The sequence below is a fragment of the Doryrhamphus excisus genome, chromosome 2 (assembly GCF_030265055.1).
Source record: "Doryrhamphus excisus isolate RoL2022-K1 chromosome 2, RoL_Dexc_1.0, whole genome shotgun sequence".
Lineage (NCBI taxonomy): Eukaryota > Metazoa > Chordata > Actinopteri > Syngnathiformes > Syngnathidae > Doryrhamphus > Doryrhamphus excisus.
Window position 1 is genome coordinate 14,334,422 of NC_080467.1, and position 107,833 is coordinate 14,442,254.

General features: G+C 40.4%; 1 protein-coding gene across 3 annotated transcripts; it reads left to right on the forward strand.

The window, feature by feature from the left end:
• The first annotated feature begins 17,796 nt into the window (after nucleotides 1–17,796).
• On the forward strand, nucleotides 17,797–103,790 carry rxraa (retinoid X receptor, alpha a). 3 transcript variants are annotated; one of them, XR_009120142.1, is made up of 12 exons: nucleotides 17,797–18,057; nucleotides 42,978–43,091; nucleotides 69,616–69,854; nucleotides 82,453–82,603; nucleotides 83,208–83,387; nucleotides 86,599–86,783; nucleotides 91,279–91,408; nucleotides 93,514–93,646; nucleotides 96,204–96,295; nucleotides 97,214–97,319; nucleotides 99,032–99,782; nucleotides 102,365–103,790. XR_009120142.1 is itself a non-coding variant. In XM_058056210.1 (11 exons), exons 1-11 carry the CDS (start codon nucleotides 18,030–18,032, stop codon nucleotides 99,177–99,179), a joined length of 1,506 nt encoding a protein of 501 aa, XP_057912193.1. In that variant the 5' UTR covers nucleotides 17,797–18,029; the 3' UTR covers nucleotides 99,180–103,790. The 3 variants fall into 3 exon arrangements, 2 of the variants coding, with proteins under 2 accessions (XP_057912193.1, XP_057912205.1); XM_058056210.1 differs by having other exon boundaries at nucleotides 99,032–103,790; XM_058056222.1 differs by having other exon boundaries at nucleotides 86,614–86,783; nucleotides 99,032–103,790.
• The last annotated feature ends 4,043 nt before the right edge of the window (nucleotides 103,791–107,833 follow it).

Here is a 107,833-nt window from a genome sequence, read left to right on the forward strand (position 1 = left end):
TATATACTATAAGGCTTGTATACGTGAACAATGAGCAGTCTCTATGCAACTGAAAATGTATAGGAATTTAAGTAGTGCAATCCCAAACGTCCATTCTCTTTTCGCCCGCACACTGAACCATAATATTTACAGAAACAAAAACGTAGGGGGGAAATATTTCACTTTCTGTCGTTCTGCTCTCTATTGAGGGTGGAAAACATGATTAGTTTTTGTCCAAAAGTCTCTCTGCATACCATATTATTGTTCCTCTGTATTGCAGCTAAGCTTCTTTTTTTTCTGTGTCCCACCGTTCTTCTAAGAAAAAAAAAGAACAAAGGCTGTGCATTGCAGTTGAGAAGTACATCGTAATGGAAGGACACACAAGGCTGTCAGTCATTTACAGAAAACAGAATAAATTGGAATTTTCATATGTTTTTAAATAATGGATGTGATAGAATTACAGTGCAGGGGGGCTGATTAACATTGAGTATGCAATACACCAAAAAGGGGATAAAATATGCAAAAAAATGCAGTCATCAGTACACTATTCCAGATTTTTTTTTATTTTTTATTTGTAACTATTTTTATTGTTTCCAAACAAATAATCTGTGTCCCACTGATGTACACACAGCAGGTGAGCTCAAGAGTAAAAGCAGCACGTTGGGGCCTTCCTGGATGCATACTCAATTCAAGGTCTGAGATTTTTTTTTTTTATCTTTCAGAATTAAATATTCTCTCTCATCCTTGGTGTTGAGCTATAAGCGCTTCAGGTTGGGAGGGGGAGGAATAAGAGAATAAGTGTGCTTTTTCTTTGCCTCTCTAGGAAACTAGATATATTTAGAAATATGCACGGTATAGGACAAAACCCCCAACACTAAAGGCATGGAGAGAATCACTAAAGACCGAATCCCATGACTGATAAATCACGTTATGGAGAAAAAAAACAACGAAGAGGGGGGCGACACAGGAAGGATAAACAGATGGAACGGTTTGTCCATAACTGTTGAAATATTTACACCAATGTGTGTGCAGATGGTTCAATTGTGACTTGTTTTCTGAGAGCTTGTGACAGATCATTTGTCATTTACTGTTCCCTGCTACAGAGTGGATGTGAATTTGTATGTGGTGAAAACATTTAAGGTCAGGAAGTAGTTGGAAGTCATTGACTTGATTTGTGTGGCTGCGCACAAGATTGCAATTAATGCAAAAAACTTGTTCTCATTGTGTTTTTTTAACACAATGCATAGAATTTTGCTCATGAATACACCTGATTGTTGGGTTGCAACTGTGATGTAAGTGGAGCTCTGGTTTAAGTTGGATCTTGTACTTAAATTGCAGTAAAATTAACTCATAAGTCACACACGCTGTACACAGAACACATACATACACAGGACATACGTACATTACAGTAATGCAAGAATTAAATGAAACATTAAAGTCTCTTTCTTCCTTTTCGCCTTTGTTCCAGGTTCTTTGGAATCTAATGTTATTGGAGAAGTGTTGAATAATAACAGCGATATATTCGTTTACAGCGCCGGAATCTATCATCAATGAGGACGTGCCCAGAATAAAAGTACACCTACATAGCACTTGCCACTCCTCTCGAGAAAGTGAAAGCTAAGTTTGTGTGTTAATTCTGTGTCTCCTGGTATTTTTCAATCAGTCCAATGTACTTGTTGCGCAACTTTGATTGTGCTATGTGAGTGTGTGTGTCCAGAGGTCCTTCTATGAGAAGCTATTAAACTGAATCTATAGGTGTAATAATAATATCTAACAGTAAAAAAGTAATAAAATACAGTCATTCCCCATCTATAAAGGTTAATTTGGTCCAGTTAATTGGTTAAGTTGCTTGATTTGTTATTGTTACTTTGATAGGAGCAGGAGTTCTGTTTTTGCATGACCACCTCCTCATCATTCCTAAAATAAAATATAAAATATCATCTTTATCCTTAATGACGGGACGCGACAGTCCAGTGTTGACTAGCTAAGTGCTTTTCTTGTTGTCGTTCTTTTAAGATGTGCATCGTAGAGAAGTACCACTCTATCTATCCCTGCAAGCTAAACATGAATAAATTCTATTTTTATTCGACCCAACCCTTTTCAAACGCCACATTTATGTTTTCCATAAAAATAATAACACATTTACATCTCTTGATTATTTAAATATTTTATTCCCTGTGAAGTCGTTGTTTCATCTACAAATCATAAGAATTGGATTTATCTTCCAAAAACTGTGTCATTTCATTTGTGCTGCTCCTCCCGTAGGACCAACTGTCCATGTTAATGTTTCATCTGGCTGTTTTGGCTCATTCATCTCCCTCCTTTGTGTGGGTGCCAATGAAGCATCAGGACATGGGAATTCAGTGTTTGCAGCTCCTTGCTGCCAGTGACTACATGGCCCTCAGCTTGATTAAAAAAAACAAAAAAAAACAAAGGCCGACGTGTTTAAGCCTAAGAACCCACATGTCATGATTCTCCACTTTGAAAACTTGCTGAGGCAGGAGTCGGAGAGTCAGAGCCACAGTTGTGTCATTAGCAGTGGGGCGATGCAACCCAAACCAGCCCGGGGCCGCTCATCTGTACTTGTCACCAAGCCGGCTTCATTAGTCACTGTCCAGATGACGGGGCCTCTCGTAAAGGATATCTCACCCCCTGTGGAGAGCCAAGTGTCTTCGTAAATAGGCTGCTGACCTCCAGAGCATCTCTGGTCTTGAGGGGAGGGCGGGGAGTGGTCAGAGATGAGGACAGACCGGGAGTGAGCGTGTGCAGACGGCGGGGCACAGCCAGGCCAGAGCCTTTTCTTTCTTAAGAACCCTGGGAGCTGACCTGCCCCTGACCCTATTTGTACAATAGCGTTAGCCGACTGGCGAATCCTGAACACTCTGTTAAAGTAGTCGATTCCTGAGAAGGAGGTGAGAGAAAGGAACAAGGGTGAAATCTGCAACCCTTCTCATGGCAAATGGCATACCCAGTACCAGCTTGGTTGTTGTTGTTTAGGAGTTGAGGGAATGAATAATTTGGAAAGGCAGACATGAAATGAGAGCGGAAAAAAATCCATCCATCCATTTTCTATGTCACTTGTCCTGAAAAAAAAAATCCTTGACAGCATTTTGATATGTCCTGCTTTTGATTGTGTCACAGTGCTGTGCTTAAATGACAGCAGCCCTGTCTGAGTGGAGGTAACTGTCCAACATGCGCATATGTGATGGGTGATTACACTTTGATGTTGACGTTCTGCCAGGATTGTCACAAACACAAGACTCGGGCACTTTTTGATGTTCATTTAAAGCGTATCTTCATAGGCACATCCGCTGACACTGAATTAGATACACTTTGATGATTAGACAGAATCAACAGCTTCATAATAAAAGTTGTAAAATATTAACCTGTAAATTAGACATTTTTAAATAGCATCACAGTCTTCTTAAACACACAATGTTTTTAATTGAAAGTTAAACACAATAGCAAGACCTGGCTTTTATTGACTGCTATGGAGAGATTTGCTGTCAAAATGTCCTTGAGCAAGGCACCAAACTCCCACGGGTTCAATTGACTTTGAGGGTGTACTTATACTGAGCCATTTGTACTGTGCCGGACTTGGGTGCAATTCCCACGTCCTGTCCTGGGCCCCCCTGGCCAGCACCCACACTGAGCATTTGTGCTTCAACCCGATTGCTTGATTATTTCCAGTCTTATTGGAGCCATTCTGATCATTTACATTGTGCAAGGTGGGTGTTGTCATTAATTACTTGCAAGAGGAGTGATCCCTTTAATTAAATGACACGTTATTATTGGTTTCTGGAAAGATGCTGGCTCATTTCCTGTGCAGTGCTTAGGTGTTCTTGAGCAATGTACTAAACCCTTGACTGTTTGCTCCTCTCTCACTTTACAATTGGTGGCTCTGTTTGTAAAGCACCTTTGTGCAAAGCACAAAAGCCAGGTTGAGTGGGATAACACCATTTGCCCTCTCACTCTGCCATCTCACTGGTACATGTCCATTTTGATTGAAAACATATGCTATTATATTTATAGCAATCCTATGTGATTATTGAAAAAAAGCATGCAATTTGCACTATTGTTAGTACCATTTCTGGTGACCAAATCCATGATAATGAAGGTGTTATATCTACTGCAAATATGCCACAGGCTCTCTAGATCCACTTTAAAGATTATAGCATGTCAACATTCTTTATTCTGCCCCTAAACGATAAAAAATAAATGGTTTGCATCTCAGCTACAGCTCAATAAAAGTATTTACTGCATGTGTTGTCAGCAGCTGCAAACAGAAGTAGAACAACTGTCTCCGCCAGCAAAGGCGGTGTTAGTTTATGCCACTAAGCTCTCCACCTACCTGACTCATACCTCCATTCAAATATGTCGTCTAATGAAGAGGTGTACTATTGCCATGTGTGGATGATTGCTCTTATTAGTAAACAATGATAGAGGTATTGGGTGATTAGTGTGATAGTCTGATGTTAGTTTGCTTGCGTGTCCTAAGTCAAGATTACTAATACATGAAATATATGAAATATATATATATATACGACCTGGCATTCATAACAGCATGAACATTTTGGTGATTCAACTGCTGTACTGCCTTCCCGTCCAAGGCCTGCAGAGGATCTGGATGATGCAACTTGATGTAGACCATGTCACTTGTACATGCTCCAAATTTGGGGTGCCCATTAGACCGATGGCGACGGTGGTTTGGGACACACACTCTTGATTTGTTGTTTCTCCTCCAAGGCAAAGTGGTGGACATCTCACATAGCGACAAAATATTAATAATACTAATCATGTGAAATATACATGTACAATGCACAGGATGTACTAAATACTCAATATATATATATCAATACTCAATATATACCAATATACAAACTATATATATTCTCTGTTTAGGTAGATCTTTGGGACTTCATGTATAACAGGACTGAGTTTTCAGTGTTTACTGTAGTTTAAATTCATCTTTTAAATTGTGTTTATTATATATGCAACCAGATCAATGTACAGGACATATTTTCACAATAAAATTTGCATTTAACAGTTAATTTTAATGTGCATTTATACATTCTATTTCCTGGGGAAGCAAATGACACAGATTCAGTGGAATGTCTCCAATACTACAGAATTACTTGGTAACTCTTTTACCAAAAAAGCTTCTTGGCTTGTATTGCATAGTCCAATGTAATAGAAAACTGAACACTGTGAGGACAAAATATTTAAACTACAGTATATACCATATGTGATATGTCTTCACAGCAAGACAGTAGTAAATTTACCCACTGTAATGCAATGCATTGACATTCTAAGACTAGATTTAGAGTGTGCCCCATCAGTAAAGACGCACATTATTTCCCATGTAATCCAAGGTAGAAGGGGACTGGCCGCGTAAGGCTCTCTGATTGTCTGCACTTTAACTCCAAACGCTCTCTTATTCATGTGCCCTTTTGTGCTGTGCACAAACTGTGCTCAATCGCATTATTATTACAGAGAAAATCGCTCATATTAAGCCTCTGCACTGTCATTTGCCCCGCAATTGGAGCTGTGGGCTGTCAAACAAGCGTGGCAGGACATAAGATGCATGTGAAATGAGATTTGCATAAAGAGTGTTGCTCTGTCATTTATTTATTTTCTTACTGCAGCTGAGAGGCATAAATAAAAGAAGCAGACTGCTTGCTGAATAGATCCCAGAGGCTACATCAAACAGGTGTAGCGAAAGGAGTTCACTCATGATATTACTGTATTAATAATGACCTCATCAAGATTTTTGACATAAGTGTGGGAAACAGGCAGCATGGAAGAGTGTGGTGGATTCTCTTCTCTGTAAATGATTATACTTAATGGGCTTATGACATCAGGGTTCTCAGGTGTTAAAGATGAAGGCAAGCACTGGAAGTCTAAACAGTATATTGTCATAACTCCGGGCTAAGAGAAGAACATTTCCTATTCCACTCACATTAAAAAGCAGACGTTTAAAATAGAAAACAGGACATCAGGAGAATCACATTGTAGGTTAAACAACAGCTTTTATAGCAATATAGATTTACTATCCATTGTAAAGTACACAAGATAATTGTGTCTGGCCAACAGTCAGGCATGCTGGTGGTAGTGTCTGGAGCTGCAGTTCATTCAGAGCATCATTCCCTTCCTTTGGAAACTGGGCCACATGGCAGTTTTCCAACATCATAACAATCTCAGTTAAGTGCATTGCTGAGGAAGCTGAAGGTGAAGGTGACGTAGTCAAGCATGTCTCCAGACAAGAATCAAATTGCACCTGTGGATGAGTGTGCCACGTCCACTAGCTTTGCAAGAGTTGTGGAAGATGAACTTGTGTAGCACTGGTGAATTTAAAGCAAAGTGAGATGGCAATGGTGTCCACACTTTGGCCAGAATTTGGACACGTCCACTGTGACATGTACTTGTATTGTTAGATACAGTTTCTAGACAGTAATGACTTAAATATGAGGGGGTTACTCACTTTTGTGAACACTTAAGAACCTCTTCCAAAGTTGATCAATCATTATTCTTATATATTTATACAGTGTGTGGGTCTAAGAATATTTGACTATTCAGCAATTCGATTCAAAGGAGACTGATTCGACTATCAATTTCACTGTTGAATCATATAGTACATGACAATGTGATGTGATGAAGATTGTACCATGGGGGGTGCCCACAGCTCCTGTTGGGCATATATGTTAACATTCATTCATTCATTCATTTTCTACCGCTTATCCACAAGAGGGTTGCGGGGGGTGCTGGAGCCTATCCCAGCTGTCTTTGGACGAGAGGCGGGGTACACCCTGGAGCCAATCACAGGGCACATATAGACAAACAACCATTCACACTCACATTCATACCTATGGACAATTTGGAGCCAATTAAGCATGTTTTTGGAATGTGGGAGGAAACCGGAGTACCCGGAGACGGGGAGAACATACAAACTCCACACAGAGATGGCCGAGGGTGGGATTGAACCCGGTGGGATTGATCTCCTAGCTGTGAGGTCTACGCACTAACCACTCGACCGCCATGCGCCATGCCACCTTGTGGCACAGCACAAGGTGGCACAGGGTAGCTCTAATTTTGTGGCACAGCCCAAGCAGTGGTAATTTGGTCCAGTGCATCACTGTGCGCACCAAATTTGGTAATTTGGTAGACCTGACTGTGCCGAGATGGGTGTGGCAGTGCTCCAGGAGAGGTGTCCACATTTTTTACAATTTCATGACAAAACAGCGCACAGAGAAAACTTGCCAGCTCCAAACCTGGTCTATTTGGGGCGCAGGCAAAGCGCAGCCTGCGTAATGGTAAATTGTCTGACAGGCGTACAGTGCAGACACGTCCCCAAAACCTCACAGGCAGATTGTTCAGAGTGTCTCGCACATTTCAGTGGAAAAAACTATGACAGCAACCACTATTTAATATAAGCGTTGAAACCAGAATGTACATTTTTGGATTAATTACCCCATCACATCTGAGACGTCACGCATAATGGGAACTCAACCTTACGGCAGCTGAAAGTACGATGCCAAGATTGGATAAGATTACATTCTGCTATATGTTAAACCCTCTTACCCTTCTCTCCTCCCTCTTTGCCACCTGCGCCGGTGGGAGTGATGGAGGCGTGGGTGTGCGCTGCTGCGCCAGACTGTGCTACTCACGAAATTTGCAAAGTGCGCTGGCCACACCCCGTTGGCATGTCGGTATGCCACGCCTGTGCCTGGTTTACAAAATTAGAGCCCAGAATGTTTATGTTGTCATTATAAATAGCCTATTTCAATATGAAATCAACCTCATTTGTGTGAATAAAAGTTATAAAGTGATGCAATTATTTAGCAGAGGACATATACTTACTCAAAATAGTGGCACATACACACAGCGATGCTCAGAGTCTCATTCAGATTTGCAGTTTTTTATCGCCGATCTTCAGCAATCCTACTACACGTGGGCGGCAGTGGCTCAGGAGGTAGAGCAGGTTGTCCAGAAATCAGAAAGTTGGCAGTTTGATCCTCGCTCCCTCCACCTAGTTGCTGTTGTTATGTCTCTGGCAAGAAACTTCACCCACCTTGCCACCCACACTGGTATATGAATGTTAATGAATGTTTGCTGGTGGTCGGAGAGGCCGTAGGCAGCCATGTTTCCATCAGTCTTCACCAGGGCAGCTGTGGATAGAGACGTTGTTTACCACCACCAGTGTGTGACTGAGGAGTGAATGATTAATGGGTTCACTTCACTGTGAAGCGCTTTGGGTACTATATAAAATCTAATCTATTATTATAGTTATTGTTGTTATAATTATTACACATCATTGACATCTCCAGGGCACTAGTGTCTACACACCACATAGTTGTGATTTTCACCAAAACTTGACGTTTGATGTTTCGTTAATTTTGGAGAAAATGTAACTCATTAAATTTGACTATAAATATCCTTCGGTGAATACATCCTCATTATATATACTGTGACTTATATCTAATAATAAATACTATATCTTGTAGGATTTTCAGCCATAAACCTGATCGCTCTCTCATCTGTCTTCACTCTGAGGTCGATGAGCTTCTATGAGAATTGCAAATATTTCCCATCTGCACCATCACTGGAAAAATAATGCATGGTTCCATATTGAACTCCTTAAAACCCTTTCCATTCAATCCTTTCTTTATACTCCCCTTCTGCCAATGACACTGTGGTGTACTGTATGTCTCACTCAATTATGCCGATCGGTGTCGCTTCAAGCCTCTGCTGAGCTGAATTGATGATGTAATATTCTGCTCAAAAGAAAGCTTTCTTCAGCAAAGCCACAGAAAAACCTGACTCTACACATTGGAGTCTAAACTTACTGAAAACGTATTAGTGGAACTCCATCCACTACCACCACCAGAAAATACCAGGAAAAGATAACAAAATACTTCATTATTAGAAAATGTGACTCAGCACAGTCAAATGTCAGCATTACAACTCCCTGCACCAACCATGCTGCAAAATGACATGCATAAACTCTCACTACTAACAGCATGGAGGTTTTTTTTCTTTGAAAACTTTTCTTACTTTCAATGTGTGCTGGAGAAGAACTTCTTATGAAAACTTTGGCTTTCATACATTTTCACTTCAGCTTGAAAAATGTTTTCCCAGGTTGGTTTCTTTCATCTTTTGTGAATCATTTATACATTTGTTTTCATTTTCCTTGATTTTACCAACTCAAAGTCAACAATTTATTTGGTTTTTTTTTAAATCTGTATTTAATATTTAAGGCTTGAGGCTTTCCCACAGGTTGCCTCTAAGTGAGACAGAAAGTGTTTTTACTTGGCTTGTTGTTGAGGGAAAGAGGATGGAGGTAGAAGGGTGTGTGCTGCGGGGTGCAGACAGAGAGGAAGAGGGTTAATCACATTTGCAACAGGACAGGCTTCCCCTTGAAGTAGGAGACAGAGGTAGGAAGCGTCCAGATTTATGATGCTTCGTAGTCGGCTATTGTAGCCGCCTTCACCATGGCAGTTGACCAGCAGACAGACAGAAGGGGACGGTGTGAGAACAGTTGTAAATCACAGTGAGAGTGTGGCTCAGACACACACAAACACAACCAGCCTTATGCTTGCAGTTCACAGGCAGATCATGTGTGAAGGAAGGGAGTTTCAACAGTAGTTTGGTGACAAGACAGAGCTGATCTGGTGGTGAAAAGTTTGGCACCATTTTGAATAATTCTCAATGCAAGTGAGCTAAGACAGTATGTATGATTTTATAAACAAACTAGACAAAAAAAAACACAAAGGTAATTAATTAAGACATTATATTGGGCAATCAGGTGTAAATGTAGAGAAAGCATAGAGGACTCAATACTGACAGTTTGGAGTTACTGCATAGTTTTCAGAAAAGAAGAAGTGATTCCATTGGCAATACACTTCTAGATTTATGTATTATTCATCCAATATAAAACACCACAGATCTCTTCATCGACTGGGCCCCAAATGCCCTGATATCTCTGCAGGCCTAAAACGTACTACAATGGAATAAAACCCATTGATCCCATGCCATTTTTTCCCCCACATATTATATTCATTAACTACTGTCTCATGTGTGCATGGCTGTCACTGCTAGTTTTAAAGTGAGTAAACCACTAAAGAGGTGTCATGTTGAAAATCACTTTCAAGCACAATTGGGTCCATTTCCTTCATAGGTAATCGGGGGAATGGTAAATGTGAAGCCTTCATGTGTGTGTATCTGTGTATGGAAGCATACATGAGAGTCAATTTAGCAACATCTTGGTTTTTGGCGTCTGGTGTATCATAGCTCATGTTTTCTGCAAATGGGGTGGTCCCCTGTCACTCTTGGACAGTTGTCCGGTTGGAGCATCTATCCTGGCTGTGGCTGTGAGGGCCCCCTTGCTAAATGAGTGCAGTGCCCTGTGTGTACACAAGATTTCTGGTCTCGGTGGGGAATGTTTACCCAGCTGAAGTCCAACAGAGTTGTGCTCTCTCTCTGCTGTACTGTACAGTATGTGACAGGAAAGGAAAGAACCCGAGGAACCTACGTATATGACATTTGAATCAGTATTAGGAGGTTTGCAGCTCTAATGAAAAGTTAGAAGCAGAGCTGCTAGATATTGGCTTTCTTTCTTATATAGATATACAAAAATTTATTTCCAATACCAATATATCACAAATAAACACTGTTTGTGCAAAATACAACAAATAGTGACCAAAACTTTACCAACATATAGATATACTAAAATTCATTTCCAATAACAACTAACCAATAATAACTAAAACACCACGTTTTACTATAATCAACATGTAAGACAGGTTGGTCTGATCATTTCACAAATAAGAATCCAATTAAATCCTGGCACAATTTAGAAAGCAGCACATTTTGATGTGGCACAAACATCCGTAAGCCAAAGGGCAAAGTAGAGTGCAAAGTATAAAACACGACCCGCTTTCATTGCAAACTGCACATTTCCAATCCAAAGGTGAAACTTCGAAGTAATTCTACATTGCAGACCTAGTGAGCTAACCAATGCTAATTTCTAATTTTTATACCTATAATCGGACAATAATATTGGGTGTTCTCAGTCAGAAGGAAAAAAACGACACAGCAGAGACTGAAAATATAGTATACGAAATTGTAATCATCTCTGTCAAGCAGAAAGTCATGATGGAACCATTTCCCAAGTCCTGAATCATTCTCCATCATCAGAAAGTGCTCCACGACTGGATTTCAATGCAAGTGTTTTTTTCTTTTTACTGACTGGCTCTGAGTAGAACCCTGCCTCAGGATCAAAATGGCTTGCTACCATATGGACAGGGAATCAAACGCATTGTTTTCTCACTGAATTGCATTGTTGTCAACATTGTGCTCTTCTGCAATCACACCAAAATGATGAGGACACATGAAGGTGACTGTATTTTTCTTTGATTTGTGTGTTGGATGGTAAAAGTCAGAACATTATTTCAATCCAAATGCACTAAAAGCATCTTTTCTTTAAAAAAAATGCATAAAGAATACCTTCCATCGCTCATTTTCATTTGTCACCAACCAAAAAAGAAAGGTTTGACTACACCTTCAACTCTTTCAACTCAAATAAATCACCATCCTCATCTACTGGCAGCAGCAGCTCTATCATGATGCAATAAGGCTGGACTCACTTTTAAGTAAAAAGATGCTCTGCAGGGACGGTGATTCTCCCCTGTTCTATGAAACCAGCTTCTGCCAAGTGCTGATCAGATTTATTGCTCTGTCTCTTTGAATGTAGCCAATTTCACTTTAATATGATATTAAAGAATGATGCATGCCTGTGCTTTTAGATGTTCCCATTGAGGGAGTCTCGCCTGGCTATGATGACACTCAAAAGCCAGCATGTACCCCTGATACCGCTGATGTAATGTTCAATATTGATAACGGCCCACAGCGAAATTGCCTCAGATCATTTAGGAAAACACTGTTCTTGAAAAAAAAAATCTGAAAAAGTGTCCCGTGCCTGATTCATGCAATTTGTCAGCTACATTTGACAGGGAGAGATCATGCAGAGCTCTTATCACAGACAATGAAATGAGCTCTGTGAGTGAAGACAGGCCTGAAATTGTTCTGGAGATCTGCCTATGGTATGGTAGATATGGATATAGAATATGCAGAACACATTAATTGCAGGACTCTCTACTATACAGTACTCCCTAAATCAAACAGGCTGATTATGAATGTTTTCTTGTTACCAATTGGCTGTTCGCTTCGGAAATATATTTTCAATTAAATAAACTTTATGTTGAATTAATTTAAATCACAATACATCAACACAGCTACTTCCTCCTGTGCTTTGCAAGACAGTGATATGACTATTAAAAAGTGCCTAAAATAATAACATCTTCGTTCCTATAGTGAAAGGTTAGTAATCCGTCACATACATACTGTTTCCAGTGAGCATGCTGCAAAATACCACTCAAGATAAGGGGAAAAATGTAAAATCTACTTAGGTTTCCGGATAACAGATATGTGTTTGGCCTGGCAGTGGTCCAATATGTAAATGAAAACCTTCTTTTTCCTTGGATCATGCCCCAAACCGCCCTAACCCTCCAAACCGTTTATGGAAATAATATGTGTATTTGTTGTCTTGTCAACATTTAGTGTTACTACACTCGGCAATGTGTACCAGTATTACACATGCTTCTGTTTGCACTGTGATGGTGCCTCATCCTGCTTCTGTGCATCTCCAGTGTCCAATGCGTCAGCTCTTGGTGATTTCCGCAAGGGAAGTCGCCTCAGTGTTATCCTCAGACAAAGCCCTGACCCAGGGGTTAAGGAATGTGAACCCGGCGTTGTGACGATCAAGACCTTCCCTCAGGGTGGACAATGCTGAACACCTCAGCAAACGCCCTGATGATGTTTCTCATTTGACACCTTTTTACATGCTTCACAGTCATACGCACATTTAAAAGGAATTGTAGAATTGAACAAACAACAATGATTTTTAAAATACAAGAATGAGGTGCATCAGTTTGATTTACCCTAATTCATACAGACTCAAATATATATGTACATATACCTAACGATTTTACCAAGTGCTGCTTCCAGGATGTCTTTTACCGTGAAAAGGACAAGCCCTATTAAAGTTCTCATGACTGACTGCAGCTGGCGGCATCAAAAGGATTTGTTTGACAGCACTCACTGGATCAACCAATACTCAGAACAATGGGGAAGTCCAAAGAACTCAGTGAAGATTGAAAGGGAATTGTTGAGTTACCCAAGTGGGGACATTCTTTTGGAGGCATTTCTAAACAAGATTATTGGGACTGTCAATGAATTAATCACGATTAATCAACATGTCTGAAATGTGCCAATTTCTACTGTATTTTATTGAAAGAAAAATAAATGACAGGGCAGGATTACATATGTATGTAAGTATTAATAATGTAGTAATACTGGTTTCTGCAGTAACAGAATATTTGAATATATTTATCTGTGTTTATTATGAGCAATGAGGAATTGTGTTCAAAGACATAATTTATGTTGAATTCACACATTTTGTGTGAATTTTCTGGGATTTCCGAGCATACTTAAATGCAGCAACATTAAGAGTTACAAAGTGAGTGATAAGAATATCCACGTATTGCAGTAATTGCATTTCTGTTTAATTACACCACACATACATAATGTGATGCATGATGTTTGAATGCGTCTTTTGCAATGACGGACTGACGAGAGACGTGTTTGTTTAGAGTTGGAGATGCATTGACTGTATGGTGTTGGAATCGCACTGCTGTTGATGTGTTCAGGTAAGGCTAAAGTTCTAAAAGAGCAGAGAGCTACACTGTGCCGCCGTCTGTCGTCATAACATATGAGCTTATCTTAACTGTGTTGCTGCCAGTGTTAGTGATGCACGGCACAAACTGGATGGAACCATGAATGAACTCTGCAAATTCACCTTGAATGAACAGCTGGATGGCTGAGAGGACAGGACAATAATTTTATGTAAAAACTACAGAACTACAGACCAAGTTTACGAGCCCATCAACTGATGTGGACTATAGTAGTTAAGTATAGTAGTATAGTAGTCGCAGGAAAAACACAGTGGTTCCAAAAGAGCTAAATTTTTATTATGTTAGAATCCATGGCGTGATGAGAAAAGTCCTTTTTTGAATGGACATAGTATGGAATAGTGCGATACCTACCATTTATGGATGTTCTTTGAAGGTTAATACGCCGTGGGTTTTGTTAGCCAAGATATGAGTTGCAGCCTTTTGAGTCTCGTCTATTTAGCCGTACATTCCTGTGGATTGGAAACCATTGTCATTGCCACCAAAAAAGCCATAATCACTTTTACGGATGAGCTTGTCATGAATGGTCAAAGTACAAAGGAGACCAAAAGGCCCTTGTCTCATTTATCACCCACTTTAAGAGAGGCAGAAAGAGGAGGAGGGGGCTGTCAAAGCAACCATAGCAGAGTTAACCGTAACAGTGGTGGTCTCTCATCCCCTGAGGCCCAAACCCATTGCTTAAAGTGGAGAAATAAGACAGCAAAGAAGAGAGGACAAGGGGAGAGCCGTGCAAAGAGAAAACGCAATAATAGTTAAATATAGACAGCAGGCCATCGTTAAAAGAGGTTATAAGTGTTGACGAGAGCCAAAACATCCTCTGGAGAATTTATGGCTGGAGGTGAAGGGTCAGAACACTATTAATCATGATCTAAGATGAGTATTAAATAGCTTGGACTAGCAGGCAGATGAGAGAACCTGGTCTAAGCAAGGTTTGAAAAAGATGTCTGCGTCTGTCTTCTATTACAGAGTGGAGGCCCGAGGCGACACAACCCCCTGAACCGAGGACTAATTCTGCTTTTGCCCCCTCCCTACCTTCCATCTCTAATGAGCATTTGTGTCACTTACCATCACACTGCAAACAGAACAGCACCTTTGCGATTATTAATTCTTAAGCTAAATGAAGGAAATGTTCACACAAAGGCTAGTGTGACATAATCCGTCTTCCAGGAGTCATATTAGCTCCATGCATAAACACACATTCTCCTTGAATAAATGTCAGGTTTAAATATCTCTTTTTTTATAACAACTTCCTTTGATCTTTGATGTGCCATGCAATGCATTAATTATGTATCATGCCTCAGTACAAACGTGGCGAACACCTTTCAGTGCTTAATATGAGCATGCTCATCACAGCGACCTGGAGGATGGCTGCAGGAGGCACATGTACGCCCTACATTGCTTCTGCATGCCCAGCATCTCGAGTTTTATCGTGGGGTGAATGCAGAGTTTACAACTTGTAATCCTCGGCTTCAATCTGGGCACAATAAAGGACATTTTCCCAGTCTGTGTCTGTGTGTGTGTGTGTGCACACGCCTGTGTTAAAATATGGGAGGTGCTCACAAGATGGATGGAATTCAGATGAGGCAGAAAAAGTGTCATGTTCTGAACATATACAGCAGCCAGAACGATGAAAGTGAGATGGCAAAGATTTAACAACAGAGATTTCACGCAAAGACATTTATGCAAACCCAAAATGCTGCCATTAGCTGGGGGTTTAGCTGAGGGGAGGGGGTTGTGTGCATCTACTGAAACTTTATGCATCTTGAATAAATTCATAGGTTTTTGTGCCATGTTAGCAGATCACTGAGTTAATGAAGCAAACATTAGTGAATGTAGAAAGTGGATTTCCTTGAGGGACTAAAAGGAAATATGAATAGCAGTGGAACCTAGAAATTTGAAAGCCTCTATAGTTGTACCATTTGGAAAATTGACCAAAAAATTCCATAAATTCCATATGTTTTCCACATTTCTGACCTATGAATGTAGTTAGAATGTTGTATTCTCGTGTTAAACGATGCCAAAGTTTCAGATAATGAGGGTTTGTGCATTTGGAAGTGAGCCCTGAAAGAGTATGGGAAAGTTCAAAATGCTCAGTTTCAGAGGGTGTGGTAAAATTGCCCCTTCGTGATGTCACAGAGGGGTGGCCCAGAGGCGGACCGGGGGTGGAATAAATTAAAACAGTTTTGGCAGGAAGCACAAATCAAAGGAAATTCCGATGGAATAGGTGCAAATTCTGGAAGATCTGTGTTCTGTTCTGTGCGGGTTATTGTGTGTAGCTGCTCTATAGGAGACTAAAACTCAATACAAAGCATCGAAAAATTAGCATAATAGGTCCCTACCCTATGTTGCAAGGGCCCTGTTCAACAAGAAGTACTGGAATTAGGAACCTATAGTACATCTACATTCAATGACATTCAATGGTATATATTTGTATGACAACAAACAACTGTTGCTTTTTACAAACAACTGCTTTTATTATATGAAATATAATAAAATGCATGTTGAACACAGAAAGTGAGAGTGAACAATGTACGAGCAATTGCAACAGAGAAGGGGGTAGGATTAAATAAGATCTGATTTTTTTCAGACATATATAATTATGTATTGCAACATTAAGTATTCCAATGTAACCTCTATGCATGTTATTAGTTTGAGAAAATGAAGGCTCAAATGCGATAAGCAGAAAACTCCAGGATATTGTTCCATCAAATCCTAATTCCTATGGTGTGTTTGTTTATATTTTAACACGCTTGTAGCTTCGACACAGAGATTGTCTAATTGCTTGCGTGTTCATGCGAGTTTAAACATCTAAACTTCGATGTAGTGAGCCCACAGCTTTAGCTCAACAGATGTGACCAGGTTAAAATAACAGTAGAATAGTAAGTAGCCACTGGCCTGCTGCAAGGGGATCCATGTTGTTTGGGAAACCTTTACTGCAAATGGGGGGGTGAGGGGTCCACTGAGGACCATATATAGAAAAATTGACTGATATGGGGGCACCATTTTCAAGGCACCAAAAGCGCTTGACATTGAAGTGAACCTATTATTCATTCACTCCTCAGTCACACACTGGTGTGGTGGTCATCAACATCTGTAATAACAGTTGCTTTGCAGTAGTCTGACGGATACGTCATATTCACATTCATATACCATTGTGGGCAGCACTGGAGGCAAGGTGGGTGAAATATCTTGCCCAGGGGCACAACGGCAATGACTGGATGGAGGGAGGAAAGATTAAACCACCAAACTTCCGATTTCTGGATGACCTGCTCTACCTCCTGAGTCACATTTAAAGCCATTAAACATGCTTATATTCATCCAATGTGGGCTTGAAACATATAAAATATTGCAAAAATGTTCATCATAACCGGTGAAGAGCATAAGCTGTGACATGCCGTTTTTGGAGATTTAACTTTGTGTTCGGGCATAATGGACAATATGTCTCTGGGGTTCCCAAACGTCCCATGATAAACTGACTATAGAAATGTATGAGTCCTTATGGTGTTCACAAGGAACATGAGATTGGTAAAATGTCAATGGAACTGATGAATTGAACTAGTTCGATTTCCGGCCAGGTTAACATTAGGGAACAAGGGAACTTTATTTTGCTTATATAAATATTTTTACTATGTACAAATTGTCCTTTACATAAATATAAATATAAAAAACTGTTTTACACAAAAATAAGAAGTGGCAAAATGTCACCATACAGGTAGGGTTGAAGGCAATGGGGTGCCCAGAAGGTGTCCCTTATTTATATTTTAGGGGTTTGGCATACTATGTCTCTCGGTCCAGCAAAAACAAACAAGCTGTGGACACAATACTGCTTTGGAATACGTTTAATGACAAGAGTGAAATGCATGTTTTCCCCCCTGTTCTGTATCTCACTGTGTTTTTTTTTTTAAAGAGTTCACGCAAAGGCTTCTATGCATCGCGTCGCTGCTGTGCCGTACGAGGGTGGGAGTACCCCCTGCGTGGGTCCCTTTGCAGTACAGCTCCAGCAGTAGTTGGACTTGTGCAGCGAGCACGCAAGGGAAAGGAGAGGAGTGCAGCAGCACAGCTAGAAACATTATCTTATGAGACTATTAAACATCGATCTGTCACTTTTAACCGCTCCAAAGGCTACCAGAAGAGGAGCACGGAGAGCAACAGCAACACTAAGCTGGTCCGGTGTCCTACAGCCGCCTGCGAAAAACTCCCAAACGTGCTCGTCTCAGCTGGCATGAGCTAACCTACACGTCCAATATGGAAACCAAACCATTCTTGTCATTGGGTGAGTTGAATTATTTCACATTATAGCTTTATTCCGCCATGCAGGTTTTAAAACCGGCGGGCGTGCTTGAAATTGTCCTTCCTCTGTTTTTGACAGTGAAGGCAGCGAGTTGTCACGCCAGTCTTAAACTAGAGCAAGGACATTGTCTCTTTCTTTTTTTTTTCTAAAATGTGTATTAATGTGGCTTAAAAATGGGGTAAAAATGCAATCACTCTAAAATGCTACTATCTTAGGTGATGACATTCCTCTTAGAGTGACATCTCGCTCCGGATGAGATGTGCGCGCTCCTGGTGTGCGCTACTTTGTTTGAAGTTTCAAGAATATGTCCATAATCTTCTTGTTGTCATATATTTGACAAAACCATATTCACATTGTACATGAAATACACTCCTGTTGTGAACATTAAAGTATAATCGGACTAACTTGACCTTAATGAAGACAGGATTTAATTAGTCCTGAGTTACGTAACCCTCTCTTTTTAAACGGGAAACTATATTTTGCCCTTCTTTCTTGACATCATTTCGTTTTAATAGTTTTCTGTACTTTTCCCCTGTTCTAAACTTTAAGGGGGGTGAGGGGGGTATAGCTGGTTCTGCAGGGGCAGCACAGCTTAAGATCAACTCGCCATCAAGCAGGCAACATAAGTAATCAACAATAACAAGAACCCTTGTTTTATAATGCAGATGTTGACAGGTATGCCTCAATTCCTGGATTAACGTCATAACATATCAACACATGAATTAATGAATTATCTGTACGTAGTAAACATGGAGAAATATGATCTGCTTCTTCCTGCTCTGTTTCGGACATGTTGAATGGTGTCAATGTATACTGTAGTCATGTGATGTTCAAGTAACTGTTAGAAACAAATAGAATTCCAACTTCTCTTTTCATAAAAAGTAGTGTTTTTGTCTGTTTTAACATGGAATAGTCATACTTTGTAAATCATCTGTAAATCATTACAGATGTTTGCTACTGTAAAGTTTGCAAAGTGACCCTTGTCCCCTTGTAGAGTTCATCCATCATAGGGCTGTAGTAGGACAACCCCATTATTGCAGGTGCGCTTTATTGTGTGTATTTTTCCTATGTGTATCTATCGTTTTACACTTGTTAGCATCTATAAGTATCTGAAAGCTGTGGTTGATGTATAGCTCGATACACGGTATAATTACTAAAGTGCGATGGAACACTTTTCCACAGGAGATGGATCTCATCTTCTCCCTCAAGCGGCAGCACATGCTGCATCAGCAGCTTCTTGGTTGCTTATAGTGCTAATCCGCTGCTCCTTAAATTGCCATTTCTATTTAAACTTGCTCCATTAAAGGTCCACTCAGTAGGTCTGATTGTTAATTGGCCACTTGAAGGACGCCGCTATCTTCTAAGTCCTTGTGCGTATTGATTAGCCGCTCATTCAGTCTGATTATCTGTCACACAGCATTAGGGATTCAAACACGCAACTGTTTGAAATGGCAGCCTTACAATTATAGATCAGTTGTTGGTGGTGTGATAGCGACACTCTCCCCAGAGCTATTTATGCGATGCGTTTGTATGCCGATTGTGTGCTTGATCCCGCCATCAACTCCTCCGTGCGCCACACTTATTTGACTTGAAGCTATAAAGCTGGAACGAATGACATTGATAGGAGAGTGTGTCCTTTTTCTGTGAGGGATGAAACATTTCATAGAAATTCAACAATGTGAGCAGTGATTAACGACCAAATTCGCCGTCTATTCAATTTTTTTTTCCACAAGAAAATTGCAACTAATCTTTACAGGAGAAAAGCCATATATTTTATTTTCAGAGAATTTGCACAATATATACTAAACAGAATATCTTCAATTAAATTGCTGAATTTAGGTCTGAAGTTGTCAAAATGAGAAACTTTACTAATAATGTATATTTCTTGTACACTTAATAGTACATGATTTTGCTATTGAATGTGTGCTTCCATTGTTTGAAGTGGACTATATGGCTTTGGTATGAGTTACGGCAACCGGAGTATTTAACATTGTTTGCCTAGTCAGTGCCCTGTATGGCTGACATTTAAAAGCAAATAACATGCAATGACAAATGTCAGGTGCATACACTGATACCTTGGTTAGCGTCATTAATCCATCCCAGAAGGTCAATAAATGAAATAAGGCAGAACAAATGAGTCTGTTCTAAATGCATATGACTGAAAAATTAATGTAAGGGTTAAATGAACATATTACATAATGGTTGACAAAGGTGGTTATAAGGGAGCGGGATCCACACACCACCTTTGCGTTTTGCAACAAGCAATTTATTGAATTCAATAGCCGCGGTCAAAAGAAAAGCAGAGTCCTGTGGTGTAACTGTGTTAGTTTGCAAAGACTACAGCATCAACCACCGATGATGTCATAGACAGTTCAGGTTTCCATATGTGTTTTTCATGATAATGTTCTTAATAATGAAAAGTGAGGTACCACTGTATGCTGATGATTGGCAGTCAGTCATGTCTTGGTCTGTCCCTACTTCTTCACCCCATAATCTTCTTTTACCACCTGTTAATGAGGACTCGAGCCCAAAAAATCAAATTTCCCACAATTAGTTGTGTGATTCCTTTTCATTTTGGGGAACACAGAGCACACACACACACACACACACATTGCCCCCTCCTCTCACAACCAATGAAGTTCATAGTCTTTGATGAGAAAGTGAGATTTGTGTGTGTGTGAGACAGAGGGCCACATTCCTTTTCTAGCTGTAACTCAGGAACAAAGGTAATACTGGGAGAGGGTGTCTGTCTACCAGGAGGGGTGTGTGTGTGTGTGTGTGTGTGTGGTGCTGGACAAGGGCCCATGGAATTACACCGCCAAAAGCATTTGGCCAAGTTTGTCTTTTATTGCCGTCCAGTTTTGTGTTCCTGATGTGATGCCTTCGCTCTCCTTTTGAGAGAACGGGGCTGCAGCTGTTCATTTTTATTGGGGGGGGGGGTATAGCGAGACTTAATGGCTTAAAGTGACAGCTCTCTCTCGACCCCCCCCCCCCCAACTAAATTTCACCCGTAAGAAGTTCAATTCCAAAGAAAATGGAGAATTTGCGAACCACTTTAAACTGCAGCTGAATAAAATGTATAAATGATGGTTTACAATTACAACAAATTACCACAAGTGTGTTTGGTTTGCTGTTGATAAGAGTGTGTGTTGACCAGTGCAAATATTCCTTGTTGCCCTGGGATTAAACAGTGTATACTTCAAGAAATCACTCATAAGCTTGTTAATTATTTGTGCAAGGAGCTTCTCTCTTCTCACAGGAGGTCTTTATTGATAACGACTGCACTGAACTCTGCACCTCAAACGTTGACCTTTGCTCCCCATCTGTTCTATCATTGCAAGAATTTTGCCTCTGGCGTTTGGCATGTTGTGTTTAAAGTGTTAAAAGACAGTATTGTATTGTATTTGAATTTTTACTTCTATTTATTTGTATTTTCCTCTGTTTTGCTATCATTTATCAGTATGGACATGATAAGCACTGCCGTTTCCAAACTTTAACTATGACCGTCTTGCTGCTGCTTTATTTAATTGTTTATTCATTGTACCAAACGGTGCTTGGCAGGTTTATTCAGAGTTTGGTGAAGCTTGTCTGTTAAATCTTACCATCAGCAGTCAACTGAGCACCATTAGTCCAAGGGTTTATTGCTGGTGCTCTAAAGTGTGTGAATGGCTGTTCCTTTCACTTCCAGTATTCAGGGTGCGTACAGCCACTCTTTTGAAGTGGAAGCGTACTTTCTGTGGGGATTTGGCCAAATCACACCCCTAATTCGCACTGAGAGGAAGGTCGGCTTGCCCTCCTCTTGAGCCAGTGCTCTACTCGGGACGTTGTTGAACACGCACCATCACTAAGAAAAAGACATCAACAATTTACAGTACTTGAGAAAGAATTGTAAATGTGAATGCAGAGCATGATATAGTTGTGTTGTGACATTCAGATGCTGCCAAGAAACAATAAAATCAGTAGCTGTCAGAGGCGGGACCTCCTCCTTTTACTCCTCCACATTCCTCATCTTGGCACATTTTCAATGATAAAAACAACTGTCTACTCTTCCTCTGAGATTACATTAGCACATGAAGATATTGATTGGCTCTGGGCTTTGTTGGGTTTTGGAATTAAGTTATGAATGCATGGACTTGGATGCCAAATCAAGCGAATCGCTACATTATGTTCATTTGAGTAGTTGTGTCTCCATTTATAGACATTTCCCAGCTGCCATTTGATGTTAAATTGGCATGATCTACAGTAGTTCATTGAATCTAGTCAGTTGCAATATATTCACAATATGAGAAAAAGCAATGGTGATCAAGTGGTGCATGTAACACAGAGGACTGTTGGTGGTGTGGAAAATTTGCTTTTTCCACCTTCCTGACTTATAAACGTCATTAGAATGTTGTATCATCGTGTGCCAAAGTTTCAGATAATGAGGTTTGTGCATTCCAAAGAAGTTTGGGGTGGCTCTGAATGTTCGAACACCAGCTTCACAGTATGCCTTGTGAGAAATCATTGACTCCATCCAGCCGGTGACTTCCTTAAATTGGTGTGCCCGGGTACAAGCTGAGAGGGACCAATGATAGCCCATTGGGTATGCCCGTAGGCGGGCCGTGTGTGGAATAAATTTAAACACACCGTTTTGGAAATCCAAGGAAATACAGCTGGTATATGTGCAGATTCTGGAATATCTTGAAAACTTTCTGTGTGGATTATCAAACCCTTAAGCAATTGTGCTGCAACAGATTGTCCCAAATTGTTACGTTTATAGCTAGCCGCTTACTCCATTGTTTACACTGGAGAAGCTGTTAGCTTTGAGCACCCCTTCATTACGCCGAGATCCCTGTAGAGATTCGGAGGAGGAGAAGCTGCATAGCGGGAGTGAACAGCGAAAAAGACAGTATAAATGTTGCGGTATAAAAACGGTATCAACCATGATTACAATTATGTGGTCATGGGGAACTTGAGATGGAAGTGCTAACCCAGCTGTTGAGAGACTACCGTGAATTCACTGAAGATTGAACATTATCATTGAACTTTTTCTATATTTAAAAAAATTTAATTATTAAAAAAAATTGTAAAAATTTTAGTGACTATTTTTGACACTTTCGGGTTTTGACAGTTTTTTAATTAAAACATTTTAGGCATATTTGGCTTTTACTTTTGTCTGAACTCATTTTGTGGGAAAAAAATTAGCACATATATCAAATACTATGTATATATCAATATTCAACCATATGAGTGTTGGTCCATATCGCCCAACCCTGGTAGCTGCTCTATAGGAGTCCACAAAGGGCCGTAAATGAGCATAATAGGCCCCCCTTTAAGAAGAGAAATGCTGCACAGCATCAGGAGGGATCCAGAGCATGCAATTTGTCTGTTGCTACTTCTCAGGTAATACCACAAACTCACTACACTCACCAGAACAGCATCCGGCCATACAGGGGAACATTCAGACTGCAACATCTACTTCAAGTTAAACACAGGACCGAATGAAGCCAAAGTAATTGTTGTCAAAGAACTGGATTCAATTCAGCTTATAGGTGAATTTCTGCAAAGTGGGATTCAATATGAATATATTGTGAACAAACCTGTTTGTGACCTTCATTAAAAAGTTTTTAACATTACTAAAGCCATGAAGACATTAAATAACATCCCCTTTGTACTCACATTATCTATTATAGTAGACACGCAGAATGTAATGCTGCCCAGCTATAGGACTGTACATTCCAGTACATCCCGACATGGAGTCGTCCGTCAGGATACCAAGGCAGGTACAGACATGACAGACAACATGGTTTTAATTATTATTATTGCAGGTCGTTTGCGCTGCACATTTCCAGCAATTAGAGCAACCCAACAGCTGAAAATGATCATATTGCAATGTATGCACTTGAGCGTACACCTGGGTTTTTGTTTCTTGTTCTGTACTCTGTTGTTTTCGGCAAAAAAGAGTTTCAAGCCTTCTCTCGTCACACAGATCGTCTTTCCACACGAGTGCCTTTTCTGTTGTTCAGACCACCAAGTATCTTATATCAGTGACATGCCTTTACTGTATGTACAGAATATGATCTGGTTTTCAATGGCATTGCCTGCTTTCATAGAATTCATGGTCATTAAATTTTGGAGGTTTTTTCCCAACCCCCCCCATTCTACCCTGTAGCAACCGATGATTCAGTAAGATCTGTGATGTAATTTTGCCAGATCGCGTTTGACTAAGATTTAAATGACTTTAGTCAATTAAAAACTTTTCTACGACTTCTACGAATACAACGATTGGACAATACCTATGTAACTGTTTGGGATTATAGTCTACGACTGCAATTATGATAAACCGCAGATCAATTAAAGAAGCTACTCAAATTAATGATTGATACCCAGGGACGTGGAATAGGATTGACATGCAGGTTATCGGAAAAAAATTGTGTTTCAAGAGTATGTGCCACAAATTACCAAGCGTGAGAGAGAAAAAAATATATTATGTGAGATAACAAGGTTCCTCTGTGGGCTGTTCCTAAGCCTAGAGTAGGGAAAGACTGATTAACTGTTTGTTGACGCCTGCAGGTCTGACATGTTCATACATCCGCCCGGAGTGTGGCCCCTTAACGCACACAAACACACACCTGTACATGCGCACTCACAGACACACAGTCTGGAGGATTTTGTCACCTATAGTTAGACACCTTGCCAAGGCCGTCTGGTTTTTGGAATGTTCTCAACGGCAGGAAGGTGCAAGGCTGTTAAGGCTGGGAGGGGAGGGGTAAGAAAAACATGAGGAGCATGGCAACTTGGTTTTGACAGATGATGAGAGTTGAAACCATTCATTCCACTTTGGAAAATCAACCATAGTGATGAACATTTATTTCATTTCATTTCATTTCATTTTTTTCAAGTTTAGACTTTCATGGCTGTGTAACATTAGTGAAAAAATGAACATATTTCTCGGGAGGTCAAAAACGGGTACACCACACCTCAAGCTTGTGGCCAAGAGGTACCGGTCCTGGCGAGAAGCACTAAGGACAGTTACATTGCCGACATAGACAGATGTGGCATCTCCGCTTACCAGGCAGCGAGAAGTGGGATGCAGTAGTTGCCCAAATCTCCACTTCCATGCCAAATGCCTCACCTTGTCTTATCCCTTTAGGCAGACAGTCCATCACTTAAAATGTGTACATTGCCAGAAAGGGGACATTACATTGTGACAAGTTTTTTTGGGGGCAAAATGAATTGCAAAACCGCAGTCGATAAAGTCAGACGGTTCCTTTCAGGTGCGACCGAACCAGTATTGTACTGCATACTGTTGCATACCTAGTATTTAGACCTTACTCATACTGTTCTTAATTCTGGATTAACTTATTCTGTATTGTTGATACAGATTCTGTATAGATGATACAATTTTGTGTCATGCAGGTAGTGCCGATGGACATTTGTCAAAACTCTGCAGTATAATGAATAAAGTAATTAACCTGTTTTTCATGAAATGTTTGTTTTGTGCCTTTAGAAAAACGTTGAGCAACCAGGTGTAATACACCAAGAGACAGGCCGGCGCCCAAATGCTGGCCGTTGTCTTTGTCATTGTGATCAGCATACCAAAGTGTTGACTGTTGCCCGCAAAAACGGCTCAGACAAGTTCAAGTGTCACTTTTAGGCTTTTTCCTTTCTGTTTCTGTGCCGAAGTGGGAAACCCGATACGGTCAAGGATTAAATAGGAAAGATCACAGGCTTTGAATTTCTACAGGACTGGAGTGGCTGATCTGTTATTGTTAATGCAGTGCTGTAATTAATTCATTTGATTCATATAATGTACTTTTCTGCTCATGAATAATTTAGTCTATAAAATGTCACCAAATTAGCACACTTGCATATGTATAAGAATGTGTGTATGCCACCTGTGTGATTAGTCAGTTCTTGTAGTGACAGTGTGTTTGTGTATGTGGAGCAGCTGAGGAGCTCATGTGCTGTCTGGAAGAGGCAAGGTCAGGAGGTTGTGGCTGGGTCATGCTCTGTGGGAGAGGAGCAGCCTCTGCAGACATGACAGCATATGAAAAGAGTTGCGCAGGAAACAGCGACTACAAACGGAAGTCAGGAGCATGTTGTTTTTATTTAGCTCGCCTCAATATTTTGATATTTTTTTCATTGACTCACCACAGCTGTTTTTAGAGTACGGTTAATTGATTAATTGTTGAAGCAAAGAGCGATAAGCGAGAAATCTAATCTTTTGCTCTCTCAAACACACACACTTGTATGATGAAGCGATTGAGTGTAGATGTTTATTGCAGGATGCTTGTGCAAAGGCGCTCTGAGGGCTGTTAAATTCTTCACTTAAAACCAGGGAAGGCTGACATAAAGGAAGGAGGGGTGATTGTGTTGTTTGAAAGAAAAGATCTAGAAGAAGCAGGAGGAGGGAATAAATGGGGTAAGCACATCTGGATTGCCTCAGCAGAATATTTGTGCAACATCTGGAAGAATTCCCTGGAATGTTAAGGGTCCCCACCTTTCATTTTAGTTATGTTTTCTCCTTCTTTTCAATCTTTTCCCCCCCTTCTGTATTTTTTTTCATCTTCAAAGTCTCTTACCTTGGTGCAGCAGGCACGTAAATACTCACATAGTAATGCATGTTGAACCAATGCAGGCTTTATAGTTGTCCAAATTGGACCCATGTGACCAACTCGTCTTGGTGCATGGCCCAGCTAATTAAGTGGCACCCGCCTGTGGATTTAGACCTTTTCCAGACCTGAGCCAAACACAAACCCTCATAAAAATGGAAGAGGGCGGAAGCCGCAGAATACTCCACCTTCCACAGATAATAAAATGTTACCCTTAATATGAGAAAAGACCTCTTTGTGTGGCTATTTCATTTACTCACATACGTAATTAAATTGAATTTTATTAGGATTTAGTGGACAATGACACAACAGTGACCCTTTTACAGTCCCCTTTTACATATTCTAAAGGTTTCACACCAAGAAAACAAAACAAAACAAAATGACCAGGAGCACTTTTATACTGCAGAGTTATCACCACTGCAGAAGTTATATCTAAAACCTTTAGAATGTTTAATATGTAAAGCATGTTCTGCACATGGTTTTAAGAAGCAAAGGTGGTCTACCATTGTTGTTTTGGTTAAACTTATGCATACTTGCGCTTGTCTTGACAGGACAGTTAACGCGCTTGAACATGTCCTCAAGGAATTGCAGTTTTCTGTGTTTTCACAAAAATAACAATGAAGTTGTTTTCAACACACACAAGTGTTACATTTATGTAATTTGTGTTGAACCGGTCAATATCTTGACATTTCATTAAACAAAGTAAATGTTATTTGAGGTGGTACGTTAAGCCATATTCCTGGTGTACTCCCGACATAATTTCTTGAGGAACACGGTCAAACGCCTCCTTGACAAAAGTCGACAAAACACAAAAACATTGCATCGTTTGATATACATGCTGTGATCATGCGTGAAACTGCATCATAATCTTTTTGTGCCTCTCATGCAAAAAATCGTAAAAGATGTATAGATACATCTTTCCATCAATCTCTTGACAGCACTAGTTGTTATATATAGTAACTAGCAATGAGCTATCACATTGCCATCATTCTGTCTGCGTGTGCACATATGTGCAAAATCCACAATCCCCAAAACTGTAAACCTTGTGGGAACACTGCAAATATTCCTTCTGACTCAAACACTTTTGTCATGTGAAGGCAAAACATCATACGTGACTTAGTTTAATTTTTTTTTCACTTCAGGAGGGACTAACATTGTCTGTGGACTACATCAGTACTTTATCTGAGAGCGACATACCAACAGTATGAGACACAAGGCAAGGAGTTCGCCCATGCTGAGTAATGAGATCACAAACGTATTTCTCATTCCTCTCTTGAGCGTATCAGTCAGCTCGTGCTCATTAGCAAAGATGATTTAGATGAGCTCTGATCACCGCCCGTCTTACCTGGGTGAGGCCCCTTGTGAGTGCTTTGTGTGCTGATGGGCAGGTAGCTTACTGAGAGTGAGCTAGAGAGCAGGAGAGTGCTGAGGTACATGCTAATGTTGCAAGTGCACCGATCAAAAGAGGTGTCTCACAGTCCACTAAACCTGAGTGAAACTTGGCGAGTCCCCTTGAAAGAGACCGTGCCCACTAGTAGGAAGAGGGCGGCGATGAGACATCGAAAGATGGAAGAGGGTTGTTAGATTTTAAGTTGAAAAAATGGCCTCTTACTAGCCCGGGATAGCCATAGCCTCTGAAATGCACACCAGACCACGCGCTTCAAGTTTATTTTAGTTTATTTTTAGACAGTCCAATAGCATTTCCCCCAGCACACACAACAGGCCTCCTCACCAACAATTCACCCAGCCCCTTTTACCCGTGAAGGGCCAACCAAAATTCCCCAATGAGAGGGTGAGGCAATTTGTCTAAAAGGTACCATATTTACATTTACAACACCCTTCTTTTATGTTACAAAAGCCTTTCAATAGTACCACACTTAAGCTTCACTTTCTGTATACATTTTAAGCACTTGATTACACATAACTACATTTACCCAACAACTACACAGTTAACCCCCTCCTCCAGGTGACACTTGGGCTCGCCTCACATGGGCGCGCCTCCATGCTTGTGCCCCGACCAATCACCTCAAAGAAAGGAGAAACTGATGGGAAATTAGGAACAAAACCAATGACTTCTAAATGAAAAACTAACTAACTAAAGTGGCAATTAAACAACTTAAATGGCAAACAAATATAAGTACTAACCAGAATATATGTGTAAATAACAAAAGCCAGCTATGTACACAAATAGAAACATGACAGTGTGTAGGTGGGGCATACACCTGATCAGTGAGGGAGGATTGGCAGCTCCCTCACAAGGGTATTTTGAATTTTCACTTTTGTGTTTTGCATTGTTTCGATATTGAAAAAAATATTGAAATACAAATTATATGTCCTATTTTGGTCACTTGAGTACACAAAACATTGATGAGACATGACATTACATTATATTATCTTAACACTGCATGAAATCAGCCATGACATAGCCGTCATGATAGAGTCAAAACAGTACTCCTCCCATTCTGTAAAGTGATAATGTTTTGGCTTCTCACTAGCTTGTTAGCTCGCTAGTGTCTCTGCAGCATAACAACGTAAACGATGAATAATGAAAGTGGAAAAGTGCCAATCGACATTTTATTTCATGTCTACAGGGCTTGAATGATTTATAAACCATATTTAGAAAGTCAAACAGGTTTTTACGCTCAATGAAAATGTTCAATTTATTAACATTGAGTCCTATATCCTATATCACTCATTTACCACAGACAGGTCTGGAGCCAATCAACTGTTGTAAACAACTGTATTGACCTTCTCTAAACTTGTGTTGTGAGTTTTGCAAAAAAAAGTTGGAAGTTGTGCAAAAAGTATACGGAGAGATTGAACACCTGGACATGTGCAAATAACGAGAAGGTCAAATAAAATTCACTGTAACGGTTATACAGCATTTTAAGTTCAGGAATATTGTTATTGTCTGAGAGCTGATTCAATTGTTTATTGAGTTTACAAAAAAAATCTATGCTGTTTGCTGTGAATATTATGAAATATTAAATATTTACCCAAAAACACTCCCTTCCAGACTATGTACTACTGTGCCTTTGGGTTATTGTTTGTGTATCTCTGAAGAAAAGTGACCTCAGTCTTGTTCATTCACTTGACTAGCCGTGTATGTATGTCTATGATCCAAATTAAGTTTGTTGTTTCTGACCTAACTCTTTGAGCAGTGCATCATTGCCGAGCACTAAGCCGATGTGACAGTTTGCATTTCTTGGTCGGTAATTGTTATTTGAGTTAAGAGTTTTTCGCCCTCAAGGCAGATTTAATATTTTTAGAGTTGCCCTATGCTCACATGGTTGAATGAATCTTGCATCCTTTTCAGGTAAGATGCACAGTGACGTCATCTGTGACATTTCAATAGCAGAAGTGTATCCCATCTGACCTCAAAAAGGGACTAACCTCTTGACTTGAACGCCACGGAAATGGGAAGTGGTTGCACAGAGCTTGAATTTGATGGCTGTGTGTGCGTTTTTTGTCTCCTACTGTGCGAGTCGATACTCTTGCTTTATAGTATAAATATATCAAGTTTTATGGACTGATTAATTTTGGAAGATCTGTGCTTTTTAGGCAAATCCAGCCTGGCCTTTCTAATCTTGCTCATGGGTGGTTTGCATATTTTGGTGTAGCCATTGTACTTTGGTTTATGGCATCTTCTGTGGCCAGTAGATAGTGCTACCACACAAATAATTGTTTATTTATATAATAATTATAGTCATAATAATTTAGTTTAATTTAGTCAGCTTTCTGGTTTTTGTTGTTTTCACCTCTAAGTGCAGCATACACAGGTAAAAAATGGGTGGTTCAAACGAAATGTGCTGTCTTATAAGTTGTATATGTGGTCCAGATCTAAATACGTTGAAATAAATCTCATACTTCTGTCAAAAGAAAATGTTTCTGGTGGGCACTGTAGATATCGTACTGCTTATATGAATTAACTTGTGATAAAATAATTTTCCTGCTACCTAGTGTGTATGATTTTAAAATCCACAGTGATGCGGTAGGATCAGAGAGAAGAGCTTTGCCTTTGCAAGGGATACTCAGTGGCATTACATCATATCGATCTGATGCAGAATCTCCACCTGGGATTCACTTACTGAGGATTAGGGAGTGAAAGATTTATGTGCAGTGCTCAGCTCTCTGTGTAACTCACTGACACTCACACAAACATGCATTATACTGTGTACAGTAGTGGTGTTTATCTTTCTGCAAGGATCTTACACTTGAATAGGACTTCCAGAACTGAAAACAGCTTTGTAGCCTGTAGTGATTGAAAAGAAAGTTTATGGGAGACACATACAACAAGTGTTCAGCAAAGTTGTGATATATTGTCATATATTATTTTAATTCAGCATTTTTGGTGTATAGTTAATATTATTATAAAATGTATTCATGCAAATAAGCACTCCACAACAGTATATTGTGTTTTTATTGGGGATTTCTATTCTGGATTAGTTCAAGTGTAACTTTCATGTTGACGCATGTTGCTTTTGTGACAGCTCAAATACCAGCTACACCACAACAGAACGGTACTGATATTGGCCGACACTTGCTTTACAACGGTGATCCCCTCTGCTGATCAGCTCTTCCCCCACTGCAGCAACCAGAACAACCATGTCATGTGTGGGACTTCCTGCCTTTGTGAGAGTGACATAAGGTTTGCACCCTGCAAATCATGCCACAAAAAATGTCTCACAGCGGTGGTGCTTTAAAAAGCTTTAGGTCGGTATGTCATATGCGGAGCGAGCACTTGGCAGTGTGTGGTTTAGTTTTTCGAGGCTCCTGATGTGATCATCCGTCGGGCCTGGTCCCAACCCGCTGTACTTGCAACTGTGGGTAAAATTTGTGGATGAGTACCACCTCAGTCCGGATTAGTGAAGTAGGAATATTTGCCGACATTTAGTCTCCTCTCCGGGATGCCAAGGGCACAAAAGAGGGGGTAGCGGATGCAGCAGGAGGGGCCCAGCAGAGGTGGACAACCCTGCTTTTTATTCAGGTTTTCAGTTAATAAGACAGAAGACTAGTGAAATACTAGTGAAACACGAATTATGGATGTCGACATTTTGTTAATGTTCTGGTATTGTTCTGGTTCTGCATATTGGTAAAAAACTTGGTGACCCCTAATATAGCCAGTAGTACATTTAAATATTTACATCCCTACTTTAAACTGATCTAACAGTGACCCCTTATAGCGTGCAATTGCGTCATTACTGCTTTTTGCCACTCACATTAAAAAGCCGAAAGCATACAATCATCTTTAATATTTAATGAGTTAATAAATATATATTTTTTTAAAATGTACTCCAAGGCCATGTCCACAAGAACATAGATATTTTCAAAAGGCATATTTTTCTCAGCATTTTGGCCTTTCTTTCACACAAAAAAAATAATTGTAAAAAAAATCTGGGTTCAGTGTTTGTATATGGACAGTTTTTATTTATTTAAACCTCATTTAACAACAGAACAGAAGTAATTAAGTTATTCTATGAGTGATAATTTCATTTTGTTCAGCGGTATAATGCTTTATCATGTGCCTGGGCGATTTGTGTACATGGTATATTAGCAAACAGAGGCCAAAATACGCTTGACAGCCAGTGAATTGTGTTTTAATGTGTGTTTAAACTCCCTCTGTTAAAAAAAACAATGACACCGTTTATATCTTTTTCACTGTCCCTTGCGTTCACACAGATAATGGACAGTGTAAGTTACAGCTATTGTAGCCGGTCATTATAAGGTTGTCTCACACTGGAACTGTGCTCACTCTTGTTATGATCATTCTCATGCCATCCAAGCTTTTGCTTTGTTTCCAGTCTCTGAGGGAATGGCTCACTTAGTCTTGAATACTTTGTGTTTCTGCTCGCTGAAAAAGCCATGCTTCCCACCAGAATACAGTGTAGCATCTCACTCGTTACGCTGAGCCTCATTCCCCATAGAAAAGAAATAATTTATACAATGAAATCTACATTTGTTGTGTAAATGACCACATGCTGTAGGATATTTAATCCTGCCTGCAGTCGATCCCAGTCATGTGACTTGACCTAGTTTTGACTACCTCCCTCTGCCTGTCTCTCTTCTTTTTCTCTATCACTCTCTTCCTGGCTCTTTCACTTTCTCACACTGTCTCCGCGAGTTGTTTCGCTCCGATGTTTTTCTCCACTCTCTGTCTGCCTCTCTGTTGGCTACTGTTGCATGTACTTGACTGATTCAAAAATGTGTGAAATGTGTCTCTTCCTGAGGTGTAGCCTGTGTGTGAATCTGTCCTTGCATGCCAGCTTCCAAAAGCTTATAAATGTTTCATATGCAGGAAGTGACTCTCAAAAACCGATTGCCATGTGACAGTGGAGAGTGAATATTACTGACATCAGCAGCCATACTCACTTTTTCTTTAACTTGGAGAATTGTGATGCAGAATTGTTGCTTGATGTTGATCGGATAGAATGTTGCAACTTTGTTTTTTTTTTAATGAAGCAGCACTGATATCCCAGTATAAAGGCAATATAGTGTGCATCTTGTCATTTTTATATAATATACCACAGTTTTTATCCACAACTGTTTAAGCATGGGAACCGGACGTCATTGTCGCCCATCATCAGCGATTGACTGTGTAGTTCCATCAGTAGTCCCTGCTTTTCTTATTGCTCACAGCTGTCAAATAGCCCGTACTGAAGCCTAAAGAAGTTGAGAAATAACTCATAGCAAAACTGTAAGATGGTATCCGTTTGGATCTGACTGCCTCATCGCATTTTGTCAAGGATCAAGTCTTAAGTCAATTTTAAAGTAACGTTAAATGTTCATTTATCATTCAGGGATTATGCATCGGTGAGAGTAAGTTTTGGTTTGAGTCAGACCTTCTGGAACTGATTAATGACACCAACCAAGGTTCCATTGTACTTATTTTCATTTTTTACGTGTCCTTTCCCTTACCTTATCCTGTGAGCTTGTACATCATTCAACCTAACAGAAAAAACTATGTAGTACATTTCCCTCCCTATAAGCACTAACATACTGTACATTGACATAAGCTACATTCCTGGCTAGATATTGCTACAAGAACAGCTGCAACCTCTTTGGCAAAGTCTTCGGTTAGATGATGTGCTCGTGCTGACCTCTTGGAATGTGTGGCATGTGTTCATTCTTGAAGAGCACAACTTTGGAGTCAAACTGTGACCCAAAGCAAACCTCAACTGTCTCACTTGTGAGGAGAAAACAGTACACGGCACATGCCAGCATTGTAGGACAGTTTATAGCTGTATTGTTCTTTGGGGCAAAACAATTTGATTTTAGGCTGTTGTAGATCATTGTCTTTCTGTGCACAGAAACTGAGTGGCCAAGGCCCGAGGGTAGATGCTTTATATTTATTTTACTGGGACACTGAAATAGAAAACGTTGATTTGTTGTGTGAACATGACAAATACGTTTGTGTCAAAAGTGTCATTTGTCCTAATGTTGTGTGACCATATCTTGATTATGCACCACAACAAGCTTATATTATTTATTTCACCACAGGCACAATAATAAAATAATAGTCATCATCATAATAATTACACAACTGAATGCCCGATGTCACTTCATGTTCACACATTGGGAAGACAGATTTGCTATATTAGGTAATATGAGCGTAAGGGTGACTATGGGGTGTTATTTGAAGAATATTTAGTTCATTAATAATGAGTCACTTGTAGTGGTCAGAGGATGGAACTGGAGCCAATTATCTGTGATAAATAAGGCATCACTCAATTTTTTATGAACTTTACTGTGAATATCTCATTGGGAGTGACCAGGATGGATAGGATCAGGAAAGAGTACATCAGAGGGACATTACATGTTAGAGGCCTTGGAGATACAGTCAGAGAGGCCAGACTGAGATGGTTCGGACATGTCCAGAGGAGAGACTGGTTCTGACAGCCATGAATCCACACCATTTCATCATATTGATCACGCACTCTCCTTGTATGATATACTTGTGTGCTGCAAATGGTGCACTGAGCCAAATGGTCCTGTGGCTTCTTCTTTGTTGATGTTCCGTAGCTGTTTCTTCTTTTTGATTGACTGGTGATCTAGTGATCAAAATTAAAAATTTAACAACAATGCTAGTCCCTAATGTTAGTCAATGCTTGAGACTTGATGTCCAACCGTATTTATGAGACTTCAACTCGGCAAGTGTCAAACTCTCAGTGCATATGTTTTCCTGTTTCTATGGCTTTTTGCAGCTTTTTTGCAAAACAAGTCCACCAGTAAGATTTGACATCCTTGATAAGATTATTACGATAGTTGTCCTCCAGTGGAGTCAATTCCGTAAAGGAGCTTTACACACTGGAATCCACTAGACATGTTTTAATCCCCTCATTCATAGTTAATGGGTCCATTTTAACGGTTGTTGTAGCCATAGAGCGCATTTATCTGCTCTGTCTAATCTAGGCTGTAATTTCACTTCGACTCGATTTTTGTTTTCCATTGTCTTTGGGTTTCAGTGCATGTCCATGCAAAACAGCTGCAGCTCCAGATGTTTTTGTTTCATGTTTTGAATTATGCAGCATTTCTGTCACAACATTCTGCTTTCTGTGATGTGTGTATAGATTGTGTAAACATGTTTCTCCTGCAGATGTGACAATGCTTATTCTTTATTTAAAAAAATAGATGTTTTCCTCAAAAGTCAAATCATGTGGAGTGGATGCCTCGGCTTGAAACTCCACGAGTAAGCAGAGTAAGTATTGGTCAGGAAGGGCATCCGGAATATAAAGTGCTCAATCCAAAAATCAGTATGCGGATCAAAAAGATCTGCTGTGGCGACTCCGTAATCAGGAAAAAGCCGAAATAAACAAACAAAACCCTAGTCACGATAAGCTGCATGGAAAATGGATGGATGGATAGATATAAGTAAAATGTCAGTATTCCTGCTTCAAGTGGAACGTATTTTTATTTCACCACTCCGATGACGTGAGATTGGCAGGTTGAGTAAACAATAGAGCAAGTCTTGAATTAGACATACATCGACCTTGATTGATAAATCTGGGTCAGTTATAGAACACGGTGTCTATGGAGGACGTCGATGGCAGAACAAGTTCTTCCCTGTGTTTGTCCTTGGGGGTTTGTAGGTGTTTATATCCGCGGTACCTTATTTTGAGATGTACTTGGCCAAAGCAGCAGGAGGGCGGTTAATAGGACAATCTGCTCTCCCGTGGAGATGCTAACGTGGGTGTGTGGAGCCAAATTAGTGGGCTAACAAGAAGCGTGCTTTTGGACCTTCTGGTAGGAGTGAGACAGATGAGTTGGGAACAGGTCATGAAGCGTTTTGCCTTGGAGCAGCTCTGCACCAAAGTGTTACATTTCACTCCACAAGTCCATCAATCTGTGAAATGTAGCTTTATTTTAACATGTAGCTTTTGCTGGAGGTAATTCCCTTTGATCACTTTATAACGTCAGCTGTGATCAAGGAAAATGAAGGCCAGGACTTGTGTCTAATTGCGGTGCTTATTTAAAGCAAAAATAGGACTTTGGATGCAGGATTGAAGTGACTGAGTACAGGTAAAGTCTGAAAAAACACAAGACAAATATCTATTGGCTATCCGTTACAAGAAGCCTGTATGACATGGTTTCATCACTGCTTCTCTTGTGGAGGAGAGGAACTGTCTGTTCCCAGGTCAAAGCAGGCTCTTTGTACCATTGCAGCTTTTTTGGAATCCAATCATACAAATTTGATTAGGGTCGTTTGCCCACATTCGCAGTGAGGTCCTTGTTCACGTATTTGCCCCGAAGAAAGGATTTGACGTGCACAAGCAGACTTTGAACCAATCCCTTTGTCTCTGTTTCTTCCCCTGTAACCTCATTTGCCACACTCTTTTAGTTGCTCTTCCTCCTTTTGCAACCCTGCCCCCTCCCCAGCCTGCCATTGTTGCATCTGCTGTTACCTTTATAATGTCACAGCAAATTAAATAATCAGGGTCTCCTACTTTCATGTCCAGTATAGGCTGGCTCGACACTGCAAGTCTAATTGCCGATGCACACACACCCACAATGCATTTTATAAATACATGTGTTTCCATATCAGCCAAGGAAGACACGGCAGTAAACAATAATAAATAAACCATATGTTAGATAACATTTAGTTGGCCTGGGCTGACTCTTTCCCCAGATTTTACAGATTTTCTTGACAGTACTCCACTGGCTGCCCCCAGCAATCATTATCGTCCTTGTTTCCTCATTTTCCTCCACATAATAATTCAACTGATTGGGGGATGTGGGTGTCTTGTTTGGGTACAAACTTCAGTGTATACATCTACATACTATGTCATTCATGTTGTTTTTTTTTTTTAATCCGCATTTGGAAGAGGCCTGATTCCATGTGTTTTTTTTTTCTCTCTCATGTCGCTGTGACCCAAATCTGAATTGTACTACTTGGGAACACTTGAATCATGTCGTTTAAATCCAGTCTAAGCCAAAACTGAACTTTATTACGTTTTAAACAATGCGTTCATTTATACATTATGCTTTTTCCACTTTGCTGACCTACAAATGTAGTCAGAATGTTGTATTGTGGTGCTAAACGATGCCAAATATTAGATAATGAGTCTTTGCATTTGGAAGTGAGCCCAGAAAGAAGTTTGGGAGGGCTTTGAACGCTCGGTTTCAGTGGGCGTTCTAACACTGGCGGTTTGTGATGTTACACAGTGCCGGGCTTCCTTATATGGGCATGCGTTGTAGGCCAGATACACTCTCTGCCCTCCCCTGAGCTCTGCTTCTCTGTCTCCCAGTAAGTGCTTTTTTTAAGGCAAAGCTACATTTGTTTACAATTCCTAACGAGTAAAACATCAGTCAAACAAGTGGTTGGATTTGCTGATTCCCTTCCAGCAAAAGAAAAATATTTTCATCACCGGCATTTCACATTATACTGTTTTGTGAACATTGGCCAGTATGTAGCTGGACTAGCCGTGAAACGTGTAATTACTATTACAAACGCTAAAATGCTAAAGCAAATCATTGAGAGACATCTTGAAGTAATCTTTTTTCTTGAGAAACCTTGGACAGTCCAATCTTTACTTCTGGAGCCTACGAATATGCTGTGTACTAAAAGCAGACATTTAAAAAAGATAAATCGTCATTTTTTATCAACTTCTATACTGTTTATCAACTCCTATAAAGTTGGGTTTGGCAGCTATCGGCAAAACGGCAGAAGTCTTCCTGAACAGAGTGTGACCAACTACAGCAGAGTGGGTGTGCCTGGAGGCGGGCCTTGAGTGGAATATATTAAACCAGATTATTTTCAGTGGAAGCATAAAATCCAAAGAAATACAGCTTGAATAGGTGCAGATTTTGGAAGATCTAGACTGCTTTCTGTGCTGGTTATCATGTGTAGCGGCTCTGTAGCAGTTCACAACTCAACACAAAGGGCTGAAAAATGGAAAGTTATGGCTCTGGATTAGTCAGCGTACTGCATAGTAATACCACTCCTCAAGCTGCGGTTTGATAGGTGATCTTTGACAGTTATAACTTTTTTTCACAGATGGCTTGCTGCTCCAAATGCCACAACAGGGCAACTGCCACTTTCATTACCCTCTGTCGCTGAAACGACACCCCTAGTATTGTATTTTCCTTTTTCCTCCAGGAGTTGTTACTGAAAGGTGCCCCTGTTCATTTCAAAAGTGCCCCATTTTAGCTCTCACAAAACGCAGTCGCTTAATAAGTCATTCAATAAATCTGTCCAATTAAGCTTTTATTGCCCGGGCCAGAACACAACACAGATTTTGTTACTCTAGGAACAAAATGTTATTCACAAAAGAATTGTTATTCACAAAAATGTTTGGATTAGTGATAAATTAACCAACTACATCAGATTCCACTGTTTGATTTTTTTGCAGGGGAGGTTGTTTTGATGTTTTCTTTTCACTCAGTTTGTTGTGTCTAAATTGGACAATTATGTCTTCAAACCAAGGTTTTCTTGATTATGTCTGACTTTCTGTCTTGTACTGAAAAAGGCCTCAGGTAATAACGTTATACCAATCAACCAATGTGGACTAGTTTACTACTAAAAAGTTCATTTATTCAGACTTTTTATCCACAATTATAGAATATTGTTGGTAACCTATATGATGGTTACTTTGCTGTTTGTGTTATTTTGCGGTCAGCTGCTGCAATATATACATATATAAGTGCTCAGAGGCTTGTTATCTATTTATTATTTTATAGCCTGGGAAGACCAATTGCTGATGGAGCAATTGTGTTTCTGAGACAGGTAAAATTCTAGCCATACAGATTACAGAGGGAATCAGAGAAGGATTAACTCAAGTAGTGTTACAATAGGAGCAAATTGGCATGTACTTTTTGAGTTCATTAGGAGGTTGCCAATTCTAAAAAGGGGACAGTTTTATAAAGTTACCACTTACTGAAGTGAGGATTTTCATTTAAGAAAATGGCTTGAAACTACCACAAAAGTGAGTTTTCTACAGTCATCTCTAGCTGCAAACGATGTCTCAAGGTACAGGGATTGACATCTGGTTGGAGGGGTCTTGCTCCCCTCGTAAAGAGTGGCATTTCTCCTATTTGGCTGGATGTTTTGATGCTCAAGAACAAACTTAGCAAACTTTGTTCCACATCCTTTGCTGCAAACCCAAACCGGTCGCATACCACTGACGATACTGTTCTTGTGAACAAACATCTCGCTTTTGTTCGTGGTAGCCATGTTATTGATGTCTTTTGTACATCTCTGTTAAGGAAACGTGATGGACGGTGGGAGAGGGAAAAATACGATAAAGAAACCATGCAATAAACAAGTACAATAAATATGAATCACTTGGTCAACGTGTACTATATGTAGCTGTATGTATTGTATATAACCTCTGATTTGAATTATCCTGTTTTTGCACTTTATCTGCCCTTGTGTGCTATGTACTCCACTCTTGTGTGCTTTTGTACTTTGCTGCTGTAAACCTAAAATTTCCCCCCTTATGGGACTAATAAAGGCATATCTTATCTTATCTTATGAACAAAGTTGATAATTTTGCAGGCCTGGCTATATTGATATGAGAGAGTTCCCTTGTGCATCTGTCTCAACACATGGGTGCGTTGGTTCTATAGTGGAATGAACAGAGTGAGTGAGCCCTCTGTCAGTCATTCAGTCTCTTTGTTTCAGTTAGCAGTTGCAGGGCCGCTGGCAAGTGCACACACACACAAACACACTGGTGCAAGTGAGGAATAAACCGGCCTTTGCACTTGCATGCATTTTGCCTGCACATTGTCTCGCAATTTGCCATGATAATGCATGTCATTTATATATCAAAAGGGTGAAGACAGGTTTTTGCACTGTTTACGTTCTGTTCATGCATAAGTTATGCACTTGGTCCGCAATTTGTGCCAATTGGCATGAACTGACCACACTCCTGCATGACTTAGCCATCAGGACCGTTAACGTTACATGACAAATACTTTCATCCACCTTTCAATGTGCCATTTTTGGTGCTCTCACGCAGGATTTGGAAAAACTGAAAAGCTCAGAGAAAAATACCAGGGATGCCTTTTCAAAACATATTTTACACTCTTATAAAAGTCTACCATGGTTTTTCAAAAGGGAGTAATAAATTAAAACCAAAATATGAATAAATAAAGGCATGCTTTTTGTATTTAAAAGACCCTGCGCTCTGAACAAAGACGTGCTGAAACAGCGCTCAAATATTCTTTGAATAAATAATCCTTATCTCGTGTATCTCTTTCTCAATTTGACCTTGTCAGGATTATATAAAAAATAACATGTGCATATTGAGTACACGTGGGAGAACACTTGAGTCCCGTGGGCTGTTGTAGAGGAAAAACAAAAGGAAGGACAAACTTTTTCTTTCACAGGGTGTTTTGTCACGAAGCATCTTTCAGTCTTCCTATTGAAGTAGTGCCCATGCTGAATGACATTCATGTTGGAAACTGTGGCGATTGATGGCTCCTTTGCTGGCTTGTCCTTCTCTGCTCCACCCTGGAGTCCAATATGGGAAAGGCTTTTTTATTGCACCTGGGGGATGCATTAAGGGCACAGTGAACTTTGACCTTGGGCCTGATCACCTTGGCAACACAGGATAGGAACAACCATTAAGAGAGCTGTGCTGCAATTCCTTTAAATCTAATAAATGCCTCAATGTATTTCATTCAAAAGAAAAAGTTTGTAGGGTCTTGTAAAGTCTGGAAGCACTTTAATGGAAGTGTCTGAGATATGTGTGTGCTCATGTTTTCACGAGAATGTTGCCATTAATACTCTTGTTTTATATCAACAATGTTACTAATTTCATTTCATTTTATGAAAGAACAACTTTTGAAAATTGGAATGAAAATTAAGACACACTATCTATAATGAAAACGCTGACTCTGATTGGCTGTTTGCTGTACAGGGAGGTGGATGGGGGGTGCTTGTCCCCGGAAGACCGTATCGTGCAGTTTTTAAAGCCAACGGGATCTCCCCCCTTTAAAGTGAATCATTGAAAAAAGATCAAACATTTCTCTAATCAAGGTCCTGTTGCTATGGGCAAACATATATTGATGCACTGCGATAAAGTGGTTTTAATGAAAAGACACGTCTCAACCAAACCTCCGATGACAGCAATACGGCAGAGAAAATTTACTGACGTGACTTGTACCACCAGCAATACCACCGAAGAACGTGCTGCAACATCTCTACCAGCTACACTTTACTTGAAATCATTTATGACGACAACAGGAAATCTCAGTATTCTTTAAAACAGACAAACTGACATACACTCACATCTGCAAAACCTTCCAAACGCCAAGTATCAGTATCACAGAAGTGTCAGTATCTTGGGGAACTAATTCTCCCTTGCCTATTTTAAATGTCACAACGAGCTTAACTGGACTGAGGTGTTTTTCACAGTGGAAATAAACGGGCTTTATTGGTCTCAAACCAAAGTAAGTAAGGCTCTTCCACCTGTGGATTTTGATATTTGATGGAAATGTAAAGGTTTTTGTTAGGTCTGCATATAATTTGCAGAAACTGAATTTGGGAAGGCCACAGTAAGGTTGGGTAGCATTTACATGTTATCCCATATCGGTGCCTAATTAGTACTTTTAAAACTTAAACGGTGCAAAAACCAGTACTGAAAAGAAGGAAAACATGCAAATTTTGCAATTATCACGTGAAAACCAGCAGCTATATAAAACAAAAACAGCAATAGCAATCCATGGACATGCTCAGGACGAATGTGCAGGAATTAAAGCTGAGCTGTGTTCTCACTGCCAAACGTTGTAGCCATTGTTCAGGCTTTGGATGGTAAGCTGGATGACCTTCATGCCCATGTCATTTAGCAGCGGGATATCAGGAAATATGGTGTCCTTTGTTTTACTGGAACTTGGCTGATTTCAAGAGAACTGCATGGCACTGTCACACAAGACCTCACATACCGCCGGGGGGAATTGGCATCTGTTATTATCGCACCATTTGCATCCATAAACACAACCAGAATGGGACTCAAAAAGGCTCCTACCGAGAATTGGGTCCAAATTGTGCAATCCATCTGTCTCATTTCACTTGATATTAAAAACGTCTGTTTAAGATGGTGCCATTTCTTCATTTCAACATTAATGATCACCACATTGTAGATAGTAATTTGGCTTAAGGGTGGTGATGATGTTCATCTGCTGGAAGTTGTCATCCCATAGTCCGTATCATGTGGGTTGTCTGCGGGGAGATACTGGCGTGAATTAGTCTTGAAAAATTATAAATGAAGACTTTTTTTTACTGTTTTATATCTATTTTAGATTTTTCAATTAATGTTGTATCATAGGGGGTCCACTTCCTTCTCTTTTAAATGTGCAAAATATTTTCTGATACATCAATCAATGCACGGCTGTTAATTCTACCTCATATAATTACATCTGATAAAACAGACTTATTTATGTGTGTGTTGTCGTTGTAGGTACCTGCGACTCAATTTGGATAATGCATACACGTTTTAATGACAGAGACAGTCCTGCTCCTCAGCTTAATTTGACATTTTCCACAGAGCTATTAACTGTAGTCAATTTTTGTGGCTTTTTCCATGCTGTATGCCAATGATGTGAAGCATTGCAAAGACTCAAGAGCCCTTTCTTTGCTTACAGTGCCGGCTGTGAGGTTAGAAGCCACTTGGCCACAAAGCTGTAAATGTGAGGGGTTGATTGGGTCAAGCTGTGGTACGGTGCTGGCACTGTTATGATCCTCAAACAAAGGGCACAATAAGCATACTTTTCATGGGTCTTTTTTTTGTGGTTGTTGGTTTTTTGTTCTCTCAATTGTATTTGTATTTTATCTTGGAGTGACTTATTTTATCATGAATTGTGTCATTAAAGGGTTCCTGAAGCCCCAGTGCTCATTGGCTCCTCCAATGCAGCGAGGCCGATCAAGTGAGGCTTGTTCCTGTTTCAGTGGCATGTGTCCCCTCCATCAGCGTCGCCTATCCTCAGGTAATGTCTGCCTCATCAAACCTGTTCTACCGGTGTGCATGTTAGTTCTGTGAATAAAAGAGAGTAAATTGCACTTTGTGCACTACCAGGTAAGAAATATACATTTGCAACGTAATCCCAGTCAAACTATCAACACACTAAAGATATGATCTGGAGTAATAGCGTACAATTGCGACAATTGTATCAAGTCACAAAAGGATGTTTATACTGTCGTGGAAAAGTTTGGTATTTTTCAACGGCCCACATAATGCCTCGGGAACAAGGTGTGACTGCAGGCCTTTTTGGAGACAGCGCTGTGTCTGGTTGACATGATTTATGTTGTGTTTGCATGCGGAGCCCCAGTGATTGGCTTCATCACATGCAATCCACTTTTGATATCAGTATATTGTCGTCGCCGTGGTTGTCATGTGAAGAGGCATACTAATCAGCTCCCCACTCCAAACTTTCCTCCTAGCTTGACGTTGATGTCCTACTCTGATTTCAGATCAACATTTGCAATAACAGTGACTGTTGTATGTATAAGGGTGTCATGAGGCATCCAGCTCACAAGATGTAACAATGCACGAGATGAGATTTTAACATTGATTTTAAGACAAGTATAATGAAAAAAATATGACTGGATTAACAGAATTATTAATTTAACCCAGTCACAAGTTTGAGTAACCGAGTGGTTAGCGCACAGGCCACACAGCTAGGGGACCCGAGTTTGATTCCACCCTCGGCCATCTCTGTGAATTTACTGAATCAAGAATACTGAATCAAGAATATGCAGGGATCCACAGTGGTAAGATTATATCAGTGTGGTGTTTTATAAATTGACAGGTGAAAGGGCAATATCAATGTGTGCTTTTGGCTGTTAGCTTTAATGTGATGACATTTTGGGCACTGAAATTGTGAACCTTTGTAAAACGTTTGATTTGAACTGAATATTCTCTTCCAAGAAAATGGACGATACATCTATCCAAATGGAGAATGGTAGAACACAGGGCATTTGTTGCTTGTGCGCCACTCGGGATATTGGTTCATTCTTAGCCAGTGACGTGCTCTGCCCAGCTGAGACATAGTACAATTTTACAGTCTCCAATAAAACTGTCAATGTTTCACATATCATAAGCCTATTAGCATAGGATTCACAGAACTAATGTATGTCAAACCTTGTCTGTGTTACGAATATTTAAGGCTGATAGTGCTTGAGGTCTTGTGTTTTGCTCTCAGAATAACAGATGGATAAGTAGGAAAAAGTTTGTTTGTACTTTGTTCATACTGCTGTTTTACTAGGTAATGCTAAACATGTTTTCTTGTGTGCTGAAGAGCACACTTCATAAGAAACTGCGGTAACTGTTAAGCAGCGCATCCGAGGGTGGACAACCACTGTGGAGTCCAAAGTTTATCGACCCTGTAATAATCATGGGTCTAATTATGGAAAGTGTTTCTATAAATCCTATTTTGAGTGATTGTCCTCCAATCTCAACATTTCAGTGGCCTGATTTCGACCACAATGACAAGCTGCTGTGAGAGGCGTGTATTGGTGACCTAGCAGGAGGTTTCTGGGAAGGCGTGCAAGCCTCGCCCCGGGAGCCGTATTCAGCAGCGATATGCTGAACTCCAGGCCGCACACTGATGTGGCCAGGCTCTGGTTTCAGAGGTTTTACATTATTTGGGCTTTTCAAAAACAAACTTACTGGAATGGGATCGTGAGAAAACGTACAGTTCGGGATCTTGCATTTACACAAGCTCATTGGCAAAAAAAAAAAAAGAGTGATTTTGTATTTATTTTTCACAAGAAAAATTTTTCTTAGAATTGTGGTGAATGAAGCGAGAGAGGAGGGACATGTACAAGAGACTACAATAAAAACAGGGCTTTTTGAAAGCATTCACAATGCAGGCCTTGTGCTCTGATTTGGTCTGTCCTCATCGAGCTGAGTAGAGGAATGGAAAAGATTATCCGCAGGAATGTCTGGGGTGCCCTCAAACAGAGCGGGCCGCGTGACTGGCCAATAGGAAAGAGGCCTGCAGAGCGGCAGGCTAATTTTTTCCTGATGAACTCAGCCGCCTGCTCCACAATGCAGTCTGATTGCCAGGGCTGAATTCACATATGGTCCCTGTTTGGAGGGTCCAACTGACAGAACCAATTCTGCCTGGAGAGAAAAGGGGTTGGGATGTTGAGTGTACACGATTATTACTGGCTCCCCTTTTTTCTTTGATTACCCTTGGATGTGACTAGGTGGCGGGAAATACACCAACATAAGCAGACTATCCCATTGTTTCTTACTTTAGATGTTTCCAATTCTTTTGATAATGTTTCATTTGAATTAACTTCAGTCTAATTGTGTTTGTGATTCACAATTCATTTGGATCTCATTCATTTTTCATCTCCCTTCCGTCTAAATCCAGGCCAGACTAAACGAGAACCGACGCAGCCACAGTGTCTGTGTTCGTACTCATTGTGTTCCTGTGGGGTGCTCTTAAGCATCAGTGCAAAGACCATGTGGTGGGCCTCTAGAAGGAGGCAACATGTGTTTGGAGACCTTGTGGTCAAACAGCGGGGTTTGAGATCGGAGGGGGGTGCGGGCGGCGGGTGTAAAGAGAGACTCAGGGGAAGAATTGTATGAAGTTAAAGTGGCTCGCAACTCCTCATATTTCCCATCGTGGGGTCCTACAGAGGTGAAGGAGGTCACAGAGAGGGGCCTTGTTAGCCTCAGCGTGCTCTTTGCACCCTGCACTCTAATTGGCTGGCCCAAGTCAATGCTCTCTGGACGCTTCCTGCTAGGTCAGAAGCCAGAGGGGCTGGAGAATGCCTTGCTGCAGATTATGGGCTCAGGCCCCCCAAACATCTTAATGCACAAGCTGTTTTAATTAGGGTTGTCATAGTTAACACATTAATAATGAGATAACAGAAATTGCTTTTAATGCTGCTATTGTCTTGAATGCTCGATTAACGTACTCACATCCTCTTTGACCCTCGACCCACACCTTAGTTTGAGGAAACGCAGCAGTATGGCAGTTGATGTGGAACCACAAGCGGGAATAAATTTGAGCAGAAAAAGACAAAGACAAGGTTGTATCACGGGAGTACGTCGAGTCTGAAAAGTCAGAGTTATCAAAGTTGTTTTTTATTGTCATTTATACAGTAGTAACTTGGCATACAGGATCAGTGTCCCAACTGATAAAATTACCTTTCAAATGTGCACTTATTATAGAAAAAAAACTTATTTCTATATGTGATTAATAACAAGTTTGAGATTAAATTGATTGACAGCCCTAGTTTTAATACAAATGCCACTTTGAATGAGGAGTTTACATCAAACCAGAGGACAGATTTGGCATCACTGGCATCACCAGACTGTACTGATTTAATTATCTGCTTAGATATGATAGAACTTTTATACACATCATTTATACACAGTGCCTTCCAGAAGTATTGGAACATTGAGGTCAATTTCTTATTTTTTCCTGGAGGGTAACTGAAAGGTTACTGTGAAATGTGGTTCTCATCACATGCACCCTTGTTCTATTTGCACTGAATTACAAGGGCAGAAAGACATGGTATCAATCTATGGTACTGTATCATTAATCGCCATTTGTGATGTTGCTATAATAAATTACCTTTGCTTTGTTTTTATTTATAAAAGTGTATTTTTTTTATGTATTTTATTTTATAAAATGTATTTTCTGACATATTTGTGGGCCTCTGGAACGGATTAATAGGATTTGTGTTATTTCTTATGGGAAAAAGTAATTCAGTTTTTGTATGTTTCAGTTTTCATTGGACCTTGAACAGATTAATTGCTATAACATTGACCCACTCGACTCCAGAGGTTCCCCCTGCCTTTGAGTAATAAATGATTGAGTCATATAATCAAGAAATATAATGCTAATTTATTAGCATTGGATTGTATTCATCTAACCACACTCATATATATTTTCAGTTGTGCTCCTTCCACTGTGCCAATGAGAAGTGGCCATATCTCCATCTCTGTTGATCTTGCCTGCCAATGACATATCCCCCTTGTGACATGGCCTCTCGTGACCAGCTGACACTGCAGTAACAGCTTGGTTGTATCGGAGGTGAAGGTCTCCCTGCTTGCACAGAGTGATGGCAGTCATCCATGGTGGGTCACTAGAAATCAGAGCGACTAAGCCTTTGATAACTCCCTGAGCCTATAATCCCCCTGCAGCACCATCAGAGTGAAACGCTATCTCATTGTTGCACCTCAAATCCAGAGCAGGGCGAGGGCAGTTGACTGCTGTGGACACAAGGGGCAGACAGGATATGGTCCGAACCCGGCTAATCATCAAGTTCAAATTAAGTTATACTGACGGATTTTAACTTTTTTTTTTTTTTTAACACAGCCTGAACTCTTAGTTTGTTATACAATACATGAGCATATTAATGGCAGTGTAGATTTTAGCACGGATGTCTGGATGACATGCACTAAATTAGTCAGATCATTGGCCAACCATTGTGTGCTTCCAAAATGCTAGATGGTTGTTATGCTCCTTTCAGGTAACTGTATGGCTTTTCTGCTTGACCTATTATGTCACACCAAAAAATGCATTTTGCTTGATAACAACATATGCTGACATAAAGTAATTAACAGCTCAGCACATGTTATACGTGCCTTGATATTGGTACACATTAGATCCGCTATGGTTTAATTTTGGTAACACTGCTTTGGTCCTTGTGGTTGTGGTGATTTTTTTTCCATCGCACACAACAGCAATGAATGATCATTGAGTTCGCCATCAACACAACTTCTGCTACGAGCTTCACTTTCTATACTGTACTATCAACGTCCTCTCGGAATTGCTAGATCTGGGTCAGAAGCAAAGACCTGTGGAGTGGTTTAAAAATAATTTTCTGATGGCAAATGGAAAGAGAAATTTTGAATGCACACATTTCATTTGGTAAGTTTGAGGATTAATGGAAGGAGTTTTGAGTCCAGTGGACAAGACTTGATACTTCTTCAGATGAGGGATAACATGTTGGAAGTAGTGTTTGTTTCTGTTGTATATTTGAAGGTGGTCTGCTTCTGGGTTATATGTTGTTGTGGAGACCGGCATGTGCTAAGTGATTGATTGATGGTAGTGTATATAAATGCAGAAAGAAACTGGTTTTCCAATTGCATAATCTAGGCATGGCATCTTAATCCGAACTGTAAAAAGTCAAACATCTATTTAATGTATTGACTTGTGTTGTAAATAGCACGTTTTGGTTTTGAATCATAGGCATAGGCTCTCGGTGCTAGTCTCACTTGCATGGCTTAAATTTGAACCCAATTGCCATGTTTGTATTCGTAAGGCGAAGTGTTGAGGGGCAGTGGCTTCCTCTAACCACAGCTAAACAATTGAGGATGCTGGTCTAAAAAAAGAGCGTATGACTGTAACTTTACTAAAAGAATTGTTGGCTCATGAGTGTGTTGAGGAAACAAATAGTGGGAAAGGCAGTACATTGCAATTTGCAAAAATAAATGATCACATATGGGTGTACAGTATGAACAACTAAGAAGACACGTGCAGTATTCTCTTTTTCCTCTAGATAATGGAGAAAATGGAAAAGTTGGACATCTGGAATCAGCTAACAGCAGCAGAGACAATTATTTGGCTGGACACAGTTTTATTTTCTTTCTGAGCCATGCATGTCCTTTGCTTGATTTGGTGAGTGATATTTAGCAAAAACATGCTGGGACGTTATTTTTGGCCTTGGTCAAAATATTTGGTTCCAAGCTTGTCATTCTTCTTGTCAGTTTCAGCCATGATAAGAAAAATGCAGCATAGTGTGGAATTTGTACTCAACATCCTAAAAATAAGCACCGTGTGATTGACTAGCTATATGGGGGGTAATCCACCTTTTCCTCCACATCAGCTGAGATAGGCTCAAGTCGCTGTCATGTCTCTATATAAGGAATATACTGTAGCAAATGGATGGATGGTTTGATTTCTTTCTCGAGCTGACAGCTGGTTGCAGTTCATCCATTTGAACCTGAAACGTGAGAGCAGCTATAGATAATATGAACCTAGGCATCTTCCGGTCTCAAAGGAGGAGAAACCAGGGACAGTCAAAGATGTTGGAACGACATCAAAGATGGGGGGATGGGCTGTCCGTATTTTGACACTAAAGTGATTCGACATGCTTGGCATTATAACTGCCTTGGCAGCGGGGGGAGGGTGATGCAGCATAACCAAGTAGATGATCAGAATGTACCAGAAGACGATCTCAAAGATGGAAGGTCAGACATGTTGCACCTGCCATGCTAGCTTCCCAAGGGTGCACCTCTGTGCTCCCTCAAAAGGGCAGAAGGAAAATTTGGGGATTCAAGGTTGAATAAAATCATCTTAAAATGTGTGTGTGTGATATTGTTGTAAAGAGGCAGGGTGGCACAGCACCGACCTCCCAGTTTCACATGTGTGCTGCACAGCAACAGGCCCACCCGAGTGTGATAATGTTGTTGTGTGCCGTACAAGTGAGGGAGAAGTGTTTGCATCCCCCACTTGGTTTCTCCGCGGAGAGCAGCTTGTGGAGGTGCACAGTGGAGTGGTGGTAATGCAGCAGCTAATGGAAATATCGTGTTGTAACTCTGTGGAGGACACTCTGGCTGTGGTGGGGACTCAAGTTGTAACCTCATTTTCCCACTCATAAATAAAGAAATTCCCACCAATTAATAAAATAGGGGTTGTTTTACATACGGCAGTGTGACCAAATGGCTAACATACGAGCTACCAAGATCTAATGAGAAAACTAAATATCACTAAATCTTCATTCATTCATTCATTTTCTACCGCTTATCCTCATGAGGGTTGTGGTGGGTGCTGGAGCCTATCCCAGCTGTCTTTGGGCAAGAGGCGGGGTACACCCTGGACTGGTTGCCAGACCAATGACATGGCACATATAGACAAACAACCATTCACACTCACATTCATACCTACGGTCGACAATTAAGCATGTTTTTTGGAATGTGGGAGGAACATGCAAACTCCACACAGAGATGGCCGAGGGTGGAATTGAACTCGGGTCTCCTAGCTGTGAGACCTGCGCGCTAACCACTCTCCACCACTTTCTGCCATCGCTAAATATGATTCCTACCTTGCTTGCAATGCTCAATTCCTACATCATCTCCAACTTGCAACTACGTCTCTCTCTCTCTGTTTGTCCTCGAAACATCTTCTTCAGGGACTCTCAGGGAACACTGAACATCAACACAACAAAAGCTGGTCGTAATAGAAAATTAGAGACATATAGACAAACAAATTATATTATGGCGTGTAGTACGTTTTAGCTTGGTTCCGTTGGAGCTGTATATACTATATGTAACTGTGTCCTGTAATTTCTCAAACTGTGAAAATTGGCATATTCTAAGACAGCTGCAAATGGTGATTAATGATGATTAATTTACATACCATGATTAATCTGATTAAAAACTTTTCAAAAATAATTTCACTGCTTTAATTCATAACTCCACTACTGCTCATGTTTTTCATGCAATGTGGGTCTGTGTGACCGCTTGAACGATTTGAAATATTGTCATAAAATGGTATGATGCATTAACTCAGTAATACTCCATGCACTGCATGAACACTTGAGGCATTTCTATGGGAATTGTTGCAGGGATTTGAGCCTTTGAGTCAAAGCTCAGTAAATGGGACTATGATGTTGTAAAGCCTGTGTGAAAAGCTGCACAGACGCCACAGGGGCATCGTGTCTATAACTCCATTACAGTCATTGACATTGAGCTAATTGACTCATGTTGTTGTACTGACCAGTGGCATGACTTTGAAATGAGGTTATGGATAGGATGAGTGTGATATGAAGAGCAGGGGCTGAATAAAGTGAGGAATGAATGAAGATGGTGATGAAGCAAAGAATGTGCACATCTCTGCTTGGTATTAAACTTTGGGATGTGTGGTTCAGTTCCTTGGGTATACAGTATATCGTACTGCTAACATGTTCTGGTTGACAGACCTTTAAGGCACCCAAAGAGCATTGTGTGAGTGACATGCTCACTTCTGCCTTGAGGCTTGAAGATGGACCCTCTACCCGCAGGGGTTTAATGATTAATGTGACTCTGTACTGAATATTATGAGACCATTCAGAGGATATCGACTGTAGTTCCTATCTAGGAGCTTAAGGCTGTGATGACTGATTGAAACCCTTCCTGTAATGGTTTGTTATTTAGAAACTCTGCTGTTATTTGTTTTTGTCTTTCCTATCTGTTAAAGTTAGTCAGGTGTGATTTTTTTATGGCATCTATTTCAAAGGCAGTAGTTGCCTGTAACCCAAGCTTATAACAAGCACATATTTGTGTTTATTTAACAACGTCCCTGCCATCTGCTGCATGTATTGTGATACACAAGCAGGGCACGCGTGTATGAGCCTGATGATTACACAACAGCTACTGGCTACTGTTGTGATGGCTGCCTCAGTCCAGACCGCCAATTCCATCATTCAAACTTAACTCATTGGTAGAGCACATGAACCGATACCAGCAGACAGTATTGAATGCACATGCATAACAGGAAGGGAAACACAGACAAGCTCCATTCACTCTTGTAGATGGATCTCTGTGCTCTTCTTCCCCATATGTGTGCCTGCCAGAGGTCACACGGGTTGACACAGCAGTTAATGGAACTGTTAATAGAAAAACAAACAAGTCTATTATTACAGATTTTGTGTTAAGTTAGGTCAGATTCATCTTTTGTCATTCGCTACCTGCCCACACAATGTCTATTAGTGAACACAACGCTTACATACTGTACATACTGCATGTAAACCAAATAAAACCCCATGCATTACAGCACTGTTGGTTACATAATGATCCTTTTTTTCTCTGCCTTTAAAACTATTTATCGGGCCTTCGAGTTCTCACTATCTGAAAAAGTTTGACTTTGTCCGTCTTAAACAGCTTGTAAAATGTCCTCTTGTGTTACTAGATTGTGTCAGCAGAATTCACATACAGGTTTACTCAACTGCAAATCCATCTGCATTGCTGTTGTGCAGAAAAATATTGAATTGTTGTTGCAATGACCAGGTAAAACTATAGTAAGCATTAACACAGCAATATGTGAGAGTTATTTTCACATTCTAGTCATTAAAACACATCAAACATACTGTAAGAATGCTACTCGACAAATGTGAGAAACCAAGCCCTGACATGGATGAAAGTATATCAACTCAGCATAAGAGAATGAGGGAATAATAACCAGAGGAAACCCTCCTCTAATTGGGATATTTGTTGAAAATGTCCTTGAAAGATGCATTAAATTACAGAAGTGGCTACAGGCTGTGTGTAACATCTCTCGTTTTATCTCTAATCGGGGCACTAGTAGACACTGATCCTTTTTCTTTAAGAATTTTTAGCTGGATTGACGCAAGCTATTTTATTTTGTTTGTGGTTAGCACGCAGGCCTCACAGCTAGGAGACTCAAGTTCAATTCCACCCTCGGCCATCTCTGTGTGGAGTTTGCATGTTCTCCCCGTGCATGCGTGGGTTTTCTCCGGGGACCCCGGTTTCCTCCTACATTCCAAAAACATGCTAGGTTAATTGGCGACTCCAAATTGTCCATAGGTATGAATGTGAGTGTGAATGGTTGTTTGTCTATATGTGCCCTGTGATTGGCTGGCGACCAGTCCGGGGCATACCCCGCCTCTCGCCCGAAGACAGCTGAGATAGGCTCCAGCACCCCCGCAACCCTTGTGAGGATAAGCGGTAGAAAATGAATGAATGAATAATTCCAGATACAGGCATGATTTAATATGTATTTTTGTAGAATTCTATTCAGCACAAATGTGTTCACTGTGAGTCCCTATGTGATGCCTTTGAAAGTGATGCGGAATCAAACTACCATTGACACATGACAAGGACCACCTTTTCACTCTTGCTCTGACATGGGAGCATAGTTTAATGTTTTACTAACTGCTAGTTTCATTTCTGTGAAGGCTGCTTAATGTGACAGACTGTTTCCTTCCCTCGTTACACTTTGAATTGCCGAGCAATTTCTTAGTCAAACCCAAGCAGTGCTAATGATGCTTCAAAGTAAAACATATCACACCAGACACTTGACACTCCTTTTGCTTTCACTCACTCTGTGTTGTCTTGAGTTAAAAATATGTTTGTGTTTAACAGGTGAAATTTTTCCCAACTTGTGTTTTTGGATACACGTTACAAGAATTTGAGTGGACGTACTTTCTGACTAACTAAGCCAATGAGTATGGTCATTGTGACGGCTCCTTCAGCCTGTCTTGTTTACACAGTGTGTGCCTGCCATTGCCCAAAAGAGACATTGACCTTTCACACACAGGGCAGCGCACCCTTTTTTACCTCGCATCAGTGTGCAGCTGACGACTCAATTGGAGCCAATCATGTGGGAAATTTTGTTGACGTTAGCAGAGGAAAACACTCATGTCTGTTTGAGTGGCAATGATGAGAGAAAACTGGATGTTTTCCTCTGATGTTCACGTCCATATAGTTTCATCGCCCCTGGCGGAGAGCTTATTTATTGAGGCGTCCATGTGTGGGAGACACAGGCGGCCTTGTGCAGCCACCGTCTCATGAATCAACTGCTCCAGTGATCTTGTGACCTGCTGCTCCCCCCCAGTCAACGGGCGAGTTCAAAGGTTAGCCCTGTAAGTTGTCCCAAATACAGTTCAACAGCAGAGAGGAAAGGTGTAAATTGGCCCTCATGTGAAAATATGGCCACCCATCGCTGGCCCCATTTGATGTAGAACAGTACTGATATAACCTACTGTGTATATCCAGTTTTGGTTTACTCTAAGAGAGTTGTATTCAGACCTGCCAACTTGTACACATTTGTGCATGGTACGCTTTGCTGCTTTCCAGTTATGCATTTTTTGTTCATTTATTTCATTATTTCCTATCGAAATGGCTGTTTTAACGCATCAATTAGTTGTAGCTGCAATAGCACTCTTCTTTTCATTAATTACAATTATTCATTTAATTCAATTATTCAATTATTATTTTTTTTGCAACAACTTTATGCATTTTGATGTGTATTTTTTCCCAGCTAGGACAACTGTCTTACGTGGATATGTTTGATGTGTACTAGTTTGTTTTGTTGCATTTTATGTTGCTAGGACTTTCAAATAAATTTGGCATACTGTCTTGTTTATGTTGATGGGCTCACCTTGCTCATTCGTCATATTCCCACATGGCTGCTGTAGCTTTTGGCTTTGCAAGGATCTTTTTCCCTCCTAACTTCATCAGACTGACTCAACATCATATTTAAATAGCCACATAGAGTATACACAATTACTCTATATTCATATGCTTCATTTATGTCATGTATTAATTTTACTCAAAAGCTAAATAAAATAACTACACTAATAGGGCAGGGCAAGACATTTCATTGCCACTCTAATTAAGAATTTGATATGACGTGCTGATCTTGCTTTGATTATATTGACTAAATGGGACACGCTGTCAGAAACCGTATAGTAGCTGCCTCATGCTTGATTGATAATTGAAGCCAATGCTAAGACTCTGCATTCACAGCACAGCCAATGCAAAGGGGTTAATCTTCTTTACCATGTGATTCCTCTTTTTCGATTATCTCCAATCACTGCAGATGACAACCATTTGACCCGGTGACCCCTGCCAGCCTATCCTATTTGGCAGTGGAATAAACTGCCCCCCACACCCACCCCGCCCCATTCACTCTTGCGCTTGACTTTCAAAGACTATAATGAATGAATTTGGATGTCATTTACTGCTAAAGTGTCAAGCACCATGAATGTAAGAAAGGAGCTGACCTCCTGCCAGTAGGCTGTCCATGCGCCCATGTGCTCAAGTATTCCTCCAACATTTTCCTCTCCCTCTTTTTTAATTTTCCTCCTGAAGCGCTACCCCTGAGCTACGGAGGAAAGGGGAAAAGCGAGTGGACAAAAAATAAATAAAAAAGAGGGAGCTGAGATATTCCACAGGGGATTGTGGGAACCCACTGATAAAGGCTTGCATCTTAATCCATCCTAAGGCCTGTCTTACTGTGTACTATGAGCTTTTAAAGATCATTAAGGGTGTGTGTGTGTGTGTGTGCTCACATGCACATCCGTACACTTTAGGTGTAAATGTGCTTGTGTGTTTGTGTATTTGATATGTTAATGTTGCCTTTTTCTCCAATTGCTGATAGTAGATCAGACCTTTGAATCGTGCATTTCAAGGCTTCGAAAGATCTTCAAATAACTTCAGCAAAAATCACACACCTCTTCACTCAACCAACAAGGCACAGCTACTTCACAGTCAGCACATAATGACTTGTTTAATGGTTCATAAGTATATTAAAAGCACTAATTAATGTGCAGCAGTTCTCCCTCTAATGCAGCACTCTAGGTAGGGGCTCTCACTCTGAGCTTATGCCTTCAGCTCTATTGCTCCTCCTCGGGCTTTAGTGGAATTTGGCTGATGTGCGCCAAGGGGAGGATAGGAGGGAGACTCTCATCTTGTTTCAGTGCTTTATGAGTCTGACGTGTACGTCGGTAATTGCGGTTATAGGTGATTAAACTCCCGATGCCCTTCAAGAGCCATAGGTAGCAATCAGTCAGCGTCTGACTGAAAAGCAACAGCAGCATGCCGAGCTCAGACAGGTTCATCGAAGTGTCTGTCTCAGATTCTGCTAGCTTCATGTCACTGTGGCTCATAAATCTAGATATTTTCAGTATAACGGTGAAAAGATACAAACTGATAGCTAGTCTGCTTTCTCTGAACCAAATGACTTATTTGTTATCATGAGCTATAGTACTGTAACTCTTGAAATATGTTATTATTGTAAATATTGACCTTTTCCAATACAGTGGTACCTTTTTTTGTTATTAATGTTTTTCAAAGGGTTTTTTCTGCAATGTAAAATCCCATCGATCTGTTCCAGACACCCAAAAAGCTGAATAAACAAGCAATGCTGGAGGTAGTCTGTCCACATTTTTAGTAATACAGTACCACAAGATTCATTATGACACGCAATATTGTATGACAGCTGAGACCGTGTTTGAGAACCAAAACAAAACAAACTTTCCAGTTTTCCAACAGGCTTTTATTGAAGGTTTGAATGATCAGACAGGCTACTGTTGATGTAGTAACCCACACCATCCTCAATCTCAACTCTGAACCTGACATCACTTCCTGTCTCAGATCACCTAGAGAACACATTTACCTAAGCACACACGAGCTTGAGTCTTATTTATGTCTTAAATAGCATATTTACCAATTATGTCTACTTTCTCGGGTAATACGAGTGTAAAGGTGACTACATGGGTGTTTTTTCATGTCTAGAGGGCTTTAATAATATCAAAACCCATAGTTTTTATTTTGTGTGACATTTATCCAAAGTAGTTAATGACTTGTCCTCCCAATTTAATAATAGTTATTTCAGCACCGTTTCATAGCATCATTGTTGGTTCGGTTTCAGATTCTTGGTGTAAATTAAAGGCAGATTGTGTTTATTATCTAAGTCTAAATGTGTGTGTTGTTTGTGTGGGTGGGAATGGAGCATCATTTGATTATTCCATGGTATCTGTATGTTTATGCATTCATGCCTGTACGTGGTGGGCTTTGGTGCATACATTTGTGCAACGTGTTTACAGTATCTATGAGTTCTATTTTCATCCCAAAAGGGGAAGCCGTTGGGCCTCTTGCTTTGTGGTCTAATTGGTGTGTTATTCAAGTCTCTGTGTGTTTGTAAAAGATCCATGACTTATCTCCAGAGGCAACGTGTGACCGTGGGAGTCCCGCTCCTTGTCGACGTGCAGTGACACTCCCATAGAGAAAAGACTTATACTCAGCTGATCTGAGCTTCAGCCCTCCGCAAGCATTTGCGCTCCAAATAAATATTTCTCTCAGTGTGTGCTAATGAGCTGCATTTTTGTGTTATCAGTCACTGACCTACCATTAGTTTTCTTACTCGGTTTAGCCTTTTGGTATTTCGATGTTTTTCCTCTTACACAAACAGGAGCCTTTAAACATATTAAAAGGATTAAAAGACGAAATAGTGCAGATGAAAAATCCCACATCCTCTTTCCCCTGAAGAAGCCTTTAGTTAGTCATGGTAGGATTTCTGGGGGTCACAAGGGCAGATAAGGAAGATAAGTTATAGGAAAAAATCTTAATACTTTGAGGGAAGGAAAGCAAAATTAACCTGAAGTGAAGATACAGCCATTCTTTAATGTGCAGTCTTCAGGGTCAACTCAGTTCATGCAGGCCTGGTGGGTCCAAAGTGCGGCCTGGGGGCCATTCATGGCCCGTCGCACATTCTAAAAATCCAACACAACAAGAAAAAAAAATCCCTATATAATAACGTATACTGGAAATAAGTATTTAATATGTCAACCAAGTAGCATAAGGTTGAAATATTGAAGAAAAAATTGAAGTTATATTATTATGAGAGGCAAAAAAAAATAAAGTCATTTTTGGACATTTTTGTTGGGCGTAAAGCTATAATTTTATGGATGGGAATTTCATGGGAACAAAGGCATAATATTACGAAAAGCAAATTTACGAAGATTTTTTTAAGAAGAAAGTTGAAATATTTGGCTTAATGTATTTATATATAAATTAATAAATATCTGAATTAAAAAAACAACATCAAAAACAGGAAAAAAAAACTCATCAGCATGTGCTGCATTACAAATATGCAAAGTGGCACTTACATGGAAAAGGTTGGGACACCTCTGATGGAGACTAGCAATGTATAGAGGCAGGAGGAGTAAACATCTACCTTTCAAAATCCATAAAAAAACATTTCTAAGTGAATGTGACCTTGCATTTTTATTACGTCAGCTTTTATTAAGTCTTTAAGTTAAAATAAAAAAGTAATCTTCTATTTTTTGGATGACTGACTACTTGCAATCATTTTGCTCAATTCGCTCAATTTGATTACAATGGTTGTTATGCCTGTTTTAAATACGGATCTTTGGCATTTGAGTTCACTTTTCATGAAGGAAAAAGGGAAAAAAATCAAGTCAAAGTTCCTTTTGAAAGTCGTAGTGGACTGTATGTACTGTATTTGTTGGAAAGATGCCAGTAAAAATGTAACCGAGGGAAGTCAGCAGACTGACCGTTTTCTATTGACTGCTGTTGAGATTGACCCTGTTAGGTCGGCCGCTGAGGTTGTGTTTTCTTGCCAATCCCCTCGCTCTCGCTTTCCTCTTTTGCCACTTTGAGCCTTCAAGCATGCATCAAGCATCAGTAGCTTTCACTCACAGCTGAGGTGACGTCCATCTTTGGGTTAACCAGTGTGAGCCGATGAACGCCACTTGTGTCTTTCAAACATGTCGACCCATGCCAGTCATAACACACTCTCTATTTGGTTGCTGTCATGTTGCCAATCCCAACACATAATTAATCGACGTTCAGCCCATGGGAGGCAAAAGCTAAAAAAGAAAATTGACTTTTATCACCGCTGAATGGACCTTCCAGAAAAGGACTTTCCCAGCAAAATTGTCAAAGCAATAAAAGTTGCATCATCGGAAAAATGTTTGTCTTTCTTTGACAGCACTGAGGGAGCTTTGTTCAACAATCAGACTTTGGAAAAAATACCATTGCCTTGTTGTATGGAATAGCAGGTTTTATATGCTGAATAACACAAACTACAGATATTCCTCGGTTTACGGTGTTCCGTATTTGCAGTACTAATTGCGTCACATTTCACCAACTAGCCAAAATAGGATCTCATTATAAACACTGCAATGCAATTGCTAGGTAATGCTTGTAACATGTAAATTTGCGTTCTTACACCCAATTACTTCCAAGTCCTCTGTGGCGCATTGCTGGATACTCTTCCAGGTAGTAACATCACACTTTCAAGTTTCATTTATCTCCACTTCATCTCCAAGGCCTCTAACATGTAATGTTCCTCTGATGCACTCGTTCCTGATCCTATCCATTCTGGTCACTCCCAATGAGAACCCCAGCATCCTTAGTATCATTATCATTATCATTGCTACTTCCAGCTCTGCTTCCTGTCTTTTCCTCAGTGGCACTGGTCTCGTCTCCCTGTAACCTCACTCTTCCACTTGGGTCCCTCTCATTCACAAACATATAATCCATCTTGCTGCGGCTTATCTTCATTCCTCTCCTTTCCAGGGCAAACCTCCACTCTTCTCGCATCGCCTCCACAATTATACTTTCATTTTTCAGTTCCTAATGAAAGAAAATACTAACTTTATTTTATTTATAACTTTATTGACTCACTGTATGACGATTTTGCATGTGCATGTGAACACATCTTCAGATCATGTGTACTTGATACTTGATAATATTATGATAATAATAATATAATATGATAGTAATATGATAATGTACTGATAATATAGCAACCTCTGGGGTTAAAAATCAACAAATCACTCTTAACTCCAATGACTATGTCTCAATAAGTTCCATTTTCAATTCCGTTGTGAGTGAAAAGTCTTGAGCCCCCATTTTGTTTTAAGCATTTGTTTTATAGTTGTCTGCAGTAACCTTCCTCGTGGGGCTCTTCGGGGATATCCAGAGCATGCATAAGTTAGAGCAGCAGTCAATGTTAAACACCTGGAGATGGGTCGAAGTCCCTGGTGTTTGTGTTGTACGCGTGCTGTCTAAACACAAGCAAGAGCTGTTAGTCACGTCCCTCGCAGAACTAATGGGCTCCGTAATGAAAAGGAACATAAACAAAAACAAGAAGAGAGTGTGTGTAGAGGGGGTTTGAATGGAGGCACGGCATGGCCAGGTAGCTGATGCTGAGCTCCCACTATTCTCGCCAGTGAGTTTTCCTTGAACATGAAAGACTCACACTTCGAACTGGGATTATCTCCACCTCCTGGGAGTTCCTCTGATGAGCATTGAATGCTGTAGTGAAACAGTGAAGGATGTGGAAAGAAATGGAGAGAGAAGCATGAACAGATGAGAGCAAGAGAATGGGAAAATGAAATGTGGGAGCATGAGCACCAGGGATAGATGAAAGACACAAAGAGTCAGCTCTGACTCTGTTCTCATCTTCATGGATGGCAGGTCCACTTAGAGGCCTGTTCACGCTCAAAATTCTTTGGATGACCACCTTTTGTGCTTGACTCTTTTCTTTATGTATTCATTTATTTTCACAACATGTCTCCATCCCCCTGAGGAACGATTTAGCAATTCTAGTTATGCACCAGAGACCCTTGATCCTTCTTTGATCTTGCACCAGGCTAAAAACCGTATGGTTGCACCACTCAAAACAACTTCAGCTCATCTGCATTTTTGGGGGGGAGAGTTGTCCCCCATTCATCCTGAAGATAAATTAAGAGTCCAGGCAGTGATGTTAGATTGGAGGACCTGGCAGAAAAAGCCTTGTCCTCAAACTGTCCCTACAAGCTTAAAATTCATACAAAATGTGTGGTGTGTTGATATAATAAAGTTACAGGTGACCCTAAGGCAGTGCTTCTCAAATAGTTGGGCGGCTGGGTGTGGGTGGAGCGTGAGTGGCAAGTGTGGCTTGATGGGCCTATCAGAGACTCACTGCAATCTTTGGGGGCTTTTCTTAAAAGTACAATAATGGCTTACTTAAGTAAACAGAAAGAAACTATGAAATTGTATTCAGTACATAGTCTGTGAAACTTGGAACTCATCATTCAGTTGAACAAGGTTGCATATGTAACCTATTTGTTTATGATGGGCCAATAGCTAGTGTGTACCGGACAGAATGTCTTCTGTGGATCCAAGGGAGGCATGTTTGCTTGCTGTGGGTCCAAACACTGATCCAAAGTACACTCCTCCACTTATAATCACGCATAGAACATACTCATGTACGCACATACTGTACAAACCCCCACCCCCTTCCTGCGTGTGTCCCAAGCCTATGAGTTCCCTTCCTGCAGCACGTAGACACATCATATTTCCCAGTGTTGCTGGACCACCCCATTCACCTCCGACCCTCTAATCAAACCCCAAGGGTCGTAGAATTTCTCTGAGAGATTGCTTGTGCTCCTGCTCCCTGTTCTGATCTCGTATTTCCTTATGTTCACATTGCTATCCCTTTGTTTCTTCTGATTCAACAACCCATTGCTCATTTCACCCGTCTTTCCTCTACCTTTGCTGTAGGCTAGTTACACAGAGGAAGAACAAAAAGGGAACGTCCCAATTCAGTTCCTGGAGCTAGATCCACACACAGTTGGCCTTCTTTCATTTTGATCCTCACATCCTAAAACAAAAGAGTCATATATTCAGATGGCAGGGGTATAATAAAGTCATTGAATTAAAGCAGTCCAAATCCTTGAAATCATCTCTCAGTTTACCCCAATATGCCAATGGATATTGCTCCTAAGGATGGCGAATACTGAAAAGGAAGGCATTAAAAAAAAACACCATCCAGGTGTTCTCTCATGCACAGACACACAAGCACTCCACCACTGATTTCTGTGCTAAGTGCTTCCGTAATACAAATGGAAATCATCCATCATTTGCCAACAAGTCATTAAGTGTCAGATAGCTCATTTGGATGGCAGAACGCAAAAGGCGAGATTACGTTTATTTTCTAATTTCTTTAATTGCCCAATTATACTGCACAGGCAGATTACTTTGTAATGTGTGGATTGCCGAACACACAAATAAAATCAGCAGATATAATTAAAGTAGACTGAACAGCTTTTTATTTTGCATTGACTATTTCAAATAGAGTCATGTGGTTTCACGTGAACAAACAGAGCTGGGAGTGCTCGATAGACTCTGGTTGGACCAAATGTCTTTGAATACTTGTGAGTCAGCAATCGCAACCTTGCAAATTGGCAAATATTTTTTTAATCAAAACATTATTTCTTTTTTTGTGCTTTGAGGTTCCATAATTGTACACTTAATGTGGCATAAAACCTCACTTATGTACCTTAAGTTGGTGATAAGTTATAATATATAGTTATGAATAATATAATGTCAGGAGTTCATCAAACCAACACTCTAACTCTAACTCATACATAATTATTATTTTGCCTTGTAATTACTGTATACTAGTGTGTAAGTGTTTATTTCTATACCCGCATCGTCTGTGGTGCAGTTATATTGTAAATGTCAAGCTAATTCACTGCAAAGACGTGTGTTTTATATATATATATATATATATATATGTAGGTTCACTTCCTTGACATGAGGTACTTGATCATCCTGTATGCGATTTTATCAAATTAAACTGTCAAACGTTTGATAACAAAGCTGAAGAAAATATGAAAGTGCGATCAGATTTCGCACCATTGCTGCCAGTCATTGCAGTCATGTTATCTCCCTGTGTTTGAGCTGTGTATATACTCGACCGTAAGCTTTCTAGTGTGTTTTGGCGGTAGGACGACTAGATAAGGCGCCTGGGTGGTGATTTTCATCTCGCAGAGGAAGCTTGAATCACAGCTTCCTAGCTGACTCACAAAACTGCAATTGAATTAATACATAAGTCCAATTAACTACTTTATTTCATCTTTGAAATGTACAAGAATAATTATATCTACACTAGTATTATATAATAATAATTTTCATGCTCACATGTCTTCATACACAGGCAATGATGTTGAACTGAAATAAGTCCTCAAACAGACCAGAAGAGCATCTGTTGCAAATGTAATCTCCTTCTGGTGTCTGCTCCACAGGCAGCAGGGACAATTATTACTCTCTGTCTTCTCTTTGATCTAATACTATTGTCAAGGTGCAGCTCCTGTTATAAGCTGCTGACCAAAGGATAGCCTGTGTGGTGCATTCAGTTGGCTGGCTGTGTTTCATTTGCGTATCACATCTTTTTCTCAGTAGTTGTTCCTGTTTCCACTTTCTTAGGGTCTTCTTTGCAGTACAATAGATGCACCGGTTCTTTTATTTCAATGATTCTAATGTCTAGGTGATCCAGGATACGCTACCACTCTGGCTCCTAGGCTTTTTCGGGTTAAGGTTGGTCGAAATGTTGTAGAGTCCCTTATCAAATATGTAAATATGATGGGCGATAACAGGACATAAGAAATCGTTAGCATTGGGTTGATTGCATGGCATTAAAAAAAAACATTGACATCAGTCCATCATCCATCCACACTATGATGTTTGTTACTTGATCTGATCTGGCATACATAAACGTAGAAATGGACAGTATTTGTTTACACCACATTGTACAACTCGTACGTGCAGAGTACAGGATCTCTGCAGAGAGACAAACGCTGCTTTAAACAATGTCTCATGATAACTACAAAAGATATGTGTTGACTAATAATAGGCCATATTCAACCATCATCAACCATTATCTAATAACATGACAAAAAAAACACAAATTCTCACTAGAGATGATTATAGACAAAATTCATCATCCTTTCCAGATTGCTGCAAACTATTTGTCAAACAGTTTCGCTCTGATTAACCAATCAAACGAAGGAAAAATGCTGAAGGTATTGAAAAATTAAATTTGAAATCTGCTTAAAGGAACATTCATTCATTCATTCATTCATTTTCTACCGCTTGTCCTCACGAGGGTCCCGGGGGTGCTGGAGCCTGCTTATCCACATTGGTATTAAGAGACATGGGCCAGGAGTAATGATTCTGAAGGTCCTGGACAGATTACACTGCCTGGTAACACATAGCAGCTGAAATCTGATTGGAAAAAAAATGTAACCTACATATGCATTACATTTACAGTTTACATTTGCAGTGCATCCAAGAGACATGCGACAAAGTTAATTTAGACTGTTGGGAACCAATTGATACAATCATTTATGTTGTAAGTGTTGGTCAGTGCTTCTGATAGTGTTTAGGCCAGCAGAGAAGGCCCTGACAACACACCATTGCAATGCCGTATCATAGCTTCTTGTTTTTCTATTTTTCAGAATAAAGGCAGGGAAATATATTCCACAGTTTTCATAGGAATACTTTTATCTCATAGACTATTCTCAGCAGCATTTGCTCAAACCTGCACAGCTTTGCTCATAGAGCTCTTGCTCTGAGCTCCCAGTCAGGGATGGGTATATCACTTCAGAGCTGAAGAGAACAATTAGGCCATATCAGCAGGCTGGAGTGTTGGCAGTCATAGAGCTGTTTGCAATAGCTCCAGTAATATGTGGCTGCCGTTGGCGTCTAGCCATCGGCAGCCGCAACACTACAGCCTCCTCAGACACCCAACAGTCACTGAGGGCCCCGCCATGCCCCAGGAGCCAGCATTTTTATCCACATAGGATCTGGGCAATGGGTGGAAATATGAGAAAAACAAAATGTGTGCTGGGAGAAACACTAAAAAGGAGGGAAGCGGGAAAGATTTAAGTCTTTAATGAGAGCACTTGTTTCAGCAGGCAAAGAGAATCAGGTTATATCAACACTGTGTCAAATGATTGTGGCCCACCTACTTTGAAATTACGGGTGGCCTGTTTTGGTTCAATCCTTTTGCCATTTAGTCTACATTAAGTCTGTTTCTTTTTCTCTCGTATTTTAGTCTGCAAGTTGGATCATGGATGTCAGCAGATTGGCATGTTAAAGGCAGGGGATTGAATACTTTTGATTTGACTTGTCAAGGCCCAGCTGTAGTTTTAGCGAGTCTGTCTGATCCCAACTTGTCTTGACAGGCACCTTACTTAAGCTTCACATTCGACTGTGGATGTAGGAGTGAGATAGATAAAAGAAGCTTGTTTTTTTCCAACGGTGTATCTTTAAGTGGACAGAGATTGAAGAATCCACCCGTTGTCTTCTCCTCTGTGTAGATTTTGGAATAAGTTACTACTGTTGCAGGTGTTGCATAATGTTAAAGAGTGGATTGTTTGCCCCAAGATATTGATTTGTTTTTAAAGCAGATGTCCAAAGTCCAGCCTGTAGCTCACTGTCATAAGTTACATAAAATTAAATCCATGCATAGTATGATGCTTATCCTCACTAGGGTTGTGTGTATGCTGGAACTTATCCCAGCTGACTTTGGGAGAGAGGCGGGTTACACCCTGGACTCCTCACCAGCCAATCACAGGCTGGACAATGAATGTCCTACAAATTATTGCTTAAAAAAACGATATGGACAAACAACCATTCACACTCACATTCATACCTATGGACGATTTGGAGTCGCCAATTAACCTAGCATGTTTTTGGAATGTGGGAGGAAGCCTGAGTACCCTGAGAACATGCAAACTCCACACAGAGATGCCCAAGAAGAAAATCGAACCCATGTCCTGATTGTGTGGCCTACATGCGGCCTCAAACCTTAAGCCATATAATGAAATACACTTGTCCAATTGTAAAGCACATTTATTTATTGGTAACAAACTGCCTAACTTTTCTAATGGGATGTGTGTCTCTGTAAACATTGCTACGAAATCTTCAACAAACTATAATGCCTGTGCTTGTGATAAAGGAAGGTGATTCAGACAACATTTCATTCATCTTATATCAACTTTGGCTCATTTATATGGGTATTTTTTTTTTTAATTGGAAGATTCTATACCAGCACACCTGTCACGGGGTGTCAAGGGTTGGGCCCCAGATGCAGAGGAAGGCCAACAGGAGTTGCAGTTTAAGTCCTTTAATAGGCAAAGTCCAAGAAAAAACACAAGGTGGTGGCGAGGAAAGACACGGTGACAAACAAAAAAATCTTGCCACAGAGCACAGCTAACAGAAACTATCATATAGAACAGCGGGAGGCTGGCTGGACAGCTAGGGAGAGCTGGGTAGACTGAAGCGCCAGTAGGTTAGCAGGATACAATAACGAGGAACCAGCGACTCCCGCTGCAAGCGGCGGCCTTAAATGGGCAGTTGATTAGATGGGCTTCAGGTGTGCCCAGTCCTCCCGCCTCCAGCCCGCTCCAGGACATCTGGAAAACATGGAAAAGCAAACCAGGAGAAGGCAGGAACTAGCAAGCTGGAGGCAGGAGCAGAACTGTGACAACACCAGGACATAAAAAATATTGCCCAACCCTAATTTAAACAAATATATAGACAATATTGTTGAATTTACAGGAAATCATGGCTCATGCTACATGATTGATAATAATCTGAGCAGCAACCCACAGGGCTCCATGGAATAGTGAATGAAATGTCAGCCTTCTGTTGTCATGGTGATATAGATATCAACTGTAAAGACTCCAAAAATTATGTCGTTAGAATCACTTCGGAGTTATTTTGGGCTCTGGGTTTTTATGCAACCGTCTGACTCGCCGGGGATTTTTGTTGAATTTCTTTACCCTCGTCTTTCTTCCTACTCTGAAGGCTCCTGGAGAAATGCTAATGATGAGCATCTCATCCTGACTGTGCTCTGGGAGTTTGGTGCATTTCGAAACTGACTCACCTGCCTCTCCTAAAAGGCCCTGTGAATAATAAGAAAATATACTTGGTACTTCGAATCAACAGAAAAAACAAACAGTTTTTGACCAGTCTCTCCTATGTCTCCTAGGAACCACACTTTGCTTACACAACACTGTAGGCATAAGTTACTTATGACTGTCTGTAGTCCAGCCATCACCACATAGCGGACCAAGGCCCAGATCTGTAGTTCTTTGCTAACTAAGTTATAGCACTAGTCTGTGCTGTCTTTTATTGAATACTGCTGTAAGTTGCAAGAGCCAAGCAGTCGTTGCGGTAAGTTGCAAGAAGGAGACAAACACTATTGAATTCCAGAAATAAGTCCTACTTCTCTCCCCTTTCCTCCACCCTCGCTGCTGCCTTATCACAAACCTGAACGTTTATATGCGTTTGTAAGCTTACGAAACAACCCAAAGCAAAAGTTATTACCGATAGCCATTAAATTATGAGTATATAAATTTCAGGAAAGATAAACGCATCATTTGTATTGAGAGACATCCACTGGCCTTGCGTTGCACTAAACCTCCAGTGTCGCACCAAACGATGAATAATAGAAGAGGCGAGTTAGTGGAGTGCAAAATGTGCATCTGTCGGTCGTTTTAGAGGCAAATGCCTGAGCTTGTATGAAAACAAAAAAGGTTACAAAACAAGCTGGTGCCTTGACTTGAGTTTCAAAAACGGATGGGATAGGATGTTGCATCTATGAAATGCCATATTAGGAATTAAGAACGTAAGTTTGTCACCCGAAGAACAACATGACATGTCTGATATAGGCTTTGTCTATGCAAACATCCATGACGGCACAACCCTCAACAGAAATCATGTTGTTGTTTAGTTGCTCAAATGACACATGCCATAATTTTGCTGCCTGTTTCTGCCAAAGGGAGTCATCTCTCAGTCCATTTATATAGACCACAACAACACAGCCCAAATTGGCTAATTTTCTCAGCGTATTCACACCGTAAAGAAAGAAGAAAAGCACAAGGGGAAAAGGGAAAATGAGGAGAAGTATTGTTTAGGAATAAGAGATGTTTGGCTGGAGAATGGAGGCGGTATATAGGGAAATATGCCTGCAAGATGGGTTCTAATTTGCTTATTTGTAACAGTCAGTGGTGCACTTATCTGCCTGGTCAGTTGACAGGGGCAGGCTGCATTTGACAGAAGCGAAGTGTGTTTTGTTTTTCTACTAAAACATGAATCAGTGTTTGGTGTATGTCGGCATGCGTGGAACCTGGATGACTGCCATTCTTTTCTTTGATGCTGCAGCACCTTTGCCACATTGAAACACTTTTGTATCAATGGTCGTTTGCATGTTTATTGCCGCTCAAAATGCTCTCACCAGTATTTTCAGATCAGGCAAAAACAATATTGCACTCCAACTTCAGTGCTATACAATCCGTTTTCAATTTTATGTAAAATATCATACTTTTCAGTGTGCTGCCTTAATTTTAGGATACTTTACTATCTGTTTCTTTTCCCTTGCTATCCTCCTGTGTGTAGGCAGGATGTGAACAGAATGCTTCCCCCCTCCTTCAGTAACATCACTCTGGCAAACATGAATTAACATGCAAACACAGGCACACGTTTATTTGACTGTGAGACGTTTTGTTGCGGCGCTTTGCTCACATCACTTGCTTTATGTTAATCTCCGAGATGACTATCAGAGAGGATGTTGTCATTTTTGAAATAAATGTTCTGCTTTCATCCAAGAAAAATGGATTGGAAGGAAAAACTAGAGGATGAAGAGTGAGCGAGAGTGAGATCTACCTTCCAGTCTGTTATCCCCCACAATGGCTGGGAATCTGTCAGCTGAGTGCCTCCCTCCCATGCTGAGACCTACAATGGCAGATTGGCAACTCTAATACCACAGCTCTTTTTATCTGCTTGAATTAAAACCCAATTGGAGAAGGGTTGTGGGAATTGCTGGCTCAGGGAGAGCTTTTTATTTATTTGTTTCTTTTTGCAGGAATTATGTGTGTGGGTGCATTTTAGGGAAAAAAATGTAATTGGAGGGATAGAAGCTTGAGGGGAATCAGTCTGAGGATTAAACACTGAACTAATACAGCTTGATGCAGAGCTGTTGTTAGGCCTTTATTAAGAAGGATGTGCGTTTGTTTTCAAAAGGATGAGAACTGTGTGTGTATGTGCTCACGGGAAGTGCTCGAGAGGCAAGCAGGATGTGCAGGAAAGTGTTTGGTTGAGCTGAATTGGCAACTGCAGTATATGCAATTGCACTGTAGTGTGATGCAAAGATCCATCCTCTTTAAGTTAAATGCCCCAAACAGAAAACAGACGTGTACTCATGCAAATCACACAAAAGAGACATATTATTGATGAACAAACAACAGGCTCGAAGTGTGTTTCTGCTACACAGGGACCTTTTAGCGTATATTTGCAGAGTGAGGCAACCTTTTATAGCTTACAGCAACCTCTTCCATTCTGGGAACCTGGTCAATCTCAAATTGTATGGGTTTGGATCGTTTTCCCAGGAAAATAATAACACTTTTGTGTTCCAGGGTCAATTTGTTGCCATTATAACATTATAGCAGTTCAGGCAGTATTTTTTGATTATAAAGTCAATATAACAGTAAAGGCTCCATTATTCTGCAACATAGTAGCATCTTGATCCAATTAAAGCTCTTCAACGGGGGCTGAGCGCGTGACTTGCAATTTTCTGCATGCTCAACCACAACTGTCCTCATGAGCTATTTATCTTCCTGTATAATAGTAGTGAACAATGGGGACTGAAGTTGTTGGCGCTGGAACTAATTGATGTGATTAATCACATTGTACATGACGCTCCCATAGAATGTGTTTAATGGCACCAACCAAATCAGCTGTTCCATATCTTGAGTGTTAAGAGATTATGGTTGATGGAAGATGCTCACTCAAGGTTACAGTAAGTGGGGGACTTTTCTTGGCGGGTACGGGAGAAAAAGAGCACATCAGCTCCAATACGTATGACGCCATCACTCGCTTTGTCTTCAATCATGTTGCAAAGCTACTTTTCACTGTAGCACAAGGTCATCTTTTAATCCTCCAGAGACCATGACCCAACTCACATCTCTGTATTGGAGAGTGTATGGATCCACAATTGGACAACAGTCCGCTAGTCTCTTTTGGAAGGCATTGTCAATGGGTGAAGCACTGCAGGGTGTGCCATGTGTCTTCCGTTGAGGACAAGCAGTATAGAAAATGGGGAGATGGATGTATAGTACTTAAAACAAGTAGGTAGTGACCGGTGGTGTACACACATAATCGTATGCCTTTCTTCCAAACAGACACGTCAGGTCAGGTGAGCTCTTCACCGCTGGGCTCACCTACCTCCCACCGAGGAATGCACCCATCCCTGCTCAGTCCAACAACCATGGGGCCCTCCGGATCGCTTCACTCTCCCATCAGCACACTGAGCTCGCCCATGAACGGCCTGACCTCGCCCTTCTCTGTCATCAGCTCGCCCATGGGGCCCCACTCCATGACCTCACCCGGCATGGGCTACGGCCCCAGTGTCAGCCCCCAGGTAAGGCCAGTAACAGAGCTGACATTTGCTCACATTCATACAGTATGCATGACTTATTTGTATCGTATTTTTTTTCTAATTCTAATATCAGTTTTGATGTTTTAAATAGTAATTATTGTCAATCACTTAACTTCTAATTCAAAACAGGCAGAAATTAAATCAGAACTATATAATATACTGTATATATAGGGTTATACAAAAAAAACACAGCTACCCTATTAAGTTATCAGTTCTTACAAATTGTATTCACACGTCTAAGAAGTGCAAATTGCACATGCTCACTGTGACACGCACATAATTCTCCTAAGCCAGGCCCCAGCAGACAGAAGCTCTGCTTTGACCCCATGCCACAGTTAATCAAGGCCTATTCAACGTGAATTCCATAGTATTTCAGCTCTGTCACTCTCCTTCTATATCAGAGGCATGCAACACTTCTCTCCTTCTCCCACCACATCTTGCCTACTTCTCTATCCCTTCAATCATGTTCTCTCTGCGGTCGTCCTTTTTTTTCAGGATCTCTTTTGCATCATCTTTCGCCCCTCTGTCTGTCATTTCTGTTCATCAATGTGTTCCCAGCTTCTATGGAATTTAAAAACACACACCAGCACACACATATAATTAAGACATCAAAGTCTGCAGTGGCCCAGTTTCCGCCTTGAGCCATATCTAAAATTGAAATGCAGTCGCTGCCCCTTTTTTGTGGTTACTAGCAATTGTGCAATGTGAAACTATTTGGATGGACTATGCACACAATTGTAACTGCCCACGTGTAACTCAGTTAAGTGTGGATTAGGGTTAATTTTACAAGGCGACCGCATTCTTTGTATTCCTATAAAGACCCCCACTATAAATGCTTTCATGTGTTTGGTCTATAGAAGCATAAATCCCTTTGATGCAGGTCTTTATTGTCAAAGCTGCCTTCAAAAATGAAATGCCAATTAATGTATACATAATTTACTCAAGGGTACAACACACGTGTTCATTCCACCACAGATACGTCATGTTACTTATATCGGTATTGGCTGAGACGTGACAAATGGATGGACTAAGGACAATGACTTGAGCTACATTTTCAAGGATTTTTGGCGTAAAATTAGAAATTAGGTTGAGGTTTGTTTTTTTGAGGTCGAATAATGGTCTTGAAGGCTGCAGGCACAGTGCCAGAAGAAAGCGATGAAATTATAACTTTTAAGATTGAAGGACCTAAAATTGTGAACAGCACTTTAACCAGTTTCCCAAAAAGCGGGTCAATGAGGCATGGTGTCTGTTTTTTTGTTTTATAAGTTTTATAAGCGCATCAATGTATACCTCCTCAAAATGGGAGACTAGTAGGACAAATAATCGAAGTCCCTTGAAAAGTGCAATATAAAGTCTAATGAAGCTATGATTATTAATAATCATAAAAATTAAGTATTTCATAGCCTAGCAGATTTCACATTCAACTTACACACAGTAGGCCTCTGACAGAATGTGCAATGTCAGATTTTGGATGGTTTGAGCCTTTAATCCGAGAACGGTTGCATTGCTGAGACTGCAGGGGCTGTACACTGTTGCACTTGGAGGGTGGAGAAAACCAATTTGATGTCAGAATGTCGCTCTGAGGTATTGAGAAGGCAGCGAGGCTCTGGCTGTGCGGGACAGCGCTACATGGGACAATGAATCGAATCAGGCAATCTGTGCTATTTGATCAAAACTCTCGCCTGACTACTGCTCTGTTCAGTGAACTGGAAGGTTGTCTGCCCATAACCACCACCAAAGCAGTTTCCAATGAACCTTCCCACAGTACTAAACTCAAACAATGAGAAATAGTTGAAAACATAATGATAGCTTTATGGTCCTAAATGTTTATAATACAGACATGGATTATGCTTTTGTGTCCAGACACCAGACACTACAAACCCTCTTGCATGCCGTGACAAGGACATCCAAAAAAAAAGAATCTTAAAAATTCAAATATTGCAGGTCTGTAATATATCGCGTATGACTGTGTATTACCTTCTGCATCGTGATTGGCATGAGGGACTGAAGACCATTGTCAATCAATCACCGCCATGCCTTCCTCTGCAGTACAGAATGCACTCGGCTTGCCAAATTTACATACATGTTCGATCGCTATCAGTGTGACTCTGAAGTGTTGTATGTTTGTACGTTTTTTAGAGAGGTTATGCAGAAGTAGTGACACTCACATTGCAAACAGAGCATGATTTAGTGTCCCAATTCCCTCCCAAATTGTGACAATGTACCCTCATCTACACAAAGGCATGCATTATATATTTCTCTATCATTTTGTCATCATGGGTTTTTGAAAACAAAGCTTCCCTATCTTACATTTAAAAGAGCCGTATATGTGAAATTTAATGAGCTTTAACCTTCCTCTCCAGCAAAGATGGGCAATAATGGCGACATGATGAAAGCATGGGAAAGGATGACTAAACTCCCATTATGACTACAATCTTGTGTTCTCTCAAAGCCCAAACCACATGTTGAGAAAGACACCGTCCTTTATCATCAGCCAGTTCTTACATCAATGCAAAGAAAAGTGTACTTTTTCCCCCTTAAGCTATGTCCCAACAGTGAAGCACACAGACCCACTATGCCTCTGCAAATTGGACATTTTTGTTCTCAGGGAGAGGCGCCTACTTTGTCCATTCATCTCCTATTTGTCATCTCCTATTTAAAAAAATATATCTGTATTGTTCTGTCATAATGAGGCCCCTCTTTTTGCACAAACAGATGCACAACGTTGCTAGTTATCCTGTCATAGGGAGGTGACAGAACACACCCATGCCCATTAAACAAGTGGTCGGGTTTTGGGGCTTTAACTCACTGGCAGTACATCCTGTCCCTCAGTTAGACCCACCAACTGTCAAAACATCTGGAAGTTATTATTGAGGAGTGGAACTCATTTTATTCTTCCTGTGACAGTAGAAACTATTGTCTTTTTTTAATATGTTCTTTACATTGGGATGTAATGCATAACAGACATGCAGTCAGCCTAATACATGAAAAGCACACAAGAGACACTCATTTGGTGAAGGTGTCAATGTTTTACAAGAAATGATGCATGCTCCTCATGAGTTATAAATGAGAAGCAATGGTGATGTCATGCATCACATTTGAGTGTCATGTTTTTGCGAGGGTAGCTTGGTAACTAAAACACAAAAAGTGAGGACACTGCAAACGAGAGCGAGAGGTGGACCCCGGCCTCTTCCTGTGTGGGAGTCATAAAGGTCCATTCCTTGTCTTTGAAGGGCCCTGCTGCAGTCACTCTGCATGACATCATGGTTGTGTGGCTCTATTGGATGCACAAAGGGGCTCTGTGTGGACTCCCTGGAGAACTCATGTCAGTCAACCCACAAATGGATGGGGGACAAGAGTTTTCACAGCCAAAGCTGTCTCCAGGTAGCAATTAGAAGCGTTTTGCTCCCCACCCCCGCCTTCGGTAGTTTAACAAACTGTGTTCTGTTGATCCAGTTGTGCTGTTAACAGAAGTTTACTGCAACTTTTTAAAGAATTTTCTAGAGCAAACGTGCATATTTTATAGATTTTTTTTTCATGCTCTGCTCCCATTTTCCATGTTTATTTGCTGTTTGCAGCTGTTTACGCTTAATGCAAACTCAATACTTAAAACCTGCTCCAACTTGGAAGGCAACCATGCTGAAACTTTTGGAGGAAGTGTTGCTTTGATTAACCTTGAATTTTGATGGCTTTGATCATGCTTCTTCAACAAAGTGTGCATTTACTTTGACCGGAGGGGACTCATTATCCCCATGACTCAAAAGACTGGGTGGGAAAAGCACTTGGTTTGCACGGTGTACAGACAGGTATGCAAATTTCAGTGTATTCGCATTTGTTGCTCCATGCACACGGTTCAACATCTGTAAGTGAAACGTTTCAAAAAGGCAAAGAAACGCCAAGTTGTGTTTTCAACTAAACCATTCTTATGCAAGAACACATGTAGTGTGACAACATTTTTGACATTAAGCCTACGTTGCAGTGGTGGTGCTTGATATTGGCTTTCTTACCCATATCGCTTACACAGATATTGTCCAGCACTTCATTACAGATGCTGATATCAACAGAGAGCAACTCGGTTACTGTTTATCCTCACTAGGGTCACTGGGCTATGCTGGAGCCTATCCCAGCTAACTTCAGGCGAGAGGCAGGGTACACCCTGGACTGGTCGCCAGCCAATCACAGGGCACATATAGACAAACAACCATTCACACTCACATTTATATAGCATTGTAAACAAATTGTTGTTTATTTGCTTAGTATTCAAAATTAATTAGATATTGAATCTTCATTAATTCATTTATTTTCTACCACTTATCCTCACGAGGGTCGCGGGGGTGCTGGAGCCTATCCCAGCTGTCTTCGGGCAAGACTGGTCGCCAGCCAATCACAGGGCACATATAGACAAACAACCATTCACACTCACATTCATACCTATGGACAATTTGGAGTCGCCAATTAACCTAGCATGTTTTTGGAATGTGGGAGGAAACCGGAGTCCCCACGCATGCACGGGGACAGACCACCGTGCATAATAAGCTGATATTATCAAATATTCCTACTTCCGAGTGTCGAAGCTAGGGGTATACAGTATACATTTAGCTTTAAAAAATCATAGTGACGACGTTAGCCCACAGCAACTCAACACTGCCAGTGGGCAGACGTGTTCACTGACGCTATGTGAATAACTTCAACACCCAGGTTCCAAAATAACTCACAAGTCATAATAATACACACAGTCATCAGTAATATTCCACAACAATCAACAGACTTGTTTGCCAAAAGCTGCAATTCTCTGTGCATATTTTTCCCTCTGCATGTAATAAATTTTTTTGCAGATTAATGCCAAAATCACTTTTTGACAGCAGCGCTTGTGAGCAATAATTATATGTGCTGTGGCCCAGCATGGGGTAAATTTTAGTAACCTCTGAGCTGTCTAGTATAATGTCTGCTTCTTCTAAATTCTAGACCATTGGGAGTATGTAGAGGAAGTGCTTTATTTAAATAGTGTGGCAAAATTAATGTAAGAGCCTTATAAGAAGGAATAATAAATACATACACTGTATTACTCACCACTAATGTGCATGTATACACAAATGGGACATTTATTTAGGAATCCCTATATTTAATTTTGCTAATACGTTTAAGTTTGCATTAAAAAAATAAAAATATTCTTCTTGCATGTGCATTCCTGTGCAACAAATGACTAAAATACATCATGCTTGGCCATAACAGACTGTATGCATGCATTTAAATTAACAATAAAGAAAACAGATGTGAATTTACGACACAAACTGCTGCTTCCCAATAAAAAGATATGCAGAAGCATGTATTGTGCAAACAGGTGCCTGTCAAACCCGTAACAGTGTAATTGATTCCAAAGGTTGTCTCATTGTGAATATCCTACCCTAAAGGCCATAGTAGAGCGAGTCAGTTAACACCGTCCTGTGTGAAACCCAATCCTTCGTTTCTGCCGATTCGTGTTCTGATAGCAGTTATGCACACACACACAAATTAGTGATAAGAGGAAAGTCCTTACTCAGTCTACCAGTGCTTTCCAGGACAGGAACGGTACGTTGGCTTTCGAAGGAAGTTATCTTCCTTTGGTGTGAGGGGTGAAAGGTTATCATCATGACCTTATCCCTGTCCTCACCTCTGTGAAGGCAGCTGGTTCGGTGTTGACTCCTGTCAACAGGAGATATAAGATCCTGTCCACTCATACTGCTTTGCTCTTAACATTCTTTCTTGCATGACACAGTTTCTTCGCACAACAGCATGTGCATCGAAACAGAACGGAATATATCCCTCATTCGATTAACTAAATTTGTGCTCTACAAAACAATGGCCGACCATATTGTGTTTCTGGTTTTAAAACGTCTTGAATTACTGTAGTCTGTGCATCATGCCCCTCAAAGTGACGCCACCCCTTTCAGGAGCATCACCCATATCCGAGTCATTACAGTAATCATAGCGACAACATCAAGTCAGCTCTAGGAAGACAAGTCGTTGATAGAAAGCAGAGTGGCTGGGTGTCAGCTTGTGCTTGTTTGGCAGAGAGGGTCAGAGAAGCAAGCTTTCTATGACAACGTTTTGCTGAAAAGTGGTATTCTATGTTTGACAAATATTTTGTTTTGGTGTTTTTGGTCTCTTTTTTGCTGTGGTTGTTCTTTGTTGTGGAAAATGTTGAGGAGGTCTTGCGAGTAAACAGGGAGGGATGTTCACATACAATTGATATGCAATGTTTTGTACTTCGTATTGTAAATCTCTCATTCATTATTCTGGTTGTCACATTCAGTAATAACGCAACCTCCAGATGTCTAAAGTGCTCTTAAAGTTAGGGATCCAAGCACATACAGCAGATTGTAGGTTGCAATTATAGGCGTTTCATACACAGTATATGTTGTTGTGCGCGTGTGCAACTTTGTTCCCGATCGTTGCCGTTCCCCGATACTGTGGAGATAACTTTCTCTAAGTTAAAAAAGGTGCCCTTGAACTGGAAAGCAACTGGAGTTCCACAAGAGGGTTACGTATTGAAGAGCGGTACACTCGGATTTGATCTTTGCTTTTGAAGTGTCTTTCTGAGCAAAGTCTGTGCTCTGAATCAAACTAAGCCGTCTTAAGCAGCCTCTTCAACTGTCTTCTACTCGTCTCCCCTTTTCTTTTCTGCTCACTCCAGGGACGACGCCTTTCTTTTTTTTTTCACCAATGTGTTACCATTGCATACTAATTGTTTATAAGACCCTCTCGGTCAAGATTTGCCTGTTACAGGAATTCCAATTAAGTAAAAGTTGAGATAACTTATATATTAGCACACAGGCCACACAGCGAGGAGACCGGAGTTTGATTCCACCCTCGGCCATCTCTGTGTGGAGTTTCTTTGTGATGTTCTCCCCATGCATACGTGGTTTTTCTCCGGGTACTCCGGTTTCCTCCCACATTTCAAAAACATGCTAGGTTATTTGGTGACTCCAAATTGTCCATAGGTATGAATGTGAGCGTGAATGGTTGTTTGTCTATATGTGCCCTGTGATTGTCTGGCGACCAGTCCATTGGCTGGCGACCAGTCCAGGGTGTACCCCGCCTCTTGCCCGAAGACTGGGATCGGCTCCAGCATCCCCCACGACCGTAGTGAGGAAAAAACGGTAGAAAATTATTGAATGAATGAATGAATGTTTGTAGTTAGAGCACACAAAACTTATTTACAAGCTGCTAAATAAGTTTTTTAACATTTATTAGAGCTCTCTGGACATGAACCACCACCCCTAGAGTCACCTTAACACTCATATTACCCAATATACCCAACATAATAGGAGTAAATAAGCCATTTACGACGTACATAAAGAAGACTTGTGCTCATGTGTGTTGCTGTAAATGTGTTCCCAAGGGGAGGAGAGTGAGTGGCGGACAGGAAGTGATGTGAAGTGTTTTTATTGGGGTTTATGTGTTTATTGTGTGAGATCATTCACATGTCTCACCAAACTGTGGAACTGTGAACTGTGACAGTGATGCACTCAATTGTAATCTGATGCATGTTCAAATGAAATAAAACTATTAGCATTACCATTACCAAACATTACTGACACCCAGTGACCAGTGTATGTTTGACACTGCTTAATTTTGGCCAAAAATACATAAAGGTTGCTTCAATGTGCCTTTTTTTACCCCCATAATAGACCACATAACAGCAGGATTTAATAATTAATACAGGCGTACTACTATATTTAGAAAAACCAGAGTGAAGCCGCGAAGTTCAAACCGCAAAGTTGCAAGGGACAACTTTATATACACTGTGGTGAAGTTAATCTGAACAGAGTAGTCACTAGGCAGACCACGACCAACAGTCACAAAAATGACAGTACAACATGTAAACTGGCGACTACTACTTCTATGGGGAATAATAAATAACTATGCTAACTCTAAACACACAACTTTTGCAACTTTATATCCAAAAAAAGACATGCTGCTCTTAACTGTTATTAAAGATTGAGAAAAGTGGATCAGCTGTACTTTTTTATTTTTGGTATACTTGCTGCGACCCGGCCTTACCCACACTCAAGACTGAGACCCCTGCTCCAAACCCTTCATTTCTACCTGGTTGAATTGTTGAGTAGCTCTGCAAATACAGATGACACAGAAAACATATTTCTGTTCTATGAAGAATGTGACACCTACAAGTATACACGTACCGCCGATGCACTGGATGTACCAGGCGAATGTTCTCCGCTACATGTTATGTAACACCTCCCGCACATGAAACTGTTATTCAGCAGGGGTATTACATCCACTCATGTTGCACATTGTACTGCAGGGAATCCTATGTCCTACATTCCCAGTCCTTGAGATTAAATGCCCCTCATTTGTTTATCTCGCTAAGTCTGTAAAAGTTTTGAGCAAAGCCTTCCACATCCACTCAAAACATGCATACAATATGTAAGTGAGGATTGTCAAGGGGTTTCCTAAGATGATAAACTCATACACACAGCTGCCATACCTTTCTGTGAGGGGTCACATGTATGTGTTGAGGGAGCATGTATTCTATTTCCAGTAACGGTCCTGAGCTACTTTAATCCCCCTGCCTTGCCTCCATCACCATGGACAGAACAGGGGGAGAAAAAAGGTCCCAGCCAGCCCACCCCACAGTGGGGAGCAGCGCTGCCGAGATTGAGTTGCAAGTTTACTGAAAATAGATTGCGAATAGAAGAGTCTTTTCTGTCAGACAGCAGAGGGTTTGATAGAAACCATCCCAGCTGAAGAGACAGCTCTGTTAGTGCTGCGCTTCAGGGCAAAAGACGAGACGCAAGCGTTCAAGTGAGGTAAGACCTTTTGTGCGTACGTCTACGCACACTGGTGGGTGTGTATGTGCACTTGCTTCCAAAACTGGTGCATGACCAAACAGGTCATGCAGCACTGTTGATGACTTAGGGTCTGAGAGATGCTCTAGGAGCATGCGGTTAACAATAGCTAACAACTAACGTTCTAGAGCCTAGGTTCCCAAAGAGGGGGGAGTGTACCCCCAGGGATATGCCAATTGCAATAGGGGGTACGCTAATAGAAATGAAAACCCATTAGCGCCTAACACTCATAATTACGAGTGTGCCTAAACACCTCACAGTGCAAAGAGAACGGAGCAGAAAGTAAAAAGAGCATGAGCAGAGCAAGTTGTCCAATGCTCTGTGTGCATATGAAAAAATAAGTTTGATTATTAATTTGTGCATTAAAAGTGTTTACTCTTGAAGGGTTTATTTAGATTGGTGTTTCCAGTAGTGAAAACCCGTCACTTTGATTGAGGATTCCCCTGAAAATGAGGCTTGGTTTTTTCATTGGTTTTTACTTTGTATAGTGCTTCATCACTATATATTTTGTATAAAGGTATACAAAACTGTGGTGAGACCAGCCATGTTGTTTGGTCTAGAGACAGTGCCACTGAGGAAAAGACAGGAAGCAGAACAGGAGGTAGCAGCAATGAGGATGCTGAGGTTCTCATTGGGAGTGACCAGGATGGATAGGATCAGAAACGAGTACATCAGATTGACAGATTGGTAGAAGGATGCTGCGTTTAGAGCTGCCAGGTAGAAGGCGTAGAGGAAGACCAAATAGGAGGTTTATGGATGTAGTGAAGGAGGACGTGAGGGTTGTTGGTGTGAGAGAGACAGCTGCAGAAGACAGGGTTGGATGGAGGAGATTGATTTGCTGTAGCGCCCCCTGAAGGGAAAAGCCAAAAAAGAAAGACAAATAGTGCTTCATCGTGGTTGTTAAACTCCCCCCTTCAATTTGGTGTTAATATGCAGACTTAAACCATAGCCACCATGAGTGGACAAAAAAGTCAATCTCAAATTTGTCACATCAAAATGTGACCATGCAAAATACAAATCTGTGACCTGGAATTACGATAAAAACCCTTTGTAGGACTTCAGGAGGTTTGCCACCAGCCGCTTATAATTATCTACCTGTCGTTTCCCAGAAACTCTGATGCACAAGTCATTTTCTGCTTCCGTTCATGAAATTTCTCTACAGGAGAGAGATTTCTGCAAATAAAAACAAAACATTTGATGTCAAAACCCTTGTAATACGAATGCATTGGGATGTGCAGACAGGCTTTCAGATGTTCAGATACAAAGAATCCCTGAAATGAAGTTGAACGAATAAAGTTTCGTGGCAGCTTGAGTTGTTAAAGAGCACCAATGCCACCGCTGATCATATGATATTCCTTGAAATAGTTCCACTTTATTTCTTGAAATTATTAATGAAATTGTGTGCTATATTCACAATTTTATCTCTGTAGTGTAATGAAATGTTTTCTCATAATTCATCTGCGTGTGTGTGTGTGTGTTTTAAGTGATGAGGGGGGGCTTTGAACTTTTCAACTGACTGAACCAGCCAAACATTGAAACCCACATGAGCTTTTGATTTTCTTGTCGAGGTCCAACTCAAGTTCCCATGACACCACACATGCCATATTGAATTCTATGAAAATGGATATAAAAAGTTGCTTGAATTTTCCGTTTGATCAGACGTTTAAGCATCTGGTTTCAAATATATGAATCGATGGAATCTTATGTTGTAGCTTTAAGCGTCAAGGCTTCAAGCGTCAACCTTTGCTTTTTTTTTTTACCTAAAAATGTGACGTGACATGCCAAGAGCATGCGGCGTGTACATGTTTGTCTGGACTTGCCTTCTCACCTTTTACAGCTACTGTATGTTAACGTGATGTGTCTTTTGTGTGTGTGTATGTGTGTGTACCATATGTATACTCATTTATATACTCACACTGCAACTGTAGCTTTCAGTAATCAATTCAACATTTTTCACTAAATATTTTTAGTAGCATCCAAATACTACATAAGATGTACTCATCCATCGACTCATATTTTGACTCCATTGTCAGATTAAGCATCTACTGACTGTAATAAAATAAGTAAGTAAGTAAGTCTCATAGTTGTTTTGCCTGAATTATGCTCTTTTCCTGTTTATTCAGTAAGACAAGGCATTGCTCTTCGTGCTGTGTACATCTCAATAATATAACAACTTGGGATGACATGCACACAAATTGTCAACGTCTGACTTACTGTAACTGTTCCCTCCAGGCATGTTTCTGAAAAGTATAAGCTAAATTTAGACTGAAAGCGTGTGTGTAACGAGACATTTTCATGTATGAAAACTATTCCCATATAAGGCAATTGCATTTTTTTTATTTCCTACACTACAAGTCTCTTGGCTATAGGGGGATTCTAGTCAACAGTCCTTTTTTTTCAGCTAGAACGTTACTAATGGTGGGTAGCTTCTGTTCTACTCTGTGCATTTAGTGTTTTAACATAATTTATATCATCCCCCTAACATTTATCTTCACTGAAACAGCATGGAGCTAGTTAAAATAATTAGTCTCTTGCTCCCTACTTTTAGCAAAAGGCAAAGAGGGGTCACCTTCAGAAGAATTTTTATCAAAGCTCTCATTTTAGAGAGAGCAAGTGAGAGGGAGGGCCAGTTTAAAGTGAAAATTAAGAAGCCATCTGCACTGCACCGGAAACAAATAGAGTATTTAGGATACAGTATTTGGGGTAGGCCCATAAAAATGTCTACTTTTGACACTGATCTAGCCTGGGCTATGCCGCCGCGCACAGGCAGTACTGAACATAACACTGGTTTGCGTTATTTGCAGTGAATTAGCTTGACAATTATGTTCTTACTCACACAATATAAACCAACAGGAGTTCATCAAAACAACCAAAATAACACAAGAAGAAACACAGAAGAAACCACAGTCTACACACACTAATATACGTACATGCATGATGTAGGCATTTGGGTTGATGAACTCCTGTTGATTTATGTTGTGTGAGTCAGGGAGTAAATGTAAAGCTAATTCACTTCATTAGCGCACATTTACAAATAATCAGCAATTTAGGTTAAATAAGTTATTAATGGAGGCGGCACGGTGGTCTAGGGGTTAGCATCTCTGTGTGGAGTTTGCATGTTCTCCCCGTGCATGCGTGGGTTTTCCCCGGGTTTTCTCCCACATTCCAAAAACATGCTAGGTTAATTAGCGACTCCAAATTGTCCACAGGTATGAATGTGAGTGTGAATGGTTGTTTGTCTATATGTGCCCTGTGATTGGCTGGCCACCAGTCCAGGGTGTACCCCGCCTTACGCCCGAAGACAGCTGGGGTAGGCTCCAGCACCCCCTGCGACCCTCGTGAGGAAAAGCGGTAGAAAATGAATGAATGAATGAAGTTATTAATGGGTCTTGTTGACAGCATGAATGGTGTGGTATGCTGCTGCTGTGCAAAGTTCCGTTTAAAGACAAACGGTTTAATGAAAAAGGGAGCTCCTGCTGACATCAGTATTGAAGTATTGAGCCCATTTACTGTAAATTGCAGTGTAATTTGCACGTGTTTGCACGTGTGTACCTGCAAGCCATCTCTCTGTAGTACAACAGGCACTTACTGGATACTTAATGGCATCATGCAAACTATGCCGCATCAGCCAAGTAATGTGACAGGCTTCTGTAATTAAGTGCCAGTTTTGAGTTGATCAGAACTGCTTTGTGACCTGTTGGCATGTGTGTTTGTGTGTGTTGATGTTCCAGCTGAACTCTCCAATGAACTCGGTCAGCAGCACAGAGGACATTAAGCCCCCGCTGGGTCTCAACGGTGTGATGAAAGTGCCCGCCCAGCCCTCTGGCACAGCGCTGTCGCTCACCAAACACATTTGCGCCATCTGTGGTGACCGTTCCTCAGGTGAGTGGCTATGATGAGCACAGACTTGAAGTGTATCATTTTGCATGAGAAGGGGGGGGGATCTGGGTTTCAGCTACACTATATAGCTGTATTGTTCGGCCTCATGAGTCACCATGAATTGTAATTTTTCAGCATACCAAGACATTTTGGATGATTTCATACTTCCAACTTTTTGGAAATAGTCTGGGAAAGGACTTTTTCTGTTCCTCTTTTGCTCGTAGATTACCTTTTTTGAAGAGTAGAAGCTGTTATAACTGCAGAGAGGGGCATAGTCCAGTTTTTCCAGTGCTATAGCTACAATAATGTAAAGCTTTTGATGAAGGAAAAAGGAAAGGAAAAAGGTTTTTTTAAAGACCCCCCAGGATTTTGCAATGTAGCCATCTGTTTGGTGATGCCCTTCGTGTTGTGTGGTGTCCGCACTTATAATATTCAAAGCAGTTTTCAGTACACGTGCAGTACATCGTTGTTTGTTTGAAAATGAACAAAATGAGTGTCTGTCCATCGTCTTCATAATATTATTGTGGTGTCCTTTGTTTTTGATTGAGTTGCAAATGAGCACGCCATATGTGTCAATAAAAACAAAGGTGTCTGCTTCACTCCTCAGGTAAACACTATGGCGTATACAGCTGCGAGGGCTGCAAAGGCTTCTTCAAAAGGACAGTGCGCAAAGATCTTACCTACACATGTCGCGACAACAAGGACTGCGTCATTGACAAGCGTCAGAGGAACCGGTGCCAGTACTGCCGCTACCAAAAGTGTTTAGCCATGGGCATGAAGAGAGAAGGTACAGCACATACCGTTGAGGATAGTCACACTTACTTCCATCCTAATGCTCATTTGATGCAAATGTCAGTGTTGGAGATATGAATAGCATTGTAAACAAATTGTTGTTTATTTGCTTAGTATTCAAAATTAATTAGATATTAAATCTTCATTAATTCATTTATTTTCTACCACTTATCCTCACGAGGGTCGCGGGGGTGCTGGAGCCTATCCCAGCTGTCTTCGGGCGAGACTGGTCGCCAGCCAATCACAGGGCACATATAGACAAACAACCATTCACACTCACATTCATACCTATGGACAATTTGGAGTCGCTAATTAACCTAGCATGTTTTTGGAATGTGGGAGGAAACCGAAGTACCCGCAGAAAACCCACGCATGCACAGAGAGAACATGCAAACGCCACACAGAGATGGCCGAGGGTGGAAATGAACTCAGGTTATGTAGCTGTGAGGCCTGCGTGCTAACCACTCTGTCGCCGTGCAACCTCACCACAAACAATTACATGTTATCCATTTTTTTGAACAATTAAAAACTGTTACAGAAATGGCAAACATGTCACTAAGTGGAAGTTGTCATTTCTAAAAAAATGAAGGATATGAGCAAGTGCCAGCATCCTTCATCCTTTAACTGAAAAACTCCAGTTTTTACTATGTTTACAACATTTTACTGTAAAAGTACCATCAATTTAGAAATATATGATTTTGTCCGATGGAAAAGAACATAAAACCAGGGAGAGTTTGGGTCCTTACAGACTGTAAGGTGTGAATTTTAACACCCCATGCTGTTCAGCGCTGTTTCACACATTGAACACATCACTCATTCCTCCCATTATGGTCACCACGGTTACTAAATACAGATATACAGAGTGAGGGATGTCCATATATGATGATGATGATTAAAGATGGTGAAGGGTGTTAACCAGGAACATACGTGCAAGTACATGCGTGCATGACTTCGATGTTGAAAACACTTTCGATATAAGGCCAGTTTGTCTTTGACCTTTACTTGGCCTTCCCCTCACCATTGAAGGACACTTTTCTCTCTCAAGGATATTATCAATTACTTCCGTTTGCCCCACTCACTGTGCCACCGAAGCCACCCCGTACACCCTGAGGGTGATGGTTACAGAGCAAGGCAGTAGTGGCCCAAAAGGCTAAGTGAATCCACAGTAAAACAGGATTATATGAATTTATACTCTTGCAGTCAGGAGAGAGGGGGAGGAGGAGCGAGAATAAAGTTAACATGATTTCAGCCCTCTTCACCTCTCTCTGACTCCGGCACAAGTATTTTACCCTTGGGCTGACCTCCACTGCCAGACAGCAGATCCTCTAAAGTGGGGCCCCTTTCCTTCTCCTTGTAGAACAGCCACAGCTACCCCCCCCCCATCATGACCACAGAAAAATATGAAAACAGTTCATTCTGCAAACTCATCGAGTGTTGTGTTTTCACTTTTACTGGTGTGTGTTTTTATGAACACTTGCAGAACTTTTAAAATAGCCACACAACTTTGTTATGTGGTATTTTGACTTAAGTTAATTATACTTTCAAAAAGACAAAACATATGCACACACACTTGTGCATCTTTTCATTCCTTCGCTTGGGCGGAGGTGCGGTTTCTCTTGCCTTAGCCGCAGTGAGTCTCAGTGTCTGCTGAGCACACAAACCATTTCCTGTGTCTCCTGGCCAAGCCAATCAAATGACAGAAGCATTACAGTAATGTTTTAACCAGTTAGTGTGTGCGACAAGTCAAAAAAAAAAATGTACCAGACACAGTCCTCATTGATTTGTGTTGTACTTTAGGTCAGGATGTTGTTCTGTGTCACACAGACTTCAATTCAGTGTGGATTATTTATAGGTTTGTAAAAGAGAGAGTCCTTTGGCATTCATGCATTGCTGTGAGTAAAATGGAATGCAGAGGTCGTCAATGATTTCCATTCATACTGTTGAAGCAATTATTGTCGCATCAACGTTCTTGGATAACTGACATGAGGCCCGGTGTTTAGAAACGAATGAAACAGCTGTATTTTAACACCAAAACTTCATTTTTATGTTCACAAATGAATAGAAATAGAAAATCACGTAACAATATAATTATCGTTGTACATTACTTACAGACGCAAAGTATTCCATAACAAAAATCATCCGGTTTGTGTGCTTAACTGCGTCACATGCTCAACTCAAGGAATCATTGCGGTGACCAAATATCGCCAAAAAACAAACCGCCACCTCACTTTAATTTAATATACAGCATATACAGTATTATATATTGTGATATACAGTATACATTGCACTTATTTATATAAGTTTATATAAGTTTGACTTAGAAGATGTCCAAAAATTCTTGCAATAATATAATATTCATTCATTCATTCTTTTTCTACCGCTTACGAGGGTCGCGTGGTCTATCCCAGCTGTCTTCGGGCAAGAGGCGGGGTACACCCTGGACTGGTCGCCTGCCAATCACAGGGCACATATAGACAAACAACCATTCACACTCACATTCATACCTATGGACAATTTGGAGTCGCCAATTAACCTAGCATGTTTTTGGAATGTGGGAGGAAACCGGAGTACCCGGAGAAAACCCACGCATGCACGGGGAGAACATGCAAACTCCACACAGAGATGGCTGAGGGTGGAATTAAACTCGGGTCCTAGCTGTAAGGCCTGAGTGCTAACCACTCGGCCCACCGTGCAATCATGATTGGCTTATTTTTTAGTATACACTCTAATGGCAACAAAAGCCACCACTCTTTTTTTAATGATGCAAATTAATGAATTATCAGCAATTTACAATTATGCTCCAGCTGGATTCTTTCAGATAAAGATGTTGGAAAAAATATTACTTGTCATTGGCCTAAATACATACTGTACTGTACATGTACACTCCTGAACAAAATCGTAAGACCCGGGGGAAATTACAAGTATTTGCATTTTGCGCTGGCGGATTGTAATTAGATTGTAAGTAGAGCATCAAAATGCAAAAAGAAACAGAAGTGAGATGCAAGAAATAGAGCAGCTTGCAATTTAGGGAAAACGCGATTGAAAATCAAACAAATATAAGGTTATTTAAGTCATGTAAATGTTCCATTTATCAGTAAATATTTGGAGTGTATGACCTTTTGAGCTCCACAGTGTATATGAGCTTTTGGTTACATGTGAACATACTAAAATACCACCAAATATACAGCAGTAGTGACCGGAACCAGTTTTATTACATGCAGCCGTTCAGGAGGAGCGCCAACGAGCCAAGGACAAGAATGAGAATGAGGTGGAGTCGACCAGCTGCGCCAATGAGGACATGCCCGTTGAGAAGATTCTGGAAGCTGAGCAGGCAGTGGAACCCAAGACAGAGACCTACATCGAGACCAGCCTTGGTGTTCCTTCCAACTCGGTGAGTTTTTAGTCTCCGTACCATTCCATTAGTGCCATAATCTTAAATATGTACATTCAAATATTGCCAAGGGACACTGGGTCAAAGGTTTACACATCAGTATTAATGATCGGAGTTTTCATCTGTATTGAAGATTGTGGTTAGATATCCTGCCGATGCTGTTTCTTTTGCTATGAGTGCCCCCTCTTTAGAGTTCTTTCGACAAGGACTGCTTGTGATCTGGAGCGCTGGTTCTCCCTTCTCACCTTGTATCAGACACGAGTCTCCCCCTTTATCCCCTCTGCAACAGCTGGGCAGAGGAGGCGAAATGTGATGAATAATACAACAGGCAGACTGTTCTTGAAAGCATCGCCACAAAGTCTTTGCTTTCCGAGGAATTCTGACGGAGCATGAGAAACATCTGAGCTGTGCAGCAGCCTAAGGAGGGTGAGAGCGAATGCAGGGAGGGAAGGTGCGGCTGAAGAAGGAGGCGGGTGGGGGAGAAAGAGAGAAAGCGGAGGACTCCTTCTGGGATTCGTCTGCTTGAGGGGAGGGAAATGTCCTGTGAAGTAAAAGTGGTGATGTGAAGGCTGTTATGTGAGTAAATGGAGCTATTTTCGGAGACTAGGTAGACATGTGGGGGATGAGGGTTGACCTTACAATATCAGCACATCACTCATGCACTGAGTGTCATTGTGCCTCAATTACAACAGCAGGCTATGCACGCCAATAAGGGAATTTTTTTTTATGCAGCACAGTTATGAGTCAATTTTAATCATTTTTCCACATGTTGCACATATATTGTGTGTAATACATTTAGTGTATATGCTCATCGGACAGCGCTTTTCTACCAGCTCATTCATGTGACTCAAAGTCCGATTTGACAAGCAAACGATCCAGCTGCAAAGGTAGCAGTCTCCTGTATCGATAAAAATCCATTACGGAGACTTACGGAGCAAAAGGATTGTCATGAATGCTCCATAGGTTGCCATGACTGGAGACGAGAATTGATATAAATTGTTGCACAGAGGCAAGTATGGTAACTTTTTTGCTTTGTAACTTGTTTACTTTCAAATCTTGCATCTTTGTAACCTATGTGGAGTGTCGGAAACACTTTGCTCGGTCTGAAATGCTGCACACTTACTATTGTTATGACATTTTCAGGATGGGATTGTACTTTTCAACGCTTACACAGCGTTTCCATTGCATCCATGTGATAAATAGTTTACTTACATTATCTGTGCTTGGACACTTTGATACTTTTGAAGAGATGTTTTGCACTATTGGATTGAGAACTGGCATACTTAATCTGCCTTCAATATCTGCCTTGCAGGTTGTCTTGACCACAGCGTCCCCTATTTTGCTCCCCCCACCCCACCCCTCCTCTGCATGGTTTTCATTGAGAAGCGGTGCCCCGTGCTATAATTAATCACAGAGCCCAGGCCATGAGTGCACCACATAAATGGGCCACCACCACCGTCTAATGGCTGGGGTCTGGCCAAGCTGAATAAAGTGTGTTTATCTCATGTTGACCTAGAACAGAAGTTAAACATGCGTTAGTAATGTGCCTTCAGAGGCCTCCTCTGAAGGTGGAGGGGGGGCGAGAGGGGCCGCTTGAGTTACTTAATCCTGCAGGTGGGTTTTTTTGTACTTGGTACTTGGTGGCTGTTCTCTTCTGTCTGTGCTTCCATTTCCATACAGCTTTAGTTGCTTATCCATAATAAAAGTATAGACAGTGTTATTTAGATAATAATTAGCTGATGATTCATCCCTGCTCCTGACGTATGAGTTTCTTTAAAAAAAAAAAAAGTGGGACACTTGAGTAATTCATTTTCATGCTGATGTGTAAGCATCCAATTTTCTCCCTGTTGTCACGCTCGTATTGGCTGGTTCAAGCAGAATTAATGAAAAATTGAAAAGGAAATTTTTCTTCTCTCCTCCTCAAGCGATGAAATTTTTATAAGACAACGTGCAAGCCTGGCATTTTTTTTTCTTAACTTGCTGCGATGGTCCAGCATGCTAGTTTAAATTGCATTAAACAGTTTTGATCATAATTAAAATTAGATTTTTTGTGGCCTACAATGGGACGACTAGCTAAGTTCCAGTGAAATTGAGGTTTTCTTTCTTTGAGTTGTGAGATATTCGCTGTTCACTGTTCTCAAAGGGCTCCTCCTTTGTGACCAGATAACATCCTAAATGCTGCTTAGAGACTTGTCAGTGTGTACAGTAATGTGATGCCCGAGGATTGTTGCCCCCCCCCCCCCACTACCCGTCATCTCCACAGAAACCGGGTCAGTGTAAACACTGCTAAGATAGCCATGCAACATTCATGAGGCATGCCATGTTTAACTGGAACTCCTGCACTTGTGAAAGAGGGGAAGTTCAACTGTGTTGCACTCTTAAAACATATTGTGTTTGTCTTTGTTTTGCCCGGGTCTTCGCTTTTGGAATGAATTAGCTGAATTTGTTTATGCGCTTTTGAGAGGAAGTGTGTCTCACAATATCTGTCACGCCGAACTACACCGTCCACATCTCCCAAGGAGATCCGTCGCTGCAATATTCATGAGTTGCCAGTATTCATTCTCCCACTGAAGAATAAGACACTACTTTCATTTTTCAAAAGAGTGTCGTCTTTGTGTCTGCGCTAACCTTTTTTTTTTCCTTGTTTCCACTGCATCTGTGTGATACTCAGCAGTCAGTGTGAGTTTCACACTGCAGGGAAGGAAACACAGAGGACACACAGAGATGTCTCTGGCCCAGTGCTACAAAATGCGGATGTGAGTGGAGGGACGTTTTTCTCCTTCATCATGAACTAATCTTCTCTTGAGCGGTGGCGTTGATAGTTTGGATCCTCCAAGCTTTTAGAATTGATCAGCAGGCTTTGGAAAAGGATGCCAGGAAGGTTCTGCCGATTATGTTAGTGAAGAAGTTCACAGGAGGATACTTGTTTACCTCATTTGAATGAAACACAAGTCTTTGTTTACAGAGGTTCATATCAAGCGTTTGTATTCCTAGGATGGCGACAAGTGGACGTACAATGTGGGTGCATTAGGCATACCGGATCTGTGTTGCATTAGAATTTCAGTACTTATGTTCCCTGAGGGTCAAAGACCAAAGTCTTTCAGGACTCTTTAGGGCAGGGGTGGGCAAATATTTTGACTTGTGGACCGCATTGAGTTAAGAAAATTGTCCGGGGGGGCAGAACATATATTTAACACACACACACTATTCTATGCTTATAATTTTCCTTGAGTTATTTGTCTAAATGTATCTGTAAAAGTGTTGTACTATCAGCCTCATGTCCCTTTTTTCAGGAGCACGCTAAACATCAGACCACATCAAACTATGTAATTTAATTTTTAAGTTGTTTTTTTTTTACTAAATAAGACAAGACATCCGACTTGCAAGTCATGTTGCCAGTTTGTATGTTAAAAGTTGAAATATTTAGAAAGCAACTGGCGGGTGCGATTGAAACGCTTGCTGGGCCGCATGTGCAGCCCCGGGCCGTAGTTTGCCCACCCCTGCTTTAGGGTATGCAGTCCTTGTCTCGGTGTTGAAACTCGTAATGCACACAAAGACACTGATATTGATCAAATGTCACTCACATAATGTATGCATTCCACACACTATATTGACATAATCATTAGCAGGCCCCATAATTGCCTCAGAGTACATAATTATTCATGCTACCTGGACATTTGGAGACAAATGCTTACAAAAATACTTAGCAGGTAGATACATTTGTTTTTGTAACCTATTCCGAGCAGTAAATCTTGTAGTAGTACTTGTGTCTTTGCATAGAATGTGAAGGGTAAAGAAGCAGTTCATTTTGCATTCAATACATCTTCACATTTGATGAAGTGTGCTGTCGCAGCAGAAGATAATACTCTGTGCCTCACTTAAATGAGATTTGGTTTTAAAAGCCTTCTCTATTGTGTCTTATGTCACTTACCTAAAAATAATAGCCGTGTTCATCTGTGAGGCGATCCTTTCTGTTCGCTTTATGCCCATCACCGCTTATGGCTTGAGTGGATATAATAACTGGATAGATGGCTCTTTCTCCTTGATTCACTTTACATTAAGCCCGGTCAGTATTCAACTAGTAAATGGACTAGACTGTGTGCACTGTTGCTGGTTGCTTTCTATATATATATATATATATATATATATATATATATATATATATATATATATATATATATATATATATATATATATATATATATTGTGTCGTTGATCATATGTAGAGAAAAAAAGTAGAAATTTGAAAAACATTGAAGCTATTGTACCTGGTCAGTGTCAAACACATGTGCTGTTGTGAAATGTCAGCAGAGACCTCTTCGGTTCTATTAGCTGTCCAAACAGCTGATTTGTGTCTGCTAAATGAGCCACAAAGAACTCTGCTTAGAGGCAATTATATTCCATTTGGGGAAACTCGGTGCCTAGTATTTTCTGCCCAAAAGACAGTTTATCGACTAGATATGTATCATACCTGTCTGTTCTCCTTTCCTTACAGCCCAATGACCCAGTGACAAATATCTGTCAGGCTGCGGACAAGCAGCTCTTTACATTGGTTGAGTGGGCCAAGAGGATTCCCCACTTCTCTGAACTGCCACTGGATGATCAGGTCATCCTTCTACGAGCAGGTTGGTAAAGTTCAGCTTCTAATATAATAATAACTGCTCAGTTTTCTAAGACTACATGAACAGTCCAGTTGTGATCGATTCATTGCCCTCAGAATGCAATGAATGAATGAGAATATTTACATGCAAGATTCATAAGCCAAACATCTCAAGACCTTCTTCAGAAACTTCAGATGCTTCCAATAAAATCAATGTGTGTTTCAAACACAGAAACCAGAGTCGGATATACTGTATTTACCTCAGTACATGTTGGAATTTATGCTTCTGTTAATGAACTCATGCAGCCACAGACCATTACGTTATCACCACTATGCTTAACTGGAGGCAAGACACAATTATCTTGCTCCTCACTTATGTTTTCCGTTGTTTAGACAGTAATGGCTATGTGCAATTGTGCGACCATGACTCTGACAGCCCAAGCATTTATCCAACAGACAGAAATTTCCTTTGACTGCACTTTTTTGCCGCACGATTAAAATGTGCACGTCCTGTGCACACCTTAGTTTGAGGAAGCACCAGTGACTATAGCCACAGGCAAGAACAATACCGAGCAGAAATAAAAGGGTATTTTGATTGGTAAATGTTGCTAAAATTGAGATTTCCACCACTTATTATGGATAAAAACTTATTTCTAAATGTGATTAATTGTGAGTTAACTATGGACAAAAATGCAATTAATCACAATTAAATATTTTCAGCGGTTGACATCCTTAATAAATGCATTAGCAGTTCTTGCTTCAAATCGACTCTCCTTTCCTTTTCCCCCCGCAAGCTGCATCACAGGGGCTGGACAAAGAGTTTCGAGTTTCACTGACTCACGGGTACTAGATGAAGACTCGAGTTTCTCATACTCACGGGTCCCTGACAAACACTTGAGTTTCACAGAGTCACAGCTGATCGACGAAGACTCGAGTTTAACTGACCTACGGGTAGTCAACAAAAACTGGAATTTCAATGACTCACGTGTACTCGATAAACTGTTGATGAAACCCGATTTTCCCTGTGCGTTACAATAACCCAAGTTTCACCTACTCACAACAAAGAGAAGTTTCACTAACTAAATGGGGACACAACGAAAACGTGAGTCTTACTGACTCATAGTTGCTCGCCGAGCATCTACAGCTGCCTAACTTGTTGCACACGTGCGGGTTTCTGCGCATGCCCTTTGTGACAAGTGTCAGGAGTGACTCATAAGAACTTGAGTCAGTATCTATCACACCGAAGAACATCACATTTTTCTCCTATTGTCCCTTGAGAAGGAGCGCTGTCATAGAAATTGTTGCTCACATGTGATGGTTGTACTCACTTTTGTGAATACTGCATTTGGAGAAAAGTGTTCAGGATGGATTTAAAAGATGTTAAATTTAACATCACATGCAAGAGGGTCTTTTGGGGTCCCCTAACACATTACCCCTGCTGGCTGCCTGTCGTTGCAAATGACACCATTATATTGCTAATCTACCTTGAGGAAAAGAAACGATATTACACACCCAATCCCATCCCATGAAATAAAAGAGAATCCTCCCATCAGTCTTTATGCTGTGCACACACAAGTGATGGAGAGACTTGAGCCAAGCAGAGAGAGACATTATTCCGGAGAGCTCGTCTCCTCTCAGCTCTCAGGTTTTCTATAAATAACCGCTTTAGTTCTGCTGTATCACAGATAAAAGCATCCTGGCTCCTCTCGTACCCAACTCAACTCTGGGGAAAAGAGGCGAGTGTTGCCAGGCAGAACAGTTAAAGGAGCTCTGTCACTCAAAAAGCACCGTCTTGTGTCTTGAGTGCTCTCGGTGTCAAGCCCCTGCTTTGGCGCATCAAGCCTGTTGTCTTTATCGTGTTGGCAGCCACAGTTCATCGCTTTTACATGCCTGTCGCTTCAGAAAGTATGATTCCAACGTCTTAGTAATAACCCGATGACGCCGCTTGAGAACCCTGTGTGCTTTTACCACGCAGCTTAATTGAATCATCGCAGTCCCCCCCACTCTAACCCTTTGTTGTCACTGTCATTTGGCCTGAAAGCACTCATGTGAACCTTTGTACTAGGATTTGCTTGTTTTCTCTCCCTCATTTACGCTTTCCTCCGTCTTTCTCGCCCATTTCTGCTGCAGGTTGGAATGAACTCCTTATTGCGTCATTTTCGCACCGCTCAATAGCAGTAAAAGACGGGATTCTGTTGGCGACCGGGCTGCACGTCCACCGCAACAGCGCTCATAGTGCCGGAGTGGGAGCCATCTTTGACAGGTCTGTGGGAGTTTTGCCTTGTATAAATTTCATACTGTATAAAGCTCACAAGCTGCATGCCTTGGGTTTAGATTACAATGTAGGTGTATTCTGTCCTTTTTATAAGCATTAACATGCCACAAATTAACCTTTATTAAATTTTGAGGTGTAAATTTGCAAAGGTTTCACAATGAGCCACACCACGTTTCAGTATACCATATTTGCAATGCTGTAGTCGAGGCAGAGGGCGGGAACAGAGGTGCGGGCTTCCTTAATTAAAGAACTGAATTTAACAAATACTGAAATAAAATGGAAAAGTATCCGTATTGATAGTAATGTTTCTCAACAAACACTGATCTTTCTAGTTAAGCTTCAACTTGAAGGACTAAAAACCTGAAGGGCATTTTTTTTTTAAGTCAAGCCAAGTCAGTCACGGTGAAGTAACCCCCGTGGAGACTGTTGTTGACATTTCAGGTCGGCAACCTGTCACAGGCTAATATCTTACAGGCGGCTGCAGCATCTGTTTGTTGATGATTTATGCTGAAAAGTATTTGCATCTTGTCAAATCTGCAAGTGTGCTGCTTTAATCTGTTTCACAACTTTAGATACACATGCGTCTAATGAGAGCCAATAAAATAGAGCATTATACACCGAAGGCCACATACTGAAAAATGAAAGGATGCAAGGCCCACTTTGATATTTTTGTACATCAACACATGTAGATATGCAAAGAAGTTATATACTATATATTTCAAGAAAAATAGCCTGCATCTCAGATTTGTGAAAAAGTTATTAATATGAACGTCAGTCTTTGCTCCATTTTTCTCCCAAATATTTCAAATTTCTTTTTAAATCATCTTCGCAAATTTTATTTATTTATTTATTTACTTTATTCTCATAATATTTTGACATAATATTTTGACTTTATTCCTATAACATTCCAAACATTAGAAACATTTTGTTTGGTTTCTTTCTCATAATATATATTATGAGAAACCATTATTTTAAAATAAGGTATTTATTTATTTTTCTTTTAATACTTTGACTTTATTCTCATGAAGTCTTGGGTTTTTTTCCCATTTCTGCCATTTTTATTATGCATTATTATTGTATTATTTATTATTTTATTTCAACTTTCTTCTCATGAATGTTCTTTTCTTAATTCTGACTTTATTTCTATATAATTTGGACCTTATTTTTGTAATTTTATAGCTTTTTCTGTGATCCAATTATAAATAAAAAAATAAGTTTATTTGTTGCTTTGTTTTTCATATCAGGACTTTCCTTAACATTTCAACTTTATGCAACTAAAATGGCATTATTTGTTTATTCTTTTATAATGATGACTCTTTCGCATTAGATTGCACAATTCTTCGATCAATATTTTGACATTCTTGAATAATGACTGCACATTTTTTGCTTTTTTGCTTTTATTCTTTTTATTTTGTGTCATAGGCCAATTTAAAAAACACACACACAGCCATGTGCTGCAAATGGCCCCTGGGTTGCACTTTGGACACCCCTGTTTTGTACTGTTGAATCATCCCACAACAAGAGATAAAACAGGCAGCATGTTTAAGAGCAATGTTGGAGTTATCTGTCAATATCTGTGCCAGCCTTTGGAGTCAAAGCCCGAGGACCATATCTCATCTCTGTAATAAGTGTGACTAGCTATAAGATACACAGAACTGATTATGTTTATTTATCTACCGCTCTCTGGCTTCCTCATTTAAATGAGACCGATTATCATAAACACTTCCGTCTTTTTTTCAGTTGTGTTGTTCCTTGTAGCAAATTGAATTACAATGAGCTGAGAGTCACAATTGACTCCACTCAGAATGAGAGGGGGAGGACATGGAGAGGGTGTGACCGTGTCAAAGAGGGGAGAGGAGTAGCAGCGACTCCCTCTTGTGATGTCACACACTCGCACAGTGGGATTTTTTGATATGCTACTGTTTTTTTTGGCGGCATTATTATTAAAAGCATGTACCAGTATAAGTTGCATTTTTTCATAGTGTAACTTGTAATACATAAATAACATGTGTTGCCCATGATGCCACTTCATATGCACGATGAGGTTGGTCGTGTTAAACTTGTGCATGACCAGTTTTGCACTTTTTTTACTGCCACACAACTGACATCACTCCTGCTCCTTGCTACTTTGTTAGCATGCTAGAAAACACTGTTACTGTGATCACATTTCAGATTTCCGATATAATAAAAAATAATATGTGATAAAATATGACTGTTTGATAGGATGCATACAGGTGTCACGTCATGTATTAAAAATATCTTCTTTGAGAACATGCTGACCTGTATTAAACATCTAAGGTTTTATTGTGTCCAGATACTTTAAAAGGCTTTTGGGCTTTTAGTTTAGCTGGCATCTATTACACGAAGCACTTTAATTTGGGTGACTTTTGGCAGGCCCAGGAGCCGCCTATTGAGAACGCCTGGTCTAATTAGAGATGTTTGTTTCCTATGATCAAACATAGGATTAAAAAAAAAAAACATTCAAAGTTTTGTTATTTACTGAAGAACATTTCTTCATCTCCGCCTTTTTATGTGTTTTGTGCAGAGTGCTCACAGAACTGGTGTCGAAGATGCGGGATATGCAGATGGATAAGACAGAACTGGGGTGCCTTCGAGCTATAGTCCTTTTCAATCCAGGTAACCATGACTGAGCTTTTTTGCAGTGGATCTTTGAGCAAATTGTACATAATCATAAGTATAACTGATGCTTGCAAACATACCACCATCTACTCTCTGGCAGTACTTGACTGCCAGATACTGCTCGACACTAAAACACTCTTTTTATTCATCCAATCCAATCCATACATGAATTGAATTGAACTGAATTGAACGCTGCTCCTTAACACACCTGGTCTGCCACAGAAGAAGAAGATGTAGCACAAGGGTACAGTGTTACCAACATTGCGAGTTCATTTGTAGTTCTAAACATATTTGTTTTGCTTGTCATGTTGTCTGCCCCCACACAATGACACCACAGAAGACTGTCTCGTCACTTGTCTGACCTGAGCTCCAAACTAACAACATGCTGTCGCTGAAACCTCACGGCGCCAAAGTAACCCATTAAAGCCAACCACCAACATGACCCAGTGTGGGAGTCTCTGTCCCTCTGAGGCCAGTGTGTATCGGACCACCCCAGGCACACTGATTCTCTGTGTTCCACTTTTGTTTGGGCCTCCACCGGGCCGACTGGCTCTGCTTCGCTCTTCTGCTCGAGTCCTTGTTAATTAGAGTTCAGCAGATTGTTCCGAGAGGAAAAAGAGAGCGCTCCGTTCTCTCTGTGTGTCACCTTGAGTTCAACCATTAGTGGTAATTGTTTTGTGTTCATTGCCAATGTTAATCAATGACATCATCAAAGAGGCGTGTAAATGGCACAAATCCAGAATGCTGTCCTCAATGGGGCAGCGGGGTTAAAGCTCAACTTGTTTATTATAAATTCCTGGCCTTCATTCAGTGTTCACTTGTTCATAGGCATAAAAGCAGCAGCAGGCTTTCTAAACCTCCTTTAAGTGTATTTCATTATTATTTCTGACTCTGTGTGTGTGTGTGTGTTCACAGACTCCAAGGGTCTGTCAAACCCAAGTGAGGTAGAAGCTCTGAGAGAGAAAGTCTATGCGTCTTTAGAGGCCTACTGCAAACAGAAGTACCCTGAGCAGCCTGGCAGGTATAAAAACACACTTCACCTTTAACTCAGTACTCACAGTGTACAGGAAATACAGCAGGATGGAGTCGCCGCACATTGAAAATGAGTCAACACACAGCCATTATTATCGAAATAGCTGGCAACATACGTTTTTTTATATCTGGCCTACAGTTAAGCATGATGGTACTGTCACGGTCTGGGGTGGCATGAGTGCTGCCGGCACTCTTGATCTGTGGTTCATTTGGGGATGAATGAATGCCAAGCACTGTGACATTCTGAAGCAGAGCATGATCCCGTCCCTTGGGAAACTGGGCCACATGGTAGTTTTCTAACATAATACCGATCCCAAACACTCCAAGATGGCACATGCGTTGCTGAGGAAGCTGAGGGTAAACCAAATTGCCCTGTGGAGTATCCTCGAACTGAACATGAAGGGAGCAGGAGAGGTAACCTGTGCATCCCCAAGAGGATTAAGGCAGTGTTCAATAGCAATGGTGCTCACAATTGGGACACAATTTTTGGACATGTTCTCCTTGAGGTGCGTTCACTTTTGTTCAACAATAATGGTTGTGTGTTGAATTATTTTCAGTCAGCACTCACCACTTCACGCTTCAACTTGTTGGTCACCTGTTCAGACACAGTCTCAAGTTCTTGTTGTTTTAATGCGCAAGATTAGACACATGCAATCCAGAAAATGATATGTAAATGTTACAGGTACATGTGATAGATACAGAAACAACAGATGGAATGATACAGCACTCTACAAGAAGCAATGAAGTCTGTAAAATTAAATCATGAAAAAAAAAATTGTTACAACTATAATGATGAAAATGGTAATATTAAAGATGAACATAATAATGGTGATAATAATAACAATAATAATGGTAATAATGATAAAGATGGCGACACGGCGCTCGAGTGGTTAGCGCACAGACCTCACAGCTAGGAGACCAGGGTTCAATTCCACCCTCGGCCATCTCTGTGTGGAGTTCATTCCAACCTCCCTATGCATGCGTGGGTTTTTTTCCGGGTACTCCGGTTTCCTCCCACATTCCAAAAACATGCTAGGTTAATTGGCGACTCCAAATTGTCCATAGGTATGAATGTGAGTGTGAATGGTTGTTTGTCTATATGTGCCCTGTGATTGGCTGGCGACCAGTCCAGGGTGTACCCTGCCTCTCGCCCAAAGACAGCTGGGATAGGTTCCAGCACCAACCGCGACCCTCGTGAGGAAAAGCGGTAGAAAATGAATGAATGAATGAATGATAAAGATTGTAAAAATAATAATAACAATAATAATATTACAATGATAATAATAACAGGGGAAAACAAGACTGTGGCATGAACATGATTATATTTTGCAAAAAGGGGTAGGCATTTATAAGCTTTTGCTTCAGCCTACTCCTTTTGGGCTTGTGATCAGATAGTTGAATACAAATGTAAATAATGGAAAGTTATATTTTGATTGATGTAGGAAATGCACTGTAATGTTTCATATATTTGCCTAAATAAAAAAATTATTAAAAAATCGCACTCTACCATGATTTCCAACTACAATGGTTCCTTGATTACCATGGTTAATTGGTTCCAGATCCGACCATGATCAGTGAATTTCTTGAAAGTCGGTTTTCGAGTTCAGTTGTTTTGGTGCCCAACGGAAATGCTGAACCAAAACCAAACCGAAACCGAACCACTTGGTATAAACCTGACTTAACATTCCTTTTGTGTAACAGGTTTGCCAAGCTGCTGCTGAGGTTACCGGCGCTGCGCTCCATTGGCCTCAAGTGTCTGGAGCACTTGTTCTTCTTCAAGCTCATAGGCGACACGCCCATCGACACTTTCCTCATGGAGATGTTAGAAGCTCCCCATCAAATGACATAATACAGATCTCCGTTATTATTCAAACCCTTGGTCAGAAGCAGCAGGGTCCTTTTTTAAAAAAAAAAACGTCCAGAGACAAATCATGGGATGACTTTCCCTCGCTTCATCGTCGCTCTCCCCCTGAAACAAGCTCATCAAGGGTGTGTTTTTATACCTTGTAAAGTTCTATAAATAAGAAATCTATATATATATATGAATGAGATGCGGTAGAGAGGAGACAAACGCAATGTACTGAGCCATCGTCGGCATTTCCCCAACACCTTGACAAGACGATTCAGCATCCTAACACAGTGGGGGCGTGATGATGGGACACCACGCCCTGTGAGCGGGACAATCTCTGTGTAGACCTCTTGCTGTCATCAGGACTCATTCAAAACAACGTCTGCTTGAGGAACTCAACTGGACGCAACATGTCTTGCACTAGTTGTTTTTGTTTTCTTTTTCTTTTTTTTTTAATGGTGTCAGCTTTCTGGGATCTAGACCGGACTTCACAGGTGTGCTACCGAGACTGCAAGTGATCAAGAACCTCAGGTGTCTGGCCCTGGTCCAAACCAATCCAACCATGTCTTACTGTATCAACACTGTGCAACAACATTGGCGAGGGTGAGTCCACAAATTCGCCTCATCAGGAATATGTTGAGATGTGGGTACGGTTAGGGGGGGCGTGGGACAAGCGGGTGGGGTGTTTTTGTAAGTACAATCTGCACAGTGGTTTGTGCACACAGGAAGAAGCCAGGCTGTTGTCAGTGACGCTACATGCCACCGACAACTGGCATTCGAACATTCTGCCTTTTATTTGTTTTGGGTTTTTTTCTTTTTTGGAATGCGACATTCGAGCTAATGATGTCACCTCGCGTCATTTCACCAGCCGCCCCCCCTCCTCCTTTCCAACCTCCGCTCAACACTGCAGGTGTGAGCCTCACGACGTCACCTCATATCTGTCTTGGCAGGAAGTTACAACCATAAACAGTATTTTATTTTCTCCATTTCAGAGCAGCACCGCACGATTACCTCAACTTGTCACCCCTTTTTCACCGTGAACAGTATCGAGAGAAGCGCTTGTCATTGCAGCATTGAGTGTTTGTTTATTTGTTACTTTGCACTTAACCTCATGACAGAGCGCAATCAACCTCCGAGGTGGGAATTTGGCCCCCAGCCCAATCAGGAAAGCCTCCCAGTGGGACAAACAATCAGTCTCTCTGCACCGTTTATCCAAAATCTGAAATATGCCCATGTTTCCTCCAAATATGCTCTTATTCTACATTTTTACTGCACACCAGTTTGGTTCTCTCATATTTTCATGACAGCCACTTCTCAGCTCTCTGATTCATTGTTGACTTTACCGTATTTTCCAGTCTATAAGTTGCATCAAAAACAAATGGGAAAAACAACATAGTAGTTGCACTGGACTATAAGTGGCATTTATTCAGAAGTATATTTCACAATATTCAAAACCATTAAAATACATTTCATCTGGAAAGGCAAGGTATTCAACACACAGACCAACAAGGCTGAGAAAGTGTCCAGTATGTTAACGTAAAACAGTCATTCATCTGCATAAATCTGCATATGACTAGTAAGCAAGTTCACCGAGCTCCCGATCTAATTGCACATCATTGAATCCATTGACTCTGTGACCCTAATAAGGATAAGCGTCATAGAAAACATATGGATGGGATGAAACATTGAATTCTTTCCAAGCCCCCTACGCAGTTGTCGACGGTAATGTTCAGTGGAATGTTGTTTAGCGTGTTTTAAGGCTAAAGATGAAAACATGGGCAAAATAATGCCTCAGTTTGTATATAAATATGCATTTCAAATTGTTTTCACATGGTTTTAAAAAGTATGCTGTGTTAACATTTTTGGCTTTCTGGAACATATTGATTGGATTTACACTATGACAATGGGTATACGGGTATATCGGCAAACTCGGAAAAAAAGTGCCACTTATAGCCCGGAAAATGCAACACTTCGGAATCAATCAGCTTTTGTTTTTTTTTTTAAGCCCTCGTTTGTATATAAATGATGGAAGTTGACATCTTAATCAATAACTAAAAAAAAAACACTAAACAAGAATAGACTTTTATAAATTGTCTTTTTATGGACATGTTCGCCATTCTTTCCTAAGCACTTTGATGCAGTCAGGACCTGAGCACTGTGTTTTGTTCATACAAAGGAGGTGTAACGTACATGAACATTTTCACTTCATTCTAAATTGGCTCAACTTGATTGGAAAGTACACAAAGGAGAAATAGGGCCACACTGAAAAGATTAAAAAAGAACCATAATATGATATATATGACATTGTGGTTATTAAAAGTTTGGTAATTTTACAACTTTTTTTTCTCGTAACAGCTTTATTATTCCAATGTTACAATTTTTTACCAATTTTTTTCTCATAAGATTGCAACTTCATGGTGACAATATGACATTGGTCTACTCACTTTTGCACATATTGTGATTTATTCCGTTATAAAACTATAAAACTTTTTACAATTTCATGCTTTCAACATTAAAACTTTAGTCTTGTAAAGATACGACATCTTTTTTCTCACAATATTATGGTTTAATTTTCTTGTATCGACTGAATATTTCCAACTTTATTCTCGTATTGATGCAACTTTTTTCTTATAAAATGCAGAATTTTCACGCAACTTTTTTGTCCATCATCTGACAACTAAATTGTCGTAGTGCGATTAAATTCTTATTCTTCAATATTACAACTTTTTTTCGTACCATTATGAGTTGTTCTAAGAACAGTATTGCAGCGCCACAACAATACCCAATTTCGACTGTATTCTCGCAGATCTCTCCTGCTTTCCTCATAAACTATAGCTAATACTAGGATCCGTATTGTTGGGGATATTTCTTAAAATTACAAAAATTTCATTTGCAGCTGTAAACATATTTGTTTCCATATGAACAATTTGGAAAATTAGACAATTACATTGACGTATGACTTTATTTTAATAACACGACTTTTCCTGTCAATGTTATGCCTTCAACAGTACAACTTTTTTTTTCTTTTCAGTCTTGCCCAAATACTCCTTTGTTGTCTTTATTCTGACGGCACCCTGATAAAATGACCATGTGAGCATGTAAGGTTGACACTTAATTGATCGTAAAAGGAAATTCATGACATGTTTACATAATTATCTTCTGATTTGTGTCCCCTTTCACACAAGGCCTTGGTTGAGCACATCTGGAGATGTTCTCTCAGCCCTCCATTGGAGCAAGAATGAAGCAAACAGCTGTCAAGTGGTGTTAAACAATAATCTGCGAGCTCCCTCTAGTGGGAGGGAGTTAGCACTGCAACACCATTCGCTTTAGGCTTCATTTTTGACAGGAAGGCAGCACTTTCACACAGGGTTTGGGTCAAATGTTTTTATTTGAATCACACACACGGGCTTTGTGCTTTGTATTGCCAAAAAAAGAGGAAAAAATAGCAATAACTTTTGATGACTTATTGGCATGTCTCAGCAGCCTGTGTTATTAATACTAATACAAACTATCCAGGTGACAGTATTGACTGCCAGGTATTAGCTCAGTTTACAGTATTTATATTTTAAAAACTAAAAAAAAAATTAAGCAAATAGCAAGAATCTTCTTTTTTAGTGTTACAGTTTTTAATTCAAAATTTTGGACTAATTAGACACTTGTTTTGGGTTTGTTTTTTGTTTTGGTTTTTCAAAAATACAACAAAAAAATGCAAATTATCTTTGTTGACTGTGATCACCGATGCAGGTCTTCTAAGCCATAAAATGTGGACAATGAGTGAAAATAAAAACCCAACATAGAATGATACCTTCATGGATGCTTCAGAAAGTAAAGCTTATATTTTGTTGATATGTATATTTGTATATATTTATAAATATAAATATATGGGAAGATGTGTTCCAATATTGAAAGAGGGAGGAGAGTCTGTCAGACCAAACTATTCCACACCAGAGTCTGATGGTGTTTTTACACACTCATCAGTGGGCGCTTATGCTTATGCATTGCAACCTTTGTCTAAAATTATTTTAAAAATAAACCGCAGAACCCCGGTAGTTCTAAATGTAAAAGAAGCTTTTCAGCAGTTTATGGGACCTCAAAAAAAGAAATATGTGTGTGTGAGTGAGTGAAAGAAAGAAGACAAGAGACTTTAAACCCTCAAAAGTGTATGTTTTACTTGGCAATTGTTGAAAAAAAATGTCATCAGGATAAAGCTGAGCTTGTGACACAATCACTGCTTTTTTTTTGTTGCATAGACGGTAAAATATTCAAGAAAATGTCAAAGAAAAATGTTGAAAAAAGATCTATTTTTGTACAAAGGTAATTTTATCCCTGGCTTATGGACTCTTTTTTTTTCTCCCTGTTCTTGTGGGCTGTTGTGGAACGCTTGGAGAGCAAAAAGTGGACAATGTCAAAGAGGAGGTGTTGCTAAAAGTGTCGCTTTTACTTTGTCGTGTTGAAGCCGTCGCTGCAAAGTGACAAACGTTCTCTGTCATACTTTTGTGTCTACTTTTAAAGGAGATGGAATTTTTGTCATCTGTTCCTTGTGCGTTGTCCTCTGATGTTCTTTCGTGGACAGACAAAAAACGTATTAAAAAAAAAAAAGAACAAAGTGAACATGACTTGTGTGTGTTGTTGAGTATGTATGCTTTAATTTTAACATTACTTATAAGAAAGCTACATTGACAAAATATAAGATTGGACAAAGGCTTTATTTATTTAATCGAGACATAAAATAATGATAATGCTTTAACTAGTAAACTTTTTACCGCAAATTGAAACTCAAATGATGAACGCTAGCGCGCAGACCTCACAGCTAGGAGACCAGGGTTCAATTCCACCCTCGGCCATCTCTGTGTGGAGTTTGCATGTTCTCCCCGTGCATGCGTGGGTTTTCTCCGGGTACTCCGGTTTCCTCCCACATTCCAAAAACATGCTAGGTTAATTGGTGACTCCAAATTGTCCATAGGTATGAATGTGAGTGTGAATGGTTGTTTGTCTATACTATGTGCCCTGTGATTGGCTGGCGACCAGTCCAGGGTGTACCCCGCCTCTCGCCCAAAAACAGCTGGGATAGGCTCCAGCACCCCCGTGACCCTCGTGAGGAAAAGCGGTAGAAAATGAATGAATGAATGAATAACTGAGATTTATCTATAGCTTTGGGACTCCAGCAAACCACAGTGAGAGCCATTCACCACAAATGGTGAAAACATGGAAATTTCCCTGAAGTGGATGGCCAACCAAATTTACAAATTTGCAAGAACGCAGGGACAACTCATTTAAGAAGTCGAGAAAGAACCCACAACAACATTCAAAGAACTGTATAAAATGAGATTTTTTTTGTAAAAAAAAAAAATAAATCAATCAATAAAAAAATATCAAATTATTTACGGTGACTCAAGAACATTTTAAAGGGCCTGAAGCCCCCCTAATGACGCTACTGCACGACATCGTCAATGTAGGCCTCAACATTGCCCAAGCCCCGCAATACAACATGCATGAGCCTCGGAAAGGTGGCACCAGCGTTCCTCAGACCAAACGGTATTCTCTGGTATGCAAATAACCCATCTGGGATTACAAATGCTGACAGTTCCTTGGCACGTGCTGTCAGTGGAACTTGCCAATACCCCTTTAAGTAAATCAAATTTCCTAACATAGCAAGCCGATCCAATTGGGTCCACACAGTCGTCCATCCTAGGTAACGGATATGAATCTGAGGTGGTGACACTGTTAAGTTTGCGGAAGTCGGAACAGAACGGTGGACTGGTGGACCAAAATGCACAGTGAACTCCATGAGCTATTTGCTAGGCTTTGCAATGCCATTTTTCACCATATAATCAACTTCCTTTAGCATCAGGGCACGTTTTTCAAGATTGACCCAGTATGCAGGTTGTTATATGGGTTTGGCATCGCCAACATTAATATCATGGACCAGCACACACCAGTCTCGGAGGGAACGTCAGAAAAAATATTCTTGAATTCATTCAGCATATTCACCATGTCTGATTTCTCCTCAGCATTTAAATAGGACAAGTAATCCTCCAGATTGTCAAGGATCTCCGAGTTTCCAAGATGGCCTACAGGCCTAGACTGTTTATGGTCGTCTGCGTGTGCCGAGTCAGATTTTAATACAGCACATTCACCAACTCGGGACTCAACCATTCCTTCACTTATCTTACTTTTGTCATAAAATGGTTTAAGCACGTTACTGTGGAACAACCGTTGTTTTTTTACGGTCTGGTGTAGACACAATGTAGTCTAGGTTTCCAAACTTTTTCTTTACTTTATACCAGGGGTCTCAAACTCAATTTACTTGGGGCCACTGGAGCTCGGGTCTGGGTGATACTGGGCCGCATCAGGTTTTCCTAAACGGTAGCCTTCAAGTTATTTCCTTTAAACTTAAATAGCCAAAAACGTACCACTTCCACATGGATAGGGAGGATAACTATTAACAGTTATTTAACCTTTAACATGAACATTAATCAAACGTAATAATTTTTTCTGGGTACATGATACCATACAGCATCCATATCAAACTTGCGCGGGCCGCACTAACATTAAACTTTCATATCAAGGCGGGGGCCTCAAACTAGCATCTACTTCCCATTTTGACACTGGAGGTAATCTATTATTTTGAATGTTGAAATCAATCATTCCTGTCAGAACACGTATTGACATGATATGTGGTTTCTTCTAGGAAGCAAACTGTGGCTTCGTTTTGACACCAAGACTCAAAACGTGACAGCAGATGCCACAGTTTTATTTCATTTGAACATGCATCAGATTACCATTGAGTGTATCCCATAATCAGTTCACAGTTCCACATGTCCTAAAGGAGTAGGAAGAAGCAAAGCTTATTAAATCCTACCCCTCCATCTGGTACTTTTACAATCAGTAACTGTTACATTTGTTCACTTCCTGCTTTCCATAATACAGTTTAAGATTTTTTTTTAATAATGTACCTCGTACAAGTACGGGGTGATATAATATGAGCAGGATGGAAAATCCTTTGGACTACTGGGAAAGACAAAAAACCCTGTACTTTTTTATACACGTCATGCAAAATAATTTTCTCAAAAAAGAGGAATCTCCTCAAACCACAAATCGTTGAAAAACTATTATTTTTTAAATAAAAATCAATAAAATCTCCAATGTCTTGTCCAAGTTACACAAGCATACATCTTCAGTGTTCCACTTCAAGTTACACAAGCACTTTAACTGTCCTTTGCCTGCATGAGCCCAATGCCAGGTAACATAAAACCATAACAAAGTAAGCCATATCACATGATGCTGGAAACATTTACTGACATGAAAACATTCAGTATTTTATATATACTGTATATTTTTTCTTACATTTTTAAGATGACTCATTTGGCAATGAAAATTGTGTAGTACATAATAATAAGAGCCAAAACACACATGAAGCATCAAGAAATGAACCACTTCTCAAACCAGTTGACTGAAATGGTTCAAAAGCCTCATGAGGTTTCATGTCACCATCACTAAATAATACATTTTATTCCCAAAGGACTTTTCAAAATACTCGCTTGAGCGTCAACTGAGGGTGTTGACTCTCACACACAAAGAAAAAAAAACAGAAGTGGGCATCAAATGCTCCTTTTATGCCCGCCCAGCCCTGCTGATTACTCGGACCTTCAGCTGGGAGTGGACACCACAGGTGCTTCCACTTGCTCCTAATGAACAAGGTGATTCTTGTGGGGGAAAAAACAAAAAAAACTCCTAACTGTGACCTCAAATTGAAACCATTGAAACCACCACCGTTCTGCATGATGGGCAGAAAAGAGCTAAAACAAGTCACTATATAAGAAATAAATATTATAATTACTTAGATATATATACAGATGTCTCAAAAAACGGATAGAGGAAGCTAAACTAGAGAACATGTAAATGTGTAGAATGTAATATGTTGCGTAGACTTTTTGTCAGCCTTATACAGTATCAAAAGTATGAAATCAAGTAGAGAGGATTTATTATTGGAAATACACCAAAGCCTATTCCAATAAAGAATGTAATGGCAATGGTAATGGTAATGGTTTTATTTCATTTGAACATGCATCAGATTACAATTGAGTGCATCACATAATCAGTTCACAGTTCCACATGTCCAAAAGGAGTAGGAAGAAGCAAAGCTTATTAAATCCTACCCCTCCATCTGGTACTTTTACAATCAGTAACTCTTACATTTGTTCACTTCCTGCTTTCCATAATACAGTTTAAGGTTGTTGTTTTTTTTTAATAATGTACCTCGTACCAAAGTACGAGATGATATGACCATACAATGACATAATGTGTACCATAGTAACTGTCAATATAGAGTATTAAATATAAAACAAATATAAATATAGAATGTTAAAAATAGAAATAGGATTCTGCTGGATGCCTGCACATATCGGAGTGGAGCGCAGATCGAATAGCTAAAAGAGGGACTAGAATGATGGACATGATCGATGTACCTGTGGGTAAAGGAGAAATAAAGGCAATTATCAAAAAACAAATCACGGAAAAATGGCAAAGCAGATGGGATAGCGATAAAAAGGGGAAGGCAATACTATAAAGTTCAAAAAGATGTTAAAACACAAGGGGTGAAAATGAAAACAAGAAAAGAGGAAACTATCTTAACAAGGCTACGATTCGATCAT

What these genes read in the sequence shown, in the direction of transcription:
- rxraa (XM_058056210.1), top strand. Translation starts at nt 18,030, where the DNA reads ATGGAAACCAAACCATTCTTGTCATTGG. An exon ending in CTGTGGTGACCGTTCCTCAG is followed by an intron (nt 82,604 to 83,207) that starts GTGAGTGGCTAT and finishes TTCACTCCTCAG; the next exon opens with GTAAACACTATGGCGTATAC. An exon ending in TACCCTGAGCAGCCTGGCAG is followed by an intron (nt 97,320 to 99,031) that starts GTATAAAAACAC and finishes TTTGTGTAACAG; the next exon opens with GTTTGCCAAGCTGCTGCTGA.